General features: G+C 47.2%; 1 protein-coding gene across 1 annotated transcript; it reads left to right on the forward strand.

Annotated features, from left to right (window-relative positions):
• The first annotated feature begins 7,950 nt into the window (after positions 1-7,950).
• SAPCD2 (suppressor APC domain containing 2) lies at positions 7,951-80,058 on the forward strand. Its single transcript, XM_086921153.1, has 6 exons — positions 7,951-8,727; positions 26,634-26,767; positions 41,346-41,492; positions 49,193-49,294; positions 69,116-69,235; positions 75,578-80,058. Exons 1-6 carry the CDS (start codon positions 8,130-8,132, stop codon positions 75,704-75,706), a joined length of 1,230 nt encoding a protein of 409 aa, XP_086777279.1. The 5' UTR covers positions 7,951-8,129; the 3' UTR covers positions 75,707-80,058.
• Positions 80,059-144,179: the final 64,121 nt, after the last annotated feature.

The raw sequence follows: 144,179 nt of genomic DNA on the forward strand, positions 1-144,179 counted from the left end.
ATTAATACCACTACTACTATTCATGATGCTTAAATAATAAAAAGGCTTTGGGCTAGCCTCCTTTAGCCAGTGGCTTACTGGAGTGTCATTCCTCTTGTTGTTCAACCCCCAGAATATTATAATGACCCTGATTCCACAAGGTATCTTAAGACAGAGTGGTACTACCAGGCCAGTGTGACTCATTCCGGATGATATCACCACCACCCCTTTCACCGTTCAACGCAAGTTTTTGGTTCAGTAGGGGGAATAACTTGCTAGTCCTGGAATCACCAGGCCTGTTACTATTAGTGGTTCTTAAATTGCAGGCATTTTCTATAAAAATGTCCCACCTGCTATTAGGTTGTAGAGGGCGCGTTTTCACACATGGTAAAACCCATACTTGTAATAGATGGTTATTCCATTTTTTTTAAACATGCAAAGTTAGCAGCCCACATAACTCAGAATGAGTGACATGTGAGTCAGTCAGCCCCTTCCAGCCATTTGCATTGGTAAGAGTGCCAGCTCCAGACCAGCCGTTCGATGTGTGGTGGGCCACTGATATCGAGTGCCTGCAATCTGCCTGTGCATGGCAGCCTGGCATCGGGGTGGGCATGAATTGTGCTTGTTCTGGCAGTGTCAGACTATTTTACTTGAGCTCTGTTTTACCAGCCTTTCAAAAGAGGGTACAGGGGCGGCTCTAGGCTCATGGCGGCCCTGGGCAGGGAGAATAGGTAGGGGGCCCCGGACGAGGGGGTCCGGGTGGGGCGGAGCCCCACAGAGCTCAGGAACTAGGAGGAACACAGGCGCGGAGGACAGTGAAGAGGGGGGACCGGGGTCAGGGTGTTTAGAAGTGGAACAGGGCCGGGGGCGGCCAAATCCCAGCATGTGGCCACTATGCAAATATGTATCCATCCTCAGAGGATTATTATATTAAGGATACTAGCAGCCCGCCCCAGCGTTGCCTGGGGCAGAAAGGGGCTGGGGCAGCATTTCAGGCTTGCGTGCACTCCTGCCCCGGCCCCCGCCCGCCACGACATTGTCTGTGTCCCGGACAATGTTGTGGCGAGCGGGGGCCGGGGCGGGAGTGCACGCAAGCCTGAAATGCTGCCCCCAGACCCCGAGCCTTACCGCAGTTGTTCCGGGCCAACCTCCCGCACCGGCTCCCTCCCGTCCCGTGTCCCAGAGCCTTACCTGAGCCGCCGCTCCTCCTCGTCATCACGTACGTTGCGGCCAGCGCTACTTTCAGGGCACTACTTTTTTTTTTAAGTTATATTTTTAAATGTACGTTTTTTTTTATTTTCTATAGCCTATGTCCATCTGCACACCCTGAGGATTACAACAATGTATTGGGTGTGTGGATTGGCGCTGTGGTTCCAGAGTTTAAATGTATGTAAATGTAAATGTACATGTATTTATATAGCGCAAATCACCGACCCGGTATCTAAGCGCTTGCTTAGGGAACCCGTCCTGATATTCCCCTGTGAGATAGCCCCGGCAGGGTATCCACAAGATGAAAGCCAGGCATCCCACCGCGAGGGGCCGCTGTGGAGATTAAGAAAGCTATTGCCCAGAGTCACAGAGTGTGAACCCATGATTCGAGTAGGCACTGGAGCGAGAATTGTCGAGTCCATGGACAATTTAGGATTCAAGACCCCACCGAGCCGGGAATTGAACCCTGGTCCTGTGCTGACCTCTGCTTCCAGGTCTGCCTCCTCTAACCAGTGAGCCACACTTCTCCCTTGTTTACCTTGCCAAAAGGTTTGTATTCTCTCTTTATAATAGTAGTATAGATATATTGGCGTGGAGGCCCCTAGGATTTGGTGGCCCTGTGCAGATGCACAGCTTGCACATGCCTAAGTCCGCCCCTGGAGAGTATTCTTAATACCGGTGGGTGCATGCCAGGAGTCTTGCCTAATTGTGTGCACTCTGCTCCATTGACAAGCAGTTTGTTGTCATTTCGGCTATGTTGGTTTGTGTTACTGAGCTGGCATCCCTTTAGTTTCCAGGTTCGGAATGTTCATGTTTCCCGTCTTACTCCGAGCTCTGTGTGAAAGTATTTTAATGACAGAGGTTTATTAGAGAACAGGACTGCAGGAAGCCACATTTTATAAGGATGACCAGTCTTGTCAGATAAACCTATTTACGCTTTAAAGTCAAGGCCGGTGCCTTCTGTTTCCATTTGAATGCGTCTGAGTTTGTACAGAGTGTACTCATTAGGAAGGCTGCCTGCTTTAGATCAGCAATGAACATGTGCTGTATTCCAGGTTGTCGTTCACTGGTGAGTAGGTAATGCTGTTTGTATTTGTTTTCATGGCGTCTGGAATTGTGGTTCCACTTGGAGATATTTGCATGTTTAAGGCCAATGCCTTCTTTTGATCTTTCTCTTTTCTCTTTCTCTGCCTCTTTCTTTGAATGTCTTCCGGCGACGAGTGGAAAGAGGAGAGGGACAACAGAAAAAAACAGAGACACTGGATATGTTCACGCTCTTGGTCTTAACATGCTATGGATCTATCTGATATCTAAAGCATGAGAGAACTAGTTTAGTATGACATAATTTAAATTCCAAGTCACTATTCCTGATAGAACATTGGAAATACATTTTGACAATATCTGTTTTTCAGACTTTCAGTACCTGAAGTAAAACACTAATTTCTACTTTAATAATTATCTTCAATACTTCGTAAATTAAGTATGTGCTTGGAATGATCCTTAATGTAACAATTTCATCAGCTGTAAAATAATAAATGCGCTTCACTGTTGAACTTCTTCCCTCGGCAACAATCACTTCCCCACCACTATCAGTGTCTTACCATCGTACGAATTGAAAGAAAAGTATAGACAAGTCTGCACCAGTTTAAGAACGTGTTGTTCCTCTTGTAGCTTATAATAAGTGCAATTAGAGTTTATAATACTTAAACAGATGACTCCACTAATAGTATGATAATATAAAAAGCATAAAAACCTTGTTCTTAAATATTATCTACAATACTTCTCTTTAACAAACAAGCCTTTGAAAACGTCAGGCATAGTGCTGTGAATTACTAACTCTGGCAACAAGGGTCGAGCTGCAGCAGCTAGGTATCTTGATTGCCTAGCAAACAATGCTCTGAAACACAAGGAACTTATACTCATAAATTCAAGATGGCCGCCACCATGGCAAGTCTTGCAAGAGTCATGTGGTGCCCAGGGATTTATAGTCTGTCTTGACTTCAACTATGTGATTCGAAGAGTGCACGCATTGCACATGTGAATCCTCACACGAAAGAGGCACCCACACTATGCACGTACTGCGGACCTTTTCTGCTGGAAAAGACCTCCATACCCAGAAGGTTCGGAGGAGAGCACCTGCTTGCGTGACCAACATATACAAATGAGTGGGGTCCATAGATCATGACAGTGCCTCTCCAAAGGGCCATCATCCCAGGCGTAGTGCTTTAAGCTAATTCAAATGCCTCCTATAGACTTCTTTAAGTAAGCGTGGCGTATGAAGATTAGAGGCCGGTACCGATGAAGGCTCCTCAGAGATCCAAGTCCGGCGCCTGTTCAGATGAACGCAGAAAATGAATTTGAAACACAAAAGATTTTAGATGTATGTATTGTAAAAAACAATTACAATATCTGGTGGACTGGAAGTGGTATCACTTCCTTTTGTATTTCAAATACATTTTCTGCAATCACCTGAACAGGCGCTGGTCTTGAAGCAAGAAGTGTATATGCAGACACGGTTTTAACAAGAGTGCATGAAACATAGGACACGAATATTCTATCCCTTGGGGACACAAATAAAGTACCTAGCGAGTCCACCAAGAGCTAGTTTAAGTGCAGATACCTTCACTCTGGCACTCTGCACCTCTCAGCGACACCTACAAGCTCACTTAGGGTCTCCACTCCTAACTATTCCACCAAGCGCTCCTTCCTCATATGGGGGAGTTGTAGCCCAAACCACTGACCTCAATGAGTGGTGTGAGGAGGAACCCTATGATGAAGCATGCCACCTTATGCGTCATGAGGGCTCTCGTCCTTAACAAAAGAATGTGTTGCTACTAGGAAGAAGACACTGGGAACACGCATCCAATGTGAATGGGTTTTAGCCAGGAAGGCACCCATAACACGATGAGGCAGGGTGGGCAAGCGGGCCAAACACTTTTAATAGAGATGGGGAAGTCGCAGATTAGAGTGGAGCAACGAGGAGTGTTTCGGGAGAGAAAACTGTCCCTCTGATGCACAGCAAAGCATGCTCTGACGGCAGTGGAAGGATCCATGCCTTCCAGTCGAAACATAGCGAGAATGAAAAGGACCCGGGCACGACACACAGTAGAGCAGGGAGGAAAGCCATTGAATAAGGAACACGTAAGTTAGATAGACTAGGAAATCTTCCAATCATGTGTAAGGGGCTCACCCAAAGCCCACTGTATGCAATGTACTGTTCACTATAGATCTATGGCAGCAGTTGCTTGTGCTCTCTGTTGGCTGCAACCAGTGCTTTAAATTGAGCTATAGAAGTGCATGTACTCACTATTTAGAGTATCTGCTTGCTTCTGACAAGTGCTGGCACTCCACTATCAAATGCATTGCAGCCCTGCTGAGAAGTGGTGGTACTCTCCCTTTCAAATTAAAGAAGTGCAGGTACTCAGTACTGGACAGTACCTTCCCATTTAAAGCACTGGCTAGAAAGTGCTACATGTGATGCTGCTTCCAGGACACCTTTTGCAAATGTTAAATTCCCACCTTTTAGTTGCTGATTGCTGTATTTCATTGTGAAATCAGTACTGATTGCTGTATTTAATGAGACGAAGGTTGTGTGCAAAATGTGGTTCATTATGCTGCATACTTTGTGTTTTCTCACCTCAAAATTTAGTCAGCCCAGTTGAATAATTTGGTTGTCTATTTTGGCATAGCAGCAGTGGCTATTTATTTGCCTTGAATTCTCCACTTCCATGCAGACAGGGACGGCTCCTCCGCAATCGCAGAGAAGCGTTCCCCCACTGGCTCAGAGTTAGCAGGTGAAAAATAAAACAATATCTTACTTTTGTTTTATTTTTCATTTGCTGGCTCCGAGCCAGCATGTGTTGGAAGGGGCGGGGACAGAGCATGCGAGGGGGAGGAGGAGTGCTTTGTGCACTTAGAAGTGCACATGTGTGTTTGGCTGGCCGTCTAAGGCCAGCCAAACACACATGCACATTTATGTTTCTCCAACCCAGCTGTATGGAACAGCTGGGTTAAAGAAACCCCACAGACTCTCTGTCCTGGGTGGAGTTGAGTGTCTTTTCAGCTCGCTCAGGCCAATCCCTGTGCTGCTCCTGTAGCATGAGAGCAACATGGGAATTGCACAGGAAGTCTGATGCTTCTTGGACAAGGAAGATCGTGGTGTGACGCAGCCGGCAGCTCCAGGTAAGTGTTTTTTTTTAATCATTAAACCACCTCCCCAAGCTCCTCCTCCCGCGCTCCCTCCGCCAGTCTCACCACCTTTTCATTGTGTCAGCCGCCACTGCATACAGAGTTCAGCTGCCTTGATTTTCCATGACTTTGGGTGAAGCAGAGGAGAGAGCAGTAGTTCTCATTTGTGCAGTTCTAGCCTGGACACAGTGTGGAGTGGGAGACTCTCTAATGCAGGGGTTGTTAACCTTTTGACTTCAGTGGACCACAACCGAATCACTCGAGGAAGCTAGTGACCTCTGCAATAGCAATATCTATGAATCGAATACAGAAAATCTGTGCACACACATGAAAATCAAACATATAATATGGCAATTTGTGAAACTGGAAAAAAGAGCAGTTGATGCCTGTTGATCTCGTAGTTTTAATGTTCGTTTAAGAAAACGCCAGCCGACACGGGTTTCGTCGGAGTACAATACACTCTCTTCAGGGCTAGGTCCTAATAGGTAAGCAAAAATCAATCCCCTACAACCGGTGATAATTCCAACCCGGTTAGGGTATGTGTAGATTGTTCAGTGGGTGGAGAAAGAAAATCAATAGATCCTCTGTGGCGGTGTACTAAAAAATGGTGGCCGATTACAGGGTCTGGAAAAAGATTGGTACATCTACAGGTGCTGGATGCACAAATATATCTTCACTGTGTGGCCTCCGAATTTCGATGGCTCCTCGGTAAAAGCCTGGTGACCTGTCCGACCCTAGTAACGACGTCCTTCTCGTTTCCGATGATGTGCCAAATATCTATGAATCGAACCAGAAAATAAGATACAAAAAATACAGAGCCAACTATACATAAAAAAACACACATTATGAAATGTTTTATTTAATTCACAAACCAAAATGTGCAAGGCACGAAATGTTAATTTTACTGGAAGGCTGGAGCTTCTTAAAAAATGTCTTATTTCTAAGAGACAAAGTGATATGTTAGACTCCAGTATACCACTTTGTCTGTTTCAGACCTGCCAACCTTGAACAAATTGTGGGGGAGGACAATAGACCACGATCGGGCAGGCCCTTGAGCTCACTGCCTCTGCAGTCATGGAAGTGCGTCAGAGGGGGTGTGACCATTTAGAGGGGGCAGGGCTTTGTGCATGTCACATACCCTGACCCACTCTTACACCTCCCCTCAAAAACATCACAGGTGCTTAGCCTTCCACACAATCGGAGTTGGAAACATTTCTCTGCAGGAGTTTCCAAATCACATTGTCTTTCAGCATCAGTAGCGGCTCCTCAGCTAAGGTGAAGGAGCGTCGCCTCACTGCTTTATGCAGTGTAAAAAAATGAAAAATGAAATGATAATAACTCAATGTTATCATTTTATTTTTTGCCGTTGCTGCGTCTTTGTGGGGTGGAGCTGATCTCAGAGCAGGGGGAGGAGTGGTTTGCGCTCCTTATGTGAGCTTGAGTGATTGGCTGGCCCTCTTGGGCTGGCCAAAGAGTAATACGCACATAGCATGTTCTCCATGCAGGCTGTATTCCAGCTTACATAGAAAATGCTATTATGGTGTCACAGCGCTCAGCAGTGGCGTAGCAAGGTCAGGTGGTACCCGGTGCAGAAAATTTCTTGTCACGTCCGGCTTGACAAATTGGCAAAAATATGTGCTTGTAACACATATTTTTGCCATTTTGTCACCCCCCTCGGTGATGACACCCGGGGCGGCCACACCCACTGAACCTCCCTTCCTACGCCACTGGCGCTCAGACCAATCACAACGCTGTATAGCAGCTTTGTGATTGGCTGCGGGGAGCATGGGAGCCCTGGTGATTTCTGTCTCCCCCAAGAAGCCAGGATGCAGGAGAGGCGGCGGCTGCAGCCTGCTTGCCAGCCGAGAGGTAAGTGATTTTTTTCTTTAACCCAATCCCCCCGCCCCACTGTTGCTTCCGTGTGATATCTGCTCCTCACAGGGTGACCACGTGGAAGGAGACAATATTGTGTGACACATGGTGGCTCTGTGTGAGTTAGCAAGTCTGCTGTTTTGCTGCTAATGCATCTCCTTTTGCCAGCACATACTTGTGCTTCAATTGAAGCCACTAATCATCCACTCTACATTCCATTTGCTGTACTAGTGACGCTCATACAAGTCAAGATAAGTTACCCAACTTAATTTTTAGCCTCCAAGTTCAATTTTCTTCACATTTACATAACATTTTTTTTATTTTCAGCTTTTCGTGTATATATATTTTATTAATCTGCTGGTATCATTTCATTTTTTAACAGTCACTAACCCTAAATTAAGAACCGCTGCGTTTACGCATTAAATGGATATCCCGCCCCTTTAAGAAGCTGTATTCATTGGTAGAAAGTTATCAAGGTGAATTCCAGTCTTTACCGTGTGTCAAAGGCGAGTAAACAGTGTGCTGAACATAGAATATTACGGAACACGCTGCCCTAATTTCGTTTTTAATTTGCAGGTATATACATTCTCGCTTGTTCTTCAGTGAAAATCAAATTTGTGAATGCAGGACTTCAAGCCAATCACGGCGAACGGGGCTGGTGACTCTAACCAATCAGTGGAAGGCATGGTTTTAACCAGTGACGCAACAATCATGTAGCCTAATTCGCAGGATAAACAGAGTTTCATGTGCGAAGAAAGTTGCCCCGGGGTGCAGCTTGGGCATCTTCCTTGGAGCTTCCTGCAGCGGCGCCTCCTCTCCCTCGCCTGCTCCAGGGTCGGGACTCAGGTCGGAAGGGGGCGAGTTCCCTGCCTTGGGGCTCCATGGCCGCTGCTCTGAGCACGGACCCCCGCCGGCCGGTGACCCTGCTGCCGCCGGAGGGCACGGACGGGCTGCCCCGCGCCTTCCTGCAGAGCCTGCGGACCCTCTTCGATATCCTGGACGACGGGCGGCGGGGCGCGGTGCACATCGCGGAGATCGAGTCCCGCTGGCAGGGGGCGGACGCGCTGGAGCTGCCCCGCGGGGTGCTGGAGTGCCTGCGCCGGGCGGCGCCCCCCAGCGGCCTGCTCACCTTCGAGCGCTTCGTGCACGGGCTTCGAAGCTCGCTCCTCTCCCGGGCAGAGCTGGGTCAAGTCCGCGCTTCCAACGCCGGGGGCGGCGATGAGAATAGAGGGAGGCCGGTCCTGCTGCGGGTCAAGCCGGGCAAGGAGAAGCAATGGGGACTCATCCAGCAGCTGTCCGAGGAGCCCAAGGGGGGCGTGAAGAAGCCCCCTCCGCTGGGGGTGCGCTACATGAACGGCGGCTCGGACGTCCTGCACTGGGTGGTAGACAAGCCTCCTAGCCCGCAGGAGCTGGGGCCCCTGCAGCATCGACCCCTCCCGGAGCGAAAGGGAACGCAGTGGAACCAGAACGGAGCCACAGGTAATTACAGAGACCCTTGCATGAGCCTCAAGCACAGTGTTGTTTTCACCGCCCCCTCCACACATCATTCTTATATTTATAACCCATGTAGTAACAATGTACATTTCGACCCCCGCACACACATTCACACAGGTCTACTGTTTCATTCTTGTTTTCGGAGGATGTTACGGCTTTACAATGTGTCAGTCTTCACTTTAAAACAAGTGCATGTTTCCTCTGCTTTATCGTGAAATGAGTGGTCCCTCTGTGCAGTGCATGTAGAAGACCACCCATACCGGGAGCTCTTGGCTGCCCCCCTGTGTCGAGTGGACAGTCCCCTTCTCAAGACTTGGAATTCAACTTGGTGCTTGATGGACAGTTTCCCCCTGTTGGGTGTACAACTGCATGTACTCTAGATCTTATAGTTGCGCCTAACTGACAATAAGGGTTTCACAGCGCTCCATAGGAGGAAAGGCTACACTCCTTCATAACTATACACGGTGGGCCCAACAAAGCCAAATACACAGGACCAAGAGCCCATTACAGAGAAAAGTATGGTTTAGAACTGGGCTAGCCACCTTACGAGGTTTTAGGGTAATTGTATTATAATATTTTCCTGTACTTCCAAGCCTATGACCGCCAATTTGGGCTATCCTTCTCAATCCAAATAACTGATTAATCCACCACTCAAATCACTTTCGGTGTAGTCTGCTACTCGCCGAAAAAGCTCTTCGACGCCTCATATGGGGTAGTAAGCGCTATATAAATGCAATTACGATACAATACCAGTCACTTTTACAGGCTTGGAAATGTGTTTGGAACTAGAAAGATCTTGGAGTAAACTAAGTAGCCCCTTGTTGAGAATCTGGATGATGCTGAAAACACAAAAGCTTATGGTGATTTTTGATTGATATAGTCACTGAGCAAGTGGTCACTCAGAGTGCCATTGATTGGCATGGACTTGAAGCCTTTCTTTTGTGGTCTGCTAGGGGTGTGCATAGGGCTGGTGGGAAGTGTACAGGATGAAGCCTGGGAAAGGTTGTAGGACTCCGAAGTAAGAAGGGGTGGGGGCCTACTTTGGGAACTAGATGCTTCTGTTGACTCTAATACAGCCAGGCTGAGTGGGGCATAAGTGGCAGCTCTGAGTGGTAGGATCCTATGGGTACTTAGACCTCTCCTTGCTGGAAGTAGGGACATCCTTCAGGCACTGAGGCATCCCCCCCTCGGTCTGCACTTTCGATGCATCAGTTTATCATCTGAGCTTTGAGTTTCAGAGACATCTACAGCAAGGCCCTTAATGGATGTGGAAAGGTGCCACACATCTAACACGCTTTCTCCCTTCCCTAGTTTCTCTGAGGAGCAGCATTCTAGTTTGGCTGTCAGGGATGCCCTGTGTTTGACATGTCTCAGTTCTTACTTGGCCTGCGTGGGTTTGGGGTCGAATTGTTGCAGGCAGATCCAGTCTGCATCAGCTTTGCTTTATGGAGACCTTGATCGGAGATTGTTTACTGGGACATGGCCTTGGCTCTCCGGAGAGGGAAGAAGGCCTCTGCCTTTTGAGCAGTGCTTTCCGAAGTATGCTTAGTATGGGGTGAGTATGGAGGTAGCGGGAGAACTGCTGAGAAGTTCCACCTGAAAGGGATGCTTGTAGCTGCTGTAATGGGTGTGGAGCGGCACCTCTGTGCAGCGCCTGTAACTTGCATTCCTTGCTAGGGTGTGTGCAAGTTGTAGGTTGAAGACTGTAAGGTCGGTTTTTGTATTTTGTAACCCCATTCCCTATTCACTTTATCTGTCGACACTGGATAGTCTGCATGTATTGGATACAGTGTGTTAAACGCAGGCCTGTGGCTGTGACAGCAAGCGGTAGGCGAATTTGAGCGTTTCTAAATTCAATTGAGACTAGGTATCATCCATACTCCATTCTGCCTGATGCACTTTCACTGCCCGCACAAGTCAATCTGAAGATACTGACTTATTTTAACCCCCCACTTTCAAGTTCCTTTACATTAACAGAACGTTTTAAAATTTTAAATCATACACTTAGCTTCTTTATTTAAACACACTTTATTAATCTGTTAATATTATTATCTGAGTTGGATTCGCAGCCCCCAGGTTAAGAACCACTTTTCTAGGGTGATGTTGACAACCATTTCTTTTCATTAGGACAAGGGATGCCTACTTTGTATTATGGATATCAAACAATGGGTTCACTCCGGAGTGAATCTATTGTTTGATATGTTTATTCTACCTGGTTTCAAGAGTTATAGGGTTACCCTATTTGTTGTTACTCCTTTTGTAATATTTACACAGGCGAGTCTCACAATGTAAAGATATCAGGGTGTTTATATATTTGTACATCACATTTTAATGGCACAGGTGGTATTGGTAGGTTCAGTGATAGGTTGACCTACTGAGTGGGATATTCTTCTGCTGATTGTATCTACTAAAACATTATCTCAACACGTGTGAGGGTGTATACTTAATTGTGTGGTGTGACTTGTGCTAGCTTTATTTCTTCTTGCTATTGTGCAGTCCTCATATCTTGGTGTTTTTGCTCTCAATTCAAGCAGGCTTGCCCCCTGGATTGCTGACATCAACAGGCTTCAAGCAATTGTAAAAATGTTACCAGACCTGCAGGTCTAGTGACTTGAATATTCTACTCAACTTAACTGTAACATGCTTGACCCATAAACCAGACTAATTGTGTGATCCTAGACCAATATTTTATTTCACCAAGTATACATGTTCTTCATTAGCAAATATGAGAGAACCTTCAAACTTGTGTGTTTTAGCATGCCTTCTGTACAAACATTTTTTGTTTGGTTTGATAGACCGAACTTATGCTTCCATTGTACTAAAACATAGCCTATACATAGGGTATGCATATGCTGTGGGGTTTTAGGTTTAAACCTATAATAACTGATAAACCCCACTGAAAGAGACATAGCCCTCACCAGTGAAAACATATAAACCCTGAAAAAACTCCTGCACAACCACAAACTAAATGCCATTCAAACAAATGAAACCGAGAGTGAACAAGTAATTTTTTACATCCTGAGTTGGCCAATACAATGTCACTTTGTTATACATTCTAGCAGTAAGAAAGACTGGGCTAACATTATTCTGCTTGAGTTTTGTTGTTTAGGGATGCCACTAAAATATTGTTTATTCTTTCTTTTGCTTTTTGAAGTGTCTTTGGTCTAAAGATGCAGGGTTTAGAAGTCTTGTTTAATTATTTTAGAAACTAAAGAATCTTGAAATATCAAAATCATATTTGATATTTTGGCTGCGTTTGATTCTTTCACTGATAGGTAAGATGGCTGGTTTCATAAGAATCTTTCCTAATATGTATCATCAAATGTACCCACAGAGAACGGGTAAAAACCCTTAATACATCAGCCCACAGTTTCTAGTGGGTCAGTATTGATAGTAGGTGAATTGCCAACACATCAGACTTTAAACATTCAATGCAAGGTATAGTGATGTATGAGAAATGGCTTGCAATGATGCATAGAAATGTCCCTTCACCACCAATGGCATTTGAAGTCAATGAAATCTCACTGTGGTACTCCTGTACAAGTTCTAGATCCTTTCAGTTAATGGGAATTTCCTCCGTAGTTTCAAAAGTGCTGCTTCATTTTTGACCGCTTCAATAACTCTAAGGGCATAAGCCCCCAGCTCAATGCAAATGTTGCAGAACCTGCCTTGAGAATCACAATCTTAAAGTGCACCAGTATTGGCATGGAAAGCTGTGTCAGTGGCCAGAGTTATCAACTTGAGTATTGGCTGTTTTGGCGTTGCCCGTCTCCAGTGCTAATGTTGAGAGGGCCTTTTCACAGAAGTTTACATGGGAAGGATAGAACGAGCGTACATGACCAATGACTCACTGAAGAAGTATCGTATGGTGTACTACGATAAGTTTAATTTGCAAAAATCTATTTGGACTTCATATACACTATACATACTCTGTCTATATACCATGTTCCATCAGTGCAGAAAGCAAGCAATAATAAAATCAAAAAGTTCCATAAACGCTGGAAAAACACTTTTTCTGTTTTTTAGTGGCACGAAAATGTGTAACCACTGAAAACTGTTTTTTTAAGGTATTGAAATCACTTAACACAAAAAAAAACCCACCAGAATTGACCAAAAATAGAAACTAAAAACCTGAAACTGGACTTGCCTCTTAGTTCACTAATAGTATTGTCATCAGGACAAGGGACAGAAATGTTTCTCTGTTCATGTTCAGAAACTCCCACTTTGAATAAATATACTACTAATACATGTTTCGAGGGCACACTATCACTTACAGACTGCCCATTTCCATTGAAATGGCCACAAACTTTTCACTGACATACAGTGTTGCTTATAAAACTATATATAGCGTACAAACAATAATATGTGGAAATCTGGTTTCGCAAATATTTTTCGTCTGCACATCACCAAGTATAGTTTACTGATTTGCTTTGATACTAATAACGGCTTGTTTGCCATCACACTTCAGCATTACAAAAAAGTGCTTTTCTAACTGCTGAAATACAATCTGAAATACTTCTGCAGTTCATTTGCAAGCCATTTAAATGTTGTTAGAAAACAACCGACAGCCTTTCGTGTCGCACTGTCTGTACCCTAGCACAGTTGTCTGAGAGTGCACTTTACTTTTTTCCTCTGACAGCAAACTTAAAGGTTTTGTAAGCATCAATCTCCAGGATATAATATGCAGCCATTTATTTGTATGACATAAGTTGACATTTGGCCTCTGTATTTGGGACAAGATAAAAACAAGATTTAAAGGCATCTTTATTGCTCGTTCACTTCCTGAATGAACAGAAAACCTTTTATGTTCCAGCTCTCTCACCAGACTGGGCTAGTAGGCCCTAAAAGTAGCTCGCCCTGATAGAATCTGACTCGCCAATGAGAGTGAGTAGATTTCTGGAGGCTTGCTCTAGCATTAGGTTACTGTGAAAACCTTTTGCAGTCTTTGTGGCTACTCTTGTGACTTACTACCAAGCTGCAGAAGTACAGTGTGTTCAGTGATGCATATGGTGCCAATGGTCTTGTCAATGGGGGAGTGGGTGTTCATGTCTTCGCATGCTTTAATGGCACTCTTGCTGATGTTGAATTTGGGTACATGTGCCTTTTTAGGTCGAGCCTGCGACAGTGCATGTACTCTCGCTTGCAAAATGTATTGTTTACAGTAAAGGGCTTGGAGTCTGCCCGTTGCTTACCATTTGTTGCCTTCGGTGTCACTCTTTGCTGCCTCCTAATTGACCAGCACATTCCAAGCGTCACTCTAGTTTCTCTCTGTAAAGCATGGACCAATCACAGATTGATTAACTTAATCAGTGCCCTTCCGCTGCCTGCACTATGACTGAGGTACTATTTCTTCTTTCCCCTCTCGCCCATCCCTTCTCTGTGTTGCTGCCCCAGTCTGTTTTCAGTGGCAACTCCCCTTGTACAGTGCACAGACCCTGTACTAAGATTGCAATACTACAGGCTGTGTTTAAAATGGCTGTTCTAGGCATGGCACACAACACCCTAGGGCTGTCATTGTTTAAATGATGTGTACACTCAGAATCGCATGTTTAAGTAGTCTGCCCCGGATACGGAGCACTCTGTATAATGTTTTTCTCTACAGCCTACATCTCCCAACTGCTTGCTGGCTCAGAAAGCCTCTTCCCACTGTACTCCTAAAACCCTGCATGAAAAATTGTCCTTGACATACTTTCTTCATTTAGTGACCCGCTTCCCGCCTTCTATCCTCTGCACACAGTCTTCTACTTTTGAGCATAGCTTCCTCTCAGTCTGATGCCTGCCTGCCTCAATCATTCTTATTGTAATTCTTCATTGGCTGATACCTCATTTCAAAGATCACAATCTCTATTCTTTAAAACACTATCCCTGTAATCTGACATTGCCTCTCTCTGCCAGCCTATAAATCTGACCACCCATTCACCGGACACCACATAACCCCACTACTGATCACACCTAATTGCGGGTTTCTAACACGCTAGAATCGACTCCCGAAAGAGTATCTCTGCCTACGTGGCATTGATACAGAACAATGTAATTTAAATAAATGCATGTCATTTTTTGTCTTGAGAGCTCATGACTATTTGCAAAAACCATTAGATTAGCCACTAACTTTGGGTTTCGGATGTAGCATGCTACTCGCCGTAAAGCACTTCAAGGATAGTAAGTGCTATATAAATCCAGTTACAATCTAGTTTGGGTATTAGAAATGTCCATGCTTAACAGACCTGTTCAGACTAATCTTCTTTTCACTTGATGTTTCGTGTTTGCAAAGGGTTCTGAAAGAAAGGCTTTCCTGGGGCTAATTTTGAGACCGACAGATCCTTTGCAGAGTACTTACCTGTAACATTTTGACACATTTTTGAGACAGTTTGACTGTTTTTACTCATGGCTTTTATACTGAACATTAGCCTTTTGGTGGTAATCCCATGTCTAAGAACCTTTACAGCGTGGGTGCAGACAGCGTTTGAGGACTGGGGCTTTGCTGGCAGGAAGATACCTGGGGCTGTTTTGCTATTTCTGTGAAGACCAATACTCCGTTGGGCCTCCGCGATGTAACGCAGCCTGTCGTGGATCCCAGACAAGTGTCATCCACATCTCCTTCCTGGTGTATTGTTTTCAGAATGTGTAAATGCGTTTATGGCCTCAGGATGACACAAGAGCCGAGGGTGGGGTCCTCTTTGATGTAAACTGGTTTTACTAGAGTGTAGTGCACTTCATTGGTCTTGGCATAGTCTTGTTTACTGTGAAAACATAGTACCGTGCCTACGCCTTGGAATGCGTGACTGTGCTGTGCTTCTGCACCTTTTACAAGGAAAGACCTATCGTTTACTGGGTTCTGTGATGGCTGCATTTTCCTTCAATGTGGATGTCCGCATGTCTCTGTCCGAACCGGCATCCTGTAGATGCATCTCGCACTATAGATATGTGCTCTTTATTTCATAGAGTGGTATACATTGCCTTGCTACTGCTACAGCGTAATAGCAACAAAGGGTTTGGCCCTAGGCGGCTGGACGGGGCCGTTATAAACTAAGAGAAAAGGTGTCCTAACTGTCACATTCAAATGCCGCTAAAGCAATTTTAACAGACTAAAGGCCATCAATTCAATTGATATAGGCTTGAAGCATTTGCTACTTCGTTCGTTCTACTTTACTTCACATATGTCAGGTAAGTAGTAATGTTTTTTGAATGGTCTCACTACTGGGTCTAATGTTTCTTTTCCCCGTGGGTAGCAGCTTCTTAAATTGGTTACAGAATGTGGATGGTAAAGGATGTCCATGTAGCTGCTCCTTTTGTGAACTAAGACTTGTGATATAATGTTTAGCTAATCGTTGTTATGAATCACTCCATGTTTTGTTTGTTACATCACATTACCTCATCACAAAATCTTTTTTGTTTATTTGTTGCCTTAACCCCTTCCATGCTCATGACGGAACGGTTCCGTCATGAGCATACGGTGGCCTTTGCTTATGACGGAACCGTTCCGTCATGGTTCCATAGGCCCAATGGAACGTTCAGCACCGGGGGAAAATCCGCGCAGCACAGAAGGGGTTAATATGTATAATTTGTTCTTGACTAAAACTTATCCGCACTTACCTGACCTATGATTATTTGTGGAGTAAAGTGCAAAGAACGAAATAGCAAATAAATGCTTCAAGTCTATATCAAGTAAATTGATGGCCTTTAGTCTGTTAAATTGGTTTACCAGCATTTAAATGTGACGGCTAGGACACCTTTTCTCTTAGTTTGCTGCTGCTACAGAGCACTAAGGTTGCATCAGAAAAAGAACCCTTGGCAAAAGGTGATCAGAGGGCAGGTGCTATTCTGACCCTCTTCAGCACAACTCCCTTAGGGGGTCAAGTTCAAATATGGATGAGTTGGGAAGTTTTGTGTTTTTAGATTATTCTTGATGTGCACGTGCTTTGGATCTGACCTCCGCTTTGGATTACGGACTTTCCACAGCCATGGGCCCTGGAGGCTTGTCTTCCTATTTCAGCCATTTGAAGACTCTTAGAGTGACTAGGTGTGCAGCAGTTAATTGAAAGGTCCTAGTTTCTGTAGGTATACACTGTTGCCCCAGTGGGTTTGTGTCCAGTGTAGAGCACCTTTCTTAGGTCCTTGCCTTTTCTTGACGTCAATGGCACAGTTTCTGCACAAAGACACACAAATGATGGACGGAATGTGGAACAAATCAAACATTCACCCCCAGTCGAGAGCTGGGTTAAATCCATCGTTCCTTTGCTCACCATGCCACCCCAGTTTAGACCCAGAAACTAGGGTGGCATGGTGAGCAGCAAAAAAAACAATTGGTTTAACCCAGACCTCTTGACTGGGGTGAATGTTTGATTTGTTCCACATTACGCCCATCATTTGAGTATCTTTTGCTTTCTCGCCCTTAGTGTGCCGGGTATGCCCAGGCGTGGGCCTTGGGCTCACTGTGCCACTGGATTCAAGCTATTCTGGCTGATGAGGAGTGATACCCCAAAACCGGTCCTAGGATGCTTGTTTCTGGTTCAGGGAGGACCTGGCTTGCCAGTTTGGGGTCTTGACCCTGCCCCATGAGGAGCAGGGTCTAGACTGGTTTGCATATGGCTGTGTCTAAACAGGGGTGGCATGGTGAGCAAAATAACAATTTATTTAACCCAGCTTTCTTGACTGGGGGTTATGTTTCATTAGTTCCACATTCCGTCCATCATTTGCGTCTTTTGCACTTTCAGACCAGGCTTCTGTCAGCCGACCAAAGTTTCAACACATTCTGCAAGCCCATTTTTGGAACCGTCGCAGGCTATCAATAAGGTTACTTTGGGGCTCTGAGTAAATAATGCTGAAATATTCTAAGCTATCATAAAAATGACCCTCCTCTGCTGAACTCGGTCTGTGGTCCTTTGGGAGGAGGGGTAGAAGTTTCTGGAGCTGGTAAAGTTAAAGTTGATTCACTTAGCCAGCGCATTAATTTGTAGAACAAAAGAGAACTTGGAGTGACAAATGGATTTCCAGTTCCTTATGTCAATATGGTACAGGGAGACCAACCTCGTTTGGGGTAGGTGAAAGGTAATTGGCAAGCACTAAAATCTTGCAACAACTTAGTTCCAGTTGACTTATTCTTCGTGAACACAGGCCCGATGCTCTTGAGTCAATATGACTAGCCTGCAGAGATGCTGGGTCATGTAGTGGCAGCTTGAGGTCTTATGGGAACGAGCCTTTTTATGGTTTAAGGCTTTGGGATATTATGGTGGGATTCAGTGCCACTCCCCTTCTCCATTTCCACTCTTCCCTTAACCCCTGGACAGCTACCAACCCATCAGAATATTCCTAGTAGTAAACTGTTTACTTGCCAGAGCATCTTGTGAAGCTTTTGGGATCCCTCAGTGTGGTAGGTGAAGCCTAGAGCATCAATGATCAATAAAAATGCTACTTCCTTGCTCTGAGGTATCGATCCCTGGACACCTTCGAGATCAACACCCTTCTGAAGAAACCCAAGACGGACCCCAAGGACCTCAAGAACTTCGGCCCATCTCCCTGCCCCAGTTCCCGGCGAAAGTAACAGAGAAGATCGTCTACAAACAGCTAACCCGCTACCTTGAAGACAACAGTATCCTGGACCCCTCCCAATCTGGCTTTCGCAGCAACCACAGCACCAAGACCGCCCTCATCGCCGCCACTGACGACATGAGGACCCTGATGGACAAAGGAGAGACAGCCGCCCTCCTCCTACTGGACCTTTCAGCAGCCTTTGACACAGCCTGCCACCGCACCCTATCAACACGCCTCCAGGACGCCGGCATTCAAGAGAAGGCCCTGGCCTAGACCACATCCTTTCTCTCCGGAAGAACCTAGAGCGTCCGCCTCCCACCTTTCTGCTCAAACACTACTGAGATCATCTGCGGCGTTCCACAGGGATCCTCCCTCAGCCCAACACTGTTCAATATCTACATGGCTCCTCTCGCCCACGTCGCACAGCAACATAATCTCAACATCCTCTCCTACGCCGACGACACCCAACTGATCATTTCCCTCACCGAAGACCCCCACACCGCCAAAGCTAACCTCCACGGAGGAATGAGGGCCGTAGCCGACTGGATGAGGGACAGCAGACTGAAGCTGAACTCGGACAAGACGGAGGTCCTCATCCTCTTATATGCCCCATTGGCCTGGGACGACTCCTGGTGGTCCACCTCACTAGGCACAGCCCCGGAACCCACGGACCGCACACGCAACCTGGGGGTCCTCCTCGACTCCACCCTGTCCATGACCAGGCAAGTCAACGCCTTATCCGCGTCCTGCTTCATCATCCTCCGCAGAATCTTCAAATGGATCTCTATCGACACGAGAGACCGTCACCCAGGCCCTCGTCACCAGCTGAATCGACTACGGGAACGCCCTCTACTCAGGAACCACTAACAAGCTCCTGAAACGACTACGAGTCCAGAATGCCTCAGCTCGATTGATCCTCGTCATTCCCCATCGCAGCCACATCACACCCCACCTGAGAGGCCTGCACTGGCTCCCCGTCAACAAGAGGATCACCTTCAAGCTCCTCATCCACGCACACAAAGCACTCCACAACACAAGAGGTTGTGTAGCACCGGCCATACTTCGAACAAGTGATCTGAAGGTCTTTGTCAAGGCTCTCAGTCCATTAATTCTACTGACTTCACGCTCATCCTTTCGTTCTCCTGAAAGAAGAAGCCTTGATGCAGAAGCCCATCTTACTTTAGTAAAACAAACTATACAAGTTTAATACTGGAATTATCTCAGCCAGTTGTAATTATAGCCAGTGGTAATTACTCTTGCTATATTCCAATCCATCATTTTTTCCATATTATGCCATTTGGACTGAGATCCGTCCAATTCCAGTAGGAACAGTCCATCCCAAAATGCCGAATGCTTCCTCTCTAGACAGGAACAAAAGCAACAAGTTATTGATCACTTTCATAGAGCTATTAGTGAAGAGGCACAGTTGTAGTAATGCATCTGTGATTTTAAGTCGGCGCTGAGAAACTATTCATGAAGTCATAGGCAAGATACTAGTCTAGCGGGGACCTAGTGAAAGTGCAAGGACAAAGTTCTTAATTTGTTTCCTTTGCTTATCTTACGCGAACTTTTTTTCTCAGGCTTGTTTTTTATTTTCTGTTTGGGGCGGGTAAGATCTACACTTTATGCACCTCTAAACATTAATTCGCTGTTCGTGGTCCATCTTACAGTTATACTGTCTTTTTTTTAATAATATGGGCTTTAGTTGCACTTTTACCCCCTTAAAGTCATTGTTCTTATTATGTGGCTTCCAAAGCATTTATCAGCATGGTGCCCTTCACAAGTCCTTACAAAATGGTGCATCCCGCTGACTATCTCTGCAATCGGAAACCTTATTGGCACAATCGTGGATATGCAATTTCCAGCTTAATGATTGGTTGAGCTAAATGCAACGTCCTCTATAATCTTTTGGCGTATCTGGGAACTCTAGGTAACTTTCACTACAACACAAACCCTTCTCCTTTTTAACGTACATTTTTTTTAATGGTGTAGTGCACCTTTTAGCATTGCATAAGTCAGCTAAATTCATGCCCCCCCCCCCCCGCCCCAGCATTTGAATGTGCCCCAAGATTTTGTAATCTGTTCACTTCAGGACTACATTTTCTGGGTTGGGCCATATCGTGTTCTGTAAAAACTATCCATGCTAACACAACCACTTATTTATACCTCTTAAACATGGAAATATCAGGATCCAGGTTGCCTTTAGACCAGCTAGCTCCTGGTGCCCCCATAAGTCCCCTAACCTTACCAAGAACCAAATAGTTTTTGGCAACCCATAATCCTTCATGGATTGTGAAAACCATGCAGTACTTTTAGCTCAGTCAATCGTGTTCACTCAGTCTCACAGAGATACATAGAATAAACAATGGGGATGTTTTTCAATAAGGAGTTATTGAACCAGGGTCATTGTAGTATAAAATACATTTGCTGCGACAATCATGAGACCGAAACAAATGTATACGATTACAAGCACCAACAGAGTAAATAAAAGGTAGAATTCTACTATGGTGCTAAAACGGTGAATATATGCAGGCATGCAGATACATTCTCCTACGATGCAAACCCTACTTAAGTATACCTAACATGAATGTGTGTTAAGCCAAGAATCCCCTAGGAAAGAGCCAACCCCAGTACCTGATGGGAGAGAACGAAGGGCACCGTCTTGGTTTCGAGTTTGACACCTTGCAAGAGATGTCAGACCACTGCATGCTTGAGCTTCTGCATGCAGGGACCTATGCGTCTTGTGTCAGCGTGAAATATTCTCCTCTGCCTATCTAGTGTTGGTATGGTTCTTTTATATCCTAAAGTTAGCCTTGGTGTTCCTTACACGATGAATATGTTGTGAATACCATTATGTAAATGAACCTAAATCCATACCTGCAATGATGCAACATAGTTCTTTCACCCTAGGATGAAGAGGACAATGACGTCTTTACAGAGTATGTTAGTCCTGTTATGTATGTCACATGCAGGGACTTTTCTAAAAATCCTCATGCATAATAAACGAGGCTAGTTTGGAGGAAACCGATCGACATTTATTCTGCACATAACAGGATGAAAAGGTCCATTCTAGAACCATTATGCAGTGCAAGTTAGGACAAATGTAGGTAAACGGTCATGTAGCTACCTAGACTTAGATTGGGGTCCATTAGGGTACATAACAGTACTTTTTTCAATTTTTGTTTTCATCTTTTCCTTGGGAATGTTTCAATAAAACATAACCGTTCCACTTGGAATGTTTCATGTCACAGCTGAATAGGTCTGTATTGAATGAGTTCTTCGTTTCAGGTCAGTGATTCTGGAGACAACCCATTTCAACAAATCAGATCCTGAAGAAGTTGGCAGCACAGGACAGTGAAACGTGTTGATCTCCACTTAAATAAGTTCTTAAGTTCCATATGTGTTGATGTCCTGAGAGCCGTAGTAGAATAAAGCTAAGGATTGCTCCTGCAACACATTTTAATCCAGTACCAATGCTATTGTTCTAAAATAAATGAAGATCCTCATACTATAAGTGTGAGTCCTCTATCAGGTGGAATATTTGTCCATGGACAGGTTGCTTCATAAATCTACTCTTCCTGTTACAAAATCCTTTTGTCCCTTTTGTTCCATGTAATGCCACAACGAATTATGGCAGCAATCTCATTATATAAGAGCTCATAAATAGCCTCTCTGATTATGCCAGGGCTGCATCCATAGTAGGGTTTGAATACTATCAATTCCCTTATTTTGCCACTTTTCCGCAGCTCTACATACTGGGGCTGAAGGTAATGGTAAGCAACAGTTCCAAGGTTGGAATACTCTTTTGAGTCTGTGCAAACCTACTAACTTACATGTTTTTAAGGGTTTTCACCAACTCTTCTCTAATCTTTTCCCATTCTGAGAAAGGTTGGAAATTTACTCATAACAATGGCAGACATAAAACTTCTTCCAGGGTTGGGGAAAAAGTGGTTGGAGAGAAAGTGAGCTTGCAAAGACTCGGAGTTTCGCATGAGCAAATCGAAACCTGCATATTTGCTTATGCTAAAATGCAGTTCACAAATATTTTCTAGGAGTTTGTATTTCTTGAACTACTTCTGTAAAGTCTTGTGAATTTACGTAAGCTGTATTTCTGCACAGTGCAAGGACATGGGTGTACTTTTGAGACTTTATTTAATAATTGGGCCCCTAATTAGGTCGGTCATTAACCATGACCTTTTGTGTTCATAAAAATTCTGTCTCTCTCTATCGGCTAGCTTCACTGTGAGTGACAACATTCTGTTCTTTCACAAGGAGCACATTGACACAGTAATTTTGTTCAGGGAAAGGAACTACTGTGGCAATGTGTGGTTTTTTAGACCAATTTTTTTTGCCTATGTTTGTTATGATGGTGAGGGCCCGCCAGCTCCAGACCAATAAGGTGTTACAAAAACCATGCCAAATAAGTCACGCATTGACAAAACCAAAAGTCTGACTATCAATTTCAGACCTACTGGCTTTACCAGTGCTTATATATCTTTGTTTCCCATAATCCTATTAAAACTAGTTAGACTGATTATCCATTATTAATATTTTTGGGACATACTAGCACAGATTAACACATTTTACTAAATGATGCTACAAAGAAGTGATACCTAAAATTTTACAGTAGTTTAGCAAAATATTTTTGCATTTTTTTTGAACATTTTATTTTGAAAGAAAATAATCATCAATCTTGCTTTCAAGCTTCTAATTCGAGAGCATTTTGGGAACATTATAGATAGCCTCATATTGCTAAACATTGAAAATGTGTGTACACATTTTTATACTGAAACGAACCACTGTCAGTAGTGCAGTCTGAGTTTAAAATATTTACTTCTAGTGCTCACCCTAATAATAAAGGTTTTGCATTTATGAACCATAAATACAAGTTAGAACAGCATCAACACATGGACATAAATATTACCGTCACTGCAGGCAATGCCTTTCCCCAATCCATAATGGCATCTAAAGGGTTTGTGCTGTAGGGGGTTGGGCCTTCTTGTCCCTAGGACCAGGTTGGTCCTACTTGTCCCAAGGACAAAATACATATAAAAGCTTGTTGCCCTCGACACCAAACAATATGTCCTGGGCTATAGGAATTCCACATCCCTGTCTAGCTAACAAACGTAAAATCTGGTGCCTTACAATATAGGCCCCTATACGTTGCAATAAAGAACACTGTTAGTGATCAGAGGTTTTATTTTGAAAGTCCCAAAGAGGAGGGAGGGTGAGTTGAGACACTTAAGTGAGAGGGAGGCAGTAATTGGTATACAGGGGTGTGCCTGGCAATTTAGAGTTGTGCTTGGAACCTCATGCTGAAGGTGACTGGTGGCTGGATTCCACAGCCAACCGCTCATGAAGTGTTTGTGTTGGCTGGATGAGGAACGAGAGGCGTAACCTAGGCAGGGTACTACTTATAAGACCTGGGAACTGTTCCATACCATTAGTATAGGTGGAGGATCCTTGGTAACGAGCGGTTTCCTGGAAACCCATCTGTCTTGGGCTGATGATACCCTGCGATGTTGAATGTGTATAGTGTTGTATGTAAAAAGAATAAAGAACAACTGGGGAAAGGAAGACTTTATATGCATAGCAGTAGCATGGGGTGTAAAGATTGAGATTACATTTTTATCATTGTCAATTTTACACTCCAAATAAAAACCGTTCCAGTAGTAAGCCTTCCTCCTGCTGTCAGATAGTTAAATACAAATGAGAGTGATCGAGTCAGAAACGAGTTTGTGTAAATATTGAGCTATAGAACGGCATCCCCGCTCTAATGTGACTTAGTTATACAAAGGTAGAGATGGGCAGGGTTGGAAGCAGTCCTGAGCGTTACTGACTTTGACAGTAAATACCCTTATGCGGGCATAGGCGATCATCTTTGTTGCCTTATGGAAGGTCCATAACCCCTGCTGCAGGTCTGTCTTCATGTGGGAGGGCAGGAGAAACTAATTGGGTGAACCACCAACTTATCTTAAAACCAAATGTTTTGGGGGAGGTCTGGCTTGTATGCATGCAGTCTTTACTGAAACTTTGCAACTCTGTCCGAAGCTCTCATTAGCCGATTTTTTTTCCGAGATCTGTAATGCATGGTGAGTATTCCAGCTTGTTACTGGGCTGCAAGACCTCACCACTTCTGTGGAGGTTGGATCTGAAACTAGTCCACCATAGCATGTCTGTGGTAATTGTCACATCCCTGAAATACACCTGTTGGAAGGGGGTGACCCCAGGGGTCAAGACTGCTCTCTTAACCACCCGAGACCCTCCTCTCCCACAATTCCTGCCGAGTCTTATCGAGGGAAGGTCCTCGCCGGGGAGGACCGATCGTACACACTGTCGACACACCACACTTACGAACGGACACCACACCGTGAATCTTTTATCAAGTATGAACTTTATCAAAGTAAAATGGGTAGCAATACACAGCGGTCGAGGGATCGCGAAAGTCTCGTGAACAAGGGAACTGGGAAGCGGGACAGTCTTAGAGGGCCAGCCAGTACGTAGCGTACCCTGCGCACAGTTCTCAATCCTCGAACTGGGGGGTACGGGGGCTGGCGATGGTACTTGCTGTCCTACTCACTTCGGTTCGAGGGAGTTGGGAGGGTAGCGTTGATGGTCCAGCCGGACCAGAGATTTCTTCAAGCCGCGACGAGGTCAGCAGGGCTTGATCTGGAGTACCCCGTAGTACTCGTAGTCAGGTGGAGCCGCGACAGCGTCCGCAGGGCTCAGGATGGTAGCAAGAGTCTCTCGTTCTCAAGAGTGGGCCGTGACGAGGTCAGCAGGGCTCTGATGGTTCAAGTCTTACTCTTCGAGAGGGAGCCGCGACAGCGTCAGCAGGGCTCGGTGGTTCAGTTCCGTAGCTTCGAGGAGTAGCCGCGCCAACGTCAGCAGGGCTCGGTGGGTCAGAGTCTGTTCTCCTCAAGGTCAGCCGCGATCAGATCAGCAGGGCTTTCTTGTCCAGGATACAACTGCCGGCTGGATGGGAGGCAGGCTGTCTTATAGTACAGGAGCCCTTTGATGTCCGGACTCTCAGAGGCAGGAAGCCAGTGGTCCGAGGGCCAGGCGGCCAATTGTCTGGCCGGTGGTTCTTTGATGCTTTGGACCGTGCGTCCAGGGGGATCCCAGGCGCCCATGAAGGTTTGGAGCCAGCTCGCTAGGAGGCCTAAGGTGTGATCGAAACCAGCCCTCAGGGATAGTTCAGAGGTGTGAGGGGAACCAGTTCCTCGGAAGGGGGCCGGAGGTGTGATTTGAAGTCCTGGTTTCGGGTACTTGGTGAGTCTTTCACCCCCTGGGCGGGGCCGGGCACGCCGGACGCGCACGCCTGGCTGCAGCCAGGAGCGGCCAAGGGCTGCCGCAAGGGAAGAAGGCGGTCGGAGTGGCCAAACATGGAGTCTGATGGTCACGTGCACGGGTGCAGGCACGCGGTCTGGAGATCGTCTCAGGTCCGGGGTAAAGGCGTCATGTACAGTTCTGGGTGGACTGGGGTCAGGTCCATCAGTAGTTCTTGGGTTGCAGGGATCAGAGAGGACCACGCCACGAGGCCGGGTCCAACAACACCTTTGTGTATTCTTGAACCTGTTCGAGTAGGACAGAATAAGGTGTTGGAATCACAACTTTTTACTACCCTCCTTTAAGCACTGCTGCTGGTCTTGTGACTTTAAAATCTCTCGGAGTAGCAGAGAGGTGGACTCTATTGATTCTGAACTAATTTACAAATGACTTCTGACATTATTTTCTGTTTCCAGCTATAGCTTTCTGTGTTTCTTCTTCTTTCTGATAATCACCTTGTGTAGCTAGTTGATATTAGAGTTGTCCTGTACAAATTATAGAATTGCTTAGCATTCTCCTTGTTGAACATGGCTAACACCCCTGCGTAATTTGTTCAATTACATAAACTCAATTGTGGGGGGCATCCCAGTGCTTCTGGATGACTTACAAAGCTCAAGATTGCAGTGGCATATTTTTGGAAATGGCTTTTATAAGATGGAGGATGACCACAAACGTTCTGGGTATAAGTAATGAAAACCTGGTTTAGCTTGGAAACCCCGAGAATTCAGTGGAAAAAAATAAGTTGAATCTGGGTATTCGGCCAACAAAAATAGATAGTGAAATCGCAAATCAAAGGTCACTTTGGTTAAAAGTTGTCTTAAAGATGTCTTTGAAGAATTGAACAATATAAATAATTAAGAACACATTTTTGACAATGTCATTTGTAAAGTAAGACTGAGTGAGGTAGAAACACAGGTACTGGGTTGCCTCTCTCAATTGTTTATAGTTAATGTAGATATTGCTTGCAAGTACCTATTGTGTTGGTTTGTTAATACTTTGTCTGTTCCCTTTTTCCTTCGCTCCTCATGCAGGTGTGGATGCTAATGCCATGGTGCGGTCTCAGAGTGATAGCACAGGTGCCGGGATAAGGGAATCTCAGCGGCATCCAAGGGATCGTGCAGATCACCGACGCCACACGATCACCAACGGGGTCGATTATGGCATGGTAAGCAGACCCTTTAACTGGAGTTGTGGTGAACTGAAATAGCAGATTTGTGCTGTTAAATGCCAGTCACGAGGTCTGCACTAGTTTTCTGTGTTCTGGGAGCTCATTTGCATGTCTACACAAAGCTGCCCATGATCTGCTGTCTAGTATGTTGTACTATGTCTCTTGATTGTGTCTGCCTTTCCCTTTGTATGAAGGTGCCCATTAAGCTGTACATCTTCACCACTACATATATATCTCTTCCTTTTCCATTCTTGGCAGAGGATGTCATGTGCTCCAGCATCCTGTTTAGTCCCACTTACTCCTAGCTCCTTGTGTTGCCACGTAGATTCATTTACAAGAGACGTGCTTAATTTGACCAAAGATGCAATTGGGATTAATCTTTGTGGACACAACTGTGCCAATTGAATTCTTTCAAAGTCGCCAGTTTTACTTTATTTTTAAAACTGCTGCTCTTGTAGTCAATATATGTAGTCTCTGTGTGTATCTTTCAATTTTTCCTCATTATTGTAAAGGCCTCTCTGGGTTTAAGCTGTCTATGTATGCTATTCCTTGGTCAGACTGGAGGGGGTTATGCTGTGAAGCAGGTGGCAGGGAGCAAAAAACACAATTGCATCTTATTTAATTATTTATAACCGCTTTGGTGTACGATGTCCACTGCCCCTGCAGGGAATTTAAGAACAGGTCTAGGAGGGCCAGATCACACCAGATTTTCAGAAAATTTGGTTAAAAACGTGCTTACATTGAATATCACTGGAATCCATTTATGTTGTCTGTAATTAACCTGAGAACCAGGAAGTTGATGAGAACTTCCCACCCCATGACCTCCTGTTAAACCCTCTGCTTAAATGTAAAGGGTGGTCTTTAGGGTTTTTGTGGAAGATTAGGTGTTTAGTTTTGACACCAACCAGTTCCAGAAAGCCAGGAGCGCAATATGGCTCCCGATGTTGGGAAAACCTCCAGCAAGGCTGCAGCTTCCTCTCCAGACAAGGGATTTATTTCTACCTTTTCGAGAAAAGGTTAGCAGGTAGAATTGTTTTTGCATTGCAGATTGAAAGCTACCCAATAGTACTCAATTGAGATGCAGTAAGTACAATGTTTTCTATGCAACTTAATGTGGGTGACAGATCATATATGAGTGGTAAGGAAAGACTTTATCTTAAAGTATTACTAGCTGGAGGCGATCTGACAAAGTAACGTATTAAATGACGGTTGGGGGCTCACTGATTTGTGTGTCTCAGTTGTATATTCTTTTCCATGTATATGTGTGTGTGTGTGTGTTGGCTTTTTTCCCCCTTCAGGGGCAATGTGTTTTGTAAAGAGTTTATGCTTCTATTTTGTGAGTGAAGTAAATGTTCTGCACAGGTTCACTTTTCTCTGCATTCGTATTGTATGTGAAATGCCATGAGATTTTGAAAAGTTAAATGCACGTGATGTACCTTTTTGCCTTAAGATGAAGTGAACTAGGTTCAAGGTATTTCATTTTCAGGTCTACGCTGTTGCATCCATGGTAAAATCAGTGGAAACATGAAGTAGAAACAACATGTCCGATAGGGATACAGCTGCCCATTCAGCCAGTTTTTAATGTCAATATCATGTATCAGCTGCATCTGTTCCAGTTGTGCAGCTCTAGGAAAAGGACAAAAGGGGTAAGTGAGCCCTGAAAAAAAATGAATTGATGCTTGAATGAGCTTTAGCTTTAGCATAAAGCACAGTCGCAGGACATCCTGCTGATGTCTCCATGCCACACTTAAAAACCTCGTCTTTGGAGCAAAAACAATCTACGGTACTACATCTCCACCATTATGGAAGCCTCCAAAGATGCAAAGTGGTTATATGCTGCACTAATCTCATGATCTACCAAACCGAAACAAGCTCAATACCATTAATGAGTTCTTTGGAGAATTCCTTAACAAAAGTAGGAAACATGAAAGCATCAACTAGACCATCACCATGCTACCCTCTTACATGTGACACATCCCATTGCAAAGGGGTCAGCCTTTGAGATGCTGATAGTGGTATTACTCAGACATTCGTATGTTCTCAACCCAACCACAATCAATGACATTGCTGTCTTATATTTCTTTATCAGAGAAGCACTTGCATCTTATGTTAACACGGTCAAAGCTTCTATAACCCCTCTCTGCGAACAGTGTTGCTTAACCTCTATAACCCCTGGGGTATGGCATGAGTCTAGGTTAGAGGCGGCAGACCCGAGAGCAGAGGACGGCCCGGGACCAGGGTTCGATTCCCGGCGCGGCAGGTTTCTGGACCAGGGTCAGCGGACTCGATAATTCTCTCGCCTCGGTGCCCACTCTGATCAGCGATCACACTCTGCAACTCTGGGCATTAGCTTGCCTCATCTTCACTAACGGCCCCACCAGACCGCCGGGGATGCCTGGTCTCACCCTGGAGATACCCATTAAGGGACCATCTCTCAGGGAAGCCAGGAAGGGTTTCGCAGCGGTCGAAGCGCCTTGGGACCCTACGGGTAAGTAGTGCGCTATATAAATGCCAATACAAGTGCTTTTCACTCAAAACAACCCTAGTGTTTAGAGGTGCACTGCAGTTCAGTTCATTTTCACCCATTCAAGTTCACTCTATAAGTCTTAAGTTCATTCTGCTGAATTTCTCTACCTCCTCATTCTGTCATTAAACTGTGAAGCCCTTCTGTTACCTTTGCTACTGCAGGTGCAGCTCTAGTGGTGTGTGAAGGATGTGTTCAGCAGTCCCAGCTGGCTGGAATGAGAGCTTCAGGCTAAAACAGCTCATTCTTCTTTGACAGTGATGTCCTTCCAGGCCAGATGCAGATGGGACTCTTCAATGAGCAGATGTAGCCTCATGGCCAGTTGTCAAGGGATGGGTGTCTTTGACAGTGGCAGTATCTGGCCAATCAGGGCCTCTGCAGCGGCTGTGATGAGGAACCGCACGTTCTGACATTAACAGCACCAGTTTCATGGGCACACAGCAGGACTCCGAAAAAACTGCAATGGTTTGCAGTTTAGGGCCTTGGTGCAATTCATAGCAATATCCTCTTGTAGACCTAAAGGCCCTTTCACACATGGGTTGAACCTGGATTTGCCCCCTTATAGTTTATCCTGGTTGTTTCTCACACCAGGAATATGCTGGGCTTTTCTCCTGGACCGTCCCTCCTGGAGAGCCAGGCACACTTATGCCTTCTCTCCGCCGGAAGGCATCTGAGGTCTAGCCATCAGCAGCTCCTGCAGAAAGTGTGAATTTTATGTGATGTCCCCCTTACCTCTGGGTAATTGGCTGGTATGCATGCACCCGCCCTAGCAACACAGCAGTCCTTAGAGTACTCTGCAAAGCATTCCCTTCCTTGGTAATGAAGATCTTGGAAGTGGAACAGATTGAGTTGAGTTGAATCCCAATTTTCTATACCTTTTCCAGCCAGGAGATGTGGATCCACTGTCTAAGGTTTCAGGATCAGTTTGATGTGGTTCTCTTTTTAAATGCCACTCTGGCTGTTCCTCGGATATAGCCTTTGTGCAATTTGATTACTCTTGTAGGATGTAGCAAATATGCTGCCTCCAAGCAGGCCCATCCACAACATAAGCCCTATGAATTGGGAGATCTCTGCAGCTGGTTGTCCTCCACCTTCGTTGAAACAGTAATAAAGGACGGACAAAGATCCTGTTTGAATATTCCAACTATTGAAAAACAGAAACTAGTCGCCTCTCCGAATCTGCCTCCCACCCTCTAAATCTACCATTTACCCAATGGCTGTGTCAGGAAGAAATAATTAGCAGTTGTTTGCTAGAAAGGCTTTCATTGAATTTCTAAGGGAAGCTCTCACTTACGTGTCTGGATCTCCTCCGTCCTGCCACAGGCACTCAGTCAAAACAATCCAACTGCCTGGGGAAGCTGTATCCAACCTTCATCTTCTGCTACGTTAAACCGAGTGGACATCAAAAATAGATCCACTGGTGACCGTTCTTGCTCTTGTCACACAGTCCTACAACTGTTCATGTGCTACACACTCACTGCAGATACGTGCTCGAAATGCAAACGGTATGTCAAGGGAAGGTCTGAGGCTCACAGAACAGTGGAACTTGCATTTAGAGTGGTCAGTGACTCCTTGACGCGGGTACAAAGATCTGACCACACTTATGATTCACAGAACCCTGTATTGTGTCCTGACTGCTTTGTGACTTACCTGGAGCACTTTGTGTACCCCTCCTGGTCACCAAACAGTTTATGGGCCTCACATTAAGAGGGACAGGCCTAAAAGCACACAATAATTTACAGTGTTAACGGAGCTAAACAACATTGGGGTACCAGTTGCACATGCACTCACGCAGGTGTACGCACCTTTTTACCAGGCTGGGGACATTTCCATCTGAGCAGCGTTCCTTGCAGGACATGTCCCCAATTACCCTTGAAATTGGAGAGCGTTTCCCGCTAAAGCCAGCCTACCCTACCACAGAAACCTAGAGCGATTGTTCGTCTGAAGGTAATACAAAACTTAATTACAGAAACAAACATTTGGCATTGGCCCATCCCTGCTCCGGTCTCCTGGTATTACGTCACCTTTTGGCTGCTTTTGACATTCATTGCCAAGCCCTGAATAGCATCCAGTTGACACGCTTAGAATTCATTAATGCTTCACTTCGCTGGTCCTCGTTCTGCACCATATTATCTGCATGGCTACTACTATTTTGTGATGGTCAGAAAATGTTCCCTGTATATTCAGCCTACACATGGAGGGCCTTGGAGTTTTCTTTACTTGTCATGGATTATAGATTAACCAGTATGGTGACCTGAAAGTCTTCACAGTCAAGGCCATAGTTCGCCTAAATATAAATGACCTCAGCAAACATGAATATTAAGTGCTATCTCAAATTTAGTGCAACCAAAACTGAGTTCATTCCTCTTACCCACAGCACCAGGCAGGCTAATTCCCATGATTGGCTCTTTAAACCTAAAGCTGGACCGCTTAACTCAGCAGCTCAACCACATGACAAAATCACAGTGGCTCCGCATGAGCCACGACTTCGCCTTCAAAGCCCATTTCACTAAGAAGACACCAAGTCAAGTTACCAGCTAACACTCTTATGCAGAATCAAAAACGGCGTTTCCCTGGTGCATTCTTCAGAATAGCTGTTAAAAGCCTGACCCTTTCCAACATGAATGATAGAAGCGCCCTGCTTACTAGAATTTTCAATGCCACCTATACTGTGCAACTAGCATCCTCCATGCCACTTCAGAGGACTGAGATCTGAACACATCACTCATTTCAAGTCAAGAATTCTCTTTGTGCCTTGGCCTGTCACCTACAAAGTAATGAAGAACATTGCCCATTGGACCTGGTTGAAAATATGAACATCTATGGGGAACCCTTGTACCAACAATTGCATCAAGTAGACTTACCTATCTGTCTTCTTCTATTTCAAGTCATTCATCTAGAAACTCCAATTGGGTTAACCTTGTGTGACCTTCACTTTTGTTAAAAGGTCATTTTGGGTGAAAGTATGCTCTGTACAATCCAGGCTAATTCCCCTTTCCGGTGCAGAGGTGTTGTGCAGGCTCCGTGGAGGCTGCTACTTGACTTTGGTAGTGTTGAGCCACTTGTATCACGGTGTTGTTGGAATTCACCTCCTCCCATCTATCTTGCCCCTCCCTCCCACTTTTTCTCCTTTCCTTTATTGTCCCTCTGTCTCCTTCTTCACTCTTCACTTTACCCTATCCTTTATTCTGTATTTCTCAAGACACTACAACACCATTACAATACAACAACAACATAACCAAACTACGTCTATGTAAGGATTGCTTTTCTTATGAAACTCACATTGAAACTTTGTATTGCACTCTCCAAGACTAGCTCTCTTCTACTTTTACCATAAATAAAAAAACGTATGAAACGAAAACATAGATACAATCTAGTGTGTAGGTCCTAGTGATTTTCGGAAAAGCATTTTCCAATTAATAATTTAAAACGTGTGCAAAGGATAAGAGTTTAAGATGGTGTGTTTGTTGTAACCCTTTTGATTTAGCCTCTGGATTCTGTGATTTGAGAAGATCAGGATCCGATCTACTTGAAAGCCACAAACACAGTATCCTGGTAATTTGAGAATGTTTGGAGACGTACCACCACTGTAATGGTGCTGTTGTTGTATCATGGTTCAAGTTCTCAAACATGAAGTCTGACTGTTGTTGTAGCGTCGTGGAGACTTGGGCTGTCTCCAGTCATCAGTCAGAGAAGGAATGTAGGCCATTATAAGTGTAATAGATTTTGCTGAATGTCTGTTCTTCAGTGTAGACAATGTAGTGCCCCCTCCCCACATTGCCCCCTTTAGAAGCCATTCCCCAGCCATTGAATCCCTCCGGCCGCCCAGTCTCTTCTTATGAGCACGGTTGAGGAGGTCTGGCGCATTCATTGGGGTGCGGGCTTGTCCATTCATTGCATATATTGAGGGTTTCCACGGTAACCATCTGAGCACGGCTGGTAGAGTTGAGGCTACCCTCTGCCTGTTATCCAGCAGCCTCCATGGGTGTGCGTGCTGTCTATAGCATTCTCTTCGTCCCTCTGCATGCTGGCGGGTGCAGTCTTTCGGCCCTGCAGTTCTTCGTATGGGTATGTTGCCTGACTTCATTCGTAGGTTAGGGGGGTGAAGCAAGTGTGTTAGTGGGGAATTGCCCAAATGGATAAGTTGAATCACTTCTTGTGCAGCAGGACTCTTAAATCCCTTGTTGGTTACAAGGTATGAAACTCCTGATGGATATTTAGTCCAAAAACTGATGCAAGAAAGTCATTCACCAAAACATAATCCTCTAAATTTTCGATTTCCCTACAAGTTTGTAAACTTTCTCAACTTTCTTGGTTGATGCGTTACTTTCACCACAGTAGTCAATTAGTTCTCTTAGTTGTCTTGTCACGAGTGTTTGCACAGTGCTCACCTGTCATTGGCGCGGACTCCTGGCTTTACTTCATTTGTTTGGTTTGTTGTGTAAAATGCTAAAATTGCTCTGGGGACCAGTCAGTCAGGAAAATAGTAAAACTTGTCTTACATTGATCAGAGCTTAATCATGCTCCTACTTGAGTATTTGTGCACGCTCTTATTTTTAGCTGCATGAAAGCCATAATTGCTGCTGCCTACAACTGCTCTAAATTTGCTAGTCTCATCAATAGGTTGATGCTTCTATGTCTGATGAGACCAGTTGATTCCGGTTACGTTTGCTTTCTTATTTTCCAAGTGACTTGGAAGTTTGCTTTAGACACCACAGATGAGCAGTTTGTAAAACCTGTGCTGTGAATACCATTTACAGAGAGGCATTTTGCGGTCTGGCTTGAGAAATCTGCAGTCCATTCCATATTGTTTAAAATGTACATATTGGGATTTTGCGTCTTCCCAGAGGAGTATTACTTTCACTTGATGCTGTTGGCAGTTTGGTGTATCATTCCCCCTTCTGGGAAGCGCTTCAATTAGAATGCGTGAGGGATTCTTTTCTTACCTGAAAAGAGTACATCTGCCATCACACTGTTTGACTTATTTACATATTTGAAGAGTTTTATATAGCGCTGGCTAGACCCGGAGGTATCGGAGCGCTTTACATGGATGTTGAAAAATAAAACCGTTGAACTTATTACATTGGTTAAACAGGGAACCAATAATACATAAAGAAGTCCAATGGAGAATAGAGGGAGGGGAGTTGAGCTAGAGCTGGCAAACGGTCCGAGTCCGGCCTACCGGCAATGGAGAAGGTAATACATCAAGGGACCCTCCAAAGTCAAATAGGCCCACAAGCCAGTTGGGGTCACGGATTCCACAGCATCCGGGGATGGACCCACTCTCCGGGCTGGAGCACCTTGGCTGTAGAGATGTTCAGAAGGAATGGGCGAAAAGGACATCTCACAGTCTCCCTCCTTGCAGAAAGGGTGTAGGCAACCTGGAGGGGTCGACGAGATGCAAGAGACAGGCTGGCGACATAAGTAGTAGACCGGCAGCATGCGGCGAACTTAGAAACCGGTCGATGCAATCAAGATGGAGGTCTCATAATACCTCCAGCATAAAACATTCAATCTGTCCCCTTGTATACATTCCATATGGCTCTCCATCCTTTTTGATTTTTTTCACAGCTTTGTCGAAGCCAAAAAATGGCAGTTTTAATCTGCTAATTGGTATTCATGAATGCAAGCAGCCTTTGTGAATGTGTATAGGTGTTAGCACATTAATGCCAGATCTATTTTCCAGTGCTTGTTTAGTCTGTGTGTGCGCTCAGTTTTCTTACAGCACAGTCTTCTTTCCCCTTCCAAGCAGATTTCAATGTCTGTACCTTTGGTGGGAGTGACTGTTGATCCTTGCAAGGCTGTGATCGATAAACGTGTGATTGCACAAAACCATCTCCTCGCTCATCAGTTTTCATACATACTGCCCATATGTTGGCACCACCAACAGCCCTGTCTGCGACCTTGATATTTCATTTAGCAGCTTATGCCCCCTACTCAGTGAGTTAGACAGCCCTCAGTAGGTGAGGCAGCTGTGGTTGATATACCTCTAGAATCACTGTTGCCACCCAGAGCTCTAAACACCAGTGCCCTCTGGATGTCTTAAGCCTAACTATCTATCCCCTGCCAACCTGTAGTGTTAGATTTCTCATCTGAAAGCTTGTTCGCTCTATCGACCTCTGAAATCAAACAGTTGCTAATCTCTTGAGGCCATCTTCCATCCTGGACAGAATCTTCAATGCACAGAACAGCATAATCTTCTTGCTAGCCAGTGGTATTTGCTAGACCTATGCCAGCGACAAGCAATATTTTAACTTAGTTTACCAGAGTTTTTGGAAGAACTGGAGCTCTCCCCATAGTACTGTACATGTTGACATAGATTTAGCTTTCTCATGGAAGCGATGTCTCAACCTCTCCTTATTTTCCATCACAGTTGGCGTTGGCCTGTGTTTTCAAGCTAAATCGGGGAAAATACAATCTGGACCGGATATATCAAGGGTTTACCCACTCTGTCTCTCATTGGAGTAATGCATTGGCACATCACAACCTTGATTCCTCCATTGCATGCGCAGATGAAGATTCTAGGTCTTTCTGACGAGTGGCTCAAATTTTTCAATTTTTGCTAAGCAACAACACTTGTCCTGACCCAATGCACACGTGAGCCACTTATCCATCTTCATTGAAAGTGTTAGGAAGACCAGATGGTCTTAATGGGCGGCGAGGCCAGGTGTTCTGCAATGGCATGGAGGTGAGATTAACATCTAGCAGAGGTTTGTTGCCTGCTGTCACCATGACTAGGTAGGGCCTGCTGTAGACTGGGGAGACTGGAGGACAGGAAGCACAATTTCAGTACCAGTTCTTCCTTTGCCTTATGGTAGATGTAGTCACCCTGTTTTCGAATTACAAGCAGAAAAGGATTTGCCCTCCGTGTTAGCTCAGCCAGTGACACTTGTTCTTTGATTTTTTTTTTCACATCTACAACAGAAAGTAGTAGGAAGGTTTGGGGGTGCTAGAACTTTGAGTGCAGACTTTATAAAAATGAATTTTTTTATTTTTTATTTTATTTTTGTTGCAGCATCAAAGTTACACAGCTTACGCATTTCCCAGCAAGTTTGCACACTTCGCCCACCCCTCGATCTTCCCGCCTGCATCACACAGCCATTCATCCCACAGCCCACATCCCGGAGGCTGGGCGGCAAAAGTCTTCGACCTGGGAAGGCGCTGAGTGACAAAACAATTATATGCACTTCCATTCAATGTCTCTCATGGCTGGCCCATCATATGTCGCTGCTTTTCCAATAACTATTCCCCCCCCCCCCCCCCCCAGCCCCAAATCGAGACCGCCCCCCCTGGGGAAGCCCCAAGGTATAACGATGCAGAGTAGCACCCCCCCCCCCTAGGAAACAGGGTGGAGTCAGCCCGCTTAACTGCAGCGGCTCGTGGTCACCACGCACCATGATCATCTTCGGATTTCCCTAGGAGCCCCCCCCGCCCCCGTGCCCACCCTCTCCCACCCAATCCCCGAGAAAGACAAAACATAAACCCCTCGCTGGTGTGTGCCTACTGCCGTAATAGTAAATCTTGGTACAGGAGCTAAGGGAACAACACTCGGGCACCTGTGCGCCATCTCGGAATGCACCTTTCGCTTCACTCTTCCTCATTCTCCTCCTGCGACCTGTAGTCCTCCAACGCTTGCACCAGACATTCCCACGCTCGCGCCACCTCCAGTTCCCTCTCATCCGCTGTGCGCGTTGCCTGTCTGAGCCGAATCATACTCTCAGTCTTGGACCATTTACTCAATTCCACCACCCACCGCCTACTAGAGGGGCCCTCAACTGACTTCCAGCGCCATGTCAGTTCTCTCTGAGCTAGTATTAGCCCCAGGTCAAACTTATTGGTAACCTTCGTCTTCCTCGTGTGGGGAAACCATAGCAGTAGGCAGGCGGCTTTATCAAAGGTCACCTGTCTCTCTGTCACTTCGTTCAGGAGCTCACCCACATCTATCCAGTATGACCCCAGTTTCGGACAATCCCAGAACATATGATCCAGTTCCGCCCCCAGAAGATGACACCTGGGGCAAGCCGCCCCTTCCACTCTGAAATGCCTCCGTATCCTACCCGGAGTGAGGTAGGCCCTGTGGACCACAAAGAAATGCACCTGCTGAAAGCGCGCATTTCTGCAGCCCTTCCCTGCTCTCTGCAGGAGAAGGCCCCATGTTGCATCAGGAATGGGCTTTCCTATACTTTCCTCCCACTTCTGCTTCAGAGCAGGAAGGGTCGACAGTCCTTCCCGGAGCATGCGCGACTGGAGACATGTGATCGCCTTGACCGTCCCCGCAGCCATCACAACATACTGGCAAGCCAGTGTGGTTGCTGGTTCTCCCTGCCCTTTGCCCCAGTGCCTCCTGATCGCTGCCGTAACAGCCATGTGCAAGAGGAAATGCCCCGCTGGCACCCCAAACTGGTCCTGCACCACCTGGAAAGGCAGTAGTTCTCCTTCAGCGTACAAGTCGCCTGTCACCTGGAGTCCTAACTCTTCCCAGTCCGAAAGGGGGGTCCAATCCCCTCCGTGCGGTAGCGCCGTTAACATGCCCAGGGGTATCTCCGGGGCATATGGGTGTACCACCCCCGCTCGTTTTCGACTTCTGTTCCAGCATAACCGCAACGTTTTCTCCTCGAGCGTCAGACCCCGAACGTCCAGCCGCTGGTCCATTATAATATAAGAGAGGACGTGTCTCGGGACCCCCATGCCTCTGTGTTGGTCAGGACCCCGAAATTCCTTCGCCACTTGTTGCGTAAGGATCTGTAGCTGTGCCGCCAAATAATAAAGTTCGAAATCAGGGACCGCCATCCCTCCGTCGAGTTTCGGCCTATGCAAAGTGTCCAGTGCTACTCGCCTTCTCCCAGTCCCCCAGATGAAGCCAGTGGTGAGGGTCCGCAGGTCCTTGAAGAACCGAGGTGGGACCCAGATGGGCAAAGTCCTGAAATAATACAATAGGCGAGGCAGTGCCACCATTTTAAGCAGTGCCACTCTCCCCACTGCCGCCAGCGGAAGTGTGGCCCAGAACGCCATCGAGCCCCGCAGGGCTCTCATGCATCGACCCAAGTTCCCTTCCAGCAACCCCTCAGCCGTATGATAGATCCTAACTCCCAGACAGGTGAAACAGGAGTCTTCCCAGATCACTTCCGCCGGCAACAGCGGTTGCGGCGTCCTCGCTCTCACCGGGAAAAGGCAAGTTTTACGCCAATTCACTCTAAGACCTGATAGGGCTCCAAACCCCGTAAGCGCATCCACTGCTCTCCCCAATGCCCCCTCCGCGTCCTCCAGGAATAGCAAGAGATCGTCCGCGTAAAGCGAGATATGATGTCGTTCACCTCGACACACGATCCCTTCCTGTATCAGCCCCGACCGCGCTCGAATCGCCAACGGTTCTATTGCCAGGGCAAACAATAGGGGCGACAGCGAGCACCCCTGCCGCGTGCCTCTTTGGACCGGGTACGCAGAGGAGATCACCGAACCCAGTCTCACCCTGGCAGTGGCCGAGGAGTACAACACCATCGTCCAGCGCCGGAACCCAGTCCCGAGACCAAACCTCCCCAGTACCTCGTCTAAGTAGCCCCATTCCAGACTGTCGTACGCTTTTTCTATATCTACTGATAGTACCGCAGGCCTGTCGCCCGGGTCCATCTCACTACCCAGTACTCGCACAAGCCGGCGGATATTAGCCGAGGTGTTCCGAGTGGGGATGAAACCAGCCTGGTCGCCGTGCACCCAGACTTTATAAAAAATGATATACATATTGGTGACAGGACAATGGTCACCTGACGGAATTCCGAATGTCCCTCAAGACCTGGCTGTTCGAATAAGCCTCCAGGACCTGGAAGCACCTGGATACCTTGTTGGATGATTAGCTGCACTTTATAAATCCTGATTGAATGATTGAGTGTTTTGCATGACTCTGCCATTGGCTTTACTCCCACTCTGTCCCACCATCCTTCAGTTTTGGGGTAATGGAATTCATGTTTTCAGTTTCCATTCCTTTTCCATTCCTGATGCATATACCAAGTGCTGTTAGCAAAAAACGGTCGGTCTGCTGCGGAGCCTTACCTCTTCCTTGGTGAACTGTGTTGGAAGTGTGATTGTAGTAAACTGTGGACTGTCTGGATAGGTAATGGCCTGTGCAGTTTTTGGTGTGCTGTGGTCTGTAGGGCACAAGAAGCGCGGTGCTCGCCTGATGACTGGTGACTTCAATTACCAACCACTCATGCACACATCTGTGCTCTGACTTTACGCGAGTCTTGGCCCTAGCACTGCCCAAACTCAACAATGATCACCCTGCAGGGGTAAGACAATCAGCTGCGGATGGGCATGGGGGTGCTAGAGATAGGAAAGGAGTGTGTTGTAGGTTGCAATAGTGGCACTGCCTCCTTCACTAATGTTCAGCCCTGCTGCATCAATCACCTTGAGGGTGACGAGAGCGAGACAAGCAGCAGCAAGCCTTTAAAACCAGCCTCTAATCCTGCAGTTCTTCGCCGGACTCCAGGTTCTTGCCTGGCAATACGTATGAGCTTAGTGGTAGCTTTTTCATTTCTAAATAAAGTATTTTATCTGAAATTTAGTGTTTCGTTAACATTCCAGTAGGGACACTGACAAATGCCCTTTCTTTCAGTTTTTCCACAGCCCATTTTGTACCATTTATTGTGTTGAAGGGCAACTTTCATGTCTAGGATTTTCATTTTTTTAAATCTGATGAGTCATCTCATTGTCAGAGCAATGTTAAGGGACCTTCATTGATTGGTTCAATTAATTTTGTTTAGAACCCAACAAAGACACGCAGGCCTTCTGTCTCTCTGCCCTCCATAGGAATCCCACGGAAGGGCCACTCGCATGCAACTTAAGGGGAGATTGTGCATGAAACCCAAGCGGCTCCATGAAAACGCACCAGCTAAAGTACATGTAATCACTCTTACTACACAAGTTGCCCCTTTCCGCTGTCCTAATGAAGACCCCTTTAAGATGGGTTCAAGCTGCCACTAATTCCTGGGTTGAAACATTGACGATATCTATTGTCTGCACTAAAGCCATAATCCCCTAGGACTTTTAAGATATTTCTAGAAGTCCCTTTGTGTTGAGGATTTGGTCATTCTTTTTTTGGGCAGACCGCTTGCAGGCTGCTCTAGCACTACTTATTATTGTATTTTATCTATACAGTCGCTTCATACTTCACATGGTCACTCTATCCGAGCACCTTTATCATACTGTTCCCACTACTTGGAGCAACCTTAATTCTACTGTACATAGATATCGTCATGTATTTCTAATTAAAAGAAAATGCATGCATTTCACTAGTTGTGTTTTCTTTTCTTTTGTGTTGTTGATTTGCTCTTATTTTGACCTTTAAATCATTGTGGTTTTAAATGGTAATTGTACATCTGCCAGCCTGCACCCATCTCAGCTCTTCTTCTCCGTATCCTTCCCTGGCCGCACCTCACTATGAGCATACCTGTCCCTGCCTACCTGCCCCCCCCCCCTTTGTGTCCCCCCCCCCCTCCCCCCCCCCCCTCCTTGGTGTTGTCTCCATGCCTGTGTTGCTCCTAGGCTTCAGCTTCCTCAGCCTGTAGTGTACTTGCACCTATTCTTGAGCCAGCCAATAATGCGCTGGGTGCCTGGTTTTTACTGGTGCTTAACTTAATAAGCATTCAAATTGCTGTAAAATTACCATATTTATCTATTTGCTCAAGTTATAAAACAAATCTACGATTACTCCATAATTTGAAAGTGTAAACCATATTCCACTCAAAACCTGGGTCTCCAAAGTCCTCACAGGTATGAACTTCTACAGCTTTGGGTCCTTACTCTTTACGGTGTCTGATTTCTGTCACTTATGAGTCGTGTACAGTTGTTTCCTGTTGGTTATGGTAAAAAACTTAAGGATGAGTCCTGAATATCAACGTATTCTCTAGGCTAGCATTACAGGTTTGTGCACTTCGACTGAGCAGAGACCATGTGCATAGGATCAACGAACACAGACCTTTGTGGGACTCGTATGAACTTCTACCACCTTTAATGGTCTTTTCTCTCGTTTTTGTGCCGGTTTCCTTCTTTGTTTAGCTGAAGCGCATGAAGGAGCTGGAGCAACAAAAGGACTTTTTGATCCAAGGACTCGAGGCACTGGAGCGCGCCCGGGAGTGGTACCACCAACAGATCCAGCTTGTGCAGGAGCGCCAAAAACAGCTGGGGAAAACCAAACCTGCACAGGTGAGTCTGGCAGGCCACTGATACTCCCCGCCCTTCTCTGGAATCTGTCTTTTCTTAGTCTCTCTACTCCCTCCTTGTGAAACCGTCTTCCAAGCATTGCCTTCATTCAATTCAGTTGATTTATTGAACAATTAAAAATTTAACCGTGATAGCAGCCGTTCATCTTTACATCATAACATTTTAAAGAGCGCTATAAATAATTATACAACTGCAGATATTCTTTCAAGATAGAAGTGCTTATAGTCGACTTATGCTTGGAGCAAAAACGTAACTAAATGCGTGGTTAATAAAAAAAAAAGTCCTATGGCTGGATGAAGGCTACGTTGCCATGGGTCACAGCTCCTCCATAGCAACTTGCCTTATTTAGGACACAGTCCGGAATATTTTTTGCACAAGAATACAATGTACTGCTGTCTTGAACCTCATGTTGTGTATGTGTGTAAGCAAGCGTCAACTGGAGCGTTACTTCTCATTGGACGACACTCTGCTCCGGCATCGATACCCAAACAAAGGTGTTGGTGAGCTCCACAATCAGCAGTTTTGTGCCCCAAATGACATTGGGAATAGCAAATGGGAGTGCATGGTAGACTTATTTAATAAACATTAGTTAATTAAATAACGATAGTAGCCTGCTGAGAAACCTATTTTCTTCAAGCTGAATAGTGTGGGTAAACACTACCAATTACCTCCCACCCCCACCTCCCCCTGCATCCCATGAACATTAAATAACATTTGTTGATAATTTTTGGTGAGTAATTGTTCAGCCATATAGGCAGCAAGCACTGTGGCAACCTCTGCCCATTTGAGTAAAAGTTCAAGGCAATAGTGAGAAGCTCTATGCCCATGTGCTTCAATGTGAGGCGCAGCTCTGGCCATGTGTCAGTCAAAAGCCAAACTCAGATCTGTGAATGACAAAGGCGCCCCTCATAGCCATGCATATTTGGCCAAACACACATTTAAAATAAGTCGCCGCAGATCAGTGCATTGAGTTCACAATGGGATCCATTCCTTTGCGCTGGCTGCCAAACGTTTTCGAGAATTTAGAAGTTGGAGTTTTAGTCAAGAGGACCATAAGGTAATAACCAGAACCTGCCCTGTATGCCTTTTTTATGCATTGGCATGACTGCTACACTGGATCAGGTGCTCTCTAAAAGTAGCACTTAAAAAAAGGCTATAATAAAGTTTAACAGTGGAACCTATTAGTAAGAAAAACATTTGGAGAATTCTGTGTGAATGCCATTTGGAACTGGTGGCCTCTGGCTGCATTGCTACTGATGCTCAAAGTAGACCTCCTGCCTCATGTATGTAATGGGGGTACACTGAGTTTGGACCTTGTATACATTTCCAATATGGTTTTGCAGCCCCTTAGAAGAAACATTGGTTACCAAGGCATTCAGAATTTTGCTGAAGTAATCAATCAATGAGAGTACTTGTAAAGCGTGCTACTTACCCGGGAGGGTACCAAGGCGCTGAGGGGAAGGGGGACTGCTGCTACTGCTCAAAGAGCCAGGTCTTGAGGAGTCTTCTGAAGGCGAGTTGGTCTTGGGTCTGCCATATGTGGGTAGGGAGGGTGTTCCAGGTTTTGGCGGCGAGGTAGGAGAAGGATCTGCCGCCGGAGGTCGTTCGTTGGATGCAGGGGACAGCAGCGAGGGCGAGGCTGGCGGAGCGGAGCTGGCGGGTGGGGGTGTGGAAGCTGAGTCTGCTGTTCAGGTAGGCTGGTCCGGCGTTGTGGAGTGCTTTGTGTGCGTGAGTGAGGAGCTTGAAGGTGATCCTCCTGTCAACGGAGAGCCAGTGTAGGTCTCTGAGGTGGGGGGTGATGTGGCTGTGGCGGGGGACATTGACGATCAGTCGGGCGGAGGCGTTTTGGATGCGTTGTAGTCGTCTTAGGTGTTTGGCTGGGATTCCTGCGTAGAGTGCGTTGCCGTAGTTCAGTCTGCTGCTGACGAGGGCCTGTGTCACCATTCTTCTTGTTTCTGTAGGGATCCACTTGTAGATCCTGCGGAGCATGCGGAGGGTGTTGTAGCAGGAGAAGGAGACGGCGTTGACCTGCTTAGACATGGAGAGGGAGGAGTCTAGGATGAATCCTAGATTGCGTGCATGGTAGGTGGGTGTTGGTGCTGTTCCCAGTGTGGTCGGCCACCAGGAGTCGTCCCAGGCTGAGGGGGTGGGTCCGAAGACGAGGACCTCTGTCTTGTCCGAGTTCCGCTTCAGACGGCTGCTCCTCATCCAATCGGCGACGGCCTTCATTCCCTCGTGGAGGTTGGTTTTGGCGGTGTCCGGGTCCTTGGTGAGGGAGAGGATGAGCTGGGTGTCGTCAGCGTAGGAGATGATGTTGAGGTCGTGATTGCGGGCCACTTGTGCGAGGGGGGGCATGTAGACGTTGAACAGCGTTGGGCTGAGGGATGTACCCTGGGGGACGCCACAGATGATGTTGGTGGCTTCGGATCGGAAGGGTGGGAGGCGCACGCTCTGGGTTCTGCCGGAGAGGAAGGAGGTGGTCCATTTAAAAGCCTTCTCTTGGATTCCGGCTTCTAGGAAGCTTAACTTTAGAGTGCGTTGGCAGACCGCATCGAAGGCTGCTGACAGGTCCTGGAGGATGAGGGCTGATGTTTCCCGCTGTCTAGTTGGCGCCTGATGTCGTCTGTGGCGGAGATGAGGGCTGTCTCTGTGCTGTGGTTTCGTCTGAATCCGGACTGAGACGGGTCCAAGATGTTGTTGTCTTCGAGGTGGCGGGCCAGTTGCATGTTGACGATTTTCTCGATGACCTTTGCCGGGAACGGGAGCAGGGAGATGGGCCGGAAGTTCTTGAGGTCCTTGGGGTCCGCTTTGGGCTTCTTGACGAGGGCGTTTATTTTGGTGTGCTTCCAGCTTTCTGGGAATGGCGCTGTTTCGAAGGAGATGATGATGACCTTCCATAGTTTGGGTGCGTTGGCTGTACCTGCTTTGTTGAATATGTGGTGTGGCCATGGGTCAGACGGAGATCCTGAGTGAATGGAGTTCATGACCTTGCGTGTCTCGTCGTAGTTGATGTTGGACCAGGAGGTCAGGCGGTTGGCGCTGGTGGTGTTCACAGGGGAGGTGGAGTCTGGCGAAGTCTGGGCGGTAGTGGTGTTGAAGCTGTCGTGGATGTCGGCGATCTTGCGGTGGAAGAAGATGGCTAGTGAGTCGCACAGTTCTTGTGAAGGCGGCATGTCATTGGCGCTGGGGTTGGAGAGTTCCTTTACGATGCTGAAGAGCTCTTTGCTGTTGTGTGCGTTGTTATCCAAGCGATCTTTGAAGGAGGATCTCTTGACTAATCTGATGAGGTGGTGGTGTCTACGGGTGGCGTCCTTGTTGGCTGCGTGGTTGTCCGGTGTGCGTTCGTAGAGTCATGTCTTCTCCAGTTTCCGGCATGCGCATTTAGAGGTCTGGAGCTCGTCTGTGAACCAGGTGGCTCTCTTGTTGGCATGGCTGTTGGAGGGTTTCTTGAGCGGGGCGAGGGTGTTGGCGCAGTCGTCGATCCACTGTCTGAGGTTTCGGGCTGCGGCGTCTGGGTTGGTGGGGTCGGTGGGTGGGTTCTTGGCGAGGGAGGTGATCAGCTGGTCTTCGGTGACTGTTGGGTGCGGTGGTACGTGGTTGGTTTCTTGAAGGTGAAATTGATGCAGCGGTGGTCGGTCCAGTGGAGTTCAGTGGTGTGGTCGAAGGCGACGTGGGAGCCTGTGGAGAAGACGGGATCCAGCGTGTGGGCGGCAGCGTGGGTGGGTGCGGTGACAAGTTGTCTGAGGCCCAGGTTGTCGATCAGGGTGGCGGAGTTGGCGTCGTTGTTGTTCTGGAGGTGGAAGTTCAGGCCCCTGAGGAGGATGTAGTCCATGGAGGAGAGTGCGTGGGTGCTGGCGAGGTCGGCCATGGAGTCTCTGAACTGAGCCTGGTCTCCGGGGGGGTCTGTAGATGAGTGTTCATCTGAGAGTGGTGTTTGGATTGGTGTGGATCCGGAAGTGCAGGTGTTCGGCGGTGTTGAGGGTGTCGTCTGCATGGGTGGCTACCTTGAGGGTGGACTTGTGGACCATGGCTATTCCTACTCCGATTCCGTTGGCGCGATCCCTGCGGGTGATCTTGTAGCCGTCCGGGATGGCTATGGCGATGTCGGGCGCCGGGGAGTCGTTCCACCAGGTCTCGGTCAGGAAGGCCACGTCTGGGGCTGATGTGTCGAGTAGATCCCAGAGCTCGACGGCATGTTTGCTTGCAGAGCAGGTGTTAAGTAGTATGCAGCGGAGGTGGTTGGGTCCAGTCCTTGGAGGTTTGGTGGCTCTGTCGCAGGTGAAGCTGCAGGTGTGGCAGGAGAAGGGTCCATGGGTCCGTTTCGGGGCGGCCTGGAAGCAGGTGTAGTTTCGGCCGGCGTTTTAGTGCGTGGAGGGTGCTGGCGTCGTAGTGGATTCTGGTGTTGTGACGTTCATGGGGTCCAGGAGTTCTGGCGCTGGGCGTGGTCCAGGAGTTCTGGCGCTGGGCGTGGCCAAGGTGCAGATTGGGCCGCCAGCGGTGCGTCCGCTGCGCGGCTGCATCTCGGCCTGCATATGAGGTGGCTTGGGAGGGAGAAGCAGCTGGGAGGCGGGAGCGGGGAGGCGAATGGGTGTTCAGGGGGGGGCGGGCCTTAGGGATGATGCGGCAGGAAAGGGTCGGATCGGGAGCTGCAGGGGGAACTGGTGCACAGGGCAGAGGGGAGGGGAAAACCCAGGAAACAAGGAGGCAGGAACCAGGCAGTCAGGTGACGAGCAGCGGTGTGGGGGTGACCTGCCTGCAAGCAGGGTCAAAGGTCATAAAAAAGCACAAAGGTCACAAAAAATGGGGGGAGAAGAGTTGCACAGAGGCACAAAGGTCACAAGAAAGGGCAGAAAAGGTCACAGAAAACGGGGGAAACGAGTGGCACAGAGGCAGAAAGGTCACAAGAAAGGTCAGAAAGGTCACAGAAAACGGGGGTAACTAGTGGCACAGAGGCAGAAAGGTCACAGGAAGGGGCAGAAAAGGTCACGAAAAAGGGGGGGAAACGAGTGGCACAGAGGCAGAAAGGGGAGCAGAGGCAAGAAAAACGAGTGCAATCAGGGAACAGATAATAATGCAGGCACAGGGGGTAGACCGGTAACAGGGGCCACTGACACCAGAGAAGACAGTATGGGCAGTACATTGAAGACAGACAGACAGCGACAGTTATACAAACCGAAGGCCTACCACTGGCCACCAGGGATGAGCCGCAGGTGGTAGCCTGCGGGTGGAGGAGGGCCTCAACTTCTACAGCGGCAACAACTGGGGCAGGGTCAGGACACAGAGGCGGAGCTGTGAGGTGGGGGAGCCACCTACCAGCAAGGTCAAGGGTCGCTCCCCCATCACAAGTTATTGATCCTAGTGACAGTTTTTTCAGAGTGGAGAAAACCTCCTATTTCACAGTAGCTTTCTGACTGCTCGATGAGGTGCCATTGAAGTACGCTGATTCTGATAGAAACGGAGTACACAGCATTTAATAAAGTGCTTGCATTTAATATTGTAACTAGGGGATTGGATCTTGGGAGCTTCTCGTATGTGAAAAGAGAAAACCGAGAAAAATATGAACTGAAAACTTCAGCATTCATAGGCCTTATGGGAATTGGGCGGGAGTGCTGTACCAAGAAGGAACATGAATGGTTTGAGTCTGGGACAAGCGCATGTATGATTCATAGTGAGCTGATATGTGCGGCTTTCATCCATAGAAGTGGCACTAGCTATGGCAGGCAACTACTGACGGCAGGAGGCAACCTCCAGCTGCAAAATGCAACCACCGGCCTAATATGATATTGTTATCCTTCTTTGGCCTACATGCTTTGAAGTGAGTGCACAGGCTTTAAATTGTGACTACAAAGTTTCGCACAGGTTCAGGATTGGGTGGTCTGCCTTCTGGCTCAAAAAGGGTTGGAAATGATATTTTGGCTAAGGAAGGGTTAGGATTTAGTATTCGGGCTCTGCGATGGTCAACCGAGCTCAGCCTCTCCAGGTAACCTGGTGTTATGTTTCAAGACCACAATTCCATCCTCAGATCAATTTCTTATGGCTAATTAAAATGAAGCAATAAGGAAAATTTGCCTCCGTACTAAGTCTCCCAGAATATAGTACGAAAAGCATGCACAAACATGCTGTTCGTTTAGTCCCTTAGAAATAACACTGTTTAATTCCGAATTACAAAATGATTGGTTTTTTTAAGAGATTTTAGCCAAGGTTTATCCCTGTTTTTCTCCACTTCAGCATCTTGCTGTTAATTCACACAACCTGAAATTAATGGAGCATCCCTCGATGTGTATTTGCATTTCTATTTTTTCATCATTTTTCTCCTATCTACACTATAAAATGTGGGCATTTAAACAAATTGATTACTTGTAAGCTATTTGTATCTCTTATTGCACCTGTTAAGGAATCACCTCATCATATTGCTACAGTGACTGTCATTTAAGATCGGGAATGTCCTTTTTTGTGGTTCTTTTGCGCTTGTAAATATTAAGTGCCAGACTCTGAAACATAGTTGCGCTCGGTCTTTTATAAAACATCTATTGTGTCCGGAAAAATGTTTGGATAACATTTTTATGCTCACGATCATCCTTCCATTTGTGATTTTTTTTTTTCAATAAAACATTTCTCTTACTTTGACTTGGTGCACTTCTGTTGCCCCGCTCTGTGTGATCTTCTCTTAACATCAAGACAGCTGCCTGGTGCTTTGGGCTTCAGGATGCTAGCCGCCCTGCCCTTGAGCTAGTCCCTTATAGAGCTTTTCATTTATACAAAAAAAAAAAACCTAACATGAGTGGGACTCTCACTCTCTGGCCTGCCATGGCAAAGAGTCCACTTGAGCTTCGAGTAACTAACTGTAAAAAGAACATATGCATTGTAAGGACTAGCAGCAGACTTATGACTTCATATTTGTCATTTCTGAAAATAGTGTAGAGGTGGATAATTATCACCCGCTCCTTTTGTAATCTGCGAATAACAAAGGTCCTTTCTTTCATTCGAAATGTGGTCCAATCCAAATGCGGGGGTTCCCCATTGCCCGTGTGCATGCCTGAAATACCAAATCATGTGCACTGTAAATGAAACTTGCATGAGATGCACTGAAAGTGACACCTTGTAGGTGGCACACATTCATTCCGTCCTCCCCCCAGGTGCCCTTTTAGAGGGGCAGGGAAGATTCTTGGTATCCTCCAGGATCCCCCTTAAGTGCAAACTTTCTCTTGAGTAGAGGGCTTGGGGTGTAGTGATTCTGGTCTACCTGCGTGCAGATTCTGATGACATTGCAGTGGCTGGGCTGTTCGGCCGCCTCAAGGTTTCTGCATGGGCATATGCAATTTGGGTCTGAGACTACCCTCGTCTGTACCTCTTGGGCCACCACCATCCACTGTTCGTGTGACATGTTCTTTCTTTTGAATTCACTAACTTTGAAGTCTTCTGCACATTCTTATCAAAGATGATATTAATACGCCATTTGATTCTTGTCTGTGTGACCTGGGACCATGAGCCTCTTTACTAATACAGTTGTATGTATCCAGTACTCCATTTTAGCTGCGCTTTCTGAAGCACTGTACAGAACGCCATTACAATGTTGAACTCTTCCCTTCGCCTGTGCTGCCCTCTTGTACCCTCTCTGATCTAGAAGCAGTCTTTCTTTTTGTCTGATACCTCCGTTTATGTTTCATTCTTATTCTTTGCAGGAATCTTTAGATGAAAATCAGAGTTATCTGAACAATCTCCTCCTTCCCAAGTTACAGGAAGTGAATCGCTGCCTGAGGGATCTGGTTTCCACTACTGGCAAGGTGAGTGTGGATTTGGTGTAGAAAGTTCATGTTTCAGACATGTTTATAGTTGAAAAGGCAAATTTTCATGAGTGAATTGAAGATTTTCAGCAAGTGTGCTCTGGTGATCTAGTAAATAACTGTGTACCCCAGCATTGATTTACTCCTATACCGGTAGCGGTTTTCAGACCTGAGGTGCAGGCGCCTTCTACTGCTACTACTCCTTCTCCAACTACTACTCCTACTACTACTGCTTTTCCTCCTACTACTACTCCTACTCCGCCTTGGGGAATTCTTCCTGTGTCTGGCTCCAAATGAGAAAGACTGGCATCAGTATTTCTCAGCTTCTCTGTGATGCCGTTAACACAAGTAGTTCTGATCAAAACAACTTTTTTTTTTGGGGGTTTTTTTTTTTTTTTTTTTTTTTTTTAGTGCTATTTCTTTGTCGTTTTTTAGCATCGAATGCAGTTTTTTCCGATTTGATGGACATTTTCCAACGGTGAGCTCCTTCCTCTTCCAAAACAAAGGGTTTTCCAGACAGACATTTAACGTTTTCCATAATTCCAAAAACAAAGTCTTCAAAGATTTGCATCAATTTTCCCAGGAAGATGACGATTGCTAAATGTGTGGCTAGTCTTCCTTTTTGAGCACCAAATACACTACTTAACTGCTTTCATGCAAAAATGGTTTGCAACTACCGCTAATAGGGTACAAAGCAGTTTGAAGGACTGGATTCTTTCCACCATAGTTGCATCTTTTCGCTTCCCCCCTCGGACTACTCTTAGTGAAAAAAATGTCTTAGTCTGTGTTTCCTTCTGAGGGAAAGGACTTCCGGTCTATGCAGCGCATATCCAAGGCTACCAGGCCATTGCCATAAGCTACAAAAGCTCCCCCTTCTAAATATTCCCTTCCATTGGCTTCTGAAGCACTTATTTCGTAAGGTCAAACCCCCTCCCCCCCCCACCCCCCCCCCCCCCCCCAAACCCAACCTTCAGACTTCAACCATACACTGACCCCTGGCTGTTGGGATCAATCAACCCCCTGATCTGACCGCACCCTAATGTCTTGTGTGTTGTCATTCTGTTTTACTTCCACTAAGCTAATTAGACTCCCACACCTAAAATTGGTGATTTGTAGATGAAAAGTTCAGGGCAGAAGATTGTGTATCTAATAAACTGGAGCGTCCTGGTGCTTTTCTTCACAAGCTTTGTGGAAAGACTTGGTACCCTTATTTGCGGGCTAGATTTCTTCACCGGACACGGAGACAAAAAGTTGTACCTAAAGATTACTCCATACGAAGCCGGAGCCAAGACTTCGCTGTTCACCAGATTATTGCTATGTGATCATAACTGCATATTAACCTGAAGGAGGTGCCCAAACAAGGCGTGTGATTGCTAAAGAGCACACATCTTTACAAGAGGAGTTGTCATCGCCCTTTAAATTATTGCCTTGTCTGGCCTAGCTCGTGGAGACCTGGCCAGCCATCTAGTTTTGCATTACTTAAGAACTGCAACAGCCTCTAGAGGAAGCTCCCTTCTAACTTCTGGTGGAGCCTAGATTTGAGCTTCTTGGCCGGATATAAATAATGCTTCTCCTAATTGGTTCTATTTGATCAAAGACCACCCTGCCCCAAAGTTTGTAAACACTACCAAATGCAGACCACCCTGTCCTTCCCTTCAGTGATCTCTCTATTTGGATGTGTTCTTGTAGATCAGAATTCCCAAAAACTGTACCTGCTCTTACACTCGTTGCCACTTGCAGCACAGTGCTCTGATGCCAGACTGCCGGGTTATTTGAGGTTGTAGCAACCTAAAAAGATGGTGGATGTAATGCTGAACATTGCCAAAATCTCACCCCTAGTAACAGAACTGAGTTACATTGATCGTTCACTCGCCACTCACACATGCTTTGGAAATCCAGTTACTAAATCTTTGTACATAACATTGACCACACGGTAGTAGTGAATCAATGTTGCTGTCAGCATTCCGTCAGTTTCACTCTTCCAACATAAGCTGGGTCTCTCTGGTACGGTCTTAAAATGATTTTGCTCATTACTACACAACAGATCTCAACGAGTCCTAATCGATCGTGACTTATCCAGGGGGGGAAGAATCAAGACCAGGGGCCCAAATGGTTCAACGCTGAATGCTCTGCAGCACAAACTACCTTAACTAAAGCATTGCGCCAAAACCCAAGAGATAGAAACATGGTTATATTGGCTAGGAAACAATATAAGCAGGCAATTAGAAAAAGGAAAGATGAACTGAAGACAAAAAGCATGGGAAGACCTGGACAAAGCAGTTGATTTAAGGGATAATAGACTCTTTTGGGAAGTAATAAATAGGCCCTTTTTAAAATCAGGGGAAGAAAATACTATTCGAGTTCATTTACCAGAGGAAACCTGGGTAACTCATTACAATAAAATCTTTAATCCTAAAGAGATATTACAGATTGCTACCTCGGAAGAGGATGATTTCTGTTATATTAATATGGAATCAGCTAAGAAGCTTAGTGAATCACTAATGCTCTCAGAAGTAGAGCTAGCTTTGACTAAGGGGGCGCCTTCAAAGGCCCCAGGTCCTGATTCAGTACCTTTAGATCTTTTTAGGTTTAAAGTATTTTATTAAGGCATAAAAAAGAACACGGGGAGGGGAGCAGGAAGTCAGGTAAACATACAATACCAGAAGCAAAACGTTGCAGCGAGTCAGAAGGAAAAGAGGGAGACAGGGTGCCCCAGAGGGTAACAAGGCAAAGACATAGGCAGTAAGGCATTGTGTACGATCCCCCTGTAGGCCCCCACTCCCTAGGCAAGGTCAAGCCAAAATAACACTCTGCGACACAGTGAAAGAGAAGCATACCGTTCCACCAGCCCCTCGACCCCAGAAGGGAAGGAGAAAGAAAAGCAAAGAAGAAAAGAAGAGAAAACAATACCCCAACATCCCCGTCCGAAAGTCGGCATTAGAAGCATATAACTCCACTTCCCACCCCCAGCCCTCGGCCCCCAATCCGCACATTCACTCCGCCGCTGGCGCCGGCGGCGTCAGCCTAAGGATGCGCAGGTACCGTGGACACGTAAGCTCGCGAAACTCCGTGGACAGCAGTGCCAAAAAGGGATGCCAGAGCTCCTCAAACTTGTCAACATTCCCAGCCACCGTTAGCGATATCTTCTCCATGCCCAGTACCTGCCAGAGCCTATGCAACCAACCAGTGATAGAGGGGGCAGTGGGGGTGCGCCAAAGTACCAGTATATTCTGGACGGCGGAGCCTAGCGCTATCGCAATCTGCCTGCCCCTGCGGGATTTCAGCGGGTACATCAAATCATTGGGGAGGCCAAGCAAGACATACGCGGGGAAGCGCGGAAGCTCGATCTCAAAATGCCTGTCCACCTCATCTAAGACTTCCTTCCAGTAGGCCGACAGCACCGGGCACTCCCAGAGAATGTGCGTGAGGGTACCCTCCTGTCCGCAGCCGCGCCAGCAACCCTTATCGCCTATTTTGCGCATCTCGTAGAGCCGCTCCGGGGTGTAGTACCAATAGGTGGACACTTTAGTGAAGGTTTCCGTCAGCCCAGTGTGGTACGCAGAGTGCCTCGCCCGATATGCGATCTTGTCTCACTCCTTGTGGCTCAGGGTCCTGCCCAGTTCCCTATGCCAGCGCTCCCTCCCTGGGTTATGGTAATGAAATGGCGGGGGTTGGAGAAACTTATACAAATCAGTGATGAGTTTGGCGTCCGAGGCCCGGGTTACCAACCATCGCTCAAAGGGCGTAATCGAACGGGCGGCGACGTCACGCACTGGGGGTTGAAGAGCCCAGTGGCGGACTTGCATGTAACGCAGTCTGTACCCCTCCGTCAGGCCAAACTCCTGTCGGAGCTGCTGGAAGGGGAGCACGCCCTCCGGCCCGTAGATCTGGAAAAGCGCCCTACATCCCGCGCTCACCCAGTGGGAAAAGGCCCCCGGCTCCAGACCCGGGGTGAAGTCCGGGTTGCCAGCAATGGGAGTGAACGGCGATGGAAAAGTGGTGAGCTCCCGAAGCTCACACACCGCGTCCCACACTCTTAGCGGGACCCGGGTGATAAAGGAAGCGTAGAGATTAGGTGGTCGATGGATGCGCCGCAGGAATGGGACCTCCTGGAGGGTACGGCCTGCAACTGCCTGGTCCTGAAAGAGCCAGTGTTTGTCCGATTCCCACCGGCTCCACTCCACCAGGTACCGGAGCTGCGCCGCCTGGAAGTACTTCTGGAGGTCCGGGACTCCGAGACCTCCCGCCTCCGGGGCAAGCATGGAGAGGACCCGCTTCATCCGAGGCTTACGGCCCTGCCACACAAAGCGGGAGATGTCTGCCTGCGCCTGCCGTATCCAACCCACGGGGGGCTGAAGAGGCAGAGCGCGAAAAAGATACAGGATCTGGGGTAGTATTGTCATCTTCACCGCTGCAATACGGCCTAGCCACGAAAGTAGGCCCTTGTTCCATCGGCCGAGTTCCTCCTTGATCTTTTTGCCCAGAGAGGAATAGTTAGCCGCGACCATAGCAGGCAGGGAGGGGGCAAGCAAAATGCCCAGGTAAGCCACCGTGGAGGAGGACCACTGCATAGGGAAGAGACTTTGAAGGTCCCGCCTGGTGTCGGCAGAAAGCGACACATCCAGCGCAGCCGACTTGGCCATGTTCATTTTAAAGCCCGCGACGCGGCCAAAAGCGTTCAGCTCCTGGACGCAGGCAGGGAGTGACCGCCTGGGGTCATCTAGGGTCAGCAAGACATCGTCCGCGTATAAGCTGACAGTGTGTGTGTATTGCCCCATCTTCACCCCAATAGCGTCCGGGTTGTCGCGGATCCTCTGCGCAAACGGCTCCATATAAAGGGCAAAGAGGAGCGGCGATAGGGGGCAACCCTGTCTCGTGCCTCGCTCAATGGCGAAGCTGCCGGAGCTGTGTCCATTGACACGCACTGACGCCGACGGTCGCCTATAGCAGTTAAAGACCATAGTGCGGAACTTCTCGCCGATCCCCAGTTTCCCAAGAACCAGCTCGAGATATGGCCAATGAACCCTATCAAAGGCCTTCTCCGCGTCGACCGATAGAAGCATCCGCTCCCCCGGGACGCGTGAGGCCTTTTCCAGTACGTGCGTCACCCTCTTCGTGTTGTCGACCGTCTGCCTACCGGGTACAAAACCGGCCTGATCCGCCTCCGCCAAACCTGGTAGGTGTAGACCCAGTCTGGCCGCCAAGATTCCGGTATAAAGCTTGAGGTCCACATTTAGGAGCGAAATGGGCCGGTACGAGCCGCACAAGGTCCGGTCCTTCCCCGGCTTGGGGATAACCGACACAGGCGCCGAGAGGAGGTCCGGTGGAATGGCACCCGGTTCGGAGAAGGAATTGAACAAGCGGGCCAGGAGAGGAGCAACAGTGGGACAGAAGGTCTTGTAGAACAAGGCCGTGTAGCCATCCGGGCCCGGGGCTTTACCATGCTTCAGCCGCGCGATCGCGGAGATGACCTCCTCCACGTGAATGTCCCTCTCCAGGTGGTCCGCCTGGGAGGGGTCCAAGGCCGGGAGGGTCACGGAATCCAAATAGGCCTCAGCCTCTCCCGGTGGGGAAGGCTCTGAAGCGTACAGTGCCTCGTAAAAGGAACGAAAGGTATCTGCCACCTCCGCGTCACCGGAAACCGGGATCCCACCCGCTCCCACCAGCTCCTTCACCACATTGCGTTGCTGCGCGGCCCTGAGCCTATGGGCCAGGAGCTTACCGCACCTGTCCCCGCCGGTGTAAAAGGCATGTTTCAGGCGCAGCGCTGCGTACTCCGCCCGATCCAGATCCAACGCGGAGAGGAGTTTCCGTGCCGCCTTCAGTTGCTTCCAAACACGAGGAGCCCCCGTACGGCGGTGGACCTGCTCAAGCTCCCTAACCTGCGCTGTCAGTTCCTCCCTCTTGCGCTGGCGTTCCCTTTTGTCCGCCGAGGAAATGGAGATAAACTCTCCCCTGACGACTGTTTTCAAAGCAGCCCACTGCGTAACCAGGGACGTGTCAGAGTTGTTATTGTGGGTCAAGTAGTCCTGGATGACCTCCTCCACCCGCTTCACTACCGATTTCTTATGGAGAAGCGTGTCTCGGAGCCGCCACATCCCTCTGGAAGGGGGGGCCGCCGGCCACGCAAAGACTCCGGAAACCGGCGCATGATCGGACAGGGACAAGACCCCGATGTCCGCCGCCAGGGCGGCCGAGCGAAGCGGGCCGCTCACCAAAAGGTAATCCAACCGCGAATAAGTGCGGTGTGCGTGGGAGAAATAGGAGTAGTCCCTATCGGTGGGGTGCATGGTGCGCCAGAGGTCATGCAGGTCCAACTCCGCAATCTGGTCCTGTACCGCCTTAGAAAGCTCCCCTGTCTGCGGGAAGCGCTGGGCTGACCTATCTAAAGTGGAGTCGAAGACCATATTCAGGTCTCCCCCCAAGATGATATGGCGATCGGGCGAGGCAGTAACGTCCACCAACACCGATTCCAAGAAACGATCCTGGTGGTCGTTTGGGCTGTAAACCGAACCAACCGTAAAGGCAACACCACCCAAGCGCATGCGATACACTAAAAGTCTCCCCTTCTGCTCAGCATGTTTATACAACACCTCCCCCCTAAAGGAGCTGGCTAGGAGAATGGCCACCCCAGCGGTCTTAGTCGCAGCAGAGGAAAAGAGTTGCGTAGGGAACTTAGCTGAGCGCAACCTATGGCAATCCCTGGAAAGTAAATGGGTCTCCTGCAGGAGGCAGATATCCGCCTGCGACCCCTCCAACAGGGAAAGGATCGCCCTACGTTTCACGGGGTTATTCAGACCCTTAACATTAAGGGTCACAACTTTCAGGGGTGGCATCGCCTCCGGGGAAACAACGCGCTATGCCGCAGGCGGGGGATCAGCGGAGGGGGCGCGCGGGGTAGGGGTGCAGGGAAGGCCAAAAGCGGCATCGTACACGTTAGGACAATTTCGGACGGGACCCCCCCCCACAACAAACCAACAGTGAAACCCCCCCAAAACCCCCTTATGGCAACCAGCCAAAACAAAAAGCAGAAAACAACACCCCATAGTCTCAGTCCAGCCCAAATGGGCGAGTCTGCAGAAAACAGTCAAGTGGACGTCCAGCCACACACCACCCCCCTCGCCCCCCCAGCCCCCAGCCCAGCATCGTCAAAGCTAAGAGCCTCTCCCCCCGGAGAAAAATTAGGCCGTTAAGGCCACACCAGTAGATTCAGGCAAGTTCCTGGCCGCAGTCCTCAGGGCCTCCGCCATTTCAGATCTGATGGTGGGCGAGTCTGGACGACTCGCCGGTGCTGACGATGGGCGCCTTCTCGACCTCCGTCGGCCCCGCCGCTCGGGGCGCCTCCATGCGGGTGTAGCCCCTTCCTCCTCCGTAGCAGTAAGACCCAGCACTCCGCAGACATCCTGTAAGGAGCGCAGCTGATGCAGCACCCCATTCCATCGAAAGATAAGACGGAAGGGGTGACCCCAGGAATAGGCTGTCTCGTGCTCTCGCAGAAAGTCCGTAGCGATGCGGAAGGACCTGCGCTTCTGTAGTGTGATGGCGGACAGGTCCTGATAGAGCGCCACAGGTCTATCTCGGAAGGTCAGTGGCTGCTTCCTGCGGGCCTCCGTCATGATGCGCTCCTTTAGGGGGAAATCCGGCAAGAATGCCAGGATATCAGGCGGGGGTGCCGATGACTGGCGTTGGCGGCCCACCCTATGTGCCCTGTCAATGCGGATTGGGAAGTCCGCTCCTTCCCCCAAGATGTTGCGGAACAGGTCCTGCAGGTAAGCCACCAGGTCCGCACCTTCATCCGCGGATGAAACACCCCGCACCCGGATGTTGTTCCGCCTGGACCTGTTCTCGAGGTCCTCCGAGTGGGCCTGGAGCTCAACACATTGCTCCCGGAGGCGGAGGACATCCTGCTGGAGGCTGGTTATCTCCTCATCGCGGCGTTGAGCCGCCGTCTCCACAACATCGACCCGCTCGCCCAGGCCCTCGACCTCCCTGCGCACCTCCCGGACCTCTCCAGCCACTTCGGTCTTAAGAGTTTGAAAGTCCTCCTTGAGGGAGCTGAATAGGTCCTCCATGAAGGACCGCGTGACCGGCGGCTCGCCCACAGTTGCGTCCGTTGATGCCCGGGAGGCCCCCGGGGACGGCTGCGTCCTGTCGCGTAGTTGCTGGGACCTGCCGAGCATTTCCGGCAAAGTGCGGTCTCCTCGCGCTGCGCCTCGTCTTCCAGTCATCTTGGGGCTCGGCAAAGCCCAGGGTCAGTTGCTGTAGGCGAGCTCCGCCGCTCGTGGGCACCAGATGTGAGGCCTTCGCCGAAGACAAGGGTAGTGCGTCACAGGCGACAAAATGGCGGTCTGGGCCTGGGCAAGACGGCCCCCGGGCCAGTAGGACAGGCAGCAACGTCCGAAGTGTAGGCCTCCTGCTTCGTGCTCCCAGGGAGGGCAGCAGATGAGTTGGTGCCAGAACCAGCCGAGGCTCCCGTGCGAGGAGGACGCGGGCAGGGATCACTGGGCTCAGCCACACAAAGACAAGATGGCGGGAGGGTGGGACCCAAGAAGGCAGCCCGGGCCAGCAAGTCCATGGGCGAGTCTCAAATGGTAACGGGTCCTGAGAGCATGAAACCAATGCCCTCTCCCACCACCAGTTGATTTGTCCGGCTCGGGCACTGCTCGAACTCCGCCATCCTGCGCCTCCAGGCGCGGAGTTCGCAAGTCGTCACCCTTCGAGGCCCTGGGTAGGGGGGAGAACCGCCGGTGCAGGGCTAAGGTCCGTCGTCCAGCAATGGTGCCCGCCGCCAGGGCACCGGCCAGGGAGCCACCTCACTCCGCGGAGTCAGTCTAGTCCGCTCCCTCGGGATCACAGGCTTTCCGCTGTTCAGCACTCGGGCCAGCCGAGTCGCGCGGACAGCGCCGCACTACGCTCCGCCTCCAAGCTCTTCTCCTCGGGGCGACCCGGGCTCCACTCCTCGGAGCGATCTCAGAATGAACTTCTCGGGAACTTCCTCCGGGGCCACAGAAGCCAAAGTGGCACCAAAATGTGCCCCACGAACTCCGGCACAGTCCTCTCACCCGCGATGCAGCCGCGGGGGGAGAGAAGCGCAGAAATCGGGGCTCAAGCGGAGCTGGGCCGGAGGAGCTACGGGAGGAAGCGTCCGCTCACCCCGCCATCTTGGCCACGCCCCCCTAGATCTTTTTAAACATAACCGAGAGGTTTGGTCTCCTCTACTTATGAATGTTTTTAAGGCATTAATACGTGGGCCTATTCCGACCTCTTGGAAAGAGGCCGTTTTGGTTCCAATTTTTAAAAAGGGTGACAAGTATGATCCACGATGTTATAGGCCAATATCACTAATAGACTCAACATGTAAGCTAATGGGTAGGGTGATATTGGCACGGCTGGAAACATGGGCTGAGTCGTCAGGGGTTATTGTAGACTCTCAATATGGTTTTAGGAAGGGGAAAGGAACTATCGAGCAGTGCCTGAACCTGGCATTGATTATGGGCAAGTACATGGGTGCTAAGAATGGTTCTATACACTTGGCATTCATGGACTTGTCCAGTGCCTTTGACACAGTATGCAGGAACAAATTATGGTGCATGATGGACTCTATGGGTTTTGAAGAACCACTGGTCACCCTGCTCCGCAGGTTACATACCGCTACAACGGTTAGGATAAGATATGGCCGTGGTGGAGAGAAATCAAAACCTATATTATCCACTGAAGGTGTCCGACAAGGATGTATTTTAGCACCTTTTCTATTTTTGGTCTATACGAATGGCTTAGAGGGCTTCTTCTTAGAAACGACTGCTGATTTCCCAAAGATAAACGGAAAAAGAATCCCAATGTTGTCTTATGCAGATGACACTGTTTTAATGGCACTTACCCCCAACAGCATGCAGATTTCTCTGAATGCTTTTGATACATTTATGGGCAAACTAGAACTAGGTGTCAATTTTACTAAATCTTTTGCCATGACTTGCAGTAAAAAAAAATGTTAAAATACGGAAGTATGTGGTGAAGAACGCTATTATTGAGAAAGTGGATAACTTCTGCTATCTGGGTAACCTTTTTAACAAAAAATTGAATTGGGAACCTTTGACAGCCCGGGTTCAGAAGGTTGCACAGTTAATTGAAGCCCTCTTCCGTTTTGCCAGCAAATTAGGCCAGCGACGTGTAGCGGAAATTACATCGTTATACAAAGCTAAGTGTGTTTCTGCCTTGACCTATGGTGCAGGGGTTTGGGGCTCACAAAACTTTGAAAAAATACAAATTGTGGAAAATAAGTTTGTAAAACGTTTATTATCTGTTCCACTGGGCACATCTAACATATTTTGCCACGGAGAAGTTGGAATTGAGTTTATAAGTGATATTATTCACGTTGCCCCTTTAACATTATGGACTAAAGTTTGGCGATCTGAAGAATTGAAATTAACAAAAGATATTATTCAAGATTGCCTTAAACTTGAACACTACACCCAAATCCCGTGGCTACGATATGTCAGAGATACTTTTAATAAAATAGGTTTAAGTAAGATGTTTGCAAATCCTGAAATGCTTGGTAAGGATGCTAAGGAGATTATCAAAAATGCCTATAGTGTCAACTTGGGTTCTTTTAAGAAAAATGATCATGTACTAAGTGTACGGGGAAAACTAGTTGGCCAGTTTTATTTGTCATATATTATGAACACGCAATGGCGTTTTTATCTTACAAGATTTCGCCTTGGCACTTTACACTTTCTGTTTGCATTCCCAAAGCAGGGGGGTTGGTGGGAGAAGCTACCCTGCTGCCCCTGTAACAATAGGGTCTCGCAAAATACTCTTCACCTTCTTCTTTTTTGCACTTTGTATAAAGTTCCAAGAAACACTTTCCTCAAACCATTATTAGAATCATTTGGAACGCGTTATTACAAAGAAGCATATGACCGCTTGTTATCTTTGTCAACTGCACATATTTGTAATGCCGTTTTAAACTTTATCAGATCAGCTTTGGTGATTAGAAATAGATACTGAATCTTGATGGAAATTAGTTTTAAAAAATTGTGTAAACATGTACTGTGATTTTATGGTGGATTAATTGCAATGTCTTTTAAAATTTTCTATGTACACTTTTATGATTTCTATATGGAATCGAAATAAAGTTATTTGACTTGACTTATCCAATCAGATGCCGGCCACGATCAGCGTTCTCCAAGCTCTCTACTACTGAAACCCAAAAAGTTTTACAAAAAAATCTTATAAGAACTTTCTCAGGAATTGCCCCCAAAAATGTGAAACTTTCTTCCTTCAGAGACCAGGCCAATCCCTTCAATAACTCTTTTAAACAAGCATTTACAATGCAATGGTCTCTGCATTATTAAAGGTAGAGCTATTGACATTGCGCATGACCTTTCCCTTGCCTCAGCAGCAAACCCCTCTGGAAAGATAGGGAGGAAGACATGGACAGACAAGCCCCATAGGCTGCCATTATGTGGCTCAGAACAGGATACTGTGCCTTTAAGAGAACTTTCCAGAACTTCACAGTATCCCAGAATGCACTGCAGGTCCCTTTTTACTTTCAGTTCTTTTTTCCGGCTCCTGCGAGCAGGACCCTGGAGCATTGAGCCCCCCCTTTTTCAAGGGTTTATTGGTGATTTTTCACTTTTGTTTTAAATTGAGTGCTTCTCTAAAGTATTTGGTGCCTTCTTCTAGTTTATTGCACCCTTTTGAATGTCAAATATGCCTGCATTATTTGACAAATGTCCGAAGTGCTCCAGGAAGAAGGCCAAATCAGGTCCCCATGAGGTATGTATCCTCTGCCTTTCCTCTTCCCATGTCCCACAGGAGTGTGTGATTTGTCAGGGCTTCTCTGGCAGGACCCTGAAGGACAGAAAGAAGATCAGGCTTCAGGGCCTTGAGGAAAGAAGGCTTAAGGCGCAAGGTGGGTCTCGAGGGGCTTCCTCTGCCCGTGCTGAGGCCTCTGGGGGCTCCCCAGGGGCAGGAAGACCAGCAAGCGTCTCCATTCTCCGTCTGGGTCGATTGCACCGACTACGGCGTCGAGAGGGATGACTACGGTCTGTTCCCCGTCTTCTGGGGCGAAGCGATGTCGGCGCTCGATGTCGAAGAAACTGAACAGACCGCCGTCGAGGTCTCCTGTGACGTTTTCGTCGTCGTCCTCGTCTGAGTCATCGTCGAGTGATCGAAGTCGAAAGGCCCGGCGTCTGCGTTTGTTGTCGAGGCGACACCGCCGTTGGCGAAAAGGAGAAGATCGTCGTCGAGGGGATCCTCGTCTTCGAAGAGAAGATCGCTATCAAGGCGCAGGAGGTCGCCGTCGAGGCGCAGGAGGTCGCCGTCTAGGCTAAGGTCGCCGTCGAGGCGGACGAAGTCGCCGTCTAGGTGAAGGCACTCGCCGTCGGGAGAGACGGTCGACGCGGAGGAGAAGACGCTCGCCGTCCGGTCGCAGATTTTCGACGCCGAAGAGACGTGGAAGGAGGTCTGGCACCATGGGAGGTTCGCCAACGCCCCAGGCTGGAAAGGAAGGCGGATCACCGGGCTCGGTGTACTCCGTGGTGTATACCTCGTCACAGAGGCCGGTTACCCCCCTCCTCCATTACCAAGGGGGCTCCCTCCGAGGGTCCCTACTCCTCCTCCTCCTCCTCTACCACCACTTCCTCAACCTATACCGCGACCTCAGCTGCCAGCAGACAAGCCGCCTCCGGTCCCTCCGAGGTCGGTCTCTTTGCCCAGACTTCCGACTCCTCCCAAAGGGACCCCTAAGCCGAGGGCCCCGGCCAAACCAAAGTCGCCCGCTCCGGCGGATCGGCCAAAGCCAAGGAGGTCACGATCACGCTCTGGACGGAGGGGGAGATCGAGGAGTCGACGTAGATCCTCCACCAGGTCAAGACGTCGCCATAGGTGGCGTGGATCGAGGTCCTGCACGGACTCCTCCACGTCCAGGACCAGGACCTATTCACCGACCTTGTCGGAATCCCCAGGGACGAGGGTGTCTCCGGTGGACGACATCAGCACGTTCCAGGATGTTCCCCTGAGGGGGGCGGCAAAATTGGGAATCACGGTGACGCTCCAACGACGTCCGTGATATTTGAGACGCTTCACAAGAAGCATTTGTCTCGCCCTCTACTGCCACTAGTGCCTGGTTTGGTAGAGCCTGCGGAGGAGCTGTTCCTCACGCCAGCGGTGACGAAGGCCGCTCCCTCCCGACTTCTGAAGAAGTACAGGGCACCGGATTCGGATCCGGCTTTTCTGAGGATAGACCCGGTTCCTGACTCTGTTATAGTGACGGCGGCCAGGAAGTTACATTCTAGCTCCCCGTCCTCAACCGTACCACCAGATAAGGAGAGCCGATGGATCGACTCAGCTGGTAGGAAGGCTTGTGGGACTGCATCCACAGCCATGAAGGCATCCAGTGATGCGGCGTTGCAAGGGCGGTATGACCGTGCCCTGTGGGAATCCCTTCAACAGTTCATGGAACTCCTGCCAAGAGATACGAGGGAGGACTTCCAGGAAATCCTCAAGGAGGGGATGCTGGTTTCGAACCAGGTCATCAGCGTGGCTCCGGATGTCTCTTTTGGCTGCTCATGGGTACTGTCATGGGATCAACCAGCGGCCCCATGCTTGGCTCAGGCTCACATCACTCAAGTCGGAGGCCCAACAGCGGGTGGCCAACCTGCCCTTCTCAGGGGAAATACTATTCGGCAAGCATGCCGATGATGAGATGGCCCGCATGAAGACAGAGGCAGAGACTCTGACGGCTGTGGGCTTGGAGAAGCCCAAAGAAAAGAAGGCGGTTCGGTGCACAGGGCAGAGGGAGAGGACCGACTTCGGGACAGCAGCAGCAACAACAGCAGCAGTTCTGGAGACCCTTCCAAAAACGACAGAAGGGTAGAGGGGCCCAACAGTCTCCACAGCAAACAAGGGCCCGGCTGGGTCTCGACCCTGAGCGATTACTTCCCCTACATCCGTTACTCGCTCCGGTGGGGGGGAAGCGTTACATTTTTTTCTGGCAGAGTGTAGAAAAATTACTCAGGGCAAGTGGGTGTTGAATATTGTTTGAAATGGATACAGTCTTCGGTTCACCAGCCCACCTCCATCGATTCCTCCGGTCAGCTCGCAGTTTCAACTGCGCAAGCTCCAGGCGGAGGCCGATATCCTGTTAAGGAAAAGGGCGATAGAAGACGTACCTCTGTCTCAAAGAGGAAGAGGTCTGTACTCCAGATTCTTCCTGGTTAGCAAGAAGGACAAGAACGAGTTCAGGCCCATTCTGAATTTGCGACAGGCATACAAGTGGATTCGCAGAGAGAAGTTTTGCATGCTGTCGTTGCATCAGATTTATCCTCAGTTGCAACAGGGAGACTGGCTATGTGCTATAGACCTACAGGATGCGTACTTCCATGTGCCCATTGCACACAAACACAGGAAGTTCTTGCGATTCCAAGTCGGCGCCAATCATTATCAGTACACGGTACTGCTATTCGGACTGAAGTCTGCGCCAAGAACATTCTCAAAGTGCATGGCAGTGAGAGCAGCACACCTGAGGAAGAACAAGGTGTTTGACTACCCGTACCTGGATGATTGGTTGATCAAGGCCTCCTCCTTCTCGGAAGCTCAAGCATCCTCCTTCTCGGAAGCTCAAGCACACTTCCAGAAGACGTGCGTTCTCTTGAACAAGCTGGGGTTGCACATCAACATGTCCAAGTCTGTCCCGACTCCGGTCCAGTGCATTCAGTACTTGGGAGCCACCATCAATACGCTGTCAGCAAGCGCGTCTCCTTCGGAGGAGCGGCGATTATCTCTCCTGCAGAAGGCTCAGGCTCTTATGACCACTCCATCTACAACAGTGAGGACGGTGTCTTCTCTACTGGGATCAATGGCCTCTTGTATCTTCCTAACGCCACACGCACGACTGCACATGAGACTGTTGCAGGAGTGCTTGGAGGATCAGTGGGATCCGAGGAAAGGGTCTTGGGATGACAAGATACGACTGTCTCTGCATGCTATTCAGTCTCTGAAGTGGTGGTGTTCGGCGGAGAATCTCCTCAGAGGAGTTCCCTTCCACAAGGACATTCCCACTCAGACTATCGTGACGGATGCTTCTCTCCAGGGCTGGGGACGCACTCCGGAGACTTACAGATTCAAGGGACGTGGTCTCAGTCGGAGTCCACGTACCACATCAACTTCCTGGAACTCAGAGCTGTTCACTTGGCACTGAAGGCCTTTCTTCTGTCCTTCCAGACCAACTCTCTGCTTGTACAGATAGACAATACGACCACGATGTATTACCTCAACAAGCAGGGGGGCTCGAGATCACGCACTCTGTAACAAGAGGCGCAGGCGATCTGACGATAACGGCGACCCATCTACCAGGTGTGCAGAATGTTCAGGCGGACACACTGACAGACTGATTCAGGAAAACCACGAGTGGGTCATAAACGACGAAGTACTAGGAGAAATCTTCTCAGGGTGGGGCACTCCAGACATAGATTTGTTCGCCACCGCCAAAAACAGCAAATGCCGAGACTTCGCCTCCAGGTACTACCAGCAGGGGACGCTGGGGAATGCGCTATGGATAAACTGGTCAAACAGCTTTCTGTACGCTTTTCCACCCATTCCCCTGATTCCGGCGGTGCTCATCAAGCTGTCCCAGTCCAGGGCAGGAATGATCCTGATTGCCCCGGAATGGCCCAGGCAGTGGTGGTTCACGGACCTGCTTCACCGGTCTCTCCTTCCTCACATACGGCTGCCGTGCAGGCCGGACCTTCTCACGAAGCTCGGGGGGGCAGATGTTGCACCCCAACCTCTCGTCTTTGAGTTTGGCGGCATGGCTCCTGAGATAGTGCAATATGGCCATTTGAATCTACCTGACGATTGCATGGACATACTGAAGGAGGCTAAGCGACCTTCTACTCGGACTTCCTATGCTTACAAGTGGAAGAGGTTTTGCATCTGGTGCAAGTCCAAGAACTATGACCCGACGACGTGTAAGGAAGATGTCATCCTTCCTTATCTCCTACATTTGGTGCGGTCTGGTCTTGATGTTCATTCCATTAAGGTTCATCTTGCTGCGTTGACTGCCTACAGGAAATGCCCTTCACAGACTTCCTTCTTCCAGATCCCTGTGATCAAAGATTTTTTGGAAGGCCTGAAGAAAGTATTCCCTCCTGTCCGGCTTCCTTTGCCTTCATGGGAATTGAATGTGGTGCTGTCCAGATTGATGAAGGAGCCTTTTGAACCTATTCATAATTCTTCGTTGCAGCACCTTTCCTGGAAGGCGGCGTTCCTCGTGGCCATTACATCGGCCTGCATTGTGAGTGAAATTCAGGTGTTGTGTTGCCAAGAACCTTATACTGTATTCCATGCTGCTAAGGTTGTTATGCCTACTCGCCCTAAATTTCTTCCCAAGGTTATTTCTGATTTTCATGTCAACCAGACCATAACTTTGCCTACGTTTTTTCAGAATCCTTCATCTCCAGCGGAAAGGTCTTTACATTCCCTGGATGTTAGGAGGATGTTGAAATTTTATCTGGATAAGACCAAAGATATTCGTAGGTCAGACCAATTGTTTATCAATTATGGATCAGTCAGGACGGGTCTTGCTACCTCTAAGCACTCCATCTCTAGGTGGATTGTGTCCTGCATACAACTGTGTTACCAAAAGGCTAATAAGACCTTAGGGGGTAAACCTAAGGCTCATTCCACCGGGGGAAAAGCTGCTACGACTGCTTTGCTCCGTAATGTTCCTATTGCAGAAATATGCAAGGCGGCCACTTGGAAGTCGGTCCATATCTTTGCTAAGCATTACTGCCTGGACACTGATGCCAGGGCAGACGCTCAGGTTGGGCAGGCTTGGCTGCGAAATCTATTCGCACAATAGTGGTGTTATTTCTCGTGTCTCCACCGCCGCTTTGATGTGGGGATGGGCTTGCCATTCTATTTGCTAGATTATGACTATACACAGAGATCCCCTACTACAGAAGGAGTAGTTTCTGTCCTGTAACTCCAGTTCTGTAGTAGGGGTATCTCTGTTATAGTCATAAGCGCCTGCCCTCCTCCCCGGTGGACAGAGATATTAATGTAAGGAATGCTACAGGTCTGGCATGTTACGCCTTCAAAAAGAACTGAAAGTAAAAGGGACCTGCAGTGCATTCTGGGATACTGTGAAGTTCTGGAAAGTTCTCTTAAAGGCACAGTATCCTGTTCTGAGCCACATAATGGCACCCTATGGGGCTTGTCTGTCCATGTCTTCCTCTCTATCATTCCAGAGGGGTTTTGCTGCTGAGGCAAGGGAAATCTGGACAAGCTTTGCAGTTTGTGGATTTTTGGTGGAATTTCTAGTTGAAGTAATGGACAGTGTAGCCTGTGGATATAGGCTGCATTATCTGTCTTTAATTCTCTCTTAAGTGTCTGTGCAGTTCTGCATTTTTCGACACCTTAAGAGATTATTTTTGAATGCTCCGGGGTCCACGCACATGGGCGGGACTATTCACTAGATTATGACTATAACAGAGATACCCCTACTACAGAACTGGAGTTACAGGACAGAAACTACTCCTTCTTATATAGAAACACGGCTATATGTAGCGAAACCTATTAAAATAAGAAAAAAATCAAAACTTACCTGGAGTGGCAGCGGGGCTGTTCCTGACAACAACAACAAAAATGGCTGCCGCAAAACTCTGTAATTTTCGGAATCGGGGGCGTGTTTTTTGCTGAGTGGCGGATGACGTCACAGATAGAAAGAACGCAAAAAACACGCCCCGAATCCGAAAAACGAAAAAGACGGGGCTTGAACCAAGTGACGCCCCTCTCACTCCAATGGCTGGCCAGCATTTACTAGGCTAGCCAATGGAGAAGAGGGGTGGGTTCCAAGCCCCCTCTAAGAAACCTAAAATCTTCCGGCTCCGCCCCACTGCTTACGCAGTGCGACAGAGTCCTCGACCTTAAAAGGAAGTAAAAATTAGACTAATGAATAATATCCTTCCTCTCTGATGCGACTGTCTGTACCAATTTGAATTAATTGTTACCATTTTTACTATGACTCTTTGAATCATCTATGCACTCTATAGGTTTTTCCCTTTGTGTGCGATCGGGCTCCTCCTTGTGACTCTATATCTCACTCCTTGTACATTCGATGCTATTGTTATGTTGTACAGCGATCCAACACCAAATTCCGGTCTTGTTTGCCCTTAATAAAACTTCATAAACAAAATAGTAGGCTCTGCTGTCTGACTCTGTCATGGTGATGGCCACCTTGAAAAACGTGGTGTATAACTTGTATTTCCAAATCCCGCCAATAGAATGGAAGATATTGCAAAATGGATGGTAACTTTAGAAAAGGTTTTTCTTTTTTTTGCTCGCTTATTAAACTCTTTTATGTAGCTTTTGTCCTTGTTCTCTAACACTTTTTTGTTCTTTGGTCTTGTTCAAGCTATGTGCAATTAATAGATCTGCAAGTGCTGGGATAGCACAGGACTTGTTTCACAAACCACACAGATGCATCTTATTTTTCTAAAATGTGCACTACAGCAAGATTGGATCTGTTCTTTTTTGTTAGGAAAGTGGTCTGCTTTTCTTTGAAAAGCTGTACAGGTGTGGCAAAGAAGTATTCAAGTATTATCAATATTTGACTATGTACACATTTTTATGACTGGCCTAGGGACAGCTTTAGCTGTAATGCCAGCCTCATGTTTTCCCAAACAATCCTAATTAAAATACATATGTATATACATACAAGGGCTTTCCATCCACACTCTTCGTCAATTGGTCAGTTCAAGTGTCATTCACATTTTGCATCCACCCACGTTATGGCATTTTGCGACACCACATGTGTACATCCACCTAAAAAGAACTTCAGTAACCTTTTAAAAGGCAGCATTTCTTCTTCTCGTTAGTTTTAATGCTCATTAAACGTTTGCATGTTTTTTTGTTTTTTAAAATGAGAAACGGCCTCATTTTGATGTTGGTGGGACCGCCACTGTTAGGCTGTCGGTAGTGGTCCCACCTACATCCAGGCCTTTGGTCAGGCTGCCGCATTACAATGCAGGGGGTTGGACCACAGCCTCTTACAGGCTCAAGGAGCCCGTCTGGGCAGTGGTCGGACACTAATCCCTCCAATGGAAGTGGGGCCTGCGCAGGCAATGCCGTAGGGATTAGTATGTTATTTTCCCACAGCCTTTTCATGGCGGTTCCACTGCCATGCAAAGGCTTTCGGATAGGGAATTTGGAGAGACCCAAGCAGGGCCCGTTCCCCTTGAGCGACTAAGTGGCATGTGCCCCCCCCCCCCAAACCTGTATGCACCATGTGCCAGGCACCACATAGTGCCTGGCACACGCACACGGTACATGGATGTTTGAAAACATGCCTATTTCTACAGGCTTGTGCTGCAGCCCTTTTCCGGACCGCAGAAAAAGCCGCAGTCGAAAAATTCCGTTCCCGACCGCCTACACAGCGGTCTTATCAAAATATGACGGATGGGACCACAGACTACTTGTTGGTTGGTCTCAATTCTGGTGTGATGTCCGACCACCATAGTAATGAGGCCCTGTGTAAGTTTCCAAAGCCAGACCTATTGCTTTTGCCATTGCTCTTTGTTTGTTGTTTCAAATATGACTTGAAAAGATTTGAAGAGCTGTACAAGAGCTTAATTAAAAATTTGCAATACTGCTTAATGTGACCATTTTGACAAAACTAAACGAAAAATGAGATTAACCACGTTTAAAGGTAGCAGTAAGTATTTATTGAATTGAACCCCAATACTTTCAAGACCTCAGTTTGTTTTGCTTGCAAAATTAAATATTTTTATCTGTAACAGTCTCCTCTTTTGCCGTTATCAGCACCAAAGTGTGTCATCCTCTGCCATCAATGGAACTGCAGTCGCATCCCCAACTTTCACCAGCGTAGGACAGCAACAGTCCATCAACATGCTGAAGGAACAAAACCGACTCTTGACAAAGGTAATCCCATACACTGAACGGCCTACTGGGTTCGGCGAGGTTTGATTTTACTGAGAGGCCATGGATATGGATGATCATAGCAGTAAATGTTTGAAAGTAATGTGTGCTTTCTGATTGTGGATGGTGGGGAGGGTGTACTGAGCCTGTAGATCATAAAAGCTCAAGGGGTATAGGCTAGCTTTGAATTGCATGAAGCTATGAGACGCCGCATAAAACCAGTTTGACAAACAGATTAATAAAGCGAAAGGTGCAAAGCGCAGCATTTTACGCAGTTTACAGTGTGTGTTTGTGGCAACATAATGCACCAGAAACAGTTACAAACTGTGACTAGCTGTGAATAATCATGGCTGTCTGAGCAGCAGACAATCTTGCGTTAATGAACTTGATGTGACCTGTATTGTAGCTGTAAACCTAATTTGCAGTGTCCTGGATTCATGCTTGTTATGATGTCTTGTACAGTTTTACATTCCTCCCACAGGTCATCCAACAGAACGCGTTAGAAAGCACATTTAGCATCCGTCCAGTGCACAACAAATGCGCCTATAGACAACTATCATTAGGCTCTGAACAGCACTAAACCATAAAGCACGACACACAAACATTGCCTCGAGCACAGTTTGTTGCCCCCAACACAATACGAACAGCCTCTTTTCGCATGGCTTCCAACACCACTTTTCACAAATCTTTGCCATGCGGGAAACCACCAATAAAACAGTCAACACATTACAGGTATGCCATATAGTTGGATATCCGTATGCTCCCAACACTAATTCTTACCATCATTCATCATATACCAATATACGATAAAAAAGCAACCCAGATATCCCCACCTCCAAAACGCACGCTGCCACCGCACTGTTAATTGTTCCCCTCACAACTTGTCCATACTCCACCCCCACGGCCACACCTAACATCTGTAATGGTGGTGTTCACCAGATTTATTTTCTGCAAATGGTGCATTGGAGCTGGACATACTTTTCCCAGCGTAGTGGGGAATTGAGTGAGGTTTGCTAAATATTTTCTGATTACTTTGAAGTTCTACTAATTCAATGAAAAGAAACTACAGTCTTAAAAATAAATGCCAAATCATTCCTGAAAGGGGGGTACAAATCAGGTCGAGGTGAGATAGTGAAATAGATTAAGCAGAGAAATATTTCTACTTAAGTTTCTCAAAAACTAATAAATCTTCAAACCAAGTTTCCTCCTTTATGCGTTCCTTAATTCCATAACCAAGTAAAAAAAAAGAATGATTCATCAAAGGTTTGGCCATCTCTAGCCAAATAAACGATTTTAAGGTACACAAGTCTGATTTTTGTTGGATATTTTCAACTGCAGATTCCTTGCCTTTAGAATATGAAAAGGCACCAAATTGGATCCAGAAAATTCTAACCGCTCTGCTCCTGCGCACCGGCACATGGTTTGTGTAGACCTATGTTGGCTTTGTATCTCCCTTGACATGACTGAATGGAAGCGCATGCGCCACCCTTCCTCACTGACATTTCCTTTCTGCACTTTGACATGGATCAAGAACTCTACTCCAAACGTTTGTCATTCTTATGACCACTCCAAAATTTGATGAGTGGAGTAGGAAATCATGTCCCTTCTGAAAATAACAGGTCTTAAACCATGCACAGAGTGCCGGAAGTGGATGTTGTTCACTTACTCGCATGGGTTGTGTCTTTGATACCTGGGCTCCGGTCACAAATGGAAGTGTTCTGGGCCTGAAGGGGAAGCTTTACATCGCAGTACTCCAGAAGAGGTGGAAGCTCCGGTCTTGTTCTTATTCAAAGTTGAGGGCTTGGTCCCAGTTAGGAGGCTGTTCCTGTGAACAAACCTCTTCAAGCTCAAAGTTTTTTGGTAAGTCAAAGCTCAAATGAAAACATAAGAGGAAATGAGACTTGATACCATCTCTCTCAAAAGAGAAAGTGTGAAAATACTCTCACGCTTCTTGAATCAGTATCGCTCGAACTTAAAGACCTTTGTTTTACATTGGAGCCTTAGTGGTCCATACATACAAAGAGTTCACCATGCCGCCTTCTGCTGTGCAGCAGGTGGATTTCATCAAGGAGGTCTTGCTGCAGATGTGTGTGATTCTGGCCCTCTTTGGTGAGCTGTCTAACCCCACTAATCTTCAGGTGTCTCGAGTTGGATTACTGTTGGTTGGCTCTCCCCTGATACCATCGTCCTCTTTGGACATCTTAGTGGACCAAAACACTAGAAGGGCTATAGGAGGTGTTAAAACCCATTTAAGTTGACTTGCCTACTCAATAAACATTAGCACAAAAGAAACCCCTGGGTCTATCGGATAAGTAAGACTACTATTAGAGTAGTCCTTTTTAAATGACTGTTTCCTCACCCACCCGAAGATGGCATGCTTCATCATAGGGTTATCATCGCATTGTGAACCTAGCCGCAATCCTGGCTCAGGGATGTTTCGATAGAAAGAGGTATACTAAATACCGTATATGAACTGGATGTGGTGAGGGGCGCAGAGCAAAGAAATGGGAGTTAAAACGTGCTCCAGGGTACGCAATAGACTTTATTGAGGTGCCCCTGGACCAGGATTAAGACTGAGCTATAACAGAAGGGGATTCAACCTGCCATTGAGTGAAAAAGTAGGTTGACCTGTTTCTCAGCCTAATACTCTCAACAGAGGTGTGGCGGCCTTCTTCAGGACCTTATGGAAACTTAAGCAAAATGTGTGTAAATAACAAATGATAGAAACAAAAAGGGCAAGTTTCCATATACAAAATCAGTAGTTGAAGTGGAACATCACTTGATCGGGTATCCACTGGTTGATTTTACCTGCAATCGTGAGGTAACATGGCTCAACTTTACTTTGGTGCAAACTCAGTGGCATTACGTCCTTGTGGTAAAAGACAGCTTCTGCACGGATTGCGTAGCGGAAGGCATTCAGGACTACTCTGAAAGTACTGTTCTTTATCCAATAGACCCAGGGGTTTTCTTATGCCCCACACTTTACCGGGCTCCTACTGTCTCAGATACAGACTTTGATGCCAACCAGAAGATCTGCAGAGCTTGTTGCAGTACTGGCGCAGATGGATGATTTGGTGCCATTGCCCATGTGAGACCCCGAGCCAGTGTCGCCATACTAGAACAACTAGAACACAAAATATAACTGGTCATTATGCAGCCTGACTTTACCCCAGTGCCTCTGTTGCAACGCAATCGTCAGCAGAGGCTCCATTTCTTTTTTGACTCTGACCCTATAGAAGAGGCACATAGTGTCCCCAGGACACAGTACCGATGATTGTGGTAGGTTACTCTCTCTCGCTCTACTGAAGATTTCTTATACTTAAATTTACAAAATGTCAGTGGCCTAGACACCTCCCATAGAAATGGAGATGGTCTCTCCGCATGGGCCACCAACGGAGGAAAGTGTCTCGTTTGCAGCGGTGGTCCAGAGGGCCACTCAGATGCTTGATCTGCTTTTGTCATCAACTGAGTCAAAACCAAATGCTTTAACAGAAATCCTCCAACCAGGGCTGTCGCCGTCCGAGCTCTTGCAACCATTTACAAATGCCCTTACTATTACCTTGATGGCTACATAATGTTAATCTTGTTCCTACTGGCTCACCTGTGCTCGGCCGCATAGGCCTGCCCACAGTGATCTGGACTTCCTAACTAATACCCTCCACTGGTGATTCTAACTTGTAGGAGTCAACTAGTAAAGTGAATCATAATTCCTTGCTGACAACTCCTCCAGATCTGGTATACAAAGTATTGATGCTTTTGGTAAGCGGATATGGTCATCCATAAGCCTGACGTTTAGGGTCATAAATGTGGTTTGTTTACTGGGTTAATACATGCATGCCCTGTGGGACATGACCAGGGAGATCTTGCCGGCAGTCCTGGAGGACCTCAGAGTTTCTTTGGCTCAGAAAATACCTGGACAGGATGCATCAAAGGCCTTAATCCATTTGGGTCTACACACTGCCACCGGCCTTGACACCACTGCCATGCTTAGGAGGCACATGTGGTTGAGGTGGACCAGATTTTCAGGTGATGTGCCAGCATCCCTAATGGACATACCCTTCAGTGTGTCCTGACTCTTTGGGAAAACGCAGAAATTTGAAAGCAGCCAAATTAAACACGGTATTTGGGGCTATTGGCTCCAGCTAAACCATTTCCCCATCAGTTTAGGACATTCAGATGTTATACCAGGCGTCTGGTATTTAAGCCGCTGCAGCCTTTCTAACCAGTGGTGCAGCAGACTGCCTAGTGCTTTGTGGCACTGGCAGACACTGCATAGGGCAGCAGGGTTGCAATCCTCAATGCTGCCTTCCTTAGCGGCTATAAAGCTACTTTAGTTTGTCATCCACAATTCATGTCGGGAACTGGATACAACAGTGAGTTCCTAGCTGGAGAGCCATCACATTGGACAGGTGTGTCTTACAAAGCATCCAAAGAGGCTACACCCTACCATGTTTTCTCCTTATCCCACCTTCCTCTGGCACCGTAATGCACCTTGATGAGCACTCGACCATCCTGTTGCAGTAGTTATTATACCTTTTACTCTCCAAAGGTGCCTTCAGTTGAGTACTAGACTCTGAGAAAGGCGAAGGATGTCATTTCACTGGTTCCTCTTCCCTAATTAGGACGGGTGTGGGGGGAGGGGAGGGAATCGCATTGGAGAGGTGGAGAGCAGAGGCCACTGGTCTCTGGCAGCATAGAGCCTGCTCCCACATCACCCTGCTGTAATTTAGAGAGATCGGTTTAGCTCAAATCCTTCCATCCATCAAAAGGAGGCCGCTGCATGTTTTCATGGACAACACTACTGCCATGTAGCATTGCAATAGGCCGAGCAGAGTTTGGTCCTGAGCCCTGTGCCAGGAGGCTCTGTGCTGCTGTTGGTAGCTAGAACAACAGAAACCACTTCCTGGTCACCAACCACCTGAAAGGGCCCCTAAAGGCAAGAGTGGGCAAACTAAGCCGGTGCCATGGGGCATATCACGAGTGAAGTCTTCAACCCGAGGTGATGCTGGTCATCTCTGTACACTGGAGGGAGCCCCCTGTATAGCTCTTTGCCACTGTAGAGTATGTGCAGTGTTAGCAATTTTGCTGGCTGCTGTTTCCTCCGAAACATTAGTTTTGAGACCCATTTTGACTGAAATGGAACAAATGAATCTTGTGTGCCCTCCCATCCCTCCCTCTCCTGCCTTGGGTTCTGAAGATCATGAAAGATGAGTCAGACTCACATGGATTGTCCCACTCTGGCCCAGGTGAGCATAGGGTGCAGAGCTTCTGAGTCAGATTGCTTGCCCTCCGATCACGCTTCTACTTCGAGAGGACCTCCTCTCAACTACAAAGTTGAATCTCGCAATCCGAATCTCCACAATTTGCAGCTCCATGTGTGGGAATTGAACGGTGGCATTTGAATGTGTTTGAGTTTCTGACTGTCAAATATGGTGCTGCAGCTTCAAACAGCGACTCAGGCTTTCACTGATGTGCACTTCCAGGTGCAGGCAGGAACTTTTACCTATGCTTGGAAGTGTGTATTATTTTATAATTGAGGACTTTTCCGTTGTCTGAGCTGGGTACACACAAACCTGCAACATTGTTCAGATAGTGACAATGTGATGCAGATCTACTATGACCCGCATATCTTTACACTGCGACTCTTTTGAAGGCTGTCAATGAAAGATTTAAAAAATATCATGGGGTCTCTATACTCAAGAATTGTCTACTGCAGTAAAGATTACAGACCTTGAAGCAGGGTCACCTGCATATGGCCCAGTTTGGACTACCGTATGGTCTAGCCTAGCTTGTGTAAACCAAAACAATAACCTCTGAGCTTATTACATTTGATCTATTTTGAGCCCAGTGGCAGACAAAGGAAAGTAATTGTGGCCCTTTTTTTCTAGATGAAATGGAATGAAGTCAGTATTTGAAGTGCCTAAAAAGCAGTATGTGACCTGATCCGGGTTGAGGGGCGGGGGGGGGGGGTCGAGGTCAAACTGTAATTACTTAGTTGCTTTGCATTATTTTATATGCAGTAACTTGGAGAGGACAAATACATTCAAAAACAATAAATGCAGCTGTGAGACATTACTTAAGGGCACTTAAATGGTGCTAAAAACAAACCTCTTCATAAGTAACAAACATTTCCATTACAACGCCAATAGCTCTGACTCTAAAAAAATGTTTTTAAATGCTCGACCTATTGCATTGCAAATGCTTGTTTTGGAACTTGTGCCCTGCCCCTAACTGAATGTATGCATCCTGTTCATCCCACGACAAGCCTTCTTTCAACGTGATTCTCTGGATTTCTGGCCGCTCTGTTTCTCTGACCTCACCCGGTCTCCCCTTCTTTCCCTGCAGGAGGTGACGGACAAGAGTGACCGCATCACGCAGCTGGAGCAAGAGAAGTCCGCGCTGATCAAGCAGCTGTTCGAGGCGCGTGCCCGGAGCGCCCAGGATTCCAGTCAGCTGGACTCCACCTTCATCTGATGGAGCCGGGGCCGCGTCGCCCCGCGGTGGATCGTGGGGCGGCGGGGCTGGATATCTCGAAGCCTGGAGTCTGCTTCACACAGACTCATCCATGGAAGTGACTTGACTTCTTTCTGTTGGACCTGCCGCGGCCTCGCGCTTTGAGCTGCGGCGAGGCGCGCGCCAATCCTTCGCGAGCTCCAGGCCTTACAAGGAGGACTCCGAGAGGCCCATTTAATGTAAATGAGAGCACTCCGAGTGATTCCACAAATGTGGGTCCAAAAAGGCCATTTCTATTCATTGTGGGACACGCACACTCCAGAAGTGTCTGGTAAAACATGTTTCATTTTCCAGATGGCACTGGTTAGTGGAAAGCACACTCCCGTTTTTGCTGCCTGCACTGCGGTACACTCCCGTCGAAAAATTATGTTTATTTTTATATGTGGCGTTACAGGGTTAGGGGGGTAACTTTCCCCTTTAGTTTACGCTGACTTGTTTTTACACGAAGGTTTGCAAAAGATATGCTTGTGTTTTACTTCCTTTTTTTACCCCTTTTAAATGTATGCACATTCCTGCAGGATGGTTGTGCATTTGGCAGAATGCAGTCTTTGGGCTTGAAATGGGATGGTTGTGCATTTGGCAGAATGCAGTCTTTGGGATTGAAATTTCTGGTGACTACCTTCATGGCAGTTTTTTCGGCGTGCTTTTGATTTGTATGACATTCCGCCTGAAAATGTTTTTATCCCAACTATTTCTACGTGTTGCAAACATCAGTGCGCTGGAAACTATCTCTGAGTATTTCCAAGAGCATCCGGCAGAGGGTGCTATACTTCTATCTGTAAAATACTATTAAGTAGGACTTCTGCGACTTACTTGCAAACCAAGGGTGCGCTGGAAACTATATCTGGCCCAGAGTATTTCCAAGAGCATCCGGCAGGGGGCGTTATAGTTCTATTTATAAAATACTAGTAAGTAGGACTTCTGCTGAAGAAATGAACATTTCTGGGATTTTGCTATCCGCTTGACGCGTTGATTTTCTCTGAGAGGACACGCGGTATGAGGGACCGTGATAAAGGAATGTTCGGCCGGCAGGAAGTGGTCACACCCTTCTGCTACCTCGACCTGGAAGAGTTATGAGACGGAGCGCATGGATTCCATGGTTCATGGAGGGATTTGCTGGTTCAGGCCAATCACTCCATGAACGTGCCTGCAGCTTGTGTTGGCTGTAGTCTTGCAACGCAGTCCAGCAGAGTTAAGAATTTTCAACATTACACCACAGCCAACAACCCTCGCTTGATTCAAATATTTGAAAACTTTGCACTGGTCTGGAAAGACGTGATCGCCGCGTGGTTCTCGCATGCGTGGGTGGGGTAAAGTCATTTATTTATCGTCCCTGAAGTCTGATGAGAGTGTTCCAAAAAAAAGGTGGCTTGTGGGAACTTCTCTCCGATTCAACTTGCCAGCCAGCTGCCCTTCTGTTTTTAATATTAGGGTTATTTGTGAACGTTGTATTAGTTATATTTGAAAGCCAACGACGTCACTGAAGAACATGGCCATTACTAGTCCTCAGGGATGAAAAGGGGAATAAGGCTTTTTAATTTTTTTAGCGCCTAGCTCTGGAGTAGGGGGTGTTGTATACCGGCGCTACTAATGTTAACTCCTCAAACTGGAAGGCTGTTCAGAGCGAGTTATGAATAAGTCGTTTCCAGCAGAAAAGAGGTTCCCCTTCGAAAGGTAGCCATATGCAGAAAGCCTGGCCCAGTGAGTAAGGGAAACCTGTCCTCCAGATAAGTGAAAGGTAGGTGGGAACGGAAGCACGGTGTCCTGCACAGGGATGATCCTCCGTGAGAGGCCAGTATAGAAGAGGTGGCTGAAGGGAATGTAGATGGTATGGAATACTGGAGCCACCAAGGAACAAAGTGCATGAGGGAAAGGTAAACTGGTATGGAGGAGAGGTTTGCAGCACCATAAAGGTGGCCCCAAGAGAAAAGTAAACACCTGTGGAAGATAGTAGTTTTGCTTAAGGGAGATGGAATCAAAGGTAACATTTTAAAATTATTAAAAAGCTGTTTCAAGCGTAGGTTTAAAGTTTGCTAGAGGGGCTGCTGCCGGGGACTAGTCGTGGCAGAGATTGATCACATGGGAGACTTAGGCCATAAGAGAACGCAGTTGAGGTAGTGTCTACAAAGGATTCTACTGCAGGAGGATTGCGTTTGTTCTGGCCACAGTGCACAAGTCAACAGGACATTGTTCTGTTCGATAACCAATTTGGTTACCGGGTTAGATGAATCCTTCTTCTACTTGAACTTATGGAGAGTCCAGTTACTTGAGTACCGTTGAGTTGGCCAGTGGTAGCATTGGTCATTGCTGCACTTAAAACAGGACCAGAATCCTATAAGATATGCCACATTTCTTTTATAGAAGCAACAAATGAAACCAGTGTCGACATTTTCTGGGCCAATTTTTTTGAAGACCATGAAGACTGCTGTTTGGCCCAAATCACACCTTCTCTTAATTACCGAAAGGGAATCGGCCGGGGTGAGCTGATAAAACTTCATCTCCTCTGCTTTGTATTTGAACAGCCAGGTCTGGCTTTAGTGTTCTGCACCATGTACTTCAGATGCACCTTTGATGACCTGGCAACCTTCAGGCCGCGTTACTGTCACATACTTCACCAATCCAAAACCTATACCTTGTTGCACAATTAGATCTATCGTCTACTTCTTTTGGAACATTTAGAGGAGCTATAAAACTTGAGGGCTGGCATTGTGATGAGCAATAGGTTTAATAGAGTAAATTACGCAATTTCATTGCGTGTATATGCAGCGTCAACAAACGCTGTTGGCCAGAAGCGCAATGTGGTCATCAGTTTTTCCCATTATTATTTTTAATTTGTTCCGATAACAGATGGAGTTTCAGCTTGCTTTCATCTTAATTTTCGGCATCCTAATAATTAAATGTGGAGGTAAAATATGATTTTGTTGCATTTTACCTTGTTTCAATTCTACACCGTAGCCATGCACGTTCAGCCATTTAGTTTTAATAGCCTATCACATTTTTTCAATCCCCCTTTAATAAAATGAGGTTTATTGGCTTAAGAGCAGGTTCAGGCAGCTGGAGGAGTTATTTCAGTTTGTGTTCCTGTGAGAGTGAATATACATATATTTGTTTCAAGGTCTTTTTTGTAGGCTGAACAACTGCATGCTGGTTTAAAACACTTATTTGACTTCTCCAACTTGAGTCTTTATTCCAAAGCCTGTTATAAAGAAGCAAAGATGGATTTGGTACAAATGACGAGCAGATTAGATGAAGACCTAAAAGAGGGGATAAACCCGTCCCAAAAAATGCAGACTGCATTTCACAGTCGCCTTAAGCTGATGACCACATTCTGGCCCACACGGGCATTGCACTGATGCACTACCGTTACCCCACGCCATTCCTTCCTCGTCCGTCCTTTTTACAGTAACGTGGAGTTGTCAACACCATGAGAAATAGTGTCCCTTGGTTGGCAGTAAATAGTTAACTTTGGGTGCCATGTTTATATGCCTCAGTAAATTCCTGTAGGTGATGCTATGAAATTGCCCCTGCTGGTAACAGCCGTGCCCCAGATAAGACTAAAAGTAAGTTGCTAGGCTGGCTTGAACCTCAGCAAGGCAGGTTCTAGCGGGAGGTGATCAGGTAGCTGACCTGCAAATCGAAAGGCTGAAAACTTTGTCCATTATGCTGGCAGGACCGAGGCATGGAGAGTAAAAGGCCTTGTTGGGTGATCTTATAGTTCTTGTTGAGGTGGTACAATAGCTCGTCGTTTGGGTCAGAAAGGGCCAGTTTACGCATACATTCATACACCTAACCGAGTCACATAGAGTGGCACTCCAATGAGGGCCAGACCAGTGACGCATGGTTTCTCACCACTCCCTGCCTCCCACCCCATGGAGACACAATGTTAGGCGCACACAACTGTTTTATAGTTCATGGTTTGGTTATGATGCCACCGTAAGAAGTGACTCCAGGAGTAGCAACGAGTTGCAACTGAAAATACGTTTTTTGTTTTAGCTCATGAGATTTGTATGTTTCTTTAACACAAGTACTTTATTTCTCAAATCTGATTTATCAGTTTGTGTGTCTTCCCTGCATTCATTGGTTGTGCCTGTTCTGATGCTCTACTCGGTGCTGCTATAAATGTTGGGGCATTTGCTCCAGAATTGTTTACACATTCTTGTTCTCTCTTGTGCTGGGTCTTTTCCTTCCAGCTTTTTTCGGTACTTTTGAGTTTTGCTACTTTGTTGTTACTTTTGGTTCCCTACTTGTTTCAATGGTGCAGTGAATGTTTTCTTTTACAGAACTTTGTAAATAAAACTTGATTAAGTAACAAAGTTGTGTGTATTTGTGATTTTGTTTTTAACTTTTTTTTATATTTAAGTGCCAGTTACTTTGCAGATATGTGCAACCTGCTATCAGACAAATTATTTTTATGTCAGAAAAGAATACTTTTTAATACAATTTTAACTGCCATGGTAATTGGCTGTGTTCATCAGCTGTATATTTCTGTATGATTCGGAAAATACCTATTCTTAATGCGCACCTCATTGGCTGGCGTGTAGTAAAGTCTGGCAATGCAATTGAGACTGGTCAATGTAGGAGAGTAGGGTCTTCTTCCTATGGTTACTCCCACTTTTTGCAGCGTTTCATTGGTTTTTCGAGTTTAGTATGGCTGTGGCCCTGCTAATAGGCCCACAGCCTGGCTGTTCTTTCTTTAAATTGGTACCATGTACTTTAGGTACATACCCGATTGGTTACTGGGTCACCCTTGTGAGCCCCTGTATATGGTACCCTAGGTGCCCAGGGCATAGGTGCACCCTAGACCTACCAGGGGCTGCAGCATGCATTGTGGCACCCCTGGTTAGCCTTCCAAACGGACACCACAGGTTTGCAATTGCAGCTTGGGTAAGGTGGTGTAATAACCCCTTACTTAGATCTAGTATCTATCTATCTATCTATCTATCTATCTATCTATCTATCTATCTATCTATCTATCTATCTATCTATCTATCTATCCTTGACACAGAAAAGAGGAGCGTGGACCCAAGTATGTGCAGATTTTTTATTTCTTAATAGCCAGCTCTGCCACTACGTGTTTCGGGTGATTCCCGCCCTTGATCACATGACCACTCCCTGACTTTTTCACTGCCTTATAAAGTGCAAGTGCATATGGTCATCTCATAGACATGAAAGAGTTACTATTTATTTTTCCACAATGCACACATAAATGTTTGTCCTTAACCATATTTCTAAAATGTTTGCATCCAATAATAAATACATATCAAATATGAATTATTAATACCAGCATGAATGCATATAAAAATTATAGCAGCAGTTTCCATGTTTGATTTGTTGACCCTTTCCTAGAAAGTGCCTACATTTTTTGTGCAAAACAAAAATACGCTCGTATTTTCTGTGTCAAGTACAGACGTTGTGTTCGAGTTGGAGCAGTATTTGCCGGATCGACTTTCTCTGGTTCGTGTACCCCCTCCTTGCAAGAACGCTCCGTAATTGGTTACTGTCAGCGATACCACAGGCTCGCGGTAGGAGCCGACGGGGGCCAGGGATATATATATAGATATAGATAGATATGGATATAGATAGATAGATATGAAGATAGATAGATATGGATATAGATAGATTGATATGGATATAGATAGATTGATATGGATATAGATAGATTGATATGGATATAGATAGATAGATATGGATATAGATAGATAGATATGGATATAGATGGATAGATAGATCTGGATATAGATATCTATGGATATAGATATCTATGGATATAGATAGATATGGATATAGATATATAGATATCGCTGCTCCAAAACACCAGCCAGTTGCACTCAAGGAAAGGTGCTCGTCAAGCGGAGGTGTTCCCGCTTCAACATACCAACGTACCCGTATCTGCGATACATAGACGACCTGTTCTTTATTTGGAAGGATCAATATCCAGTGCTACAGCTTTTGTGGAGGAGCTTAACAACAATAGTTTGAACTTAAGCTTCACGTCTAATATTAGTACTATTTCATTGTGCTTTTTGAACGTGGAGATTTATGTAGACGTGAATACCCTAGCCACTAAATTATATGGGAAACCCACTGCGGGTAATACGGTTCTGCACGCTGCCAGCCATCATCATCACATTTGATCCGCAGTATCTCCTATGGGGAGATGCTGCGGATCAAAAGGATTTGCATCACGGGCTCCGAGTATGCAGCTGCACAAGAGGAGAGCAGAAGACGTTTCCTAGCTAGGGGCTACCCCCAGCAAACCCTTACTAAGGCCATCAAACATACTCAAAATATAATCAGAGAAGAGGCTATGATTCTGAAAATAAGGGATAACCAAGTCAGTGGTAGTGACTCCAGTGTACCATCTCGTATAATTCTAACTTATAACTGACAATACGGAGCACTGAGAAAGATCCTTTAGAAAAACTGGAATTTAGTGAAGAGCGACCCTGTTATTGGACATGAAGTAGCTAATAAACCACTGCTTACTTTCAGAAGGTCTCCATCCATGGCTAAGGCTTTAGTCAGGAATACTTTGGAACCTCTTTTGTTTAATACCTGGTTGTCTCTTAGTAAAGGGTTCAAAACTTGTCCCCAGTGCCAAGCCTGCCGCTTTAGCATCAATAAAACACATTACACCAGCCCGTTCAAAAAGGAGCCAATTGCCATATCCAAGAGGTTATCTTGTACGACTGATTGTGCTGTCTGTGTTGGAGTGTCCGTGTGGGTTACGGTATGTTGGTAGTACTAGGTTACCTGCCCACAAATGGATACTCCAGCACATACGGGCCATTACAGGACGTGATCAGACATATCCGGTTGCCAGGCATTTTGAACAAAAACATACAGGTAAATCTTGCTATCTCCAGTATTATGTTATAGATTCCATCTTCCCATCTAAAAGAGGAGGGGATCGTGAGGCTAAACTCCGTCTCCTAGAAACTAGAAATATACTGGAGCTAGATAGTAAGAGTCCAAATGGATTGAATGATAGGGAAGATCTTTACACCTGTATTTAATGCCCGTATAACTTCATGTTCAGAATTTGCCTGTCCGTATATTATACTGTAAATATACTTTAAGGTTGGCCCTTCTTTTTGATATTAAAATTTTGCTAATAGATTTTTTTACAACTTCAATGGTAGTATGAATTAAGTACGCAGCTCTTCTATGACTATTTAAAGATGAAATGAAACATGTGTATATAAACAAATGAAAAACATTTTATGATCCTATAACAATAACACTTTATGTAATTTTTACACGTTCTCTTTGCACTTTAATATTTACTATACAGCAGGCCCTCACTTTTTAGTATGGATTTTGAAGTTGATTAATGCCCACTTTGGGCTTTATGAAAACAGCAGATAATAAGTAATATTTGACTAAGGTAACGGAGTATAAGTGCCCACTCTGGGCTTCATGAAAATTGAGTTTATTCTCAAATTACATGAATTTGATCTAGTGACTGTGATATTTGGGAAATCAAACTTATGATGGGCTTGCACTATGTTAAGAGGTCATGTATCAAATTATCAGCCTTAAAATAAGGGGGAGGAAGGGGGTATTTGGATTGTATTTTGTTCCACCCTTCACCCCTGCTAGTATTGTGATGTGTAAATATTCATTTATGTATTTATTGAATGAGCCCCACATGATTGTTTCCCTTTTAATATGGATTTCTAAACCGTATTTTATTGTAAATAGAAGTCTTGCGGTAATTTGCACAGTACACTTTCTATCTCCATGTTTCCCATTATCATGCTGTTTAAAAACGTCCATTTCCATTGGTGCACTGTCACTTTAAGAGCTTGCCTGTTATGCACGTAGTATGTCATGTGATCAAGCTTTGTGTGGAAGCGAAACGCGCCATGGCGGACGCGCTGGGAATAATAAAACCACTTTGAACTTTGCACCAGCAATTTTTTTTGTCCACTCTTCGTCTTTTCCGGCCCATAAGGGGCTCTTGTGTGAAGGTGACAATTATATATATATATATATATAATCTCGCCACACACTTCCAAGATACTCGGATGTACAAAAAAGACGGCACTCCAAGTCAGCGTTTCTACCAAAGATGGTTTATTTGGCAGACCCCCCTGCCCCCTGACAAACGCGTTTCACCTTTTAGGCTTCGTCAGTGTCAGCCATTACTGAGTGCGATACACCGTTTTATTCCCAACCACTCCTCAAAACATCAAGAGTGGACTAAAGCTCGCCTCTGTGTTAACGGCGGCCATCTTGAAATGTGCAATTTTACAAGTAATTTATACACATTTGGACATTATATACAAGGGAAAAACGGTGATTAAAAAAGTGCTCGTGCAAAATTTAAAAACACGCAACAGGGTATATACATTACATTGTCAGTTATTTACACATACACATACTTTTACATAAAGTGCTGTAGTGCTAGAAACCATAGTACTGGTGTGTCATTTTCTCTATACAGATGTTATGTGTGTATTAGAGTATTTCATCTATGTACAGTATTGCGCCCTGTATGGGCTAAACTGACTGGTGCTAAAAAAAAAAATATATATATATATATATATATATATATATATATATATATATATATATTCAGGTCCACACTACGTAGCAGCGCTACGCTACTGCACTCTCCTCGAGAAACCAGGGATCAGATCCAATACAAAGTGCGCTTTTCCAAATCCATTTATTTATTTAAATGCAGCATCGTGATGAAACACGGAAAAAACCCAACGCGTTTCGGCGAAGAGACTCGCCTTGGTCACGGGTGATTCCACAAACAATGAGCAAACAATAAATAAAGTTTCACGTGATTAAGTGAAGAAAATAAACAGCGGACTCAAGGCTCAAATATCGCGGCCATCTTGGACTAGAGTGCGCTTACATGAATCTAATGGCCCAAAATGTATAATATACATATTTATCATTAAACAGATGCCTTTCAACATAAACTTTTTCGAAATATATGACCAATGATGTCAAATTCATTGTGTCCTGTGGTTAAAATAACTAAATCCACAAAAACGCTAACTACGCGTTTCACATCCATGTAGTATCCCAGCTTCTTAGCATAATGGGACATGCTTATTCTATTTGAGCATAATTCCACATGTTGTAACCTCAAGTGAGTTATACTGCAACAAATTAAGTAACTTAAGAAAATAAATCTTTCGCATCAAAACCCCAGTGAGATTATGTACAGTGCGTACACTCAAATCAATCTTAGTAGCTCAAGTCATTTTCACTTATTCCAACCCCAAGTGAGTTGTGTTGCACATACTATAACAGAATAAGTAATTTAGAAAAAGTATATTTCACAAGTCATTTATACACATTTGGACATTATATACAAGGGAAAAACGGTGATTAAAAAAGTGCTCGTGCAAAATTTAAAAAAACGCAACAGGGTATATACATTACATTGTCAGTTATTTTCACATACACATACTTTTACATAAAGTGCTGTAGTGCTAGAAACCATAGTACTGGTGTGTCATTTTCTCTATACAGATGTTATGTGTGTATTAGAGTATTTCATCTATGTACAGTATTGCGCCCTGTATGGGCTAAACTGACTGGTGCTAAAAAAAAAATATATATATATATATATATATTTTTTTTTTCAATCCAAATGCCTGAGCATTTCGGGAAGTAACTCGACGGAGCCTCGCCCTCTGGCCTTGAAATGCAGTCTGCCTTTCGCTCTTCAGTTAAGAAGCCAACGCGTTTCAGGGACAGAATCCCCTTCTTCCTGGGCTGCCGGCAGTGAAACATCGAAGTCTTGCATTCATTCATTGGCAGCTTCTAGTTAATGTTTTACCCCACCTCTTGTTGGGCGTTTCCTCATCGCAGGTTTTTCTTTAGGGGCGTTATCGGGTATATAAATGCAACAACTGGATCCAATCAATTTACAGACTCCACCACGATCTGCAAGAATGATGTCTAACACCATTCTGTTTTGAAATGTCATAAGGCGGTCCGCCTGAAGCTCAGCAGTGATATTACTCAGTGCTCCGACAGTTTCATTGCTTCAACAACATGAATGAGATGCCTGATATTTCTACTATTGGCCATAGGGGCACAAAATGGGAGGAATCCTTTAAGGAAGTTGCCTCCTTCTTGTCTTACTGTGTCTTCCAAAGCAATAACCCCTCTACCGTACCTTGTCTTGTGATGTCCCGAAGGAGCTGTATATGTTGGAGGGAGGAGAAAAGCCATATAACAAGTTCCTGAGAAATCGGCTGGTAGCCATGTATAGGCTCTGTCATGGCAAACGAAATATGTTCCTTGGGACGCTACCAGTGGTGGAGACTTTCGGGATGTATAGATATATATAATGTTACAAGTGCTCTTTCCCAATTGAGCCTTAGGACTTTGCCCATTTGCTTGGAGACATAGGTGACCTTGGTGGGGCACAGTATAGATAGGTGGGGATCTTTTCCTTTTGGCTCTGTCTGTAAGACTAGTGACATAATGTGTCGCATTCCAATCAATGTATGCTTGTCGTTCGTCAGTGGGGAATTCATTAAATTTCTTATAATGTTTTGACATAGCCACTATTCCTTTTATTAGTGCATCATGACTAACGTCAATTCCATCCCTATATCGACCAACAGGATTTCGATGTTGGTTCTCATAGGCATTGGCAAACCTAGAGTTGTAAGCCTAAGCAGATCCTTTTAGGGAGAAGGGTAGAACTAAATATGGCATTCCTCTATCTGTATTATGGGGTAAAAGTCCGCAAACCCAGCAATCGGTGGTATTGATCACCAATTGATGCTGGTGTAACAATTGAATGAAGGAATTGTTGAAATACTCCATTCTCCTAATTTGCTCATGCTCTGGTAGCTTATGAAATTGGTGTGGGGAAGCAGTAGTGCGAAAAGGTATGGGCATAGAGGTAGATATAGGCACAGATGTTGGCTGCAAAGTGTGAGTAACCCAACCCACACAAGCTAATAAAACACATAGAAAATTAAAAACACATAATACTACGCCACATCTACTAAATAATAATTTGCAGTATTTCTTTCTCATTTTCATTCTTTTATCATTTTCTAATTAAACAGAATTAATCTTCTAAAGTGTTGCTCGTGGCAATCTTCCTATCTCCCTTAGCTGTGGTTATTAGCCGTCCTATGACACTGCAAGTCCTGCAGACCTTTTGCCACTACTCGGATCACAAACCAAGTCTCCTACCACGACCCTGCAACTTAAAATAAGATGAATCCAGTATCACATAGGGATGAAAAAATATACAATCCAAAATTCAAAAATACAATTTAGGAATGAAAATGTAATTCAGGAACAAAAGAAAAAGTTTCAAATGTATTTGGCCACTCTAGGCCACAAATTGTATCTGTCCTTGTTTGGCACAGTCTGGTTTTGGAAAAGTGTCTCTGGATCAGTTGTATCTATTCTAAGATGCGATGGTACAGCTTCTTGCAAAACATCATCGTCTTCTTTCTCAGTCCGAGTCTATTCTAGGTGTGCATCGCTAAAAGGTACAAACCGAGGGACTCTCATCTTAGCGGACCCACTGATCATAAGGTAAAGGCAAGGGTACCTTTTTGCAATGCACACCATGAACCCAATTCTTTTTCCCAACAACTTTCAAGGCTGTAAGTGTAGTCAATAGCACTTGTCTCGGCTCTCGCCAGCGGGGTTCCAAATTCCTCTTCCTTTGAAAATTTTTAAGGCACACCCAGTCGCCAGGTTTGAGGGTGTGCCCAGGATCTGAGGAAGCCTGCGGCAAGGTGTCTTGTACCTGCTGATGAAGAACACGCAATTTAGTGGTGAGGTCATGCAAATAGTCAATCAACATTGGGTATTCTATGTCCGAGTACTTCTTGGGTCTAGGAACACCCCAGACATTAGCCGGGCGCCGAAACACAATCTCATATGGACTAAGTCTCACACGAGAATGAACAGCTGTTCGAGTTGACAAGAGGGCCAAAGGTAAAGCATCGGGCCAAGCAAGACCCGTGCTGGCCTGTATCTTCGCATGGAATTTCTGCTTAATACCAAGACCTGCACATACTTTCTGCATGATTTGACCCACACATTCACTTCAGTTGTCACTCCAGACAATTCGAGGTAAACCAAACCTCTGGAAGTATTCTTTCAGAAGGACCTGACTGTAGACAAAGCAGTATTATCCTTTAGGGGTAGGCCTCTATCCATCTAGAAAAGGCACACACCACCACAAGGACATACTTTAGATTGTTGCATCTCTTCATGTGAATGTAGTCTATCTGCAATACCTCAAAAGGATATGTTGGAGGAGCAAAATGGCCTGCTGGGGTTGGTGTCCCTCTTCCTGGGTTGTGCATCAAACAAACAATGCAATGTTTAACAAGATTGTCTGCACAGTTAGGAATCCCTGCATTCTGCCATACCGGAGCCAAAAGCTTGCATATTCCTTTCACACTGATGTGGGCTGGACCATGCGCCATGGTCCCTACTGGAAGTACATAGGCGTCTGGTAACAGCCAACGTTGGTGTTCCGACAATTCTATCCAACACCCCGTCGCATCCAACATTCCCGTACTATCTCTCCACTTACTTAATTCTTTCTCTGTAGCCTCTTCCTGAATCATTTTCACACTTTCTATTGTGTCCTCACACATTCCTCCTTGACTGACCCATCTAGCATGTCCAGCAACATACATATGACTCGTCACATCTCTCCCTGTCTCTTTCGCTATCTGATCCGCAAAAGAGTTTCCTTCACCCACGTCTTCAGTGATCCTCTTATGCGCACTACACTTTACAATTGCTATCTGAGTGGGCAAAGCAAGTGATTCTAGAAGGTCATTCACTAACTGACCATGCTGTATTTTAGTACCATGTGAGGTAAAGAATCCTCTTTCCCTGCAAAGGCGGCTAAAACTGTGGGCCACCCCAAATGCATATTGGCTATCGTTAAAAACATTCACTCTCTTTCCTTTAGCCAATACACAAGCTCTAGTCAGAGCTATCAATTCAGCTGCTTGGGCTGAATTCTGCATAATGCGTGCTGTCTCTACAACTGTATGCAAAGTGGTGACAGCATAGGCTGCAGTCGTCTCACCATTAGGAAGCTTGAAGCAAGAACCATCCACCCATAGGATCCCATCCGGGTCCAGGAGCGGCATATCTTTCAAATCAATCCTACCTTTTGTCTCCTCCTCTGTACGGAGAAAACAATCATGTTGCTCTTGAATGTCTTTCCCTACTGGGATCGGTAACAATGTAGCTGGATTTAGGGTATTACATTGTTTGATGTGCACGTGACTAGCCAAGAGCGTCAGCTCATACCCACATAAGCGGGCGCTCGTAAGGTGCTGAGTTTTTGTCCTGTTTAGAAGTGTATCTACTGCATGTGGCACCATGACAATAAGTGTATTGTCTAGCACCAATCCAGCAGATTGGACGAATAGAAACCGCTGCTGCTGCTGTAGCTTTCAGACAACTAGGTAATGCTTTAGCTTCAGGGTCTAACGTAGCCGAAAAATAAGCACACGGGCGTTGCTTGTCACCAAATTGTTGTCAAAACTGACAACTCGCAACCTTCTCTCTCATGGACATAAAGTGTGAAAGGCTTACTGTAATCTGGAGTACCCAACACAGGAGCAGACCACAAGGAAGTACGCAGATCAGTAAAACTTTTCCGGCATTCCTCTGTCCAAGGGAGAGGTTGGGATGTATCTTTAAGGGTAAGTGTTAACAGAGGTTTCGCTAACAAAGAAAAATTTGGAATCCACTGTCTACAATAGGAGGTAATACCCAAAAAGGCACGCACCTCTCTCTGTGTGCATGGTACAGACATTTGTGCAATTTCTTGGATTCTTTCTGGGGTCAATCGCCGTCCCTCCTTCGACAAGAGATGACCTAAGTAGGTAACCTCTTGGTGACAATATTGTAATTTAGAGGGCGAAACCTTATGATGAAGGTCAGACAAGTGATACAACAGTGAAACAGTAACTTGTTTACAAACATCCTCAGAATCAGCAGCAACCAACAGATCATCCACGTACTGAATAAGGGTGGCACCTGGAGGCAAAGTAAAAGCATCAAGCTGAGTTTTCAAAGCCTGACTATAAATGGAGGGACTTTCACAATAGCCTTGAGGTGCACGCTTGAACCGACAACTTCGGCCTCCTAAAGAGAAGCCAAAAATATCCCTACTTTCTTCAGCAATAGGAATGCTAAAGAAAGCATTCTTAAGGTCAATAACCGAAAACCAGGCAGCCGAAGCAGGTATCATTGTCAATAAAGCAGTGATATCTGGGACGACAGGAAACTGGGGTACAACAATCTTGTTGACCTCCCGGAGATCGATCACAAAATGATAAACAGGTGGCTGGAAAGAGTCAGTACGTTTGAGGACTGGCAGAACAGGACTATTGCACACATTTCCTCTAGTCTCTTCAACCACACCTTTCTCAACCAAATCATAAATGATAGCCATCAGTGCTCTCTCACCATCACTCGAAACTCTGTACTGAGGAATGCGAGGTAACCTAACATTGGACTTGAGGGTGACAACATAGGGTGGAATCTGCAAGAGACCAACATCATTGGGGCCTGTAGCCCAAAGAGTGGCAGGCAGGGAGCGTAATTCAGAAGGTAGTTGGTCTCTAGACAAATATGTCGGGGAAATCAAACTTTTACCTAAAGTAAGGTGTACACCAGAAGGAGAACAATGCAGTGTCGCATACAATCTCTTTAGCAAGTCCAACCCCAACAACTTCTCACCACAACCAGTCTTTAAAATAAGCGGAGCCTCCAAATCATAAGGACCAATAGAGATAGGCAAAGGACAAACTGGGTTATGAACTGGGGCACCAGAAAATCCTACAGAAACATTTGTTAAGCCAGAAAAAGGTGCCCCAGGGAGTTTAGAGTGGATGATAGAACTCTTCGTTGCACCAGTATCCAAGAGGAATGGCTCTGACACACCTAGCGCAACAACTTCAACATAAGGCCCATTTTGGTCCCCTGGAACTGAAATGATTCCCTCACTTTGTCTACGGCTGTCCTAGCTAGAGAAACCCTGATTCTCATCTTTCATATAATAATCGTCATTATAATAATGGGCAGACTGAGTATTTTGCTGATCAAAATAATTCATGGAATTTTTAGGCAAAAAGGAACGTTGATCCTGGGACATTGTACTTCGCCCCCTACCCCTAGGTGTAGACTGGAAGCCTCCTCGGCCTCGCGGCCCAGGCGTACCACCAGCACGCTGCAATAAAATCGGGCAATTATTCTTGAAGTGATCTTCTTCCTTGCAGTAGGCACATTGATTAGGACCCAGTGGAGGCCGTGGAACAAAGGGCTCAGGTTTCTGAAACAACTTCTGAAATTGGGGAGTCGGCTGAAACTGACGCTGAGCAGGGCGAGGGGGATAAGCCTGTTGCAAAAGAACTTTCGTTTTTAATTCTTTGGTCTTTTTATCAAGTTTATCCTTCTCCTCCTTATCCCTATTTTCATAATACTGAGCAGTAGCCAATATCTGGGCTGAAGAAGAAACAGCCCATGAACTTTTTGAATTTTTTAATTTATTAGAGAGTTCGGGAAGCAAATTAAATACAAATTTATCTACGAAAAAAAGGCTGTCCCCCCTCTGTGCTCATATCCTGACCACTGTAATCAAGGAATGTTTCCTCAAAACGAGTAAAGAAGTCGGAGACACTCTCATCCTTCTTCTGCTTACAGGCAGCTAACTTATCCCAATTAACTCGCAGAGTGGGCATCATAGTTTTCATTAAGGTGATTATTCTACCAGGAAGTTCCGCAATTAAATCATCAGGTTTAGCACCACCCACTTGGAGTCTATCAGCAGCAACTATAGCATCCCAATCACCTCCTAATTCATTGGTGTGGTTCTCTTTCCGAATCCTAGCCCACAACGGTTATGGAACATTTCCCATCAACATATCTATATCAGGGGGAGGAATTTCGCGCGGTTCCAAGATGGATGCGTGAGCAAAGGGCTCCCGAGACCCTCTTCGCCTCCTGCATCTATCCTGCCACAAATCCTGATTTGAACGACGGGTACTTATTGCTGATGCCCTGCTGATTCAGAGAACTTTTTCAGAAATCAATTTGGCCACCGAGATCCGGACTTACTGCACCCTGAAGTTTGCGGCCTACATCGTAGACCAACCCGGACCTGAGTCTCCGAGGCACCCAGGTGGCAGTTGAACAACAACGGCTAGTGTGGCACGCCCGTAGCCCCTGTGGTACTTTCAGTTTCGCTTTTGGTCATTGTTGATGGTGATCTACGGCCGCTCTACACGACTGTCCTGTTCCTGCGGCAGTTCCTACGTGTGCTTTGGATTTTAGCCCTCTTGCCCTTGAGGGCCACCGTGAGCGGGACCATTTTGAACAGATCCCACCAGTTCCGTCGGAGCTCATTGCTCACCATGGCGGGCAAAGCGGATACCGGGAAACGGAACGCCAAGGGCACTCATCGTGGTGGAGTTCTTCAAACCCAGACCATAGAGCGCTACACTCGCCCAAAAGGGTCCCCAGGCGGAGCGAGCAAGGCTCTTGAGGGGACCGGAGATGGTCCTCCTATAACGGAGGAGCCGACATTGAAGGACATTATGGGCGCCATCACCAGTGTTCGCACGACTATGGGCCAACAATACGAAACCCTTGCTGCGAAGATTGACACGGTGGCGATTGAGGTCAATCTTATTAGGGCGGACCTGGGTAAAACAAATGAGCGGGCCAAGTCCTTGGATATTAAAACTGCGAGCTTGACTACTGATGTCTCGGACCTTCAGGCTGAGGTTCGCACCCTCCGGACCTTCAACGACCTGTTTGCCCGCCAGCTGGAGGATTTCGAGAGCCAGGCCAGGCGCAATAACGTCCGCATCGTGGGGGTTCCGTAGACCTCTGCGGATGTATCTACGGACCTTCTGGTGAAGGATCTGGTCCTGAAACATCTTATGCCTAAGGGTCTCAGTAACTTTTTCACGGTGGAGCGCGCTCATAGAGTCCCCGGTGGGAAGCCCAAGCTGGGGGCCGCTCCAAGGCCTATCATCGCTAGAATTTTTTATTTTCGTGACCAGGACGCTATCCTGCAAGCATCACGTACTACAGGTCCCACTAAGTTTGATAATGCCTCCATTAGTTTCTATCCAGACTTTACGCAGGCGGTGCAGAAACAACGCATGGGATTCACTGGGGTGAAGAGACGACTCAGGGATATGGGACTGAAGTATTCCATGCTTTTTCCGGCCCGCCTGAGGATCGAATATGAGGAGCGAGCGTTTTTCTTTGATCGCCCCGAAGTGGTCAGTGACTGGTTGGACACATTGCCATGAAACCGCATCAGCAGCGAGAGTTCGAGAGGTGCCGAAGGGGGCCTGGCTGAACAGGAGTAGTGAGTCTGCATCGGCGAGCTGATTTCCTTGGACTTATAGCAGGGGCTCTGTGATTGATTTGCTTTACAATGCTGATACCCGGGGCGGGGGGAATCGGGCCTCATCTTCCTCCTCTGGGGACTTTTTCTCTCTTCTTGTAGGTTAGTGTAATGGGGCGACGGGCACACTGCAAGTTGGGGTGGCTTTTTGGTCTAACGCAGGGGTGCAGGGTGGGGGGGTGTTTTTCGGGGTTCTTTGGGGGTGGTGGGGGGGGTCTTTTCCTTTTTGTTTTGCTCGAGGCTGCGCTACGTTTTGACTTTTATCCTGTGTGCTTGTTTCGGGGCGAGGGGGGCGGAATGCCCACTGCCGGGATGGGGGGTGGGGAGCTTAGGGTGCTGAGTTGGAACGTAAACGGTCTTGGTGATCGGATAAAACGGGGGATCTTTTTGCAATACTTGAAACGATGTGCCCCAGATGTGATCTTACTCCAGGAGACACATTTGGTTGGTAACACATACCATGCGCTGAACAAACGGGGCTACGGCCTGGTGGCTCACTCTGGCTTTACCTCTGGATCTAGAGGGGTGGGGTGTCCTGGTTAGAACCTCCCTCCCCCTGGAGATAGATGACGTAGTGTTTGATGCGGCTATTACGGGTCGGTGGGAGGGAAAGACGATCTCCATTTTGTCTGTGTATGTTCCCCCTGGCCTGCAAACCACTACATTTGCGGATTTGGGTAATGTGATCCTGGGGCTCCCTGACGGCATACTGATAGTGGGTGGCGACTTTAATTCTGTAGTCAGTGGGGATGAAGATCGTAGCCCACCCAGAACTCTGCCCTCGGCACAGCTTTGGCTCAGGAGTCTCCAGGACACATTTGGTCTAGTTGATTGTTGGAGGCAACTGCACCCTGGACAGCTCCAATATACTTTCTACTCGGGAGCCCACGGGATTCTCTCGAGATTGGACTATACGCTTTTACCAGCAGTGCAGATGGTTTCTGTGAGAGAAATCAGACATTTGGCCAGGGGGATCTCTGACCACTCTCCGCTTTGGCTCACAGTGGACATACAGCTGGGTGCCGAGGGCCGGGTCGCTCCGATCAACCCCTGGCACCTTCGTAACCCTAAGATTAGGTCGGAGGTGGTGAATTGTATGGACTACTATTTCGCTGAGAATGAGGGATCGGTATCCTCCCCTGTTACATTGTGGGAGGCATATAAACCAGTGATTCGCAGTCAAACCCTGTCCCTCATTGCCAGCGAAAGGAAGCGTAAGAATGCTGCGGTGGTGGACCTGGAGAATGAAATCACTGAGTTGGAGAGGCAGATGGAGTCCGGAGTCACCCCTGAGGAGCTGCACTCTTTGGCCCTGAAACAGTCTGACTATAAGGCGCTGGTCACTGACGCGGCTCAGGCGATGCATCGTGAGCAACAGGGCCGTCTGTATGATGTTGGGGATAAGACGGGAAAGTTGATTGCCTGGTTGGATAAGAGGGATAGATTGAATCGGGTGGTGCCTGTTGTTGAACGGATGGATGGTACACGTGTCATTGACCCGATTGATATAGTCCAGGTCTTTGCCCAGCACTTTCAGGCGGTTTATGCACCAGTCTCTGATAGGCCGGAGGAGGATTTACATTTATTACTTCGGGATATCGCCTTGCCTAGCCTGTCGGATTCGGACAAGGAGCTTATGGAGGCAGATTTTTCCACCGATGAAGTAGCGCTCGCTATCCGTTCACTTTGCTCCGGGAAGGCCTCAGGCCGGAATGGCATACCAGTGGAATTGTACAAACTATGCCCCGACAAAATGGCGCCGTATCTTCATCGGATGTTCCTGTCATCGCGAGATCTCGGATCTCTTCCTCGGGATCAGAGACTGGCAGCCATTGTGGTCATTCATAAGGATGGCAAGCCCCGTGATCATTGCTCATCGTATCGGCCGATTTCGCTTTTGAATGTTGAACCCAAAATTCTCGCAAAACTTCTGGCAAATCGGCTGCTTACGGTGATTGCTGACTTGATCCACCCTGAGCATTCTGGATTTATACCCCATCGTAATACCGCACTTAATCTTCGACGCCTTAATGGCGTCTTGGCAGGGGCGGGGTCTTTTAAGGAGCCGGCCATCTTGGTTTCACTTGATGCCTCGATGGCCTTCGATACGGTGGAGTGGCCATATTTATGGGCAGCCTTTGCTAAGTTTGGTTTCGGCCCTAAATTCATTGGGTGGATCAAGCTTCTGTACGAGCAGCCACTGGCGCAGGTGGTGGTTAATGGCAGGGCTTCGGAACCCTTTACCCTCGGACGCGGTACGAGACCGGGTTGCCCCTTGTCGCCGCTCCTCTTTGCGCTTGCCCTTGAGCCCCTGGCCGCGTGGCTCCGTTGGAAACCTTCCCTTAAGGGCATCCGATGGTCACCCGACTTCGAGGACCGGATATCGCTCTATGCCGACGATATATTGCTATATCTTACCTCCCCCCGTAAATCATTGGGGGTCCTGCTTGATGTGCTACGTTCCTTTGGGAGGAACTCCGGTTTGGTCATTAACTGGGCCAAGTCCTGTATTTATCCACTCACGGACGAGGTGCCCCCTCTCCCCCGCATTTGCCCGATATCGGTCTCTAGAGTCGGCTTTAAATACTTGGGGATTTTCATCTCATTGGATCCCAAAGCCCGCTATGAGCGGAATTTGCTGCCTCCGCTCTCCCGGCTCCGGTCGGACGTTGCGGCGTGGTGTGGCTTGCCACTCTCCCCTTTGGGAAGGGCGGCCTTGTTTAAAATGATGTCTCTCCCCCGCTTCCTGTATGCCATTCAGAATACACTTGATTTGGTACCTGCCAGCTATCCAGCTATTTTCGCGAGATCGAGGGCTTGCAAAGGAAGTTGATGTGGGGCGGGCGACCGCGTATCGCATTGACAAAATTGACTGCCCTGGTACGACGGGGGTATTGCGTTACCTGACATCAAGCGCTACTACTGGGCTTCCCAGTTGAGTGCTGTGAACCACGCTATGTACGGCCCTTTCCCGAACCCCGCGTTCGAGATGGACAGATGGCTACTGCCTGGGGGCGACTACAATAGAGCGCTCTATTCTAGAGCCGATCGGAAGCACCCAACCGGCCCTACTGCGGTTGTGGTACGAATCTGGGGAAGTGCGACCGCTGCTACGGGTTGGGGAGATAAAGTGACTAAATCGACCCCTTTGTACGCCGCAGAGGCACTGGGTGGCCTGTGGTCGTCGGAGGGTTTCGACAGATGAGACCTCATTGGCATTAGTAAAGTGGGTGACCTTTGGGCTAAGGGCAGAGTCAAGACCTTCGAGGAACTTCAGCGGGAGTATAAACTGAGTGACAGGGAACATTATCGTTACCTTCAAATCGGTCATGCGCTTAACTCGGTTTTCCCGGCTGGTACTACGATCCCTGAGTCCTCTCCTCTTGAGGATAGAGTGCTTGACGGGTTCGTCCCCGACAGCACCATATCTCTTATTTATAAGAAACTGATTAACGATCGATCGGACCTCCTTTTACAATTGCGGAATGCCTGGACCAGTGACGGGCTGGAATTGGATGATGAAGACTGGCAGGCGGCGATATCCTCCCCCAAAGAGGTTGCAATTCCGGCACGCCTCAGACTGGTGCAACTTAAGATATTACACCGGGTATATGTCACGGGTCCACGGCTGATGCATATGGGTTACTCTGTGGATGGGTTGTGTAGGCGCGGATGTGGAATGTTAGCTACTTTTGTACATATCCTCTGGGAATGTCCGGAAGTGGTGGTGTTCTGGCACCGAGTGCATGTGGTTATGCGTGAGGTGACGGGTGTTGTGTTGTTGCCTGAGGCCAGACGCTGCTTATTGAATGTTTGGGAGCCAACTGATTGCAATGTTGCTCAAACTCAATGGGTTACGTTAGGTAATATGATTGCTAAACGAGATATAGCTCGACTGTGGGGTTCTCAAAGGCCACCGACACTCCTAGCATGGAAAGAAAACATGGACTGGTCCATGTTTAGAGAAAAAACTGTGTATGTCTCCCGTGGCAGACCTAAGAAATGGGGTAGGGTCTGGAATCAATGGAATTCGACCTGTGGAGAGATTTGCACCCCCCCATTCACCGATGTTCCCGATCTGCTTCTCCTCCCTTGACTGTGCGTTCCCGATTCTTGGCTTTTGTTGACTGTGTTCTATTGTGTTGCCCCTGAGCCCCCCTTCCCCTCTCCGGTATTTCTCCTCCTTCATATTGTTGCACATTTTCTACCCGTCTCCCATTGCCATAAGGGACAGCCGATCTACTATACAGTAATGCCTCGACCTTCTTTGTGTTTCGTTTGTTGGTTTTTATTTATAAAATATAAAACGTGAAACCTTTCACTAATCCTATTTATACCACATGCTTTTACAGGATCATGAGATCTCGCTGCCGGACCCTCGGGTTGTCGGCTGAAGAGCTGTGTATTCTGATGTTGATATTGATTTGTTTAACTGACCAGCCTCCGTGGTTGTAGGTCTGTAACTGTATCTTCTTTACAAAATAAAAGTATTCAAAACAAATAATAAAAAAAAATATCTATATCAGCCAAATTCATAATACAAGCATCAACCGTCTGAGACAATTCCTTGTAACGCAGGGTTTTTACGGGGGGCCTGTAAGGACTGTTTAAGGGCCAGAACCTCAGATCTCTTCCAAGGTACATGTACCCATATACGTTGGAATTGAGCTGGTATAGGCTGATTACCATCCTGGGCTCCAACCGCTTCTCTCCACACTGGGGGAACCTCTCGCATAGGGTAGTGCTTCAGTTACCTAACAGAAGGATCAGGTTCAGACAAAAACCGAGAAAAGAACATTGATCTGAGGGTGACAAATGTCTGTATAGCATCCTCAACCTGAGGATCCACAATAATTCCTTTATCAAAGTCAGCCCAAACATCCAGCAAACCCTGGGGAGCCAAACCTAATCCTATGGCCTCCCATTCCTGACCTAGAATGCCACACATGGCATCAAAAACGAATCTTTGTATAGGGGCATCCCACTGCTCAAAAGTATCCATAATATCTCGTACAGTATATTTCGGGACCATTCATAATCCTTCTGCGGGCAAGGAGATCTAGCGCATCTCATTCTTGGGAACCTGGGAGTAAACTACGGGTCTGCCTGCGGGGAAGGACAGGAGTCATGCTTACTGACCCAAAGAAATGAGATAAAAGACCAGAAACTATATCAACCATCTGTTTACGAACTGAGGGGGAAGTTGAAGGACAGGGGATAAAGTATGAGACGGAGCAGGAGAAGAGGCAACTGGTAGAACGGAGGTCAAGGGCAAAGGAGGCAGAGGCAAAGAAGTCGGAGGCAAAGGAGCTGGAAGCGAGGGAGCTGGAGGAAAAGGAAATGACTGTAGTGGTAGTGCCATAAAGGGCTGTGGTGAAGGTGCAGGAGCTGGAGCTGGTGGGAGAATAACAGGTTGCTGGATGGGTAACAAAAGCGCAGGTGCATTAGCACCTTGTACATAGGGCGGGGGCGATCTTAACAAGTGGGACATTAAAGGATCCTTCTCAAGATCAGCATCAGTATTTGGAGGAGAAGTTGGCCGCACCGGGTAACATTTATCAATTGCCATGTGATGTTGCCTATCTGAGACCTCAATTGCATAATTTATTTCATCATCTTTAAACTGTAGGTCAGCCTGTATAACAGTCATGCCTCTTTCTTTCCTATCTCTTTTTGCCTGTTTAATTTCTTTCTGTTTGCCTTCCTTGCGCCAAAGGCGAAAAGGGTCAAACGTAGCCGGACGGGCTTTTCTTTTAAACAAGTAGCTTCTAAATTGTCTAAAATATCAGGCTCAAAACTACCATTATGTGGCCACTGCAAAACACCATCTTTCTTTGTATAGCGGACCCACACTTCATTAAAGGTGATGGGGCCCACACCATGTTTAGAATAGAGCTCATAAGTAGGAGTTCCAACCGGAGTAACTGGACAAGAGTCCTCCAGTCGGGAGTCCCTTTCGCAACCAAAACAACACAATTTCCTAAACTTACTGAAACCAGGTATCGTTACAAGGTAGCGCACGGCTGCCAGGAGCGTTTTGCACGCTCGCGGACTAGCGTTTTAAAATGTTTATCTTTTTTCCTTTTAGGTCTACTGGGACCCTTTGCTTTTCACCTCCCCTTACCTGCACTTAAATTGTGACCTCACCGCCGCTTGGCGGGTCCGGTGCCTGGGGTGGGCCGCCATTTTGGTTTGGGGTAGAGGCATTCCATCTGCCAGCGCTTCACTGCGCATGCGCCAGCGGGGGAACGCCTACTTAACGCTCCTCCCCTAGCATAGCGGGATCGCGTAGCGGGCGCGCCTTCGCGTGGCCGGAGTCTTGCCAGAGTCCTGCCCGTCTGCGCCCGTCCGCGCTAAGGCCGTGCGGGACGCTGCGGGTAAGTGGACTGTGGCAGGCGAGACATCTTTACGCGAGCCGCGATGCTGACATACTCCAGAGAGAGTCTATATTCCATCGGTCAAGTCAGTCAGCGGTGTAGGCTTCCGCCTGTTCATCCGCTCTGTGGCCTGTACCGTTGCCGCTGCAACGGTTGGGCGCTTGACCCCCCGGGGTCCATCCTCCGGAAGGGCTCGTTAGTTGCCCACCGTATTAAGGGCTCTCCGCCATTTCTACGGGTCTTAAACCTGAATGTTAGATCGGCATTGAAACATCATCAAGATATTTACGATCTAATTGAGGATGAAGCCCCCGATGTCTTTGCCATTACTGAAACCTGGCTTCAGGACGCGGATGCTGCTATTTCCAATCTAGCATGCCCCCCTGAATATTCTATGTTCACTCTTAATAGATCGTCTAGAGGCGGTGGTATAGCTCTCATAGTTAGGTCTTGTTATACCTGCGTGTGGAGCGGCCTCAACATTGCTGGGTGTGAAAGTGCCTCTTTTAAGATCTTAGTCAGCCCCCAGTTTACGTTCTCTGGGATGGTTGTGTATCGTCCGCCGGGTAGCGATGTGGTGTTCAGAAATTCATTCCCAGCCGCTGTTGGCACACTAGTTATAGATTGTGCCAACTATTCCATCTTGGGTGATCTGAACCTACACTTTGATACTCTTTCCAACCTGACGGTACGCAGCATTTATGCTGACTTAGAGGCCTTTCAGCTCTCCCAGTTGGTTTCTCAGCCTACTCATATGGGGGGGACATATCCTGGACCGCTTCTTCACTAATCTGCCGGAGACTAAAATCACATCTATCTCTCCGTTAGCGTGGACCGACCACTCCCTGGTGACCATCCAATGTCCTATACCCGTGACCCCTTCCATCCCTTCGGTCAGACGGGTATCTAGGAGGCTCTGGAACAAACTCAGGCTAGAAGACTTTCACCGCCTTCTAGCTGAAGATCCGCTTGGCCCACTGAATGGCGTGGAAGAGGGCTATGACCATTTTTGCTCTTGGATTGCCAGGGCTCTGGACTCTGATCCCTATCGTATCGAGTAAAATCAGCACCAGAGAGTCGAGTCCCTGGTATGATAGCGCCCTGCGTGCCTTGAAGGGAACCTGTAGACGGGCGGAGAGAGCACGGCGGAAGACGTATGAGGCTGATCTGAAAGCCGCATATGTTGCCTCCGTCAAGATCTATCACCGGGCAATTTGTCGAGCCCGTGCGGCATTTTATGCTGCTGAAATCCGTAACAGCTCAAACCCGTCAAAGACTATCTTCAAGGCCGTGAAAGATCTTTTGGCGAAGCGGACTTCCTCTGTGGCTGTGGGCTCCATCTCCCACTGTGAATCCCTTGCTTCTTACTTTCTGGGAAAAGTCCAAGCTCTTTACCGGGCATTCCCCAGCACAGGGATTGACCTGGGAAGTTCCAATGGGGAGTTACCCCATACTACCCTGCTTTCATTTCCCCCTCTTTCTCCGGAGGGGTTTGACAAACTTGCTCTGCAAGTTAAATCTGGTTCTCCATCGGATCCAGTAAGGCCTGCTCTTTTTAGAGATCAGGCCTTTATGGGACGTTCTGTTGTATGTTCCCTAGTCAACCTCTCACTGGAGTCGGGTGTGGTTCCTACTAAGTGGAAGCAGGCGGTGGTGTCCCCAATCATCAAGAAGCCCACCATGGATCCATCGAAGCCCGAAAGTTACCGCCCCATCTCACTGCTACCCTGGCCGGCGAAGATTACAGAGGCTCACGTCAACTTGGCCCTGTCAGAACATCTCTCCCGGACCAACGCCCTTGATCCCACACAAAATGGCTTCCGTGCTGGACATAGCACGGAGACCGCCCTCGTCGTGATGGTAGAACATCTCCGTGCGGTGTTGAATGCTGGTCAGACGGCGGCGCTGATACTGCTAGATCTCAGCGCCGCCTTTGACACGGTCTCTCACAGTATCCTTCTGCATCGGCTCGAGGAGATTGGTGTCGGGGGCCAGGCGCTGCAGTGGTTCCGCTCCTTCCTCGGCAATCGTTCCTTCTGTGTTGCCATCCCTCCCTTCAAGTCCAGTTTCCAGCCACTGGCCATGGGGGTTCCGCAGGGATCCTCGCTGTGTCCCACGTTGTTTAATCTGTACGTGAGACCGCTGGCTGAGGTCGCCAGGCAGTGGGGCCTAACCTTGGTCTCATATGCCGACGACACACAGCTAGCGGTTACTCTCAGCGGGGATACGGAACAAGATGCCCCCAGGTTTCAGGATGGACTGAAGGCGGTGGCTAGCTGGTTGACGGGGAACTGTCTCCAGCTCAATGCCACTAAGACAGAGGTCATGATCGTCGGAAGGGGAGTGGATCTATGGGGTGACCAATGGTGGCCGCCAGAGTTGGGACCAACTCAGACTCCGGTGTCGGAGCTGAAAAACCTGGGAGTTTGGCTGGATGCTGGTCTTACCTTCGTAGGACACACCAAAAAAACAGCTGCCTGTTGTTTTGGCCTGCTGAGAGGCTTACGACCTGTCCCCAAATACTTTGACGCCCCAACCAGACAGCTGGTAATCCAGGCCACTGTCATCTCTCGCCTGGATTACGCTAGCTCTCTCCTGGTCGGGGCCAATCAGGCTGAGCTTACCCGCTTGCAACGGGTACAAAATGCTGCGGCCAGAGCGATTGTAGGCCTGCCCAGATTTTGCTCGGTGTCAAGTGTCTTTCGCTCCTTGCACTGGCTTCCAGTGAGGAAGCGTATCCTCTTCAAGGTCCTCTGCTTAAACTTTAAGATTTTGAGAGGTATAGGCCCTGAAATTATGTCCAGCTTTCTTTTTTTCCTATGTCCCTACGCGCACCCTCCGTTCCCAAGGCCAGGCCTTTGCTGTGGTTCCTAGATACAGGCTTTGTCGTGTGGGGGGACGTTCCTTCAGCGTCAAAGCTGCAACAACCTGGAACTCTCTTCCGGTTGAAATTCGCCGGCTGGAGAACCTCACGGCTTTCCGGAAAGCCATAAAAACCTTTCTGTTTTAGTCGCCCCCTTAAGTTTTCTGTTTAGTTCCTGTTATGTTATGTTCTACCTTGTCTCACAGCCAGGACGCTCCTTAGCTGGAGTAGCTGTGCGCACAACAAATAACAATAACAATAACATAACATAACATTTCACTGGCTCCTGTACAAACAACAAGGGGCTAATCAAATAAAACAGCACAAACAAATTCACCCCTTGGCTTCGAATATTACAATAATTGAATCAAAGAACCCAAAAACAAAGAAGTGGGCGCTACCCACGAATACTTAACAAAATGTCTTCTTACGCCAACAGAGGTCCGTCTAACGTCTCGCAATACCAGTCATCACCAAAAGGGACCAAGGCAGGGTGGCAGTCAGGGCAGCAGTCACCAGCAGCCGTTGGAAAGGAGAAGCCACACTTCAAAGGACCATCGGTCCACTTTTCGACATACAGGGGTCGCTGGTGTGGGGTCGTCTCCTCTGGAATTTTCCTGCAGGGCTCCTCACGATTCTTGGGCTCAACCGCTACCTCTGAAGCCACCCCACGCTGGGCTGCCAATTGAAGAACCGGGCCTTTGGGCCTGGCGGCGCAGGGCACGCCTGAAATCTTCGAGTTCACCTTCCTTGTTGCACATAGACACGGAATACTCTGTTGGCGTCGAAAACCAAGTTTATTAGCTGCAGCTAAGCACAGTTGTCCAAGAAGTACATCAAGTAGGTTCTCAGGAGACTGCCACTTTACTTCGTGGCTCACAAGATTTTATAGCCAAAATACATCTGTACAAACATACACCCAATGCACAAAGTTTTAGCCAATCAGAAGAGTTTGAAAACAAGGTGTTGTGCACCAGAATGCTCTCTGCTTACATGTTGTGTTATCCAGCCCCTCAGAGTTAATCAATACTGGTACCCATAGTTCAGTGTTGCAATGGCAAGACATGTCTGTATGCTTCAAAAGAAAGGTTGTGAAATGGGAAAACACAGGGAGAGAATAGCGAAGGCCAAAAGATAAGATACGTCAAGAGAAGAATACTAAAGGCTAACAGATGGTTGATACAGGGATTAGGTAGTCCAGACACGGATTAGTTAGGCCGGCTGGTGTCTGAGATTGGTTTCAAAACCAGGACGGAGGTTTTTTTTGACACGTTGCAGTCCAAAAGGGCAGAGACACTTCGTTCATCGAGCAGCCTGTGTAAAGGCAACACAAAATGGCGGTGAATGTAAGATGGAGTCGAAATGAAAGAACCTCACATCTTTAAATATCTAAAGACGAACCCACAGATGCTTAAAAGCAAAGTATTACAGTTATTACAAACACTAATACTCAACAATGTGTGTATATATGCATCATAATGCCGTATATCGGCCGAGCAAATTAGCCTCAACAAATTCATGAAAAATTCAAGAACAGTGGTCTTCTGGCTGTCAAAAACAAAACCAACTATTGCCCGCAGATGTGCTTATCTCTGTTCGGTCCAAAATACCAGTATACATCTCATATATACAATTCTTCAATAGAACATTCTCATGTATTTCTGTGTACTACATACATTCCATTCAGTTAATACTCAAAAAGAAGAGAAAGCAGAGCATGTAATAATACTGTCCTCCTGATTATATAGCATTCTCACCCTAAGTGTACTGAAAGTTCCTCACTACTGTTTAAACCCAGTGGGCTCTTGCATTGCAGATCTATGATGTAACGTGATTCTAAACGCCTGAGCTTCTGAATCCTGTTGCCACCCCTGGGGCTGACTGGTACATGATCTACACAAAAATATGTTAACAGATTCCTTACTGGTTCGGTGTCATGGTAGCTATGGACCAATTGGTCCTTTAATGACCTGGCCTTTCAAAAAGTTACTAGTGGATTAGATGGCAAATCATCCTTTACAATGCTGTCTGTTAGTAAGATATGCCAATTCTTTCACATTATTCTTTTAAGTTGGCCTTGCATTTTCAGAAAAACTAGTGATCATCCGGAAACATCAGTTTCCTGATTTCTTGTCCCCTTTATCCACCAATAGATCTTCTCTTCGAATATTGTTGACCCTAATTAGGGCAGAAGATAGAACAGCTTCGCTATAGCCTCTCACTCTAAAGCGTTGCATGCTCATTGCTGCAGCTTTTTGGAACCCGGAATCACATGTGTTATTCCTCTTCAACCTCAATAACTCCCCATAGGGGATGCTGTTGATAAGCTTTTTGGGATGACTACTGGTAGCAAATAGAGTAGAATTCCCAGCAGTTGTTTTGTGATAAAGCTTAGTGTGTATCTGTCCGTCCGTTATAAAAACTGTCAGATCTAAGTAATTAACCTCAGTTACACTTACTTCTCCTGAGAATTTTAAGTTAACCTCATTGTCATTCAGGATCTCAATGTATGATTTAGCCAAATCAGGTGAGCCATCAAATACAATGAACAAATCGTCTATATAACAATACCATGCCTTCACACTAGTGTTCCACATATGGTTTGGTTCCGCCCAGGCCACCTGCTCCTCTCACCAGCCAACGAACAGGTTCGCATAGCTGGGGGCGAAGCAGGTGCCCATCGCGGTCCCAGACACTTGTCTGAACAACTGTTTCTGAAATAGAAAAATGTTATGGGTTAGGCAAAAAATCACAAATTCACGTATTGTACGGCTGTGCTCAAAAACGGGATTCCAGAAAGAATTGTAAAGCTGTGACTCCATCAGTATGAGCAATGCACGTATAGAGGCTCGTAATATCAAGACCTTTGGTTGTATTCATGGTCATTTATTCTGTCATACTGCAAAGTGTCGTCCAACTGGCGAAATGCTTCTCTCTCATATTGGTCTTTGGTAAGTAACACAATGTTCCCGCCTCTGTCAGAAGGCTTGCAGACCAAAGAGGTGTCTTGAGACAGCCCATTCAATGCCAATTGTTGTTTAGTGAAGTTCTTATTACTCTTGGTGTGTTTGCTATCATTGCGCAAGCGACTAAGATCTTTAATAACCGCTTCAGAGAAGGTATCTATGGCATCAGTAGCCATTTGTGGAAGAAATACGGATGTAGGATCAAAGGGACTCATTCCTCTACTTTATTGAATCTCCAACTGTTCCACCAATTGAGAGGGACCCATGTTATTGTCTTCAATATCCGTATTTTCATTTCTTAAACCTTCTAATACTTTCAGTGCTGTAATATCCTTGCCAGTTAAACCATCAGTTTCAGTTCCACCTTGTCCTGAATTTTTTGGTTTTAATGTGGATGGTTTCAGCTTGAAATATTTGTGCAGTTTCAGCTTGGTGGGGAATTTAAACAAATCAATTATTGTTTGCAATATTCTTATGAGGGCAAAATGAAAGACCAAGTTGCAATACGGATTCCTCCTCTGCGTTCAGGATCCTTGGTGTCAGATTAGCTATCGTCAAATTATCTTGCTTTACTTCCGCTTGCTGAAAAACTTCTTGCTTCGGGTTACTAGTGGTGAGCCTACGCTTTTTTTGGCCCCCGCCAGCCTTGTTTTCCTCTTGCCCACTGCTCTGGAGGTTTGCCTCTGCCTCCTTTTAGCTGTTGTTTTCTGATGAGCTTGAATTCCTCGTGAAAAGGGGGACCCATTGTTGACATTCCTCCTCCATCTTCATTTGAGGACTCATCACCTGTGATTTCAGACTCCGATGTTACGGGGACTGTCACCTGATGTTACGGCAGTCTTTGCCTTAGCTCTTTTCTTGTATTTTCATATTTTTTAGCGAAAGTTAATATTCGACCTTGATTGTAGTCTTTTTCGTCTTTACCAAATTTTTCCTCTTTGCGCTGTTTGATTTTCTGCTCATATGTTTTTAGTCTTTTTCATTTGTTCTCGTTTTTATCCAGTTTGGTTAAATCATCCTATTTCAATAAATCATCCTCCTATTCCTTAATTAGTGCTAGAGCCTTCTCGCGGTCACTCCACGCGTATCTTACGAGGATCACCTGCATGCCTTTACAGACTGGGCTGTATGTTCTGCCCAAGCATCCAATAAAAGGGGATCCGGGTTCTCGTAGGCCGGTACGGTGTATATGCGAAGGCCTCTCGGGACTCTGCCTACCTCTATATAATTTTCCAAAGAGGTGGCTTCCCACCATTTTCTAATCTCAAGCTCGTAAATGCGTTCCAGAATGGAGAATTTAGAAACCAAATTGGGGGTCACTGAGGTTCCACTGTTGCTCGCAGCTTTTTTGGCACCATTTTTCTTTTTGAAGATATTGTCGGCTACTTCTGTGCGTTCTAACTTGCAGAACATATTCAAAATCATTTCCGGCGCTGTCACTTACAGCGCAAATTGTCACTGCCCTTCTCCCTCTTGTTCTGTGATTTTGCGTGAAAGATAAATTGAGTTCATGTCACTGACACCTTACCAGGGTTCTTTTCCTGTCACGTATACCACCACTTTCCAGTCACGGGTAGTACTTCCCCGGTGTCTTCAAGGCGCAATGCTCCAAACCAAATCTCCAATCAATCCGCCATCACGGTGCATCCGGAAATATGTAAATCGCTGCTCCAAAACATAAGCCAGTTGCACTCAAGGACGGGTGCTCGTCAAGCGGGGGTGTTCCCACTTCAACATACCGCTCACAACTCCATCGGGAAATCGTACCCGTAACAGAAGACTGCATTCTCGAGGGAGGGAGTTCAATAGATTTTATTTAGAACTCCGGGCAAAATAAGACATGTTTCGGCGCTTAGCCTTTGTCAATTTCTGCACAAAAAACGCTTCAGCCATATTTATATTTATATATCCTGTTTGTGTATTCCGGTATAGAAAGAGAAAACAGACAAAACTCAAATTCGACAGTCACAAGGGACTACTTTGCTGGCACGGTTCTTTTGCCTTTTAAATGTATATGGTGGGCGTCTGCATAGCCTATGTCCTTCTGCTGCAACTGCCCTTTTCAACACTGTATTGAGTGTTGTGATTGGTGCTGTGGTTCCTGAGATTACCCGCCTCAAAGGTTTGGGCTCTCTCTTTATTATATTAGTATATATCTAATGTGTATATATATATATATATATATATATATATACACACACACACACACACACACACACACACACACACACACACACACACACACACACACACACACACACACACACACACACACACACACACACACACACACACACACACACCCCCCCCCCTATGGCAGGCGTTGACAATCCTGGAGGCAGAGTGCTTGGTTTTGTGTGAGGGGGTGCCCTAGCATGAGCTGAGCCCCTCTGCAGCTTTCGGAACCATCTCCTTATAGCTGTTCTATGATATAGCCATACTACATACTCTTAAGTGCATTATAATGCTCGCGGTTAATGCTAACTTTGGTTTGGCTTTATCAAAACATGTTGTGTAAGGTGTCAAACACTTTGGAATATTACCCCCCGCCAGTTCTGGCGGCAGGTGTAGCATTCCACCCTTCTAAAGGGAGAAGACATGTAGTTACTGGTAAACCCAATTAAAGTTAAACAGAACCCCAGCATCACAAAATGGATGCTGCTGCCACAGACACGAGTCTGCCCTCCTGCTGCTGGACGAAATTCCGGCAGGGGCTGTCTGGACAATAGGTTTCCTGTCCACTGGCTTTAGTGTATTGGGGCAGGGTGGGTTGCATTCAGTGAATGCTTTTCAGACACTGCCTGGGGCACACAAGGTGCTCCATGCATTTCCCAGTTCAAACCGGTTGCTGGGGCACTCAGCCCCAGCTCTGGCGTGAAACTGGACAAAGGGGAAGGGGTGTAACCACCTCCACCCCAAGTCCACCCATAGGAGGGACCTTAGAGTTAGTCCAACCCCTAAACTTACTATAAGTATAGAAAACCTGTCGCTAGGACTTTAGATTACCCTGGACGAAACTCTGATACATAATTCCTGGACCTTCGACATTCCTTATCGACTGCAAGACGGAAGAAATCTCCCTTGTGGTCAAGGAGTGCCCACCCTGTCCAAACAGGCACCAACAGCATCTTTGCCGGTCTGCGTTTTTGAGGCTCCCGCTGGATCCTGAAGAATTTGCGACACAGGACACAGACTTCCAGACATCTCTGATGCTGACCTGTGCTCCCAGAAAAGCTGAGACCTGTAGCAGACACGAGAGATGTTGGACCGGAACTCCTGGACATCCTGCATTTTTGCTACTGCACCTACTTCCCGAGGCATCCCCAAATTGTGCATTGGGGTATTTGAAGACCCTGCCCCGAGCACCTTTTGCACTGAAGCTCAGAAGCCTACACTCCATGAGTGTCCCGTGGGCCCGTTTTGAGCATTTCTGCTCGAGACTCCTTTGCGGTTCCTAGTCCGTTGGCTAGTGAGCCCCCACGAAGGGCCATATATGATTTCTTGAGCTTTCTGGTTGCTCCCGACTTGCTCCCACTCCTCTCCAAAGGAGGAGTCCTTCAGACCTTGCTGGTCTGCACTGAAGCCCATCTCAACATCCTGCGCGGATTGCATTTGTCAAGGCTTGTTGTGTCCAATCCAGATTCTGACACCGCAGTCCACTAGATCCTTCCTGGGACAGCTTGAATCCAGCTCCTGGTCGTCGTCAATGCCTCCTGGTCCTCGTGGCTGAAGAGACAAGCTTCACCTTTTCACCTGAAATCACCCGACATCGGCTGGCATCTTCCTATCGCCATCCTGGTCACTGGTTAGTGACCCAGACTCTGTCTTCTCTGCTTTCAGGTTCTTCACATCTCTGATCCACCCGGACACTTTTCCTCTGGTCGCCTGAGGCATTTCATTGCAGCTCTCCATTGGAATCGACGACAAAACCAGACACCAAAAGACCCCTATGCAACCGGCTTCCCTGGGTGAGGTAACACAAGCATTCCGGTGCTCCATGGGTCTTGACTCTCGAAGTGTCCTAGTCTAAAAGGGTTCCTTCATAGTTCACCTAGAAGTGGCCTTAATCTTTAAAATTGTAACTTGTTCGTTCTCCATAGAAAGTCAATGGTGATCCGCAGCTGTGTTTAAACACTGCACGCGTTCCCGGTGACCCTCCTGCATCCTAACCTTTAGTGATTCTAGGTAGCCCCAGCGGTTCTACAGGCACTAGGCCTGCTTTCTAACTCTCACGTGGTTCTTATACCACTATTTTAGTATATGGTTTGTGAGCCCCCTAGGGCATAACGTATACTGTGCAACTTATCATATGCTGATTAAGTTCTTTGTATTGTACTTTTACCTCTAGCCTCATAAAGAGACCAGAGAGGTTGTGTTTAGTATAAATACATATATATTTGATTTATACCATGTGTGGTGGGCTTTCATTTGATCATTCAAAAGATTATAATTGGTAAAAGAAGTAGCTTAACTCGCCTCTAAGTCTTAGCCTGAAGGTTGCTCTCCACAGCTACCACTAGGATAGCTTTCTATAAGGTTGACTTTACAACCTACCATCAATAAGGGTCGTTTGGACTGGTGCCAGGTGCCCACTAGAATAGTGGACATCCTATACCAGGCGAACTTCTCACAATCAATATGTTCTGCAGCAACTTTGTGCAAACTTAACTTGCAGCAGAAAATGGCATTGCACTAATATTTAACAAACTTACATGATAAAACAAAGTTCCACCTGACTGTAGGTGTAGTTTACAGACAATTGAGTTGCCTCTTGTAACTCAGTGCTCTAAAACAAGTTGGTGTAAAGCAGCTGGCAACCTCTTATTCGCCAGGATGCCATTCAGAGGTAAGCCTGGCCATTTGTGGCAGGTTGTGTTCTAGAAAACAAACTGCGTTTTTAAGTCACCTACTTTTTTATCCAGTTAACTTGCATATGAAGCGACTTGCTCCCAACAAGTCCCCCCCCCCCCCCCCCTCACCCCCTCCCCCCCGCGTTGTGTGCTCCAATCTCATTTTAGCGGATGTACTCTAACCTCCACGCCATGAATGTATTCATTTGGTTTTCAATGGCTATCACCAAACTGACACGTGCCCATCTTGTTGTGCTCTGGGGAGCTACAGCTCATTGACCCACCTTTTGTCCTGATGACGACCCCAGCTAATCACGAATAAGGGATTAAAACATACATCAGCTACTACTATGGTGTCCCTTATTGCTTTGCTCATAATTAGCCCTTCAAACGTCAATCAAGTTTTTTGTTTATGATGCTGTCTGGTTACCTGATGTCTAAAACCGGAGACCGAATCATAAGTGGACTTGTGAAACCGTTTTTGTTTGCCTGTTTTTTTTTCTTCCACGGTATTTGGTTATTTACACTTTTCACAATCGCTGTGCTGTCATGCCTGCTCACTGTAGCTCCTCGTGGTTCACAAAAATGATCATCTGTTTATTATGTCAGATAATTGTACTATTTGTTACATATTTACCCGTAGTTGCTGGTGTATCTCTGATCTATGCTTGGTGCTAGACATATTTTGAATACACATTGATGATTTGATGGTCCCATAATTGAGTTTTGCAGCGTGAATCCTTTTCTGGATTCACCTGCTTAGCATTACGTCGCCATCTAGTGGTTTGGTCCGGAATTGTCTTAGATTTTTTCTTTCTTGTTTTCTTCACTGTCGACCACCATTTGGTGCCAGGTACGCCCCCTGTGTGACGTCAGGCGGTGTCCTGGCGGTTGCAGTGCATGGACGGTATCTTCCGATTCTTTTTACCTCCGTTGGTTCTAGAAACAGGACTGGAAACTCTGAAGTTTTTTCAGTTTTTCCTTAAAAAGTTCAATAAAACGGAGAAAAAGACTTCCTTGAATCTCACTGTTCAGTGATTCCGTATCCAGGGACAAGATTTATGCTCCGGCACCACAGAGGACCTCCTTGATCCACAAATAGCGAGGTAGGGGACATGGAGCATACCCCCTTTAATTTTTATACCAAATGCCACCACGTTATCTCAATGTGACCCACACAACATCTGCAACCTCTGCCTGCCCAAACCCCATCAGGACAAGGACTGTGAGGCCTGCGCGGCGTTCTCGTCAAAAACACTCAGAAGCCGCCGAAAACTAAGAGTGGCCCACTACACCACAATGTCGCAGAACTCAAAGAAAACGTACCTCCGAGACCTGGGTTTCTCCAGCAACGAGGAAAAATGTGGGGTACCAGCAGAATAGACGCACAAGGGATCGGACGTTGAAATTCTAGAAGGGGACTCCGAAATCCACGCCCACAAGAAGGCGATCAAACCAACGAAGAAGACGAATAAGTAAGATTACACATCCGTCGGAACAGAAGGGCCGCGAACATGAGGCGCAGTCCAAGGCAGCCCGATGCCGAAGATAAAGGCAATCGAGGGTCAGCTGCGATTAAAAGAACCCTCCTCCGTAAGCCAACCAAAGGCTACAGTGGAGGGAAAATTTCAGAAGACGCAAAAGCCAAGGGTCGAACACAAACCCGTGAAGAAAAGCACTACGCATCGAAATCGGACGTATACTCTAGTAAGAAGAGGAAATCTGCCTCCGATGCAGAGAGGGCTTTCGAGGTTGAAAAGTAAAGAAAAAGACGAGGATAAAATGGCGACACTACTACAAGAAGGAGTTCGATACGTCTCTGAATGATTTTGGATTCCCCAAAGCCACGGTTGCCGAGTCAGAAAATGTCGACGCAGAAGATGCCAAGGGAGAAGAAGGTATCTTCGAACTCCTCCCCCACCCTCCACCCCCCAACCCCAGAACCTCGCGACGAAGATCCTGAGAAATATGGGGACTTACCTGTAGAGGAGGAAATCTCCGAATATGTTGATGATTCCTGGAACGATATCAACGCCGAAAGCCCTGAGAAGGAGGTATGCTGTTATCCATCCACAGCATCGCCACCAGATGACATAACTTTATACAATCGCCTAGTCAAGAGGGTAGCAGACCAATTTGGAGTCCCCATCGAGAAAGCAAAAGGAGACACATGTTACCTCATGGAAACCCTAACTGCTCCCACCAAGGGGACTCCATACATACCTATGCTTCCTAGCATTCTGGCTCTAGGTAAAGAAGTCTTCAAAGAACCAGCTTCAAGCAAAGGTATAACACCCAGGGTAGAGAAGATATACAAGGCTTCCTCAAAGGACCCTAAATATATTCAGAGAAACACAGTGCCTGATCAATTATTGTCCCCACAGCCAGAAGGAGAGCTAATGCAGTCTCCAATACCAGACCTCCACCAGAGAAGGAGAGTAAGAGAACGGACATGGTGGGGAGGTGAATGAAAAGGAAGCAGCAACACAGTGGTGCATCGTAAATTCCAATGCCCTACTTTATAGATACAGCTACCAACAATGGGACGACATAGAGGAGATTCTTCACAAACTCCCCGAAGAGGACAAGAAAAGAGGAAGGTCGTATTGTCCAGGATGGCAAAAACGTGGCACATATATGCCTTAAGTCAGTTCTTGATGCAGCTGACCCTGCTAGTAGGCAAACGTGCACAGACACCATCCTGAGAAGACATGCCTGGCTCAGGATATCAGGTTTCAAATAGGAGGTTCAAACCTCCATCATCAATAGACCATTCACTGGGGATGTCAACTTTCGAAAGGAAGTGGATAAATCCCTTCAGCAGATTAAAAAGGACTACGAGACTGCAAGGGCATTGAGATTCCTACAGCAAAGAGGTTCCTTTAAAAGAGGTGGTTTCAACAACAGAAAGCCTACAGGAAGAGATACATTTGGCCAGGGACAGCAAATGTCACAGCAACCAAAGGGTCAAAGCCCTGGGCAACAAACAAGTCAGCAGACAAGCAACCAAAGTTGGCAACAACAGCAGAAGCAGCCCTTTCGCGGGAGAGAGACAGAGGTCAAACCTGTAGAGGAAGAGGAAACCGCTTGAACTGACTTGCTCACGAAAAAAGACCCACACAAAACACCAGTGGGGAGAAGAATATTCCTTTTCCTCAAAAAAGTGGCAAAATATCACAACAGGCAATTGGATATTAAATCTGGCAAAGCACTGGTATTGCATAGAGCTGACAAAAACACCACCAGCAAACCCACCAAGAACAAGACAATTCCTGAAATCAGAGCAAACACCGCTAATCTCCGAGATCAAGTAACTAATCCAAAAACATGCAATAGAAGTAGTATCAAACCAGGAATGGTTCAAAGGAAACTACTCCCCATACTCTCTAGTACCCAAACGGGACCTGTCTCTAAAACCAATCCTGGACCTACGGTTCATAAACAGGTTCATACTAAGAAAATGCTTCAAAATGTGTACTCTTCAAGAAATAATTCCACAAACTCAAAAGGGAGACTACATGGCAACAATAGACCTCAAGGACGCCTACTTGCATATCCCTATGAACAAAGGACCCAGAAATAACCTGCAGTTCCTACACAACAGGACACATTACTAATTCAAGGTGCTACCGTTCGGGATAAAATCAGCTCCACGTGTCTTCACAAAATGCTTGGTATACCTAAGAAGGGAAGGAATCCATGTCTATCCTTATCTGGACGACTGGCTCATAAGGGAGCACTCAAAGCAAACATGCCACAATCCTGTTCAAACAGCTATCCAAACGTTACAGGAACTGGGTTTCTCAAAGCACAAGAAATCTTCCAAACAACCAGAAAGGGGAAACAACCTTCTGGGAGCAAGATTAAACTCAGTGCGAAATCGTACCCCACGCAAAATACAAGATATTTTGCGTGGTGTCACAACGGCAACAATTGCACGATGGCTAGTACAAACCATTCAATCCTGTTATGCCAATGCCAAAAAAGAACTAACAATGCGACCACCAGCTCACTACACTAGAAAAAAAGGAGCAACCCTAGCTTTCATGGCCAGCGTACCCATTGACACTATTTGTGCAGCAGCAACATGGGCATCACCCCACACTTTTACAAAACATTACTGTGTGGACATACAAATGAGTAAAGAAGCTCAAATTGGACAAAAGTTACTTCAACACCTGTTTGCAAAGTCTTCTTCTCTCCACAATCTCCCAAATATGGGAGAAACCACTACGTAATCTAATGCCCAGATTAACGGTTAGTGAGCAAGTCTGCTGGGCAGGCGAAACTCGGCTAACATCACCAGCTGTCATTAAAGAGTTTGTTGCGAAAAGACACAGCTTCGACTTCCCTGTTTTGGAATATATATATATATATATATATATATATATATATATATATATATATATACACACACACACACTCACTCACTCACTCACTCACTCACTCACTCACTCACCCACTCACCCACACCCTAGTAGATCTATTAACCCAGCGAGACCTTAATGTGATGGGCACCTTTGACCCACATGTTTCACAGAAATATCTGCAGTAGGTGCATTACCCTGGTGCACTCTTTTCACGTGGATCTGAATCAGTGGTCTTCAGCTGATGTTTATCCACAGTTTGTGTCACTGAGATTGGCACCCACACCCTGCAGGCTGAACATTTATCATTGTCGTCAGTATATTAACCCACTGCACTAACTCTTGTGTTGTAATCAGTACTCTGCTCACATTTAGAAACAGGCTGCAGGCAGTGAAACAATGTGGAATCTCACTCTTATTGTAATCTCTATTGTATCGAATAAGGTCATTTTTATGCTGCTTCCTTTTTATTAGGTCTTCCAGAGTCCGCGCATGCGCTGCTCTGCAAGACATTTAGAAGCGAGTTTTCAAAGTGCTGCCAACATGCTTTTTTCCAGCCACCAGCTTGCTGTTACGTGCACACAACTCCCGGGTTTCATTCATGCACTTGAGCTGCCCACTTCTTTTAAATCACTTTTGCGTGGCGTGCTCGCGCACACAACCCCCGTTCCGACTGCTGCTCAGCCCACGGCGCATCCAAGACCCAGGCCCCCTCGCCGATGCACGAGGGCGCGCGCGCACACAACTACTGGGCTTCTTTTCTCTCACATTGCATAGGACTTGACGACCTGCATTGTTCCCACATGAAAGAACTGCTCACAAGTATGTGATACAAGTCTTGTTACTTTGTCTCAGATAGGCACCAGGTAAATCAGGCATACCTTTATTTCAATTAAAAGGTCATTGCAGCATGTGGGAAATGATTGGCAAGCGAGGCCCAGCAGATGAGGCTTTTTAATCCAATTGAGAGTTCATTATTGCACATGACTTCCAAATGCCTTTGTTTTTTTCTCTCCCTCTTGTTTATTGTTAATTTTTTACTTGTATCAAATTAGTGATTCGCTCGGCAATTAATGATGAAAAATTGCATTTTTTCCGATTGCAGACAGCAAACTGACACAGAATGGTGGTGTGAAGTGGAGAAAGGGTCAGGTCATCCACAAGGTATTTTGATGGGGCTTTTATCTACCGATTCAAGTGAAATACTCCTTCTCTCGCTGTACCCACTTCAATAAAATGCAGCATTGCATTAATCACATTGGCTGTCCGCCGTCTTGAAACAAACTCGCCATTTCATCATAACATATCTGCAACCCTGAAACACATTGCAGGCCTAGAGGCAGGGCTTTAAGTGGGCTCAGCACTGGCAGTTCTAAAAACCAGCTGCTTATACGGGTCCCTATCGGGCTGTTTAATTTTGTCCGCACCATCAGCATGAAAAACAAATCTTACCTCTGCAGCAGTGCCATCCTTCTCTGCCTCTGATGTAAGTCAGAGACTCGTTACAGTTCTTTCACAGTCTCCTCACTTAAGAACTGAAGCATTTTCAATGTTATAACAACAAAGCCGTAGTTGTTGCTTATTTGTCTCATGTAATAACCATTGATAAAGCCAATAGCACAGATCTTTAGCTTACATGTTTTAAGCCACGCCCTTATTTAAATCGGCCACGCCCCTTTGGGATATCCACCCAGTTTTTCCTCCGCACTTAAACTTTGCCTAAAGCTAGTGTACCGAATGTTTGCCCTTGTTGAAAGTACCACCTTGCCCCATGTAAAGGGCTTTAAGTGTAGCCTGCAAGTCGCAAAATAGATTCCTTGCTAGTGAGGCTCCACCTTCCATCCTTCTGATGTCAATCAAATGGGTGCCATCAATTGCATGATAATAGTGGCTGTTCTTTTTTTGTTACGAGGCACAAGAGGTCATGGCGCTATTTAGTCACCATTATACCTTAAAGTTAGCTTTATATTTGACCAAAACAATACCTGTTGGACATACTTTAAGTGACTGGGAACATCCATTGAACTAGCAGAGCTTCCGGTTTTCACGGAGTAATCCTGAGTCAGGCCTTCCTCTATTTCTGGCCACACCCATTGACAGGCTGCAGAGCAGTAATCCACCTGGCTTTGCCATGGACAAAAGTGCAGCCAGTTTACTGCAGCTTGAGCAAGGGCTGCCTGATTGCCTCTTCAAAAGAAAAGGGAGTTAGGTCACAGAAAAATGTAGAAAGTAAGATATGTTAGAGTAGCTAATACACCCCTGCTACAGCCAAACTGTGGAACTCCCTGCCAATCTCTCTTAAGAAAGAGGCAAATTTGCTAAATTTCAGGAAGGGCCTAAAAAAGTGGCTCTTTAGGGCATACGCACAGTCTCCCCTCCTGTAACTAAGCTGGATGTGCCTTCAGGTAGCGCCTAGACCCCTTCGGGTTTATAAACTCCACAGGGGATATCCTGAAACAGCCAAGGTGAGCCGCCCCTCTCTCTAAACCCAGTTGACTACCCATTCCTTGCCACGCGCCCCGAGCCACCCGTACCCGAACACGGAATACTCCTCTGACTCCAAAATAGCGGCCCCCCGAAGACAACTCGCCCGGAAGTGTCCGGTCACACTCTCTCCAATTGGGAATCTATGCACAAATTGATCAGCTTTTGCCAGCACCTCGTAAGCAAACCCGGCACTCATAGCTACACATAGCAACACATCCGATCAACCCCTTATAGGCAATATTTACACACTCACCATCCCCTCATCCATCTCCTCCGACTCACCCCGTCACCCCCCCCTGCACATGCACCCTTCCGCTCACATTACCGTCACGATGGCTCGTGACTCGCCCTCCCACTCAAGTCCTAACTACCCACCTAAAACCCCACATCCGGAACTCTTTAACCATCATCTTCCCCCCTCACCTCTCTACAAAAATTAGACGCAATTTCAAACAGAAACTTATCCGCCAACACAAAGAAACCCTAATCACAGACATTTACCACTCGGCCTCCAATGGTCCGACTAAGATGGACCTCATATTCCACACTGAGAGACCAGAAGACTGGATCTCCATGATCAGAACGCAACTGTATATTTCCAAAACCACATCCACTCCCCACAGCTGCAAACTAACTTCTATACTCCCTATTGGCTCGGTCGGAAGAGGGTACATATCCGTGACCATCTACACGAATGGCACGGTCCTCATCCAGGCTAATAATGAGAACCTTGAAGCTTTTGACTCCCTATTTCCCGCATTAAGATCAGCCCTCCCAACCCTACCGCACCCCACCCCAATCCGCACCTCGCCCTCATCCACAACCAACAGAGAAGCCTATGATCCTCCCTTCCGCGATACAGCTACGGCCCGCTACGCTCCTCTTCTCCCCGCCGCATCCCAACGCACGCTTACAGCCTACCGGCCACAACAGAAAACCCTAACCACACCCTCAATTCCCCCTTCCAAACACCCCACTTCCCCCACCTACCCTATCAATCAGCTCCCTACAGATAATGCTACCCGCCCCCACATAGGTTCTCTCCCCAGCAAATTCATAGATGCGACACGCCGACAGGGACCCCCCTCCCCACGAGCCTCATCCCAGCTCCCAGACACTCAAAGCCTTTCCCTGTCCTTTCCCCTCCTCTTCCTCTGTCCTCTCCCATGATCCCGAAAAAGGATAACCCGACTTGCTCACCATCAAGAGACCTCAATTCCTCAACCTGAACCACAACACCCTAGATGCCCCCAACTCCTCCCTCGATTCCGAGTCATAGCGTCTCGCGGCTCTTGAAAGCCAGATAGACGTAATCTCCCTGGGCTTAACGGAAATCCTTTCTAACCTAGGTATAGCCCGCAGACCCTTGAAACCCCCTTCCGGGACTCCCCACACCGTCAACACAAACTGCCCCCCTGGGCCCACAGAAACCACTAGTACCCAGCTGCACGGGCCCCCCCTACAGGGTCCTGGGATCATGTGCACATAAGGCCTCAAAAACCGGAGTCCCCTTCCCTAGGACCAAGATCCACACACTATCAGATACAAAACACCTGACATCAAGGCCCTCCAGAACAGAAGCACCTATGTCAGACTGTGAAGCAGCCTTACTAGCCACCGCATACAACACTCCCGCCTTAGACTCTCCTACATCAAAAATTCAAGTGATCACAGGACACCGGAAAGACCTTCCCTGCACCAAACCACTGAGACATCCTGTCCTCATCGCCATACCTAGGGCAACTAAAGCTAAAACTGCCAGCAATCAGGAGCTTTTCACCAACCGCTTACTAATCCGCCATCATCAAGACCAAAGACAATGATTCTTTACTATGTCACCTGCTCTATCAACTCCCAGGCAGAAACAAAGCTTTTGGAGAACAACTGTCCGACCTGATAGCACAAGGCGCACTTGGCGATTCCAATAACTTAATTCTTGGCGATCTGAATCTACGATGGAACGAGACACACATTCTTCTAATACAATCGCTATCAAGCCTTCTCGATGATAACAACCTTAAACAACACTGCACTGAGGAAACTCATTACAACGGAGCCACATTGGATGCCATCATTTCCCAAAAGAACTCTATCACAGTCAACCACATACTTCCCGTCGACTGGTCAGACCACCACATGATCCTATTTCATATCAATCACCCCATTATCTCCCACCAACCTCCACATGACCCCCCAAAATGGATGAGAAACATCTCCCAAGTACCCCTGGATATCCTGGAAGCTCAGTTAAGCTCACTTCTCCCGGACAACAAAGCCCACCTCTCCACCAATGATCTCACTGATCGGTACAATTCCAAGCTAGAGTCTATACTCGACAAACTAGCTCCACTAAAGCTCAAAAGAAGCAGAACCACTCCATCCAGAACATGGTTCAACGTTGACCTCAATGCAGAAAGGAGAAACTTAAGAGCCAAAGAAAGAAAATGGAGAAATAACCCGACTGCCACCCTTCGTGACCAACTGAAATCAGCCCGAAGGAAGTACAACAACCACATCAAAAATAAGAAATCCAACTTCTTCCGCGAGGCAGTGGACAAGGCCAAAAACCGACCGAAGAAGCTCCACAGCATCATCAGACAACAAACCTCCAAGCCACTGTCCTCTTCTGTACAGGCGTCCAAAGAACTTTGCAACAACTTTGCACACTTCTTCAACGATAAGATCGCAAAAATAGAACTATCATTAGACATCAACGAATCACACCCCAAGAAGAGCAGCACAGCTGTACCCCGTGTCCTCTCTTCTGGCTCCTCTCTCAACCCCTGGCTTAGCGTTCGCACCGTTCTAGAAACAGAGATAATCTCGCTGATCTCGACCTCCAAACCATCAGCTCATATCTCAGACGCCATTCCTCCCCTACTAATCAAGAAAATGAAGCACGCTTTTGCACCTATATGGGGCAAAATCATAAATAGCTCCTTAAAAAATGGAGTGGTCCCTGATTGCCTTAAAATGGGGCAAGTCACCTCCCTGATGAAAAAACCTGGTCTAGACTCCACACATCTAAACAGTTTCAGACCTATATCTAACCTTCCCTTGCTCTCAAAAACACTTGAGCGCTGCGTACATCATCAACTGACACAGCACCTGGACAACATCATCCTCCTAGACCCCCACCAGCCTGGCTTTAGAAAAGGCTGCAGCACAGAAACCGCGATGTTGAACATCATAGATGACATCCATGGATCACTAGACTCAGACAAATGCTGCCTCCTCATTCTCCTTGACCTCTCTGCAGCATTTGACACGGTGGACCACAAACTCCTCATCAAGGCTCTCCAAGAAAGAGCTGGCCTCGGCGAGGTAGTTCTCAAGTGGTTCTCCTTTATACATAACTGCATGCAAAAAATAAAAATCAAGAACTTCACCTCTGGAACCCAGCAAGTTAACAAGGGCGTCCCCCAAGGATCGGTGCTCTCTCTAGAGCTTTTTAACATCTATATGGAACCGCTCTCCAAGTTACTCAGAAAAGCCAACATCTGCTTCCACCTATACCGGATGATACACATATCTATCTGGAAACTTCCTCTCTCACTGACATCCAAAGACTAAATGATGTCCTGAAAGATGTTCAAGATTGGCTAACAAACAACCACCTGAAACTAAATCCAGACCAGGCCGAAACACTCCTCATCTCGAACAAGGAGGACAACCCTCAAATCACCGAATGGCTAAAGGCAATCGATGCGCTCAAAGGGAATCTTACTCTAGCAGACTCTGTTAAATCTCTTGGCATCACCCTGGACTCTAAACTAAGCACATCTAAATGAAACACATTAGGAACTCGGCCAAAAGTGCATTCTTTAACCTCAGACTTCTGAACAAAATCAAACCCTACATTCCTAACAAGGATCTCAAACTGGCCACTCAATCCCTGGTACTGTCAAGACTGGACTATGGGAACGCAATCCTAACCGGTATTCCTAAATCGCACTTGGCACTGATCAAAACAACATTACATGCGGCAGCCAGAATGATCACCGGCATCAAAAAATCTGATCACATCTCCCCAGCACTCAAAGAACTCAAATGGCTCCCAGTAGAAATGCGAAGTAACTTCAGAATGGCCTGCCTAACCCACAAAGCCCTCCATACCGGCAAACCCGAATATTTGGCAAAAAAAATCAAAAAAGCAGCCCAAGCCAGGAATCTGAGAAGCTGTCCAGTTTCATTGAGGCGACAGGGGGCCTGGACCACTCACAATCTGGGTTCAGGCCCAACTACAGCACCGAATCTGCACTCCTCTCCGTGACCGACAACATCAAGATGTCACAGGATAGAGGAGGCTCTATGATTCTGGTGCTGTTAGACCTGTCGGCCGCATTTGATACTGTGTCCCACAAGATCCTCTTGAGCCGTCTAAAGGGAGTAGGCATAGGAGGACAAGCCCTCTCCTGGCTTGAGAGCTTTCTGTCCGGGCGCTCACAATCCGTCAGCCTGGGACCGTATCGCTCCCCCTCAAGAACGCTCACGAAGGGGGTGCCACAGGGCTCATGCCTAAGCCCCACATTGTTTAATGTGTACGTGGCCCCCCTTGCTGAGATTGTGAGAAAATACGGATTCACCCCGGTGTCCTACGCTGACGACACCCAACTCCTCTATCCTTTCCACTCCCTAAACTCCAATGTCAGGGACAATTTCGCGGAAGGCATGAGGGCCATCTCCAACTGGATGGCTGTCAACCGTCTCCAATGCAACGTTGGAAAGACGGAACTAATGCTATTTGGAAAAGCGTCCATACTATGGTCCCCCGACTGGTGGCCTCTAGATCTGGGTCCAGTACCCACCCCAAAACTCACAGTAAAGAATCTGGGGGTGAAGTTAGATCAAAATCTAACCTTAAAGGAACATGCCAGTGCAGTTGCGGGGGCATGCTTCCACACAATTGGTCTGCTAAGACGAGTCTTTCCATACTTATCTGATAACCACAGAAAGACCCTTGTGCAGACCATGGTGATAAGTAAAATTGATTACTGCAACGGGCTTCTGATACAAGCCAACGAGGATGCCATAAACCGCCTCCAGGTAGTCCAAAACACAGCGGCAAGACTGGTTTTGAACGCCCCCCCAGAACCCCCTCCAAACCTCTGCTCCGAGAACTTCATTGGTTGCCAATACGACAACGCATCAAATTCAAAATCTGCTGCATTGTTCACAAATGCCTGTTCGGGAAAGCCCCCACTTATCTGACCCAAAAGCTACCCCTCTACAAACCTGACAGAGCATTACGATCTAGCAATCAATTACTAATAAAAACTCCACTGGTAAAAAAACCCAGACAAGGTGGCAGAGCCTTTTCTCTGATAGGACCCAACCTATGGAACAACCTACCCCCCTGCATCAGACAAACCTCCAACCATTCCTCCTTCAGGAAAAAACTAAAAACTTGCTTGTTCCTGGAAGAATAAATAACTAATCATCAGTCGACGACTCCACCCTCTGGTAACACCTGCCATACCTCATTGCGAGCAAAAGCGCGGAGATACCCCGTATGGGGTCGATTCTTGCGCTATACAAGAAATTAAAATAAAATAAAATAAAAATAACTCCCTCCTGCTCATCCTACCTAAAACTAAAAAGAAAAGAACAGTGGACTGCTCTTTCACGGGAAACACACCTAAAATTTGGAACTCCATCCCCCCACACATCAGAACCATACCGTCCTTTGTGGACTTCAAAAGCCAACTCAAATCCTTGTTCCTCATCCGTTCCCTTGGTTGTGGATAACACGGAACAGACAGTAACCCCAGAACTTTGTGCCCGCATTGAACCTTGAAACCAAAGAAGTTCTGCAGTACAATTATGCAGCTCTTACTCTGACACTCGATTGCTAAAACCTTTCATATTTCATGCTTCTGTTGATTATATGCTATTCTCTTACTGTAAAGCGCTCTGTTACCTCTGGGTCTTGACAGCACTATAGTAAACTTCTAAAATAAAAAATAAATAAATCATCATCATCATCAAATAGAAATAGATCATTCCTAAATTAGAGGGGGTCACACATTGTGTCACAATTGCAACTCAATTGTTCGCTTACCTGAAGAATAAGTGATTTTAGGGAATTTTTTGTGTGCATCATGGATGCTTCTAAGCTGTTTTGCGTTCTCAGTTTTCATTACCATCTTAATTACTTTTTACCTTTTTATTTTAGCAGATTTTATGACAGAATATCCCTTTATCAAACAGTGTAGGAGTATCAAAAGATGTGTGTAATGAAAATCAAAGGCCATATTACAGCGAGCTGACGTCCGCATTTGTTTCAGTGATGAAGATCATGTTGTGTAACGTTCACCACTCTTGTAAAACTCATGTGACTAGTCCATACTCTATCGCAAAACGGGATGCATTATTGAAAGTGCATAATATTTGCGATTCGGTAAAAATCACAATTTTTACCGAATCGCAAATATTATGCGAATTCCAATTTGCGATTTCGCAATTCCCATTGGAAAAGGCCCATAGGAATCAATGGTAATTGCGAATTCGCAAATTGGAATTCGCAAAATGTTGATGCATTCCATGGGTGCAGGGGGGGGGTCCAAAGGACCCCCCCCTGCACCCCTGAAATGTATTTTAAAATGGATGTTTCACACACACGTCCTAAGGACATGTGTGTCTGTAACATGACAGTGTTTAAAATGCTAATTTGAGCATTTTAAACATTTTTCGCAAATTACCACGAGGTTCAGCCTCGTGGTAATTTGCACTTGCAATCTTTAAATTCGCAATTTTTTTAAGAATGATGCATTGCATTTAAGGAATTGCAAAATTGTGATTCCTTAAATGCAATCGCATTTTAGAAAACCGCAAAATTAGCGATTTTCAACAAAAACAAATGATGCATCTCAAAAAGCATTTTTGGAATCGCAAACGGACGATTTTAAGGAATCGCACTGTTTGCGACTCCAAAAATGCTTGATGCATGTGGGCATAAGTGCCTGGCCAGAAGTGGCTTGCTAAATTGCGATCCCGGTTATTACCAAATACCGTAAAGTTCACACCTTTCATTATATTTCGACCGATCAGACCAGCTGGAGTTTAACTGAGGAAAAAGTATTGTATTTGCCGGAACATGGGGGGGGGGGAAGGGGGGGGGGGGGGGGAATAGCGCATTAATATACGTATTGTTTCTCAGAAAGCTAGAATAGGCCACAATTATCCCATCAGATAAATTCCAAACTCCTTGTTGCTGGATTAGTGCAGGGACATATACTACATGTCCATAATACCCTTTTGCCACCTACAAGCTTTCATCAGTGCCGTGGCCCCTCCTTCTAAGGTCGTTCCCCATTTTCTAGCTGCACGTGCATCCGATTGCGTTCCAGGGGATTATGAACTCAGAAAACTAAGCTGCAGTAAGTAAGACTTCTAACCAATTCCACGTGTTTATTTTGACGCTCACAGTTCGTTCAGTTTTGACTCTCATATTTCACTTCTTGCTTCGGCGTGACCTCTCTTGAAAGAGTTTTTTCGTGTCTAATATTAAAATTGGTTTAGAAGTTTGTCTGTCTTAAATGCAGCCTTCATTTTGATATGCTTGCTTTTCACTTTTAGGTTGGCAATATTGCAAGAAGAACGTCGGTCTCGCTTGCAACATGATTTCGGTTGCTAACTAAAAACAAGCATTTGCAATGCAATAGGTCTCGCATTCACATGAGTTTGAGCTATTGGCATTGCAAATGACGATGCCTTTTATTTATGTTTTGAGTTTTAAAACGTAAATAAAAGGCATTGCCATAATTGCTTCAACTCTCGCAAATGTGAGACCTATTGTATTGAAAATGCTTCTCTAAACATACTTCAGACGCTGTTCCCTCGCTGAGCCCATGATCTGTTCCTAGACCTAGAGGATGGAGACCGGATGCTGCTGATTATCTAGCGCCTGGAAAGCAGCAACCACCTGTCCTAGGAGCAACTCACCCAACATCAGCAGCGAGGAGCTTCTGAGGCCCATTCGCCTCATCTAAAGAAAAGTCCCATGGATCTGCATTGATTTGTCCCTACTGAAATCCTCGATGTGCATGATACAGAATTAGCCTATTCCCTCTTGTTACGGCACAGCGTGGCTTTCTAGCTACGTTTGCACTGTATGCATTCAAATACATAAATATATACAGTTCGACATTGAAGAGAAATGAAGAGCAAAAGCCACCGGAAAAACAGTAAGATGGTAAAAGTTAAGTGGATAAAATGAGCATTAAAAAAGCATGAGTGACAAATAGGAAAACTGTCAGAAAGAGAAAGCAACAGAACGAGGTCAGGCACAAAGCAGTTGCAACAGAAAAGCGGGAAACTATGAGAGATTCAGTGAAAGAAAAAATAGAGAGAAAATGGGCATAACATGGGAGGAAAAAGAGCTGGGAGGCCAGAGTGGAGTTAGGGTACATATGTAGTTCCTGGGTAGAATAAAGGTGTGAGACACAAGAGCTATGGAGACTGAGGAGACAGGCAGAAACAGAAAAACTATCAACCAAGAAAAAGAAACAAAATAGAAGCAGATCGAAAGAAGGACTTGGAAGATGAGCAGTATCTAATGGGCTATTTTATAGACTAAAAACGAGTTATCTCGGTTTTAATATAGCAATAAAAGAACAAGCAGATTTTTATTTGTGAGCTATGTGCCTGCAGGAATGGGCATCCTATGCCTCTACAAGAGATATTGTGAGTACATATCCAGTCACACACTTTTCTCTTCCACACATGAGCATAGCTGTGTGTGAATTTCAACACTTTCAGGAGCAGAGTTTTGAGAGAATCAATCTTTTTTGCAGAAGTAATATATGCTGGAGTTCAGAACGTGATTGAGCGATAAAGATGTATTTAAAATGTTTTTTTGTATCTTGTTTCATTTGTGTCTGTTCAGTTAATACTGATTACTTGACGCAAACGCACACACACTGCAGACAGCCACCGCACGCGCACACATACACTGCAGACAGGCACTGTATACACACACACTGCAGACAGGCACCACGCACACCTACAGCAATGACATACCATCTAACACTACCCTACAGCTCTGTGCCTCCGGTTTGCCCTGGGTCATGCCCCGAAGAACCTCTACAGAAAAATGCAACAGCTCGGAGGGCTGCACCTGAAGCAGCTGCACCAGGACAGGTGCCTCGGTCTGGACACGAACCTGCTTGGCCATCGTCCCTGCACCGTCACGGCACGGCGCCATTAGCTCCGCGGCAACCAGAGTCATGGACCTAAGGAGAGCAGCCTTGACTCCACCCACACAGTCATCAGGAATAACAATCTCCGCACACCTACAAAAAACGAATGTTTTCATCTGTAACGTATGTGGTGTGCAAAGCGCTGCAATACCTACATATCGAGCTTGCACTAAGTAAAAACAAATGCACTAACTGCGCCATTGGTGCGCACTGACTACAATCACACGACAGCAAATCAGTGTGTGAAGAGAGCCTGTTTCAAGACGCCAAAGGGTGCACGCAACCAGCTCACATTCAGGCAGTCCATTCAGAGCTACACATTCCACGACAACATTGTGTGTGCAGAAAAGACACACACGAACCAGCAAGTTAGTGCCTGGCCAGTGGCACGCACCACTGCGTCATGCGATGCACACTAATAACACATTCTATACCTCAAACATACTGACAGGCTGGAAGTGAAGAGAAACTTTCTCCAAATTACCTTTGTGTGCGACTGTGCACCACGAACGTACGGGATCAGTGAGAAAGTGCGTAGAGAAAGCCAAATTTCAGGGAACATGTGTACACATACGAAATACGCATGTGTAAGTAAGACTGTGTATTTGGCACTATTATCTGCACAGCCCAAACGCATGAGTAGTGCATGAAGAGAGCCTTTCTCCAAGGCACTGTTCTTCACACACGGACCACACCAGAGGCACAAATGTGAGTCTGCAAAGCGGCGTGTGGAGAAAGCCTCTCCAAGGCACTATTGTGTCATGTCACAAACACACGAGTCACCAACTCATCCACACATAAAGGCGTTTTTGTGCACACATGCTCTGCTGTCAGAATGTGTGTGGAGAGCCACACTCGCTGTGAACTACAGCAATGTGCGCGCACTCACCTGGCTGGCATTCTTCATCACAAGTACCAGTTTCTGCATCTGACGATGGCCTCACACCAGAGCCCTACAGTGGGTTACATCCTTTGTCATGCTCTTCAATGAGCTGTCTGTCACTGTCTAACTACTGTCGCTGTGTGAAAGAAGTCTTTCAGGCGGATGCTCGGTCGCGGGACCTCTGAACGATTAGACGCACATTTCAGGAGTTTCACTATGTGACAGGAGAGGAAGGTGTTGCTGTCCATCATTCCAGGCCCTCAATGACCAATGACAGGCATGGGAAGCACTGAGGGAGCAGGAAAAGACTGAACATGACTGAACTTATGGCCCAGCTCCTGGGGACAGAGTGCGTAATCCCAGACACGACATGCTACGGGCTTCGTAAAGTAAAGGGCAGTCACTTTACGCTCGGAAACAAATTCCTCGAAAGGAGCAGTTTGGAAATTAATCTTCCGGAGAATGACGCGAGCAACAGAAATGGCAACTTCTACCATTTAAACAATAACTAAGGGTCTGGCTCACTATGTATCTGAAGCGCACGGTGAAGGGCACGTTAATAATTGTTAAAGTAAAAAAATAAACAAGCCTGCGAGTGGTGTGTGTGTGCCACAGCAAGCGATCTGTTTTCAATTATGGTGCCCGTGTCTGGGCACGATAATTGAAAACCGATGTCGGCGTGTGTGTAACAGACACCAATAGGCCATGGGCGGAGCAACGCGACCGCCCATGGCCTAGTGCGTGCTGTCTTTCTAAAAAAGACGACCGCAAATGCCAATATTGTGGACAGAAAGAAATTGCACAAACACGAGTGTGTGCAATTCCAGGGTCCGTTTTGGAACCCTTCACAAAAAGGGCTCTCGCCTGCGCGCGCCCTGCTGCGCAGTGCAACGTAGGACGCGGGCCCTAATGAGTTGTTTTTCATAGCTGCCAAATTTCAGATTACTTATATGTGACATTTTATTGGATTCTGTGTACTTCAGTAACATTCAGTGATACCATTTGTGACACGTTCGTGCAAGTAAAACAAGCAATGATGTACAGACGTCATCGGCAAAGCATTAGACACATTTGGGAAACTTTCACGGGGTGAGTGCATGATGAAATCAAAAGTTCCCTTATAATTGCATTATCGCGCAAGAGGGTTGTGCGTGTTAGCACTGTTATAGTTGAAACTGAGGAGCACCCTATGGTTACGATATACACATGTATATCAGCCCACAATTGCATGTTAAAGAAAGTGCTTGACTTAGTTTTTCTTCCGTTTCTAACCACTCATTTACATGAGAGGATTCTAAATGAGATCCCCTATTTTTAAATTCCATGCAGATTTCTTGTTTAAACGTACATCTATAACAAGCATTGGCGTTGCCAATAGGTCTCACCTTTGGGACCTTATAAGTATTTAGTTATGTAGCCCAATGTCCTTGGTGCAACAACATCAACTGTTGCATGGCTAAACACTTATAAGGTCCCAAAGGCGAGACCTATTGGCTATGCCAATGCTTGTTTTTCATTTTCTCAGCCTGCCCCTCTTTTAAAGCTCCAATTCCTTTCCTGTCTGCAGTCTCTCGTTTCAGGTATTCTGTTGTCACTGCTTTCTTGTACTCTGATGTTTTCTGTTGCATGTGTGTGGCTCTGTCTGCATTGTTCTTCATTCTCGTTCCCTTCGTTATCTTACCCTAAGCATGTTTTCGGATGTTTTCTTTCTTTCCATGTTGCTTTCCTGTATCATTTTCTGTCTTTCATACCTGGACAGCATTAAGCCCTCATTGCATTATGTCATTTATCCTTGCACTGATCTATCCTCTGACATTTTCTTGTATTCAACCACAATAAAACACAAATTCACAACATATGTAAGATAAAGGGAAAGAAATAAAATAGAAAAAGAGTCCACGCTGCCGTCTAAATATTTTTGGCTTATCCTTGCAATAACAAACACACTTAATCATAACAGCAGGTGGCCATCTTTCAAAGGCATTGTGCATAAGGGGTTGTTTTAAAGTTCCGCATGCCCCCACATGTAGAAGCAATGTGGCGGCCCTCTTGGAACAGTAAAACGATGATACAGTATGGACAGTACCACTCCTTAATAGATCGGGGGCTTTGGATACAGAGACTGCATGGGATGAGGCACACTGAAGATGAAATGAGTGGCCAGTGAGCAGCCTGTTGGCACTGTCTGGGGAGCTGGAGTATTTTTAGTCAAAATAAGCGAAGGGAAGCAATGAAAGGGGGACTATAAATGAGAAAAACAAAAACAACAAGCATTGGCATAGCCAATAGGTCTCGCATTTTGGACCTTGTAAGTGTGTAGCCATGCAGCACATTATACTGAGTGCTGTGTAACGTAGTGAAATTTACCTTTCCTTCCATGTCCTCAACGCAGACCACGGTACTGCCCTTACAGGAACACGTGAACACCGATCCAACTCTACAAAAGCCCAACAAATGGTCTGCACTTTGCACCCTCCAACAGAGAAAATCACTGTTCATGAAGCACCCACCAAAACACAGATGCTAAGGATGAACCCGGCAATAACTAACAGATATATATGACCAGAAATAGACACGCTTTGCAGGAGCTGCTCAAACGAAGATCACAACATGGGGTATTTTGTAGGGGTATTTGTAAAGCGCGGCGTTCGCTCCGGAAGGAGCATCATGGCGCTAAGAATCCTTGATTACCGGTCTGGGAGCAGAGAGGGAATTAGATGGCTGCTTTAGCGAGATCATCGGGGAGGCTGAAGATCCAAGTCTTAAGGACCTTTCTGAATGGTTTTTCTTGCGTTAGTTGCCTGAGGTGTTTGGGCAGATTGTTCCATGCTTTGGTGGCCAAGTAGCTTAAGGTTTTGGCTCCCTTCGTCTTCAGATTATACTTTGCAGGCAGGATGAGGTTGTCCTGGGACGAACGGAGAGATCGCCTGGGGGTGTAGTGGAGAAAACGTTTGTGGAGGTATTTTGGACCGGATTTATTAAAAGCTCTGAAGGCGATGATTAGAATTTTGAATAAAATTCTCTTGTGGAGAGGTAGCCAGTGTAGGGATCGAAGGGCTGCGGAGATGGAGGCTCTACGGGGCAGTTTGAGTACGCGTCGAGCAGCTGTATTAAGCACGCTCTGGAGTTTCGCGAGAGTGCTCTTTTTTGCCCCTGCCAGTAAGCCGTTGCAGTAGTCTAGTCGTGAAATTATGAGGGCTACTGCTACACTCTTTCTGGCGTCGAGAGGGAGGAAGTTGAAGAACTTTCTTAAGGATCTTATTGTCCCGAAACATTTGCCTGCAAACCACACGTGTAACCTCAACCGCACGGAAGGAGCAGAGAACAGCCCTTCACACTGCTGCAGACACACGCGTACCATGTGCACCTACCGAGCAAGCGACTAACCCCACCACTGTCGGACACAGACCTGATCAGGGGCGCCCAGAAGACCCCGAAGAGGCACACTTGGTGCTTTAAATGGAAATATCGAAGAGCAGGTTCTCTCCCTTTCAAAGGAAAGAAGTGCAGGTCATGGGCGTAGGAAGTGTGGGGGACGCGGGGGATATATCCCTCCAGATTTTAAAGTGGGGGGGACACGGGGGACAAGCATGGGAGGGACGAGGGGACAAAAGAATTTCCTCTCTCCCTTCTGTTATTCACAGGGCCATTAGCGCGCGAAAGCGCTACCTAATGGCCCTCTACTTGACCTGCCAGGAGTCAAAGAGGCCAACCGTCCTCCGCCCTTTGTTATGCTGCAGGAAGGCTCGGTCTCCTAAGGGCAGAGAAGGAAAAAAACTCTGTCTCTTTTCCTTCATACCCAGAGAGGGCAAGCACAGTGTCAACTTCTCCTGATCTGCCTCTGGCAGCGGCCCTCCTCCCCCTCTCTCTTTATTTTTCCTCTATCTCTTTCTGTCTTTAAATCCCTCCTCGTTAAGTTCTGATTTCAAGAGACAGCTCTTACCTTCTTTCTCTTGCCTCTCCTTGTCTTTATTTGTTTAATTGTGAAATGGAGCCAAAATAGGAAGAACACTTGGCTGGAAATGTCCTCATTTGCTGACCGTTTTATAATTCCAAAGAAAAACCTCAGGATGGAGAGAAAAAATGATTACATACCTAAATAAAGCGATACAGGGTGGTCAGCAGACAGGCCAGATTGTTAGTTACACCCACACACATTAGCACCACTTTATAGAGTTTGCCAGTGAAAGCGCTACTTTCTTTTTTTCTTCTTTCTTTGAACAACATTGTTTTTTCAGGGTGGGGGAAGTGCACCATTCATAAAGGGACTTCAATACCTGGTTGATTAGTGGAGTAGAAACGCTTAATATGATCTTTTTCAACTGTTTTAATTATTTTAGCTTATAAATTGTGTACTGCGGCTCTGTGTTCGGGGATGTGGTCTTTTTTAAACCAAACTTCTTACATTTTGAAAGGATATAAGCAATGGATACTGGAACAGGTGCCTTCCTGCCTGGTCCTGCAGCCATGTCCTGACTTTTACAGGCAAAATCACTTACTGATTGCTGAATAATGAGTTTAAAACTGTTACGTAACCATGTTGTTCCTGAATACATTTCACATGCTTTGCTTATTCTTGCATTCCTTATGAGTGTTTGCTTTTTCCAGGGTGGTATTCGTTTTATTCATGCAGCATTTTACTGTTGTCTAGAGCATAATTTGAATTTAATAGCAGCACAATTGGGTTGTAGCTTAAGGCAGTGCAAGTTTCTCTCAGTGGGGCAGTATGGTGTTCAGTGTGGGAGAGGATGTGGCACTCTGGCCAGAGATGCTGAATTTGGAACTTGAACACCATTTTTAGCCTTCATGAATAGTCCACCAGACCACACTACTGACAGAGCTCATTCTGATGCTACTCCTTAGAAGGCCCGATAGACCTTAGAAGCCCTGGTGTCTTAGCACCCGCAGGTGGACCCTAACGGGGGCAAGTGTGAGTTAACCTTGAAGGCCTGTCCACCACAGTCCACCACAGTTCACCTCCAGTCTTGCGAGCAGGTATACAAAGAAGCACACCCTAGATCGACAGTGACTGTCACTGAGGTCACAAGATCCTTGAGGCCAGTCCACCGCACCCATTGATACCGCCATTGGCCTTTTTCAGCAGTAGTGGGGTAACTTACCAGGGATCAGCCATGAAGGATTTGCATGCACACCAAACTTAGGGGGTGATTATAATGTTGGTGGGACTGCCACGTCACCCCGTCAGTGGCGGTTCCACCACCATCAGTGACTGCATTACCGCCAGCCATATTACAATGGCGGGTAGTTCCCTGGCGGTCGGAAAGACCACCACCACACACCCAACTGGCGCCTTGAGCCCGCCAGTGCGGCGGAGGGACTTGTGGTTCCTACAATGCTGGTGGTGCCTACCAGTCACCACAGTAGGGATTACGATACCCTTTAACCTCCAGCCTATCCATGGCGGTTAACCCCCCATGGAAAAGTTGGTGGAAAGGGACATTGGGGGCCCATACAAGGCCCCTGTCGCCTCAGCCCCCAGACATGGGACCCGGGAGGGGGGGGTATTAAAGATGCCCTCCTACATATCACTGCACCATGTGGAAGGCACCTCATTGTGCCTGCCATGTAGTGCAGTGATATATGTAACATGTCCTTTTTTACATTGCGGCGGATGATTCAGCCAGCAGCACCTGCTGCAATGTAAAAGAAAGGCACTGCGAATGCCATAGTGGCGGTCGCATTGTAATGCCTATCGTGTGGCCGCCACCTTGAAGGCCAGTGGTTCCATTCCCCGATTCGATGGCGGACTGACTGAAGTCCACCTGCCATCGTAATCCGCCCCTAAGTTTGCAAACTTCATGGTCTCTGCTTCATGCACAAACACTTTTAACATGTGCAGCCTGCTGTTTCGGGCAACTGGAGTTATGCAGCAATGGAGGCCAAAAATATGTTGCAGTGTTGATTACATTATGCAGCAATAAAAAGGCTGCAGCGTAATGCAGTGCATTTTCGTGATACTTTATTATTTTGACATATTTATACATACTAACAACCTCTGCAAAGCTTTTGCCTCATTAGTACCTGTGTAACATACAAATGCAGCCTTGGGAAAGGTGACCAGTCAACCTTTGCAAAGGGCCCTACACTTTACAGCAACGTAAGTCACATTTCTCTTAGTAATTTTTGATCCATTTGAGCAACACAATTGCTATGGGTCAAATCTTTAGATTATGCAGCAGATGATGTATTATGTAGCAAATATGAAACCGTCATTGTTAAGTGGAAACATTTTTCCACTTAACTTATTTTTTTGCCCCAGCATTGTTGTTGATCAATTTGCAAGTTCCCAAAACCAAAAGTCGAGTTTGGGCTCAATTTGCATTTTAAAAGCAGTCATACAACACAGGGCTACTTTTAAACTGACCTCGGCTTCAGCAGTTCAAACATGCAAACGCAGAAAGGGCTGCTGGCCTCAAAACTGCCATGCCCTATTATATTCTAGGGACTTAAAGGTAGTTCTAATCCCCCTGCCCTAATATGTACTAGACCACCGGCTTAAGTTTAAAGTAATACCGGCGGAGTACACAGGGTCACATGAATCAAGATTAGTTCCTGCCTTAAACAAGAAAGGTTAAAATAGATTACGCTATAGCAATTGATAGTATAGAAAAGCGACGCTTGTCACTAAGCCATTTGGGAATTAATTATGATATCCAGATAATCACGTTATGGCCATGGGATAATATGTGTTAGATTACAAATATTCACAAGTTCGCAGTGCGGGTCAATTCAAACAGTAATCTGGTGGTAATAATATTTAGGATACGTCAAAATTTAAAATGCAGCCAATACTGTTATAATATGTGGTGGTAATGGAATACGTTATCCCCTTAATTCTCAGGTAAATCAAGAAGTAATCGCTTCACTCTGCCTCCTGTATAAATAATCATTGCAGAGGTATGTATTACAGAAAGGAAAGTGGCATATTAATTTGATAAGAATGAATGGGTCAAAATAAGAAATGGATTACTACCATATCCTCAATTATAGGTATGAGCAAGATCTACGCTGTCTGAGTCGGCTGACCGGCAGTAGTTTTGAGAAACAGACCAGGACTCCAAGTGGAGCAAAGTCCACAAGAGGTGAGCAAACTACCATGTCCTCAATTATTCATACACTAGTCCACTGACCAACCCCTGATATATATCCATTATATATTCAACAGGCTGTCCTACATGTATACAGTCCTGATGAAGACCCGCTCTTGATGCGCTAAATCATTGCATCGTTCCCCAGGGTCGCAACCTCGACGCAATCCTTCCTTATATGAACCAACTACTCAAAATCTCCTAGGAACCAAGATCAAATTGTTGTGCCTATCAGATTATTGTATATGTAGTTGTCTTCGTCAATGAGTATATGAATTTACAAGTTTACTTGTTGTTTTAATTGTGTATCAAGTTTTGCACAAAGCTTATGTGTCAATTACGTTGTCAGTGTATTTTAGGGACAGCATCTGTAGTTTTTTGTGTTTTAAATTCAAAATATGAAAGTGTTTGAGTAAAAATTTGCTTTCCTTTTTATCTTGTGGTCAGTGTACTTAATTGTTTTGATAAAAATACTGCTATCTTTGTATCCTGACTAGAGACAGAGTACTGTATCAGCGACAGAACCATTATTATTCAATTTACTAATATGTACTAGGGCCTTATAGGAGAGGTCATGCCAATCATAGGGGTACCCTAACCCATATTGCACCCTAGTGTATGTACGTGTTTTCACAGTATCTTTAGGTGTCTCTTTCAGAATAGCACTGGCCCAGGGTCAGTCAGAGTCAGGTACCACCAGTATCAGTCAGCAAAACGTTGGGGAGTGCCAAAGGCACAGGATGGCTTTGCGACACTAAAGAAGCAGAAACTCAGAATTTAAAACATAACACCATGGTTGGGGGGTTCTCTTCAATAATCAGAATTGATTTCTATCCTAATGAACCCGTTTTCCAACATTAATATAAGGAAAGAATGGGGAAAAATCACAACATTCTAATCTATACCTTGAAGTTTTCATGCAGTTCTTTGATGATGGTTAATAGCTCACTGTTCAATGTTAGGATTTTAACTTATAAAATGAAAATACCAAAAGAATCTCTCAGACAAAAGTAGTAACTCACTGACCAATTTACATGATATGCATTTTGTGATCTGCGTGGTACACGTTCTTTGCAGCTGGCATATTACCCCACTGTGGCTACCTTAACATGAGTCAAAGCTTCCACTAGACAAACCTCCGATCTCTCTCGATAAAGGTTATTAATCACCAAAGTTATCTTCACATTTTTATTGTTGCCTGAAAATTGCTGGAGATCAGGAATGCAGAAGGAGGTATTTTTCAAACCATAATGCACTTGCAAACACGACGTCCCCACCCTAAGTCTGCGACCTTTGTTTGCTTGGTGCATGAAGATGCAAGATTCATATACATGTTTTTTTAACATTTGTTCTGATTACTATATGAAATAACAAACAAGCATACATGCAAACTGTGACAACATGCCTGCTTTTCTCAATATTTCACTTCGAAAGTATACGATTGTATTTGTTTAACGGGCGGTGATTTGTATAGGGTCACTGGGAAGTCCACAAGGTTGTCCCTGTCCCACCCAGAATTTTAGTGTCTCCTACACCCCTAGTGCAGGTCCTCAGTATCGGGCAGGACCTGCTCATTTAAAGCACTGGATACACCCTCCCACAACCCACAGACACCAGAGATGGGTCCATCGCACTGCTGGCCGCACCCCCCTAAACCTGGGCGTGGGGCTGGTCTGGGGCACGGCAAACCCCCCAAGGTATCAGCCTGCCTAAGCCACTGGCACACGGTCAGATGCACCCTTCACACGCTGCACCTGTGTGATAGTTTCCAGACCATGCACGATGACTGGAGATACACACCGTACGCTCTGATACACACCTTTTACACAATTAAAACAAATACAAAACAAGTCTTCATGACAATAACAGACAGAGCAAGGCCTTTCTTGCTACCGGAACGCCAAGATATCTTGTATGTTTGGGGGGCAGAGGGGGGGATCAGCATATGTCAGAGGCAAACGCCTATCCTTTCGCCCTGCGTCCTTCCAGGCACATTCTCTACCGGGTATTCTGCCTGCTCGAGTGTAGTGGTGGGGGCATTTTCGGGGTGTGGAGGGCAGACATACCGTAGCCTTAAAAAGAGAGCCCGCTTGCAACAGACAGATGTGCGCATCAGCATGCTGGACCCACCGAAGCGTAGATCTTTACTGAGGGGGCGGGAGGCACACTAAATCCATACAGACCCGCTTGTTCACGCCAAGCAGAGATGCGCCGTTCAGCAGGCTGCGCCCGTCTTTGCCGGGCCCCGGGGGAAGCACAGTCGCAGACTAGTCTTCCCCCGGGGTCTTTCGCGAATTTGATAGGGCAGGAAGGGGAAGGGGAGTAGTTAGGGGGTGGGTATAAGGCGCAGGGGAGGAAGGGAACTTCCTCTTCCTACGCCTGGCACCATCGGGAGGGTTAGCGATAGGGAGCTTAGAGTAGTGGCAGAGTGAGTTTAGGAGTAGTTAGCAAATCGGGCCTGGGTTAGTCTTGTGGCGTCGTGGGCTGTTCACGGCAGCCGAGTTGCGGATACGCCTGAAGCGTGCTGTTTGGCGGCATGTCGGGCGTCTCGTCCGAGGAGGTCCGGGCGGCCCTGTTGTTGCTGGCCCGCGCGGGCAGGGAGGACCTGTTTCAGCCAGGTGTGTTGGGGCAAGCGTGGGTGGGGGCTACGAGGGCCACGCGCGCGGCCTCGGCCGGGGTCTCCGCGGCGGTCTTGGCCTGCCAGGATGACTCCCTGTCGGATTTCGAGCAGGAGCCGGGGCGGAGGGGGGGCGGAGTGGGCCAATACCCGGCGCGGGGCGGGAAAGGCAAGAGCCTGCCCCCGCGGGCCTTTCCCCCTTTGCAATTCCTTCCTGGGGCCTCGGGGGCTGCAGTTGGGGGTGGTAACGTCACCCTCACGCGGCCGGTGACCGCGCATGGGCCTGAGGGGCGGGGGGAGGGCCTGGCTGGGCCCTGTGACTTGTCCGTTAGGGATGGGGGTGAGGATGCAGGGCGGGAGGTGCTGTTGCCTGGGAGTGTGGGGGCTTGTGAGGTCCCGGCGGAGGGTTTCTCAGGCGAGGCTGACACGGAGGAGGCAGGAGGGGAGCAAGGGGCTGCCAGCCCCATTGACCTCTCGACTGGCTCGAGGGCCAACACCCCGGCCTCAGTGGGGTGGGAGGTGGTGGTGCAGGAAGGGGGACCAGGCGAGTCAGACCCGAATGGAGCATTGGGCCTAGGGGGTGGGTGGCCCCTGGGTCCAGGGCAGGTTGGAGGTGTCCAGTCGGGTGGGGGTTTCCGGGGCTACTGCCCGCCCCCACCCCCCCCCCCCGATTTGGGCGGCCATGTTTTGGAGGACCGGGAGCAGAGGATTATGGAGCAGATCCAGGAGGTGAGGTGGGCTGAGCAGACCATGGCCCGGGTGGGTGCAGTGTAGGGGAACGATATAGAGGGGCCGCCTACCCCGACCTCAGCAGACGAAAGGGCGGCGGAACTGGAGGAAACGCAGAGGCGCGGGAAGAGCAAGAAGGCGCCTGTTGAGGACCCTAAAAGCAGAATGGCAGGGGTAGGGACGGCTAGGACGGCTTTGAGGCCCGATGGTGCTGGGGCCCTCTCAGGCTGGAGCGACCTGAAGGGTGGGCGGGGAACCAAGCCGGCAGCTGTCGGCAGAGCCCGTGGGTGCCTAGCGGGGCACAAGACGGCCCGAGACGCAGGCCTGAAGCAGTAGGGCAGTCTGCGGCGGCTGTCCCTCCAACGAGGGCTCGGGCACCGGCGGCGCGGGGGTCGAATGTGTCACGGGTGACGGTTGGTGTGCAGAAAGGTGTGAAGAGAGCGGTGAGGAATGTGTCGAGTGTGCCTGTGGAAGTGGAGCCGGTGCTGGAACTGGATTATGATGACGAAAGTGAGAAGCTTGAGGAGGGGGAGGTGCGGGATGACTTGCCCGGCCCGCGGGGCATGGTGGACAACGGCGATTTTGGTGTTTTGCAGGCCCCCATGACGACGGAGGGCAAGGACAAGGCGGTGGTGAAGACTTCAACCCCCATAGGATGGCCCCGGGAGCGGCTTCCCACATTTACAGGTGAGGGAGCCTGGTGGGTGGCTTGGGATGACGACTCAAGGGGAGGTAGGAAGAGGACTTGTAGGTCAGTGGGTGTAGGGGACGGGTCCGTGAGGGAGCCGGAGACGCCAACAGGCGGTCCACCTGTGGAGGGTAAGAAGGTGGACGGTAAGTCAGTGGCTACGGCCGAGGTGCAAACGGACAAAGGGGATGGTAAGGAGGAGAAAGGGGTGAAGATGCCAAAGAAACTCCCCTATATGGGTTTGGCGATGCCTTTGGGGTCGCATTTTTCTGAAAAGGTCAAAGCACGGATCTGGAAACACGAATTTGTAGATGTGTTTAAGTTGCTACACAGGGAGGTTCGGGCCAAGGAGGGCTCAAAGGAGGAGGAGTGGGAGCTGACGAGGCGGCCCGGGGTGCCGGTGACAATGGAGAACTAGACTTCGGCATTCTTGATTTATGCCAGTATTTATTGTGAGAGGTATTTGGACCGGGCTATTGCGCTTTTTAAGTACATGGACATCATTCGCAAGGCCCAGATGCAGTTTGGGGGTTTCACCTGGTTGAGTTATGACGAAGAATTCAGGGCAAGAGTTAGTGCGGACCCGGAGAAGTGTTGGGGGGAGGTAGACCAGGAACTTTGGATGCAGTGGATGGCGTCCACGCACTCTACTGCATCCACGCATACGGCTAGTGGTTTGCCGGTACAGTATCGGACTTTTCCACTGTGTCCCGCCCACAGCGGGGCGGGGGGAAGTGCGGTGCCTAATACCCTCATCTCTGGTCAGCCCACCAAACCAGGGGGATATTCGACGGGGGCCTGTTGGAGCTATAACCGGGGGTACTGCTCGAGATACCCCTGTAAGTTTAAACATGAGTGCTCCAAGTGCGGCGGGAAACACACCCTCACTCAATGCCTTACTCTTGTCACCCCCTCAGAGCAATGGCGGAACGCCAAACAGCGGGGCCACCCTGGACAGAAGGGCACCTACACCGGTTAGGGTGGAGGCGATGGCCCCATGGCTCTCGTGTTACCCGGATCTAGAGGCGGAGGCGCGGCTTTTCTGGGGTTTCACGGAGTGCTTTAGGGTAGGTTATCAGGGCCCCAGAGTGCGCCGGTGGGCGGACAATTTGCCGTCAGCCAAGGAGTTGCCTGGAGTGGTAGCCCACAAGTTGGGGAAGGAGGTTGAGGAAGGTAGGGTAGCCGGCCCGTTTACTGATTGGCCTTTGGAAGATCTGATCATTTCTCCACTGGGGGTGGTGCCAAAGAAGGAGGAAGGGGAGTTTCGGATGATCCACCATCTCTCGTGGCCGGAGGGCCAGTCAGTGAACGACTTTATTGCAGAGGAGGATTCGAGGGTGCTCTATGCTTCTGTAGATGACGCGATCCGTCTGGTGAGGGTGTGCGGGACGGGGGCTGAATTGGCGAAATGTGACATCAAGTCGGCCCTCCATCTGTTGCCTATACATCCGGCGGATTTTTCGCTCCTGGGAATGCAGTTTGGGGGGGCCATCTACGTGGACAAGGTTTTGCCCATGGGGTGCACCATCTCTTGTGCCTTGTTTGAACTCTTTAGTACTTTTCTGCAATGGGCCATGGTGAGGATTAGTGGGTGCCGTGAGGACACTCACTATTTGAATGATTTCCTCTTCCTGGGGAGGGTGGATTCTGGTGATTGCGGCAGGGCCCTGTCGCGATTCCAGGAGATGGCTTTCCCGTTTGGTGTTCCTCTGGCGCCGGAGAAAATGGCTGATCCCAGCTGTTGCCTGACGTTTCTGGGGATTGAGCCGGACTCGGTACAGTGGCTGGCGCGCCTTCCAGGGGCTTAGGTTGCGGAAATTCTGTCATGTTTGAGGTAGGCGATCGAAGAAAAGCGGATCCCTTTGAGAGCGGTGCAGAAACTCTAGTGCTTCTTGAACTTTGCGTGTAGAGTGGTGAGAGCAGGGCGGACGTTCTATAGGCGGCTCGGCATGGCCATGTCGGGGGCGGTACTCCCACACCACAAATTTTCTCGGACGCAGCCAGGTCGGCGGGGTTTGGCATTTTCTGGGATGGGAGGTGGTGCGCTGAGACCTGGCCTGCTCACTGGCTCAAACAAGGGAGGTATGGGGAATGGAATTTCGGAACAGATCTGTGCTCTTTCACTTTGACAACATGACGGTGGTGGACCTGGTGAATCGACAGAGAGCTAGGGACATGAGAGTGTTGCGACTGTTGCGGAGATTCAGGTTGGCTTGTTTGCGGCTGAATGTGGTGTTTCGGGCAAAGCATGTCCCTGGGGTGAATAATGACATTGCGGATGCTTTGTCTCGTTCGCAGTGGCAGCGGTTCCGGCACCTGGCACCGGGAGCGGATATGTGCAAGACCGAGCTGCCGGACAGCATCTGGGCCTTGGGGGAGTGAGGATGATTGGCCTGGTGGAGCGTTCTGTTGCAGAGACCACAAGGACGACGTATCGTCTGGCTTGGTCAGAACTTGTTGCTTTCATGGGTTGGAGTCAAGAATCTGGTATGGGTGACAAGTCTGTGGTGGAACAGGGAGTGAGGAGTTTTGTGCTGTGTTGCATTGACAAGGGTTTGACTGCGGCTACGATTTCCGGTAAATTGGCAGAGATCTCCTTTTACTGTGCTTTGTTTCTGGGATTTGATCCAACCAAGGATTTGATTGTGAGCAGAATGCTACGGGTTGGGGTAGGGAATGTAGGAATAGGGGGTAGACTGCGGGAGGCAATCACATTTGAACTATTGGTCCGGCTGGTTGGGGTGTTGCCGGAATGCTGCTACGACCTTTTTGAGGCTGAACTCTTTCGTTTGTGTATGGTGTGGATGTTTTTTGGGGCGCTTAGGGTGTCTGAACTGTTGGGTACGAGGAAGATGGCTGGTACGTTGTTTGAGGAGATTCGGGGTATTTGGTTGCGGTGCTCGAAGAATGATCAGTTAGGTAGGGGTAAATGGGTGTGGCTGAATGAGACGGATGATGGGGCGGTCTGCCTGGTGGCTGAGTGGCGGACTTTCCTGGGGTTGGCACGTGTGTCGGACGGACGGTGAGATTTTCTGTCATGCATCGGGCGCGCAAATGACGGCTGGCCAGTTGTTGGCAGTGTTGCGCAAGGCCTTGGGTCGATTGGGTTTGGATGTGGCTGGCTTCGGGACTCACTCCTTTCGTATTGGGGCTGCGACAGCTGCGGCCCTTTTGGGGTGGTCCTGGGACAGGATTAGGCGGATTGGACGGTGGAAGTCACGATGTTGTGAGCGTTATGTGAGAAAGTGAGACGGTTCTAGGTAGTCAGTTGGTTGGGACGTGGGGTTTGTGTTTCTGTGCTAACATATTTCTCTTCGTAGGTTGCTTGGGTGGACCGGGGACTAAGACGGTGACCTGGATTGTTGGGCACTCCTTCGTGCACTGGGCGTCTAAATATGCGGAACAACAGGTGTACGGCCGTAACCTGGGACTGAAAGGACACTTGCATGAGGTACAATGGTGGGGAAAAGGGAGCATGCGATGGGGGGCACTACTGCCCTGGCTCGCGAAAATGTTCCCGCAAAGAGGATGCCCGGATTTGTTGATTATCCATCTGGGAAAAATGACTTGGTACAGCTGTCAGGTTTGGCACTTTTACAGCTGATGCAGAGGGATCTGGAGGTATTGAAGTCTAGGCTTGCAGGGACTTGCATTGCCTGGATGGAGCTGGTCCACAGGAAAGTATGGAGAGGGGCAATGAGGCATGGGGCAATTGAGAAAGCACGAAGGAAACTCAACAGGGCGATGAGACTCTTTTGTGGGGACAAGGACATCAAAGTGATCTCACATGGAGGAATTCGACTGGAGGAGCCTTTAGTTTTTAGGGACGACGGAGTGCACCTGTCACGTTTGGGAAACTCCTATTACATGATGGAAATGAGAGATGTGGTGAGCAAGTTGTGGAATGAGGCGATCTAGTGTTGCAGGGAGTGAGTGCGGACGGTGTGCCTGGCGTGTTGGACAGCAGAACCAGGGGTGGGGGGGTGGGGCAGGGAACTACCCTACAGGGGGTGCCCTGGTTGCCGGTACTTTGAAGGGACAGGGGGGTCAAGAGCGAGCACACCCATCCCTTGGGGGGGAGTTCGAATGGCAGATAGAGGCATGACTGGAAGGACACAAGAAGCGGGCTGGATGACAGGTGATTGGTGGATATGAATAAGGTACAGTATGGGGCATGTAGTGGTTTGTGATGAGGTGGAACGGGTGAAGCGTATGAGAAGTGAAGTGTGAGTTGGGGGTTTGATGTTATTTATCTGTTGATGTTTATTGTTATGTAAAGATTACGCAGCCTGGTCTAATAAAATGGCCTTTTACGCTGACACACTGCGCGGTCTGTTTATTGCGCGATGCCGGGCCCCGGCGGAAGCACAGTCACAGACTAGTCTTCCCCCGGGGTCTTTCGCGCATTTGATAGGGCGGGAAGGGGAGGAGTTAGGGGGTGGGTATAAGGCGCAGGGGAGGAAGGGAACTTCCTCTTCCTACGCCTGGCACCATCGGGAGGGTTAGCGAAGGGCCTCCCACCCGCCCTGCAGTTTGGGGTGTGGTTTGGGTCGGCTTATGACGTGCCAGTTTAGGCCAGAGCTGAGCTAGGCAGTACTTTGGAGGGACAGGGGGGTCAAGAGCGGGCACACCCATCCCTTGGGGGGGAGTTCGAATGGCGGATAGAGGCATGACTGGAAGGACACAAGGAGCGGGCTGGATGACAGGTGATTAGTGGATATGAATAAGGTACGGTATGGGGCATGTAGTGGTTTGTGATGAGGTGGAACGGGTGAAGCGTATGAGAAGTGAAGTGTGAGTTGGGGGTTTGATGTTATTTATCTGTTGATGTTTATTGTTATGTAAAGATTACGCAGCCTGGTCTAATAAAATGGCCTTTTAGGCTGACACACTGCGTGGTCTGTTTATTGCGCGATATTAGGAGGGGGCTTTGAGAAGAAGAGGGAGCAGGGGTTCGGATCCCAAACAAACCCCTCGTACAATCAGCATTCACTTCCGGCAGTGGGGAATGATTCACAATGCGGCACCAAAGCACACAAGCCTTGGCAAAGCCTAAAGGGCTCGTGCGGCCGCAGGTCGAGGGGGAGAGGGAGAGGGAGGGGGTCTGCGTGATTTCCTTGCGGGAGCGTGAAACCATATGGTGCCACCATATGATGCCGCACGCTATCGCAAGGAAATCGCCAGACTTGCACGCTTTGCCATTGAAGTCAATGGAACGCGTTCACGTGTTTGGCTGAAAAGCTGAAGCGATAGGAATAAGTCATTTTGCCTATGCAGCACATGCACGACCTAAAAAGCGGACCCAGCAGCCCTGGCACTCAGGCACACTCCTTTCCAGGCGAATGTGTGTACGTGATCGGACAAACGTCATCACTCTCAAGGCAGTAAGAACAAATAGGTGGAGTGGGCTGACCTATTGCCCCAAGCTGTGTGCGGTCATGATTGGATGCAGAGCAATGACGTAAGGTCCCCTGCTCTAGCAGCTTAAGCAGGAGCTGCCAGTGAGCCTGATTGGTTTCTGAGCTGAATCCCACTTAATTGGTTGTTTATGAGCCTCTTCTGCCTGCAGCCAAAATACTCATAAATAGCACTATTGGAGAATACTATGTGAAAGAACCTGTTAACGGAGGCTAGTATGCAGAGAATGAGAAATCGCAGAAATAGTAGGTGGACACAGGGAGGGTTACATAGAGAAAATGGGCATGATAGAGCGAAATGTAAGCAATAAATAGTAAGAATGTGAGAACATTGATGGGTAGAGAAAGGAATCGGAGCGGGCGCAGGGAGGAAGACTGCTATTAAGGAAAGAAATTCGAAAGAAAACAAGGAAAAAGGTAAGTAGGGATGAAAGGGTGAAAGGATGAATGGATGGAAGAGTGAAAGTTGAAGGG

This window comes from Lissotriton vulgaris, chromosome 5 (assembly GCF_964263255.1).
Source record: "Lissotriton vulgaris chromosome 5, aLisVul1.2, whole genome shotgun sequence".
Taxonomy (NCBI): Eukaryota; Metazoa; Chordata; class Amphibia; order Caudata; family Salamandridae; genus Lissotriton; species Lissotriton vulgaris.

Excerpts from the sequence above, each read along its gene's own strand:
- SAPCD2 (XM_086921153.1), top strand. The coding sequence starts at position 8,130 with ATGGCCGCTGCTCTGAGCACGGACCCCCGCCGGCCGGTGACCCTGCTG. Across the intron at positions 8,728-26,633 it reads GAACCAGAACGGAGCCACAG|GTGTGGATGCTAATGCCATG; the intron begins GTAATTACAGAG and ends CTCCTCATGCAG. Across the intron at positions 41,493-49,192 it reads GGAAAACCAAACCTGCACAG|GAATCTTTAGATGAAAATCA; the intron begins GTGAGTCTGGCA and ends TATTCTTTGCAG.